At 52.2% G+C, this 140,061-nt stretch overlaps 4 protein-coding genes across 11 annotated transcripts in view; 3 read left to right on the top strand and 1 right to left on the bottom strand.

Annotated features, from left to right (window-relative positions):
• The first annotated feature begins 451 nt into the window (after window positions 1–451).
• Window positions 452–24,860, top strand: KY (kyphoscoliosis peptidase). 2 transcript variants are annotated; one of them, XM_040965153.1, is made up of 11 exons: window positions 452–581; window positions 3,498–3,560; window positions 6,658–6,720; window positions 12,452–12,529; window positions 13,941–14,003; window positions 15,061–15,143; window positions 15,954–16,062; window positions 16,731–16,848; window positions 20,539–20,727; window positions 21,894–22,084; window positions 23,965–24,860. In XM_040965153.1, the coding sequence occupies exons 1-11, from the start codon at window positions 452–454 to the stop codon at window positions 24,858–24,860; spliced, it is 1,983 nt and encodes a 660-aa protein (XP_040821087.1). The 2 variants fall into 2 exon arrangements, with proteins under 2 accessions (XP_040821087.1, XP_040821092.1); XM_040965158.1 differs by lacking the exon at window positions 6,658–6,720.
• A 10,537-nt stretch (window positions 24,861–35,397) lies between these two features.
• Window positions 35,398–73,159, bottom strand: CEP63 (centrosomal protein 63). Of its 4 annotated transcripts, XM_041004664.1 has the most exons (15): window positions 72,932–73,159; window positions 67,595–67,663; window positions 66,325–66,502; window positions 58,412–58,507; window positions 57,548–57,670; window positions 56,119–56,232; window positions 54,120–54,353; window positions 53,762–53,901; window positions 52,386–52,523; window positions 48,105–48,219; window positions 46,007–46,204; window positions 43,857–43,943; window positions 39,339–39,544; window positions 37,958–38,237; window positions 35,398–35,783 (listed from the first exon to the last, which is right to left on the bottom strand). In XM_041004664.1, the coding sequence occupies exons 2-15, from the start codon at window positions 67,636–67,638 to the stop codon at window positions 35,625–35,627; spliced, it is 2,112 nt and encodes a 703-aa protein (XP_040860598.1). In that variant the 5' UTR covers window positions 67,639–67,663; window positions 72,932–73,159; the 3' UTR covers window positions 35,398–35,624. The 4 variants fall into 4 exon arrangements, with proteins under 4 accessions (XP_040860598.1, XP_040860589.1, XP_040860607.1 ...); XM_041004655.1 differs by lacking the exons at window positions 52,386–52,523; window positions 72,932–73,159 and adding an exon at window positions 71,466–71,658; XM_041004673.1 differs by lacking the exons at window positions 37,958–38,237; window positions 39,339–39,544; window positions 72,932–73,159 and adding an exon at window positions 71,466–71,647.
• On the top strand, window positions 72,972–79,322 carry ANAPC13 (anaphase promoting complex subunit 13). Of its 2 annotated transcripts, none has more exons than XM_040962739.1 (3): window positions 72,972–73,058; window positions 75,149–75,274; window positions 79,127–79,322. In XM_040962739.1, exons 2-3 carry the CDS (start codon window positions 75,176–75,178, stop codon window positions 79,250–79,252), a joined length of 225 nt encoding a protein of 74 aa, XP_040818673.1. In that variant the 5' UTR covers window positions 72,972–73,058; window positions 75,149–75,175; the 3' UTR covers window positions 79,253–79,322. The 2 variants fall into 2 exon arrangements, with proteins under 2 accessions (XP_040818673.1, XP_040818682.1); XM_040962748.1 differs by lacking the exon at window positions 72,972–73,058 and adding an exon at window positions 73,306–73,413.
• Window positions 79,323–130,316: 50,994 nt separating this feature from the next.
• AMOTL2 (angiomotin like 2) overlaps window positions 130,317–140,061 on the top strand; it is a 12,216-nt gene continuing 2,471 nt past the window's right edge. For 2 of the 3 annotated variants that reach the window (XM_040965160.1, XM_040965163.1), the window contains exons 1-7: window positions 130,317–131,078; window positions 133,016–133,292; window positions 134,195–134,339; window positions 134,654–134,746; window positions 137,561–137,856; window positions 138,437–138,744; window positions 139,881–140,061. The exon at window positions 139,881–140,061 is cut by the window's right edge and continues 37 nt beyond it. In XM_040965160.1, coding sequence (XP_040821094.1) covers window positions 130,360–131,078; window positions 133,016–133,292; window positions 134,195–134,339; window positions 134,654–134,746; window positions 137,561–137,856; window positions 138,437–138,744; window positions 139,881–140,061 — 2,019 coding nt within the window. In that variant the 5' untranslated portion in view covers window positions 130,317–130,359. The remainder of the gene's footprint in view (window positions 131,079–133,015; window positions 133,293–134,194; window positions 134,340–134,653; window positions 134,747–137,560; window positions 137,857–138,436; window positions 138,745–139,880) is intronic. The other variant, XM_040965159.1, reaches the window with a different exon arrangement.

The following is a 140,061-nucleotide window of genomic DNA, read 5'->3' on the forward strand; positions in this document are numbered from 1 at the left end:
CCCCCTCCCGGCTTCACTCTCCCGGGACCGACTGTGGCAGCATCATGGATTTTTCCTTTGCCAGGGGCTCCTCCAGAGACCGAGGGAATTAGGACGACCTGCCCCGCAGCCCACATCAAGCGCCCGGGGCGGGGCGGGCGCGGACAGAGGCATCCCGGCCAACCGCGGCCTCAGCGCAGGTCAGGGCTGGGTCCCGGGGGATTTCCTTTCAAAGGTGACTTAGAACCGCTTCCTCCGGGCAGTGCCCTCCGGGGCCGGCCCTAATGGCGTGTTTGGCAGAGTCAGCGAAACGCAGCGCCCAGCGGCCCCGCGGCGGCGGGGGAGCGCCCTCTCTCTCCCGCGCCCTCGCCTGGACTCCCGCGCCCGGCCGCGGCGCGCAGGGGGCCATTTGCAGCGCAGGCAGCGTCGCGAACGGCCGCGGGGCGCGGGCCCGGAGCGAGGTGGCGGCAGCATGGAGCTCAAAAAGGACGACCAGGCGGTGGCCATCGACATGCTGCTCATCGTGAACTCGGAGAAGCGCCGCGCAGCGCAGGGCGCGCACTCCGACCGCCAGGCGGACCCGCAACCACAGCGCCGAGGAGGTAACGCACGCGGGCCGGGCTTCCTCGCCCGGCGCCCAAGGCCCTCCTCGCCCGGTGGTCCGCCCGTCGCGGGCCGCCCCCTAACAACAGGTGGGCAAGCCCGATTCTCGGCTTGCCCCACGGCTGCTGTGCCTCCACACCGCGGTCCCAGCGTTCCGTGGTGCCCTAAGTTGACCTCTGGTGCAGGTCCGTGGGTGCAGGGTTCACCCTGGGGAACCGATTTTCTCCCAATGCCCCCCCGAAGGGTGCAGATCAGGGCTGCGTGATGCCCTGGAGAAAGGGGCCCAGGGCCTGGCGCAGATCCGTGTTTGGCAGGGGCCTGCTCCCTCCGGGCATGGCATGCTGCAGGAACCAGGAAACCCCCGCGAGTCTGGCTTTGAGGTGTAAAGTGCCCTTGTGGCCCTGCACAACTTCCAGCCTCCGTCCCTATTGCTGAGCCTCCCTGACTGCCTCCTGTAGATGCAGGCGGGGAAGGTGTCAGTGGAGCTCAGGTTTGGGTTAGGGTGAGGGCTGAACGGCGCTCTCTCCACTTAAAACTTCTGTGGACTTTCTGGGCAAGTGCAGAGTGGAGTGCTGAGATCAAGTGAGTGTGAGCCGAGTGTGGACAGCAGTGCCCTGGCTTCTGTGCTCACCCGGCAGGACCCACAGGAAGCCACATGCCTATGGAGAATCGCAGAGGTTAAATGAGGCCCTGGGGACTTTGCTCCACCCTCCCTTGTTCTGTCTGATGCTTGACCTGTCTGATGCTTGACTCTGCAACTGAGACAATGGCTGCAGGTAGGGGGCTGCATGGGAGCCATCCTAGAGCAAGGGGAAGCCATGGCTCCTCCCAGCTAGCCTCCAGCTCTGCTGTCCACATAGGTCCCTTGTATGCATTCACTGCAACCCTTCCACCTGCACCGCTGAAGTAATGGGGCCAGCCATGGCCTTGACGCCACCTGCCACATGGGCTGGAGCAGCTCCAAAGGGCTCCAGACCCCTACAGAAGCAACCAGGGAAAAGAAATCAAATCCGGAGGGCTGAGAATGCTGGCAGGTGCCTCGGTCTTTGGAGGAACCTGATGGGCTACAAGATACTTATATTGGCTTTAGCTGACTGTGCTGGGAGAAGGGGCCACAGCCCGCGCAGGGCACCTGCAGGTGGGCAGGTAGAAAATCGGCCGAGGTGGCCAGCTCCTCACAGGAATGAAGACTTGCACTGCCCCCAGGCACCCCGATCCAGAAGGCTCCTCCCAGTGTGTCCTGAGGCCCCCTCCTGGCTTCCCAACCCTTTGGATCACTTCTCCCACACTGGAGAAGGCCAGGAAATGGTGGCCATTAGGACTGCCCTGAGAGATGACCCAAACTAGCAGACACCTCCACCCCAGGACTGGAGCTCAACACTCATGATCATGACTCAGGGCAAAAAAAAAAAAGACCCTTCTTGTTTGGGCTTTCTCCAGGGAGGTTTCTCCCGCATGCTGTAAGCCTGGCAAGGCCTGTGTGCTTTGTTCACAGAGCAGCAGGAAAGGGCACAGTGTCAGGGCCCTGCTGGGTGGCACTGAGGTATGGCAGACTTCTTGCCAGGCCCACTCCTGGAGATTCAGCCTGTGACATGGGAAGTCCAACCAAGACTCACCCCGGAGCCTCCCTGTCCTTGGTGCCCAAGCCCCTCTCCCGGGGGTCACTTCCTGTCCCCTCTGCACTCCAGGTTCCTCACTGCAGGGGTGCAGCTTCCTTGATCCTGAAGGGGAGGGCTCAGTTACTGGCACAGTCCTGAGATGGATGGAAGTTGCTGTCAGTGGGCTGGTTTCCCTGCAGTGGCTTTGGGGCAAGACTGTGGCCAGGCTGGATCATCTGGGCACTGGGGATACAGGGCCAGCAGGTGTGCTCTGTCCTCCCTTCTACAAGTCTAGTATTTCTCTGCTTATTTCCTTAGAGCACTGCTTCTCACAGCCGTGCATGGAAACCCTCCACCATTGGAGAGAAGCCGCCACATACTCCACTGGCTGTGGGGAGGACAGCCATGTGTCCCCAAGTGGCATGCACCAGGCCTAAAGCAACTTCACAGTCTTAGGTTTTATCTCAACAATTGCTAGGTCCCCTCTGTGCTCCACTCCAGGAGTGGCATTGAGGGCTCCCACAGGCACACCCTGGGTGCTGGCTGCATAGTAGAGGGTGAGAAGGAAGTGGGGGCCTATGAGGAGGATGGACTGCAGGCTGAGCGTGCAGAAGCAGTGCCACCCACTACACTGCAGGACTGGTCTGGGAAGGAGCCCTCCACGGCCACCAGAAGGCACAGTGTTCTGTCATGCCAGGACCCTGAAATTATTGCAGCGACTCCCATGCCAGAACATATGCCATTTCCTTGCCAGGAACTCGACCTTGCAGCTACCATTCCCAACCACTGCCAGAGAGAAAAAGAGAGAGCTTCCTTCGCTTCACCATTGCATCACAGGCCCCAGACAGCAGCAGGTGCAATTGCACCTCATTGGCCGTATCCAGACCAAACATGCGCATGCTAGCTGCAAAGGAGGCCAGGAGAGCCAGCAACGGTCATTTCTGTCCCCAAAGAGATCAGCCCAGCCCCCTCCATCTCTCTCAACAAGACTATAAAAGCAGGAGATTCACCACCTAGAGAAACAGACAGGCAAAATGGGTTGCAGAAGTCATCTGAAAGAGTGCTTTATGGGGCAGAGACACGGGAACAGAAAATGGGCAACTGGATTGAAGAAATTCACCCTGGGTGATCCTGACCACCAACCCTTTGAAAAGGACTTGAAGTGTAAGGGTTGCATCCAGGATTCCGGATGCCTCCCCTCCAGTCATCCCTTGGATCCCAGGGGCCCCGGACCCACCAGCTGAAACCACTGCACTGCTCACTCGCCCTGAATCTCCCACCGTGGAGAGCCTGACGCCCATTCCTGTCACCTCACAGGGCTGCCAGCTGTGGGCAATGGAATCCGGAAGTGGCAGAAATGTGAAGGAACAGACCCTTATGGTAAATCCTCTTTCCTTTCAACCCCTGTAATTCAAGGCTTGGGTCTCACTTGTGTGAAGATGGTCCTTGACTCTAAGCAGGGAGCACAAAGGGACTGCCTGCGACCCTTGGTAGCTTTGCTTGGCAGCAGGGGCCCTGCCACTGTGGAGGCTGGAGCTGTGGAACAATGCCACGAAACAGCATCCACTCGCTTGCTGGCTGAGCTGCAGCACCCCCTGTGGCACTCTGATTTTTCCTGGACAAAGAAGACAAAAGCCTGTCCTGGAATGGTGTATGGCTTGAGACCCTGAGAGAAGACACCCAAGAGTTCTGGTCAGGGACATAGAGTACAATCCAAGTTAGCTTCCAGAGCTGCTTTCTGTGGTCCCATGCTTCTGCTGGCCTTGCACGTCCAAGAGCTCTCTGCAGAGGCTGGAAATAGAGCCTGGTCTGTGTTCTTCCAAAACTCTGCAGTCCCACCTCCAGGGACAGACAGTGTGGGTGATGGGCATTTGAGAGTTCTAGCTGGAATCAGGTCTCCCCTCCCATAACCCCCAAGCGGGGGCCATTGAACCCCAGGCGCAGGAGCCCTGGGGGATCAGATAGCTGGCTCCTTGAACACCAGCCTGCAAGGACCATCCTCCGTGCTACTGAATACCTATAGTGGGCCGTCGTCCCTACCATCAGGATGAGGCTCTGAAAGTAAATGCACTGTCCATCCCTCAACACGAGTCTACCGAACACAGTGTGGGCAAGGCACGGGTGGAGAACTTGCAAGGGGCCATGTTCCGCTGTAGTCGCCATAGCATTCTCTGCATCAAGTATCCACAGCCTGGAGGGGTGGCATGCTCTGTATCCCTGCCCCCTGCACGGGAGAACCTGTGCTGCATGCGTGGGTGCCCTGGCTTCTTTAGCCTTGTCCCTGGAGCCCTCCAAGAGGAGACAGGCTAGCAGCAGCTCTCCTGAGGCACATGTCAAAGCTGTTAAACCCAGGAGCTAGTAAGTGTGACTGCCGGAGAGACCTGTCAGCCGCCAAGGTGGCCATGAACAAGTACTTTTGTTTTGTGGGACCCAAGAGACACAGTGTCCTTGTTTATTACAACTTTTCACCTTGCCCCACTTTTCTGACATTCATCTTCAGGCATCTCAGGCCTGTCAGGAGCAACTGGACACACAGGACTCATCTTAGGTTTTCTGTCTTCCTGATTCCTAGTTTACGCGAAGGTTAGTGGGAAAATGCAACAAAGCATAGATTAATGCAGGAATTGTCCTACTCATGAAAACTCAGGTGCTGACTGTTCAGGAACGGTACTCCAGTCATTCTCATGAAACCGTAAGAATGGAGAATCTGGAGTAAATGGCAAGCTTGAGAGAGTCCCTGAACTCAGAACAGGTGACGATTCTGTCACCTGTTTGCCACCACTTTGCAGTCTCTGAAACTGCATTGATTTTTTGGGTTTATCCTACGGTAATGTATGTGATATTAGGATTTGGGGCATGGGCACTGAGGCTGACCTGCTCTCGTACCCAGCCCCGGTAGCCAGCTGGTAGGTGAGCAGGACACACACAAACGTGGAATGGATCCACAAGGGCACATTTGCCCCTTTTGCTGCCCTGTGCACTCCTTGAGCTGGAGTGCTGGCCGGGAGGGGCCGGGAGCCTGGCACATGCCATGCTTTGTGAAGCAGCAGGTGTTTGGGCCAGCCACCAACCCTCCCTCTCCTAGGGCCCCTATCGAAGCTTGCCCAGCAACGGGCTTCCCCTGCTCTGATTGGCTGCTTTCCTTGGTCCTGGCTGAAGTCTGCCTAGCAGCACAGGACTTGACACCCCACTGCTACAGGAAAACCAGTTGTGCAGCCCTGACTATAAATACCCCGGCAGGATCCAGGCCAACCAATCACCCTCCTGAGGATTCCCTTCCCAGATCTTGTTTCCTCTGAGGGATGCAGCCAGCTGTGTCCACAGGAGGTGGCCTCCCTGTCCTCGGAGGAGTCCGGCCTGGGGCTCCAGCTCAGCATACTGGACGCAAGGTGGACCTGGGCAGCAGCTAGAGAGCAGGGGCAGCATTCAGGGGCCCAACTTGGCCTGTTTTGGGGAGAAAGCTAGTGCAGCCAGACTCCTACAGAACAGACCTGTTGGGCAGCTCACAAGTCCAGCACCAGTCAGCACTCCACCCGCTCACTCACCTTCACGCCTGGCCTGCATTCAATGGACTGAGCCCATTGACTATTCAAGGGCTGTTATCCAAGTGGAACCTGTTCAGGCCAGTGGCCTACATGGAGGCCATGGTCATAGGTCACTTTCAGGAGCAGCCCTGCAGGCCAGCAGGAGGCCAGGGTGGTAAGATGGGCTGGTTGGGGGCAAGGTGGAATGCTCCTATTGCTACAAGCCGGGCCCTTCTTCAGCTGCTCATTGAAGCAGAGTCCCAAGGGTGGCCTCAGAGAGGCCTGGCCACAACTGCAGCTCAATGAAGGTATGTGGGAACGGTCCTGCTCCCTGTGCAATGTGGCCTGAGGCGAAAAAATGGGCATGTAGATGTAGCACCTGAGACAGAGATATCCCCAGGGTGCAGACAGCCTGTCCACAGTGGGTGCTCAAAAAATGCACATGGACCTGGTCCAGGTTACCCTCATCTCAGCTCCTGGACTGGAGTAGCAGGTAGACTGGAAGCAGCAGGCTGGGCTGGGGATCAGAAGACTTGGGGTTCAAGTTAGGGTCAGAATTTCCCAGGACCTGTTCCACACAGAGGTGTGAAGGTCGATAAGTAAGGCACCAATTCACCGGTGGGAAAGGGCTTTGGACGCTGAGCCTGCTGACAGCAAAGTGGGCTTTGCAAGGTCCTTGGGGGCTTCCCCGTGCTGGCTCCCACTGAGGGGCCCGAGGGCTGTGTGCACCTGGGCCCCCGGTGTTTGCCTCTGAGTGCAGGTGTACAAGTGTGCATGCCGTGGGAGGGGGGCATGCAGCTGTGTGTGCAAGTGTTCAGGGCAGGCCGATGTAGGTGTTCTTGGCTCTGGGCAGCCCACCTTTCTCACAGCCACACACAGCTCCCTTCTGGGCTTGGGGGAAAGTCCACCTGGTCCCAGGGGTCCCGACAGGCCTGTCTGTCTTCCTTAAGTAGGAACCCTGGCTGAGAAGCAGCACGCCCAGCAGCCCCAGGTCATCACTTCCTATGACAACCAAGGTAAGAGCTTTGCCGTTCACCATGACCTCCGCTGTGGCCGTGTGCCCAGACCTGCCGCCCTGCCAGAGACAGCCTAGGACAGGCATAGCTTTCCCTAGCCCATGGGTAGCTAAGTGGCCCTTTGCCTCTGCCCACAGTCCGTGGAGGGCGGGCAATGAGAGGCTGCACAGTCTACCTCTCACGGGGCCCAAGCAGAGCGAGTCTGAGCCAGGAAGCCCCTGCTGTCACCATCATTGCCATCACGTAGCTGACATGTATTGAGTGCTAGCCATGTGTCAGGCAGCCTGCCGAGCTGCATCCACACATCCACGTACACCAAGCTCACAGCAACCCTATTGGATGGCTCTTAGCTGCACCCTGTTTGACAGATGAGTGAGGTAGGGTACATTCAAGGTCATGTGGCCAGCAGGAGTCAGAGCCAGCAATCTGAGACCCCCAACCCACTCACCTACAAGGCCTCCACTGTCACCCTTCCATTTGACTCTGTAGCCACAGCTGTCTTAGACACCCGCCCTTCCCCTCCCCTGCCCCACCTGCTGCTGGCTCACATAGCCCAGCCCTCCCCTACCAGGTCCTGAGACCCTAGGCCTTCTCCAAGCCTCCTTGGGAGCGGGAACCTGCTTCCATGTCAAGTTGGGGTGAGTGGACCCTTCCCTAGATAACAGCCCTAGTCAGGGACTAGGCACTGGTCCCTGGGACTCAGGGAGGACAGGCAAGGGCGCCACCGCCATCCAGCTCTAAGCACATTTCAGGGTGGAGACAGGAGGGCTCCACAGACCTGGCTGGAAGTGGGGCTGGGTTAGAGATTCCCATGACCTCCTCCTTGACCATGCAAAGTCCGTTGCTTTGCACCAAGCGCTCAGTGCCCTGGCAGGCTCAGCCCTCCATTCCCCACTGGGCTGCCATCAGGAGATTACTTGATTGTATCCAAGGAGCATTGGAGACCCCGCTGCCCAAAGCCAGAGCACTTGAGAGGCTCAGGGCATTCTGAGCCATGCTCTTTGAGGAGCAGGCTGGCCCAGCATGTCCTTGGGGAGTGAGGAAGAGCAGGTCCACATGCGCCGCCAGTGCAAAGGAGCCTACTTTCCTTGCAATCCAGTTTGGTTTTCTGTAGACCCAAATTCCCAGGGGACAGGGCTCTGGGGTGGATCCTGGAGCCTACAGAGTGAACTGCCCAGGGTACCTGGGGGACATGCCTGAGCTTACTTCTCCTCTGAGATGGATGGCAGCCAACCTGGTTCTGGTGCACTCTGCTCACCTAGTGGAACAAGCTCCCAAGGCCCCTGTCCAGTGACGCTGCCATCCGGAGAGGTTGGCAGCCACTGCTGCTGAGCCCAGCAGCACCATCTGGGAGGAGCTGTGGAGCTGCAGAGCAGGCAGGCTGACCAGCATGGGCTGAGCTCCCTGGCTTTATTGCTGATCTGCAGTCTCTGCTCCTGCGTGTGGCCCCATCAGCATGTCTCCTTAGTTGTGGTCAGGTCTCCCGTCATCATCTGCGTGTCAGGACCCTGTGGCTTCATGGAGGGCCAGCCAGGTCATTATGGAGTGTGTCCCCATCCCTGAATAAAGGAGGGGGAGGTGTGGTGGAGTGGCTAAGCCCCTTGGTTTGTTTGGTCCACGCTTGGACTGGCATGCACCAGCTATGTGAGCTGGTGTGAGCTCTTTAAGCCTCTCAGGGAGGACTGGGCAGGGAGCACTCTGGAGGGGCCAATTGGAGAACAGAACTCCCACCCCCCCCAAAAAAAAAACCATAATCAGAATGCTTTGATGTCTTTCCCTTTTGCTTAGCAGTGGTAGATCTCATGCAACAGAGGTGGGTTGGCCTTATGGACCTTCCAGCAACCACGCAATGGGAGGGTGTGTTGGGAATGGCAGAGTGATGAGCGGAGGCCACAAGGACTGGGTCCTGAGGGCTGCTCTCAAGGGAGTCCATTTCTTCTTGGGGCCTGTGTCCTTCCAGACAGCCAGACCTTACTACCCCCATGCTATGGCCATGCATGCATCAGGGTCCCACTGTCATGTCTGTAGGGCTGGGACCTCCCTGTTGACACATGAAATCATGAATGGCTCCAGGAGAAGCTGGAGCCCTTGGGGCTGTGGGAGACAGGTGCCCCCATGGATTCAGTCCCAAGCTCTGGGCATCAGGCCCTGGAGCTGCTGTACCTGGCGGCCGAGGGTGCCGCCCTGTGGACATTCAGCAGAGTTGACAGGCCTGCGTAACTGTCGGGGGTTCGTGTTCCTGCGTGTTGCCGTTCACTACCACAGGGCTTGCCCCCATGTCGAACACATCACCAAGGCCTAGTTAAGCGTAAAAAGCCGAGCTTTTTCTGACTGTGAGCTCTGCCGGAAAGCAATGCCAGGGTGTGTTGGTGTGTCTGCCTGAGTTAACACCATTTGTCCATGACAGCAAATACTGAACATGAATCCCACAGCCCATACATACATGCACAGCAAGGGCCTCCTATGTGTTCAATGGTGACGTTTAGTGGTCTACCTTAGCGCAGTGAAACCTACCAGTGCTTAGGCATGGAACAACACACTCTACCCCAAATGGCGCTCCACTCCCTACAGTCAGAGATCGGTCAAAGGATTCTGTTTCTGAAGAACTGAGTTTGATATGGGGGTGTCCACATCAAACTCCACATCAAACTCCACATCATGCATTAGGGAGCACAAAGCTAGACTGTGGGTACTACTCAGCCTGACCCGGTGTGTCCAGCCCAGGCCTAGGGTCTGGATCCAGAGATGCTGCCCCAAAGTGTCTTACACCCACGTGACCAGGAACAGGACAAACACTCCGTGCAGATCAGAGGAGCTAAAAGCCTGAGACATGTCATCACCTAGCCCAGCAGGGCTTGTCCAACCTCCTGTCCTCCGGTTAAGCCATCTTTGACAAAGAGCCGTGCGGAAGCAGCAGTGGCTGCCAATACCTGGATGTTACTAGAACCCTGGGGTGGAAGAGGCTTGTGGCTGAACCCTGGACCCAGAAAAACACCTCAAGTACAGGATGACGTGGAAGAAGGAGAGCAGGTCCCCGGTGCCATGCATCAGGGAAGATACTCAAGTACCCTTGCTGGTGATGGCAATGGCAGCTGAGACACAGGTTCAAGTGTGGCTTGAACTCAAGAAGGCTTAATGTCTTCATTATGAAATCACAAGGCCCGATGTTCTGACAGTAGAAGTGCTGGAAGCAACACTTCAAAATAAATGCCAGTCCTGAGGGAGGGATGGGGAAGGCCATGTCGGAACAGCCCGGCTGGCTTTGAGCACGGCCCTCTTAGCATGCAGAGCAAGCTGTGGACTACACGGGGACATCAGTGGTGTTCCAGGGAAAAGCAGTGGCAGCACATTTAACTGGTGGAACAAAGGAGTTCCTACAGTACCAATAAGAAAACAACTGAAATAGGAGAGTCCATTCAGAAGAATTTAAGATGGTCGACAAATACTACCTAAAAAAATGCAAGAAATGCACAAAATAGCAAGGCATCCTTGTTCATTGATAAAAAGCCACAGACTGGCAAGATCAAATATCAGTGAGTGGACCAGGGATCGAGTTGTGCATCGCCAACCACAGCCTAATTTAGGGGCTTGACACAGAAGCTCCCAGGTCTGTAGGTTGGCCATCAGGTCTTGGCTGGGCGGGCTCCCGTGTCAGCTGGCAGGAAGGCTCTGCTGTGATCTGTTCCATACCCTCTCTCAGCCACCCCCTGCAATATCCACAGGGCAGTGTGGCTGGGATCCCAAGAATGGGAGTAGAAGCTGCACAAGTGCTTGAAGTGTAGAGTCAGAACTTGCACAGCATCGCCTGTGTTGCGGCAAATCAGCCAGCCCAAGCCATGAGGCCAACCCAGACTCAAGGGCTGGAGCAAAAACCTTTCACTGGGAAGAAATGCAAAGTTTTGTGGCCAGTGCCGCAGTCAACCACTCAAGAACGAGCAGAACGAGCCTTCTCTTATGCTGGTGGTAAGACTGTAAACTGATTAAATTTTTCATGGGAGAAGTTGGCTGTTATCAAATGGAAGCTTTAAAAATTGTTGTGGGCTTGGACACATGTTTAAGAATGTTTTCAGAGGACTGATTTGAAAAATGTACAAAAATACATGTATCAAGGACCTTATCATTACATCATTGTTTGTAAAACATTTGGGAAAAAAAAATACCCAATAGAAAGAGATTTCTTACATGGATCCCAAGCCATCAAAAATGATGACATCTGACGTGTCAGAAGTTCACTGAAGAAACGAGTTAGAAAAGACATGTTTACTATGATCCTATTCTGGATTTTTTTAAAGGCGAAAATCAAGTATGAAAAGATTTTCACCCTTTACTTGATATCGTTCTATACCACCCAAGTATTTGTTTTAATTTCATCATATTTGGGGTATGTGTGTGTGTGATTTATATTATTTATCTTGAAGTAGCATTCAGTAAAACTGGGTTTTCCTGGTGCATGGTTCTGGGTTTTCAGCATGCAGAGGTTCCTGTAATCAAACCCTTCATGCAATCCTGGGGTGGGGCTGCTGCACCCACAGCTCGGCTGGGCAGACTCTAGTTCGCCCATGGCCCCAGAGAGTGCCTTTGGAAGTACCCCTTGGCACGGGCGTCCCACAGGTGGCTATCCACTCAGCCAGTGAGGGGCATTAAGGTTGCTCCACTTTGGAATGATCAGGAATAGAGCTCCTATATCATCTGTGTGTGGGTGTTGGAGAGGCTGTGGGGGGAATAAAGACCCAAGGGCACCATTATTAGGCTGTGTGGTCAGCACATGTGTGTTTACAAGAAATTGCCAGCTGTTTTCAATAGAGGCCGTTCTATTGTTCAGTCCTACCAATGGTGTGCGAGCTCTAGTTTCTCTACCTCCCTGTCAGTGGCCAATTTGGAACTGGGCATTGGCCTAGCTCAGAGTTTAGTTGTCTAGGACAGTGCTGTGTGCACCACGCAGAGGTGACCAAGGAGTCCACCAACTCCTGCAGCATCTCCTCCTCGCTCACTCCCTGGTCCTCCAGCCAAAGACCCGGACTTCAGCCCGCCCCCTGCCTCCTTCTCTTCCCTCACTCTCCGTCCCCCGTCCCCTCCGGCTGGCCAGGCATTTCCCATAGCTATTTCTGTTATCAGGAGCCAATCAGTGAAAACAGAGAAAATGAATGTGTGCCTCCACCCTCTTGAGATCACAGTTTTCTGGTAAGAGACGATGCCTGCCTGGCCAGCAACATCAGTGCTGTCACTGCTGCCAGCAGAAACTCCCAGGAACTGGGCCAGGAAAGAGCAGGGGAAAGGGAGGCGGGGCAGATTTGCTTCTCTCCTTCTGTTAGGAGCCGCCCGACTCTTCAAGCCAGAAGACAGGGCTCATCCTGGGGGCCTTTTTCTCTGCACCCAGAGGAATGCTTCTGAGTTCAACGTCAGGGAAGGAGGATGGACTCGTTACCACTTGGGCAGGGCTTTAACTCCTAGCCTCTCGCCCCAGTCTGTTCTGCAGAGTCCTCAAGTGGTTGTCCCGTGCATTCTGCACAGGGGGCAGAGTTGATTTCCTGGGAGAGAGGGGTAGAGCCTGCCCGCTCCATCTTGCCTGAATCTGGAAACCACCAGCTGGGTCTTTGAAACAAGAACCACTGGTATGCAGAAAAGAAAGCTTGTGCCCAGTTGTGTCCTGTAGTTCAAGCAGCAGCCACGGAACAACACACCCTCGCACAGCAGCCTCTGGCTAAGCCTCTTGCCTCCTCTTCCTCAGCAGGGACACAGCTGACCGTGGAGGTCCACCCTCGAGATGCCATGCCCCAGCTACTCAAGAAGTTATCCTTGGCTAAACTGCGTACGTACAGGCCTGTGGGAGGAGGCAAGACTGAGGGCAGCTGAAAGTCATGTCCCAGCCCAGGCACCTGCGGAGGGAAGCCAGGGAGTGACGCGGGTCTAGCAGCCAGGGAGAGGCAGTTAGCTGATGTTTTTGATGCTTTCAATGCTTTCACCTCGGGGAGACTCTTGTCCACCCACAGCTGCCCCTACCCTGCCAGCTCTGAAATTGGGGTGGGAGACCCGGGGCACTCAGTGGCAGGTGAGTTTCACCGTGACAAGATCATTGCAATTGGTTTCCCATACTGTTCACTCACTGCCTAAAGAGGGACAGGCACAGTGCTAGATACTTGACAGGCATGAACATCTTAGCCCTTTGATGTGTCCTCACCATTTAGACGAGGTCACCAAAAATGAGCTTCCCAAAGGCAAGAATAACTGCCCACGTCACCCAGCCAGACAGCGGGTGCAAATCCAGCTCTGACTCTGAGTCCAGGGTCTTGACCAGCAGTTCTCGGTGCTGCTCCCAGGCTTGGGGGCCAGGACCGTATTGTCCTCCATGCCCCGCTCTCTGAGTCTGCTCTCTGAAGCTGTCTGTCTCAGAGTCACACAAGGCAAGTGGCTTAGCCTGTTCTGTGGACTCCGTCTACTCGTAAACATTACCGAACCTGCTCACCCAGGCCAGGCACAGTGAGCACCCGCGGAGGCTGTCAACTTCTTCACCCTCCACCGTTCCAGCAACTGCTGCAGGTGACAGTAAAGCGTAGGTGCCACAAGAGAGATGGCCTGGGTGCAGCTGCAACCTTCACACCTATCAGTGGCTTCAAGGGCATAAGACCATCTGCCTTGGCATTTCTACTGCCACCTCCACCTGCCAGCTTGCAAAGGGAACTCATCCTTCCTGATCTGGTTTTAGACCCTTTCCTCTTGGTTCTCCCTCTGCCTGATTAGTTCTGAACCTACACTGCTCAGCTGCCCTTTAGCCCTCCCAGAGAGTCACTTCACAATGATTTGGTGTTTCTGGGTTTTAAGCGCCATACAGGCCACCATCCCTTCCCTGCTTTTATTTTGTACCGAGGGTCAGTCCTGGCCCGGGCGTATCTGGTAGTGCACTAACGAGTTTTCTCTGCACTCCGGCTGCGCTCACGAGGGCAGGTGCACCCCGAGGAGGGCAGGAGCACCAGGCTCCAGACAAGCCCATGGCGGGGAATGCAGAGTGCCAATGCCAGGGCCCATCCTGTCCCTGGGGCCTCTCCTTGGTCCCATTTTCCCCACCGCCCCGTCAGCAAGTTCCTGGCAGTGGCAGCATGGACTCAGTGGTGAGTGGCATCTGGAGTGAGAGGAGGGTCAGAAGGGCCAGCGAATGGGAATGTCACTGTTGGCATGGACGTTTCTCTCAAATATCTCTGCTTCTAATCTTTGGGATATCATAGGTTTACAAGGCGATAAAAATGGAAACACGAGACCCCGGCAGCCTGGAGGGAAAGACGCCCATGGTAAGGTCCAGGTTCTTCCCCAGGATGTTTTGGGGTCAGCAGATTGGTTTAACTTCTAGTTGATTAGCAGTGGCTTCCCAGGATATTGTACTATAAGTGTAGGGCCCCTTGGTCAGAGCTGATGAATGCCATGATTGATTAGCAATGTCTACACAGGTAGAGAAGGGGAACATCCAGATATTGGCTAGCAATGTCTGCCAAGGACACAGGTGGAGAAGAAAAAAAGCCCATACACCTGATGTCATCAGTTGGCTAAAGCATAAACCCCAACAAGGATTCCAGAATTACGTTAACTTTAAATGGAATGCCAGATGTCTGTAAGGTAAGAGGCAAGTGAAGAGAGAGAGAGGAAGAGAAAGAAGCACTGAATGGAGTAGTTAGCCAACCTAGACTCACGTCGCGTGTCTGTCCCCATTTACCCTCCCCGTAGACCAGATGGCATCCAGGGCTCGATGCAGCCCAGCACTTCTTCCCTTTGTTTTGTGGCAAAATTAGAATAACTTAGTTAGCTGGTGCTGCTGGCATTTTCAGCACACAAAGTGGTGGATGCTATGCAGTCTGCTCAGAAGGTGGAGTTGATGAGCTCCATTGTTAGTGTTCTCAATTTTGTCAAATGGAACCAGGAGGAGGGAAATCCAGAATCAGGGTTTACAGTCCAGGAGTAGAAACGCGAGCAGAGGAGGGCTCGTCTGCAAGTCTGTGCTGAGCAGAAACTCCTCAAGTGTGTGGGAGTCCACACCCTAGCTGTGAGGTCCCCCAATGGCCCCAGGCAGAGAACCCCAGGCAGAGAACGGCGGGAGCCACCGTCTGATGCCAGACGGGATTGGAGCAGGAGGAGGCTGAGCCAGGACTTGCCATGTGTGTAGGAACTGTGGTTTGGTTTTGGCTAAGCCAGGACCTTCCCAACCAGCTCTAGAGGGTGTCCAGGGGCTTGGGTTCCAGGAGCAGTGTAAGGGTACCCATCCAGAGGAGGTAGCCTTGGGGACTCAAGACCCAGACCAGGCCCGGCAGCACCTTTGGGGTCCTCACTGCTAACCCAGCCTCCCTGTGTTTGCAGCCTACCCTTGGGATCGGTCGAGCCTGAAATCCCTGACCCTGGACCTGCGACAGTTTAAGAAACTGGATGCCTATGCCTCACAGGTGGGACAGCCGGCCCCTTTCCAGCAGTTCTCCCAGTCTCATCTCAAGGTGGCTTGGCGGTCCCCAACACAGGACAGCAGAGCCTTTCCCCCAGCCTCCCCTGGTAGCTTGAGTCACATGCATGGACACCCAGAAGGCTCTTTATCCAGCATGTGGGTGGTGGACAGAAGGCCCAGGGTAGCAGGCCTCTCCCTAGGCCTAAAAGCCTTTCCATTCCCCACCCACCGCCCACCACCCACCCAATGGCAAGCCCCTGTGGCCAGCCCAACACTGACTTTCCCCCCACCCGACATCCCATTTGAGCACTGCTATTGCTGTACCATGCCCAACCCAGCTCGTGGGGAAGTAGCGGTAAAGAGAGGAGGTAGAGGACCACGGGAGCCTCCACACGGAGGCAGAGCCACCACGGCCGGAACCATGCTCATCCACAGAGACTTTGAGCTCCTTGCGGGCCCAGGACAGCTGACATACCAGGGCCACGTGAGAGGCGTGGAGGCCTCTGATACGGACTGAGTCAAATCTGTAAATTGTTTGAGATAGGGCTGATCGTGGTTCGGAGCTGCTACAGGCCCCTCCCCCACATGCACGCCTGGCTGGCCCCAGGATATTCAGAAAAAACCTGCAAAAACTGGCAGCCCAAGGGTCAGAGAGCTGGCACAGCTCACCCTGTCCATCTCCCCTGGCCAGCCTTGTCCACGCAGCCGCTGTCCCCTGTCTAAAGGAAAGGCATGGCTGGCTGTAGGTGACGGGTGTGAGGCTCCCCCACAGCCCTTTCCCATCTTGATGCAGCTCACCCTCCCCGCTTCCCAGGTGATGGTCAAGAGTGGCCTGGACGAGCTGGTGTGTGACCTGCTCCAGGAGGCTGACAGTGAACTGGAAAGAGTCCGTGCCATCTGGATCTGGATCTGCCACCACATAGGTAGGCCTGTCTGTGGTGCTGCCGGCTCTAGAACCCCTCCAATGCCACCCTGCAGCCCTTGGTTGCCCCTGGCTGGCCACCAGCATGTGTGTGCCCAGGGAGTTGGAAGGTGGCAGGGAAAGGCTCTCGCATGGCTGGGTTGAGCCAAGACCAAGGGAAGCAGGTGAACTTCATTGTGTGCTCATGGCCAAGGCCAGGGCTGAGACATCAATTCCGGCATTCCAGGGAAGCTGTTTCCCAGAGTCAGGAGCCCAGGACAGGAAGTCGGTCCTTTCCATGCAAGAGGGATGACTGTGAGCCAGGAGCTGTCACAGCTGCTGAGAAGTCCAGTGACCCAAAGGGTTTCCTAACCAAGTCAAGTGCTTCCACGCCAGCCACCTCAGCCCTGGAAATAACCCAGTGTGCAGGGTTCTCGGGGCCACGGAAGGGGACTCGGGCCTGCATGGCTGACCGTGGCACTGCACAGGACAGCTGGGCATCTTGCCCAAGCCAAACCGAGCTGAGTGGAGGCTGCTGAGAAGCCAATGACCCTTGCTGACTTTTGCAAACACAGATGAGCGATGGAGGGGCCAGGCCATGGGGCGCCCTTCTCCGTCTCTGAGCTGAAGCTTAGCTGGCCCTTCCAGGCCTGATGTCCCCTCTGGCCTCTTTCCCTCCCCCTACTGCAGAGTATGACGTGGAGGCCGCCCAGGAGAAGGACCGCCAAGCCTTCAAGCCCACAGACATCCTGCGGAGCCGGAAGACCAACTGCGATGGATATGCTGGCCTCTTTGAGAGAATGTGCAGGTAGGCGGGGTGCAGGGAGAGGCTGCCCCGTCCCCCCACCTCCTACCAGAGCACAATGTACCTTAGCCACTCAATGGCCTTCCTCGGCACGGGCAGCCCCCGCTCTGGAGTCCAGCAAGTCCAAGAAGGTCACTTCCACCCTCATTAACACCAGCATGATTGTCTTGGAGCCATCTGTCAGCCGTGAAGTCATAATGGCACATAAATGCACTGAGATAATTTTGTTAGAAAAACCCTTTCTCTACTTTCTGACTCTCTATAGCTAATGGGAAAGAGAATGGCAGGCCCAGGAGCAGGAGGACAGCGGCTGCTTATGCCAAGGGCTCCAGGCTGTCCTCAGGCTGGCCCTGGGTCAGTCCCTGCTGAAGGGCTGTGTGCCAGCCAGGGCACAGCTTCTCCTGAAGGCTCAAGGGTCCACTCTCAGTGCCTGTGTGTGAGCACATGGCCTGGTGACTTCTCTGGATGGCAGCTCTGATCTGGGTGGGAGAAGGGGCCATGACTAATTATAAGAGCTGATGAGGGGAGCCCTACTGAGCCCCACAATTTTTCCCACACCCCCATCTGAAGTCTGTTGACATAAAGAGCCTGCTCCCCAGGGATGGCTGAAAGCTGCCATGCATCTGAAGGCCTCTAGGGGAAGCTCTTCTCTGGCCATGGGGACAGTTGGGCTGTATCACTGAAGGGGCTCAGGGAGTGGCCCTGCGGGAGCACAGGTGGCTGCAGGTCACCCTGCTTCTGGTGGACATGTGGTCTGCCTCTGGCTCAGGCGTCATTCTGGCCACTGCCACCCATCCTCCAGAGCTGCCCTGTCCACGCTTCCTGTGCCCACTGCTGCCTGCAAACCCAGACCAGGCAGTGCACTTCAAGCCTCTCCAACAACCTGGCTCTCCCAGCTCTGGGCTCCACAGTCTGATGCCAGCTGATGTTTTTGCAGCCTGTGAGCCCACCCACTTCCCTGGCCCTCCTGCCAGCCTCCCCCAACAGTGACCCCCACCTTTGCCTCTCTCCGTGTCCTACGCTGCCTAATGCTTTCATTTCATAACTGCTGTCAGTTTCAAAACATTGCTTGTTCGTTGTACACAAGTCATAAACACGTACAGAAGCAATGGGAGTCCCTCCAGTGGGAGCGAATACCACTTATGTGTTGCCGTGGTCCGTTCCAGCCTGAGGTGTACATCAGCACTGCTCCAGCTCAGCATTTGTTTTTTTCTTTGTTGTGATATTATACCATAGTTTACAGATCTTATCACTGGAGGAAACCGCATAAAGGATACAAGAAACTGATATTATTTTTGCATCTTCCTGTGAATCAACCATCATTCCTTTTTTCAATTTTTGATGATGTTTACATGGTTGATCAGGGTGGGAAAGATCGAGGCAGGGGAAAGTGGGTGGGATTGTTGTTTCCGAATCTTCCTTTCCTTCCTCCTGCATCTGGGGGAGAAGCTGACCCCAGTCTCCCTACTGCCCCAGTACCAGGGGATGGGGAACAGCCACCGATGTCATTCCAGGGTCCTCAAGGTGGAGCATGCTCCGAGGGTTCTGCTTAAGGGCTTATGATTGTTCTGAAATGCCCAGCCCAGTTTTTCTCCAACATCTTAAAGCCTTCTGTGTCCGCTTTCTGGCTTCTGAATAGTCACCGAATGATAGGCAGACGTGGGATGATCCTGGAAGACCTGTAGGAAGTGGCCCTGGTTCTCTTTATTGAGAGGCAGATGGAGAAGGTGAGCTCCTATCTGCTACTTCATGCCCCCAAATACCCCAAGAGGTCAGGCAGGGCCAGGCCAAGGCCGGAAGCTGGGACCACAATCCAGGGGTCTCATGCAAGCGGCAGGAATCCAGGTACGTGAGCCAAGAGCCAGAGCCAGAACCCAAGGCACTGCTTGCTGAGCTGCAATTGTCACTCTCTGTCAGAACCCTTCAGACATGACTGCTTCATCTGAACTTACAAATCGGGAACACTATGTGTTTGTCTTAAGTACGTCCTGTATCCAGCGTGTGCTTTCTCGCATCTCTAGAAGTGCCAAACTTGTAGCCAGAAAGCCCTGGCTCCCAGTCCGTCATTTGTCACGCAATGGCTTTATTCCTCACGGGAAGGCATTTGACATCCAGAGCCTCGGTTTTCTCAGCTGCACGCTGGGATGCCATAACACCTGCCTGGGAAGACAGTGGGACTTAGGAAAGCATGGGATTTGGAGTTGTAGTTTTTAACTTTTCCCATCGTTCTTGAGTTCTGGGGACTTTTTTGGTTTGCTCTGTGGAATTTCCCTTCAGACTGTGCTGGCCCACATAAACCCAGAAAATTGACATTTTCTTTGAGTGAAGTTGTCAGTTCTCGGGCCTGGTGCAGGTGCTTAACGATGGCCACATTCTGGCCTGCAGCCCGTCGTTAAATAGCGTTCCTGCTACCCATGGAGGAGACCCAGAATGAGTTCCTGGGACTCCGGATTGTGCCTGGCCCCGCCCAGGCTGGGTACTGGCTTGGGAAGTGAACAAGCAGGTGATGGTGCTCTCTGCCTCTCTTGCTCTTCATCTCTCAAACGTATTTTTAAAAACAAAAGATGAGTTTGTTTCAGTACAAAAAAATTTTGAAGCCCACACATAGGTTTTCCGGAACAGGCAGTTTCCGCAAACAGGTGCTCTTCATGACGCTGGCTTACCTCACTACAGCAGAGCAGCTTTGGATCGCTGTGCACCATGCCCTAAGCTTACAGATTGGTTTACAAGAGGGCGGTGCTGCACAGGGCTCCCGGTCGATCGGCTTCAGCACACCTGTGTCCTCTTGCTGTGGGGTGCAAGGCAAGGCAACCTCGCTCCCCACACTTCTGAATGTTAGTGACTCCACGTGTCGGCTTCCGAGTGAGAGCTGGCGATTACGAGTTACCTCCGTTGCCATACAGGTGGTGTGAGAGAGGGAGAGGGGAACACTTCACAAGAAATCACGAGCGCGCCTTGTGGGAGATACAGCACAGTTTGTCCTGCTGCAGTTTTAAAAGTACATTTTCAACAATGTGTGTTTTCCTGCTTCTCTTCCATCTTGGCTTCCCCATCCCTGCCCTCTTCTCTCCCCACTTAGCTCAGATTTCCCAGGAACGGTGATCAAGTTGAGAAAGCACACACTAGCTGGCCTGCACCTGTTCCAGGTGCACCTGCCTGGCCAGCATTTCAGCCACTTGCCTGCCTGGGGCTGTGGAATCACCACACGGCTCCTGCGACGGGGCCTGAACTGCCTCGGCGTAACGCGGCAATTGCAATCTTGACCTGCTTCCCACCTATTAACAATAACAGCAGCCCAGACTAGATCTCCCTGAAGCACTAGGACAGTAAGTCAGGTTCTGCCACCCATGTGAGAGACACAGATTGCATTGCTAGCTCCTGGCTTTGGCTCGGTCCAAGCTCGGCTGCTTCTGGCATTTGAGAGGTAGATTAAAGGGGAGCTTTTTTCTTAAGTTCACGGAAATGTGTACTGCTTAAAAAAATAGGTTGGTATGGAATTCAAAGTTTTTGCACCAATATAAACTTGTATTTTAATTCTACTTTTCTATGCACTTGTGAATGCCCTTGTACATATGTGAGAGTGTGTGAGGCAGGAGGACTAGTGGGCAGTAGGCAGGTCTGGGGCATGGCATCACAGACACACAGGTTGGGCTTGGTGGGCAGAACTGCTCAGGTTCCTGTCACACCCTTCAGGATCGCAGGCGTGCAGTGCTTGACTGTACCCGGCTACTCCAAGGGCTTCGGCTACCGGACTGGGCAGAGCTTCTCCGGGGAGTTTGATCACGCCTGGAATGCTGTGTACCTGGAGGGCAGATGGCACCTGCTGGACAGCACCTGGGGCAGCGGCCTAGTGGACACTACCACCTCCAAGTTTACTTTCCTGTAAGTGTGCGTTGCGGTTCTGCTGGGCATCAGGGTGGAGCCAAGGGATTCAGCTGGTGGGAGGGAAGATGGGCCAGCCTGGCCTGCCTCTGCTGCTGGCCACACCGGCTCTGCCATGAGCTCCTGGCCACTCGCAAGGGCCTTGGCCTCTGGCTCCCTCTCCCCCTCCACTGACAGAATCCTTCCTCCAGCTTCCTCTCACTCCCTCCACCAAAGCACTAGATACTTTCAACCCTGCCCATGGGCCACAGGTGAAGGGAGGCAGGACAGAGGTGGCCAGAGCCCAAGGCCATGGGCAGACCCATGGGAGTTGCCCCAGCGTGTTGCTTTAATGCCCTAGGCCCCCTTCAGGCTGTGGCCAGTAGACTGTCCCACTAGGCGAGGAGGCCTGCACTTCCTCCTGCTGCTTCCCCCAAGGCCCCGACTCCCTCCCTGTGGTCTGGGGAAGGTGAACCACCACCGTGGGTGAAGGCGGTGAAGGTGCAGGTGAGCACCTGTGTGTCCAGGGCTCCCCCAGTCCTGGCCCCACCTAGCACTGCGCACAGCAGTCCTAGTGGCCAGGAAAGCTGGCCAGCTGCTCTGATGCCTTTGTATCTGACCGCTGAGATGTTGCAGCTGGCATCTGGTGCAAGCACAAGCCACATGTACACATGCCTCCTACCCCAAGACCCATGTGTGCACAGGCACCCTCTTCCCTGGGCCTCACCTGCCTCAAAACATCAGCTTTCTCTTGGCCCCAGAGAGCCTCCTTGAGGTCAGGCCCTTGAGGGGCCCCAGCAGCCCCTCTCAACCACTGCACAGAAGTGGGAGTGGAGAGGTTATGAATTATAGCACTTTATCTCCCCACCTGCATAACTCCACTGCTGGACACTTGGCTCCCAGGGGAGCAGGCACTGCCTATTCCCGTAGGACACCCAAGCTCAGAGCAGGACACTGCCCAGAGCTATAAGAGTCCTAAGACACTACTGGGGGCACTCCAGTCTGCTCACATCTCTGAGTTGGCAGGACCCCTCCTGTAGGATAGTCAGCCCAAGAGAGTCCCCAAAATGCCCCCTGGAAGCCCTGTCACTCCCCCCCACACACACACACACATCCTGCAGAGCTAGGTGAGGGACTTGAGGCCCATGTGCCCTGTGGCAGCTGACCAGCCCTGTCCTCCATTCTAGGTACAATGAGTTCTACTTCCTCACCCATCCTGCTCTGTTCATTGAGGACCACTTTCCGGACAACAAGAACTGGCAGCTGCTGAAGCCACCTCAGTCCCTGAGACAGTTTGAGAACAACATGTACCATAAGAGCGAGTTCTATAACAAGGGCATGCTGAGTGCACACCCCGACACGGCTGTGGTCAGAACAGGTAACCCAGGGCAGCGGGTGCTGGCACAAGGAGGGCACGGCCATGGGTCATGCTGGCAGGCAGAAGCCCATCACACTGGCATCCACCAGAAGGGGGCTGTGTCGGGAACTGCAGGAGCGTCTGGAGCATGTGTAGCCTGGCCTCTCACTGGAGCCCAGCAGGCGGGTCCCTTGCCCTCCCTCTGCGGCCTGGACACAACTGCTCAGCTCAGGTGCACCCCTTCCCTGGCAGTGATGGCCTGCTGTGTTCTCCCAGACTCCCGGTGGGAAGAACGTGGGTCCTACAGACCCAGGGTGTCATCAGCAAAACAGGTCTCTGGCACAGGTTGCAGCGGGCAGTGTGTAAGTAGCCAGACCAACATGTTCTGAGTAGCAGAGGAGAGGCGGGCGGAGTGCAAGCCCCTCACTGCTACACTCGGACTACCTGGAGGAGGGCCGCTCAGGGGCCTCTGGGACAGGAGGCAGTGTGTGCCCGTCGGCAGGCACTTGGGCCAGGCTCACTGTCTCCCATAACTGGCCTGCAATTTGCTCCTACTCGCTAGCTGGGTGCTCGTGTGCACCCTGAGGCAGCTGGGCTCCGGTGCTGCAGCTGGAGGGAGGCAGGGCGAGTGCCCTCTCACAGCATGCCTCTAGCAGCCTCAGCTCCCGGCCCAGGGCTGGGCCTGCTGCAGTCTGGGAACATTACAGGGCTCAGAAAGGTGGGCTCCACCCCACACACACACCTCAGCAGAGGACTGCCTCTCAGCCCCAGTCCTGCCCCAGGAAGCCCTAGTGTGGACAGGCAACCTGAGCTCTAAGGGGCAGGGAACACAGGGCCTGGAGCTGGCCCAACCTTCAACCCTGCCAGCCATTCACAGCGCTCCTAGCTCGTATTTATTGATTTGTTTGTTTATTTGAAGAGCAAAATAACAGAGAGAGAGGCAGAAAGATCCCAGAGCCAGGAGCTACAATTAAGTTGTCCCATGTAGCTGCAGGAACCACAACACTCGGGCCATCTTTCCCAGGCGCATTTGCAGGGAGCTGGATCAGAAGCAGGGTAACTGGGACTCAAAGCAGTGCCTCGACCTAGGGTGTATGCATTCCAAGCAGTGGAGGTGGGGGGAGGATACGGAGAAGGCATGGGGAGGAGGGACACTGGCTAAGCCACCATCTCTGTCATCCCCTGGCCTGGGTGGGGGTCCTGTCATTTAGAGTTAGCACTAGGCATGGAATAGAGTCAGGTGCTTCATGCAGATTGGATGGACAGCTCCAGGGTGCTCATCCTCAACAAGAGCTTTGAGGCTAGGGTGGACCCAGGTGCTCCATCATCTCCTTCCCTGGCTCCCATCCATGGTGTGGACTAGAAGGCTGCTCGGGTAGGGTTAGGTGACACCTGGGATAGGACCAGGTTCTCAGAGCTGCCACTTCAGAGAGACTGAGTCAGAGAGGCCTTGGGGACTGCAAAGACCAGAGAACCAATCCCTTGTCCTTCAAAAACACAAAGGCCTGGCCAGAAGATAAAATGGCAAGACTGGGGGAGAGGCAGAGGAGAGAGATGAGAAAGACCTTCCAACGCACAAACCCAAGGAAGAAACATAGAACTACATGGGGGTGTGGGGACCAAGGGGAATCGCCCCACGCCTAGGGCCCTCAGGAACAAAGCTGTGTCAACCAGCTTTTAGAGCACCATAGCAACGGATGCTGGAGTGGCAGTGTCAAAGCAAGACCCAAGACTTGGAGGAAGGTGTCCTTCATACCCTTTGACCTCCTCCCTCCTTGGGGGGCTCAGGTCAAATCTCCAGGCAAGCCTTCATCTAACATGGGTGGGCAGATTTTGCACACTGACTAGTGTGTCCGCCCAAGCTGGCCCCTTCTCACCTGACTCTGACTTTCCATCCACAGTGAATGGGAAGGCCACGGTCACCATCGAGAGCTGTGCCCCAAAGCTGTTTATGTTCATGCTCAATGGGAAGCAGGAGCATGGGCTGCTGAGCTTGCGCAAGAACGGGATGAAGCTGGAGGTGTTCCCGCCAACCACAGGCAGCCACAAGCTGCAGATCTTTGCCAAGGGCGACTCGGACATCTACAGCTCTGTGCTGGAGTACACACTGCAGTGCTCCCATGTGGACCCGGGAGTCCGACTGCCTGCCGAGCTGCACCAGCCCGTGGGCCCCAGCTGGTTCTCGGAGCAGATGGGCATCACGAAGCCCTCGCACCCTGATCCCATCATCCACACCCGTGACGGCCGCTGCTCCGTCAGCTTCGGCGTGGACGAGGGCATCAGTGTGCTGGCTTCGCTGCACGGGGATGACGGCCCCATCACCGAGGAGACCCAGCGGCGCTATGTCTTCCAGCTGCCCCGGGAGAAGCGGATCGAGCTGAAGGTCCAGCTGCCCCATGCTGGCAAGTTTGCCCTCAAGATCTTTGTCAAAAAGAGGCAGGAGACAGGCAACTACGTCTTTGTCTTCAACTACCTCCTCTGCTGCACCAACACCAAAGTGAACTGGCCCATGTTCCCCGAGAGCTTCGGCAACTGGGGGCCGGAAAATGAGCTGCTGGAGCCGCTGTCGGGGGTGCTCCCTGCCAACCGCAACGTCCCCTTCAAACTAAAGCTCCACGGCGTGGCCAAGGCATTGGTGAAGGGGCAGGACACGTGGCCGCTGACCCTGAGCCACGAGGGCTACTGGGAGGGCAGCTGCAACACGGCCGGCTGCCAGGAGGTCTACGTCATGGTGCTGGAGAATGCCAACCACAGCTTCTACTCCTACATCCTCAAGTATAAAGTGAACGCCCAGTGAGGGCCGCCACGCCCACCCTGGGTTGGAGAGCCGGGGACAAGGCCAGTCCTAGGGGAGGTCCCGGCCTGCACCCCCCTCAATGTGCATGGAGTCACTGAGATGTCTATGTTCTCCAGGCTGCACTCGGCTGTGGCCATGGCTCATGGGACAGAGGCAAAGGCCCGTCGAGAAAAAGGTGCTATGTAAATCTACATATTGTAAACTGTCATCCCAAGTGCCAGCCGCCTGCCTTCCCTGGAGCCCTCCTGCTGCCCCAGCCGCTGTGGCCCCAAGGCTGATGCTGGGATGCCCCCTTTATGATGTTAGGGCATTCCCAGCCATGCCCCAAGAGGGTCGCTGCAGCTCACAAAGCTGACACCATCCTGGAATCGTAGCTCTTCCTTCAGGTATTGCAGCTGCATTGCTTGACCGCTCCCTGAGCCCCAAGACCTGCCAGAACTGGCCACTCTCTCCATGCCTGCCACCCTCACCCCATTTCCATGGCTACTTCTTGCTTTTCAAGAACCTTAGAGTCCAGGACCCCAAGGAGATTCCACAGCCAAAGGCCCACTGGGTGTCCTAGGCAGGGGCACAGGGAAAGTGGAGGATGCCACTGGCAGTCCTGCAAGCCACATCCAAGCCTTCATCCAACACAGCCTGTCCAGCCAGGGGCAGAGGCCTGCCAGGCTGGTGAGAGCTTGGCTGAGCACAGGTGATGCCATGGCACGAGCTGCCTTGCGGGCGCTGCAGCCCCCTGGAGGTCCAGGCCGGGTCCTCACCTGTCCCCTACACCCGTCCCGGCCGGTGCCCTTACTCTTCTCCAGGTAGACACATCTCACAGAGGTCCCACCTTCCACAGCGACAGCTTGAGGCCCCTGGCTTGCCAGGACCTGCGCTGAGAAGCCTGGCGACCCCACTGAACCCTGGGTAGTGAGTGCCTCAGATTGATGTCACCATGGCAACAGAGGCCCAGAATGGCAAGACTGGAAGACCCAGAGTGTCTACAGAGCTGCCCTGCACACCAGCACCCCTGCTTGTCCCCAACATCTCTCAGGGCTGACACTCTCCCTGCCCCAGGTGCCATGGCTGTCCATCCTCTGCCCAGCTCTCTGTGGCCGGCTCTGCCACCACCCAGCACCCTGGTCCCTCTCACCAGGAAAATGGCATGCAGCCCTGCAGACCTGACGGCCCCAGGAAGGAATGTCTCATGCCTTGGATTTGATGCGCTGGGACTTGTCGCAATAGCGGCCCCTGTCACTCCCTGGGCCTAGAGCATCTTTCTAAAACATGAATCTAGTGAATTACAAGGCCATGGAGCGCACAGAGGAAGCCGCCCGGCCACACTGGAGCTATCTTCAGCACCAAGAAGGGAAGCTGCAGCCTCAAGGCCCTTCAGGGCATCCACGGCCCCTCCTGCCTCTAACCAGGCACCCCCAGTGTCAAGACGGCAGTGGATGAGGTCAAAATAGCACCTGCCTTTCTTCCCACTGAAGCAGAAATACATGAGACCCGGTCTGCGTGAGTTTCCATACGCACAGATGGAAATTCGGGATTGCACTGTCAAGGTTCCCCTTCCAAGCCCCGTCTTTGTTTGCAGGCACAGGTGGAAGGGCGCGGGCGACCCCGGGTGGCCAAGGTGTGAGCTCATCCGGAAGGCGGGCTTCACTAGGGTCCTCCAGCACACACCCTCCTCACACTCCCACCCCGCCCCAGCTTGCTCATGCAAAACAGAAAAGACGCTGTTGAGGTATTTGTGTTTAAAATCACTGGGTGCTCTGTCTCCCACCGCTTCCTCGCGGGTACCCGGGGTATATCTTTGCCACGTACAAGCTGCGCGGGGACTCTGAGGGGCGTGCGTGGAGAAGACACGCAAGAAGGCAAGGAGGAATGTTTTGCTCAGAAATCCCTTCTTGCAATGGAATGCCCAGAGGGCTGAGCTGGGCATCTGTGACCACGCGCGTCACCGTGCCCAGAAAAACATCGGAATTACTCCAACTCAGGGGGCATTTGTCAGCCGGATGGCATCCCCTCCCCCACCCCCGCGGCCCTAGAGCCAAAGGCTGGGGGGCTGGGCAAAAGGAGGTGGCGGCGCAGCAAGCCCCCACCCCCCCCCCCCCCCCCCCCCCCGTGGTGAACTCCTTTTCTACGTGCTGATAGCACAGCCGGACGCTTTCCTGCCTGACTGCACTCACTGCGCCCCCACGCCCCAGTAGGTTCCCCAATCCCATAAGGACAAGCCGCGCCCCGCCTGTGAGATTCCAGGGAAGTGAACGAAAGGATTGAGCCCAGCCAAAAGGAAAGATCTCCAGGCAGTTTGTGAAATCCTCTAAAGACTTGAGAAGCAGGCTGGCAGAGCTTCCGAAGGTGGGCTTCTGCGAGGTTAGAGGTGGCACCACGTTACCCGCAGCCTCTCTGTTCTTTTCCTTTGGGCAGTCGCTGGAAATCTCGGGGAGGCGCCGGCTTCTCTCCTGTGCCTTGAGTTGTGTGCGCAGGTAGCTGCGTGGTCTGCCTCCCACACACTGTTGTTGGCGTTGTTTTTCAATAAAATTTATATTCATTTTTATCCAACAACGTGATTATTGATCCATTCTTATCACTGCTCTCACAAGGGTGAAAAAGGGGGGGAAAAAAGCACTTTCATGTTCAAAGGGCGCCCTGGAAATCAATGTCCCAGGCATCTGAACAGGATGGTGGAACGCAGGACTGTCAGGCAGACTTAGCTATGTCCCATTAAAACAAACGTGATTAGGCTAGTGCCAGCCCCTCCCCAGTCACACACCTTTGAAGAACACATTGAGTCTTGTTTAACTTGATATTTTTTAAAGTCAACTCAAATGACTTTTTATCTTGGGTGGAGAGAGGAAGAAAGATTCCCCGATCTGCCCATCAGACTGCCCTGTGTGTGTTGTGGATCTGCGCAAATCAGTATGGCTGGGTGTTATTCTGGGTGCAGAAACTTTACAACCGGTTACCAAAACTGGGTGGATTGGAGAGTTAAGGAAATAGAAAAAGAAAAGTGGACGCCTCTGAGAAGCTGCTGTAACCATGGTGACCATTCTCCTGGCTGTCCAGTCAAGGACAAAGAACCTGGTGTTCCCATCTGACCGCTCCACAGCGTGCTGTCCCCGAGGCAGGTGGCCAGGTGCACCGAGGAGGGGGTAGTGGGAGGGGGTGGCCTCCCACACCATCAACTGGGGGAATCGCGAGTGGTCGGAACAGGTGCATGCTCGGAGCCCCAGGTGGGCAGGGCTGACCCACAGCAGCCCTTTCAGCTGGGAGGGAGGTGGGTGAGGGTCCTGCTGCATTAAGAGCCTGCACCACTCAGGCCCCTGCCTGAGGCCAGGCGGCTGCTGGCATCTCAGAGAGGAACCAGAGAGGCAAGATGGACCTGCTGGTTCACGCTGACTGCTGAGCAGAACTAAGGAAAACAAAAACAAAAACCTACATGCCAGCAGGGTCTCTGCCCGGGCGTTCCACGGACAGCTGAAGTCACTCTTCACCCAGGTTCCCTCTGACTCCCTACTGTCCCCTCCAAGGGGCCCTGACCCACCTTCCTCCCCACCCCCAACAGCCAAGGCCACCCTGTGGTGGTCCCCCATGACTCCTTCAGCCCCCTCCATGGTAGAGTCTAGACCCTTCTGCTACAGACTTGCTACAGACCTGGCCTTGCCACCCCAGATCACCCCACTCATTGCCAACACCTCAGCAACCCAACCCTGCCTGCCATAGCAACGTGCACAGCGACCTCCAGCCGGGTCCCCTGAAAGTCTTCCTGAAGGGGTCTGACACTCTCAGAGGCAGGAGGGCTACTGGGGAAACTGTTTCCTACCAGATATATGTATAACACGTCATCTATGGATCACATAAAATAATCAAGCAAAATATGAGCATGCTTGGGGCTGACATGATGGCACCATGGGACAAGCCAGCGCCTACCAGGACACATCCCCTGTCAGAGCCCTGGCTGCTCCACTTCCCATCCAGCTCCCATGTTGGGCTACGCTGTTTTATATCATGGATACATCATATTTTTATCCATTCCATCAGCTGAAGGTCATTTAAATTGCTTCTTAGTTTTGGCTGTCATGAACAGTGCTTTTATGGACATTCAAATAATGTCTTTACAGCAACACTCATATACAGATATGTGTCTATTGTTATAATATGGGTATCTAGGAGTGGAACTGTCACACTGAATACAGAACCAGCTCTTGTCTCTTATGGTAAGAAAATAAGCAACCCAATTAAAAACTGCACAGAAGTTTTGCATACATAACTGCATTTCAAAACATTTAGGAAAAATAGAATTGAATGATAAATTTACTTTGATGCAAAAAATTGAAATTCATGCCTATTTAGAGAGCTTCCAAAGATTCATGGAAAATACATATTACAAAACTGTGCACTGATTTCAAATTTTTTACATCACTATAAGAAGCTTTTAATTCCATCTTTCTCAAACTTTTTGAAGTCCCCCCGCACATTTCAACCAAAGAAAATGTAACACATGAACAGCTAATAGGCACGTGCAAAGATGCTTGGTCCCTTTACTTGCAAGAAAACCCAAACCACCACCACAAGGAATGACCGCCACAGCCACCAGAACAGCCCCAGTCCCACAACGGCGAAGGTGGGGTTAAGCTGGAACCCTCAAGTGTTGCGGGTGGGAATTTTAAAATGGTTTAGCCACTTTGGAAAGCAGCTTGGTATTTTTAAAAGTTAAACATAAACCAGCAATTCCACACATCATTCCAGGAAAAGTGCAAAAATCAAATCTGTGTGAACCGAATCTACCCACAGGACTTATAAGTAGCTCTGCCAGGTGCTCGTTTGCTGTTTGCAAATCTTATATATAGTGTTGCCATAGATACCCCTTACAATGCGGGGCAGCACGCCTGGTGTGCTCTCGCACGGGTGTGCGCGGTTGTGAAGTGTGACTCCCCCCACCAGGATCGCAGCTGTTGCTAGACAAGAGAAAGGGTGTGGAATTGGAAAAGGCCACAGCAAAGCTGCTGGGCCTCCTCCTTCCCTCTCTTTAAGTTTTGACATACATGATGCCATGTTGGCATTTCCTAAGTCCAAGGGGGGAAAAAAGCCTGCATGCCACTCTTTCAAAAAAGCAAATCTTTGCCTAAGCCAGGGTCACAAAGATGTTCTCTCGTGGACTTCTTTCTCCCTAGAAGTTCTTCAGCTTTGGCTCCTAATAGAAGCCACTGTGTGCTGCCATGAACCCCTCTGTCCCTGGAGGACTGGCAGGTGGCCGGCCTCTGTCCTCGGCTTCCCTGGGAACCCTCCACATGGAAGGGGAAGAAACGAAGGCCACCTCCTGCTTTTCTCCACTCTCATGGCGTTTTGGAACCTTGCCTGGCACAATGTGTTACAGCCCAGCTCTTTGCTCGTTTCCCAATACTGTGTGACAGAGGTTGCAAACCTTCTGGTTAGCCTGCTCAGTGTTCAAAAAAACCAGGCCAAAAAAAAAGAATCCATATCAACACTGAAAAATCAGGAGAATCTCATCATGTCTCTGACCAGGTTCTTTCCCTGGGAGGTCTGAGATACTCCCTCCCTCCCCTACCTTCCCCTCAACCCTAAGGGACCTGGGGACTGCTGGCCCTCTTGGGGTCAGACCTCACCTGCCCCTGGGATTGTCCTCCAAACCTGAGGCCTGGGCCAGCTGCACCAGGCCTCTGTTCCCTGCAGAGCTCCACCTGCCCCTATGCCATCCTCTCTGCCACTCAGGCTCTCGTCTGCCTTTGCAGAGCCCTCACGCGTAGGGTCAAGGCCCTAATTCTGCAAAAGCCAGGCTGCCCATGGCACCCAGCTGCTAGTTGAGGAGCTGACTGCGAGGCTCCACCTCTCACGTCACCAGGTCCCTTCTCCCTTTCTCCTGGGCACTGGGAGGATGTGTCAGCACTGGTGACACAAACGGCAAAGGGCCCAGGTGGTCCCTCTGGAAATGGGAAGGAACCAGCCATTGCCCCCTGTGCTGCAGGCACCTGCAGGGAGTAGCGGAAGCTCATCTTCTCAGATGAGGATTTGCTTGATAAATATTTAATGGATGAATTAATAAATGAATGAACTGTCATCTAGTAGTACATGTATGTCAGTCTAACCATTAATCAAGATAGATTTTATCTGCAAAAATAGTTTAGCTGAGGCGTAAGAGAAGAGGAGGAAGGGCTGGCCTACGCGTGCCATAGACACACCAGTCTCTCACTACTGGGACCCTCCCATTCAGCAGCCGAAATAGCATTTACTTCTCTGGGGGTAAACTGGCAAGAACTGAGGAGGTCTGCGTGGGACACAGCCTTTCAATACGCTTGTTGCAAGTACTGAGAAAGACACTAATACATCAGTACACTCATTACAAAAACAACTTTAACGTAGGCAACAGATAGACGGGTTTTGTTTTTTGATCCAGTCTACTAACCTGTGGCATTTGATTGATGAGTCTAAGCCGTTTGCACTCAGGGTTAATACGAATGGGTGGTAATTTGGTCTTGTCATTTTAGCGATGGGTTGTTCACTGTTTGATTTAGTCTTCTGTTGTTATTTTCTGGGATGTTCTTCACATTTGCCTTTGGTTTTGGTGGGTGCTCTTACTTTTCTCTGTCAAGAGAACATGTTTAAGTATCATTTGTAGGGCAAATCTGCAAGAGTAGTCACATCTGACCAACAAAGATCAGTGAAAACTGTACCTCATGGATGTTGATGTTTTTGTTTTATTTTCATTTCTTCAAAAACAATTTCTTGTCTCATTAAATTCTTCACTGACTCATAGGTCATATGGTAGCATTTTCTGCAAGAAGGTTCTTGATTTTCTATTTCTTCAGTGGCACATTAGTCATTTGTAGCACGTTATTTAACTTCATGGCGTTGTAAACTTCTATTTTTCTTCCTGTTGCTGACTTTGTTTTGTGCCTTTTCATTGAGGGGGATTATAGTAGCTGTGTAATGGACACTATCATATCCAGATATGAGGATGTAATGCAGTATACATCTCTACTTCCAGATCAAAGATAGACTCCCAATGAAACTGTTAAATGTATCTTGACAACAGAATGCTGGACTCTCTGCCATTGACCATGCCTGCAATGATGGACTTAAGACTGCTTATAAGTGCAACACTATAATAACATAGAGAAAATCAGGGTGTTGGGAAAAGGAAATTGGGAAGGGGGGTAAGGGAAATCCCAGAGCCTATGGAACTGTAACATAAAATAATAATAATAATAAAAGAAGAAAAAAGATAAAATGTTAATCAAAATCGTGAGCTCTCTTGCATGATCGTAACTTGCCATGCCAGGATTTGTGCAGGAAGTGGCAGTCCCATCCCTGACGGGGACGTTACTGGTGACAATCTCTTTCCATTCTTTATAACCCACCCTGATGAGCAGCTTTGCAAATCAGTGTGAATTTTCTTTACAACAATCATTTGGAAATTACAACAGTACAGCTTGCATGCAAAGACTCTAGCTGAGATTCTCCTTTCATTGACAAATTGAAATTCCTAGTAACACTACGGGTAGATATTTAAATCCAATAAAATGTTTCCAGAGCTAGTTATATAAGATAGAGGGAAACACTAATTGGGATGACTTCTGTTGTTAGAAGAAGAGCTCTGTAGTTAACTCGGAATGAGCGGGATGGGGAACAGAAGATTCCAGCTGTGGACAGAATCATCTAATGCACTGCTAGCAAATAGTTTGGGTCTTGTCTGTGTATTTAATTGTAACCAATGACCCAAAAGGAAAGAGCACTTTAAAAAGTTACTGGGAGAATGGAATTAAAAGATAAGTTGGGACTGATGTTTGGCTCAACTGTGAAGACAAGGCTTGGAACACCCACAGCTCATATTAGCTCGCTGGTTTTCAACACCTGGCTTGGCTTCCATGTCTAGCTTCCTGCACACCCTGGAAGGGAGCAGAGGATGGTCAGGGACTTGGGGCCCTACCCTCCACCTGGGAGACCTGGATGGAATCCCAGGTTCCCAGCTTCAGTCCAGTCCAGTCCTGGCTTTCGTAGGTATTTAGGGAGTGACCCAGCAGAGAGATCTCTATTTCTTTGTCACTCTTCCTCTTATGTAAAAACAAATAAATTCAAATTTTAAAGTAAAAAAAAAAAAAGTTGATTAGGGATAGCACATTTTTAAAAAATCCATCCATTTTCTCCTAATGTGCATTTTCCAAGCCCTTTATATCGATCTCAAGATTCCTGAAAGATTCAGAGCGGCTTTCGTTGGCTATATGAAGACAGACTGGGGGCTGCCATCTCAAGGTGCACCCCTCAAGCTCTACCGAGCCTCCCTGCATCTCTCCTCTACTCCTAATTCCCTTTCTTCAACCTCTGGGCTGTGCAGAACCCCCCGGCAGCACACAGAAGTGCTAGGGGCCGCCACCCTCCTTGGACAGAGCACCTCTGCAGTTGTTGAAACAGACGCCCCACAGGTCCAGCCGCTTGGTCTCTCGCCGGGCCTGTGAGCTGCTCAGTCAGATCTGGCTTCTCTCCAGGGAACCCTGGGAGTGATGTCCTGAGCTGTCTCACCCAGCACACTAGTTCAAAGGGTTCTTTACATGGTTAAGTGAATATGTGACCTCAGCTCATCCAAAGGCGATGTTCCCAGCACCCCAGCTGATACTAAGCCTCAGGACAGCTCCTTCTAAACAAGCCGAGTCCTTGCAAGGTGCAGGAACCAGGGTGAAGTGACAGAGCAGGTCTCTGTTCTGAACCTTGAGTCAACCTCCACAATCCTCAAGCGGGCCCAGACACAACTCAAGGCAACACGGACCTGTTTCCAGGAACTGCTGAAATGTATCTGCCCTTTCTTTACAAGGCACAAGCTACACTGCTGCTAGTCAGGTTGCCTGGGACCCGACTCCGACAGAGATCTCAGATATGTTCTTAACTCATTACAATTGTTGCAGACACTTCCAAATATTTCTCATACATCGCTGCTTCAAAGGCATGGCAGGTGAGAGGCCTGACACTCATCTTCTTATTTAATGAGTTAAAAAAGAAACACACAGAATATCCTATCACATTTTCCCCCTCTCAATATGGATAACTGAATGTCAGCAGCATGATTCATTTTCCCTTTAATGGTGCTATGCATTCTATTTCATGCTGTTAGCCACCATTCCGAAGGCTCCTCACATTCCATCACTCTGCCCCACGTGCCCCTGACTCACAAGAAGTTAAGAAGCTCTGAGGCGGGCTTGGCGTGGTAGCCTAGCAGCTATAGTACTTGTCTTGCCCGCACCAGGATCTCATACGGGCACCAGTTCACATCCCAGTAGCCCTGCCTTCCCCCCAGCTCCCTGCTTGTAGCCTGGGGAAGCAGGCGGGGACAGCCCAAGGCCTTGGGACCCTGCACCCACATGGAAGACCCAGAAGAAGGTCCTGGCTCCCGGCTTTGGGTCGGTGCAACTCTGGCTGTTGCAGCTCCTGGCTTCCAATTGGCTCAGCTCCAGCCGCTGCGCGGAGGTCAACATTGGTTTATGGCTCAGAGCTACTTGGCCTACAGACAGCATGAAGAGTCTGAGGATGCAATGGAAACTTCTAGGAGAGACTGTTGAGAAGACTCATGTCAAAGCCCAGGGGGTTCTGCATGAAGTTAGAAGAGGTGGAACAGAGTGCGGCAGAGTAGACAGTAAGGCAGTGGGGAACGGGCACCGGACACAGCAGCCGCGAGCGGGAGAGCGCGAGACAAGGCTCCTGCCGCGCCACGCACAGACTGGCTGGGTCACTGCTGACCTGGAGAGTGACAACACAGCTTCACGGCGTAGCTCAGCAGGAACTGCAGCAATCGCTTCAGACAGCTCCTCCAAGCAGCGTCTGCATGAAGGAGAGCAAACACAAGACTACAAAGTATTCAGGGGAAAATGGAATCAAAAGGTACAGATGTTGGGGTGCAAAAAATTTTGAAAACGCATGCTGTCGTCATGTCCATTTTCCATGCACATTCTGATACGGGGCATACAGAATCGGAGGTTTTGTTTTAAAAGAAAAGGAGGAATACCAGGATGCTTACCTTGACAGGCAAGATCCAACAGCTGGGAAAACTGGGAAATTCCTCTGCAGCAGCCTCGCAGCACTCTCCAGGGCCCGGCCCAGCACCCTGCTCTCTGCTCTGCGCAGCCTCGCAGCACCCTCCAGGGCCCCACCCTCCAGGGCCCGGCCCAGCACCCTGCTCTCAGCTCCCTCCACGTCCTCCCAGGGTTTCAGAAGCCTTCTTCACACTGAGCTCCACCTCTCCTCAGCAGGGCAGACGCTGGGTGTTCCCACTGAGCGTCTACACAGGTCCGTGGGTGCCAACACCAAGGCCAGCCCGTCCTGCTCAGCCCACCTCTGTTCCCCAGAGAGGGCCGCTCACCGAGGCTCTTCAGCAGCAACCACCCAGCTGGCCAGCAAGCTCTATCACATAGTCCTCTTCAAGGGAGTCCCTGTAGTTAACTTCTTTTTTAAAACATATCATAAAAATCTTTAATTAGTTTAAGCTGTTCACATTCATGTCAGCAAGACAAAGCATCACTTCATAAAAAAAATATTAAAATGAGAATAAAGTTTGCAAAGTGGTTTATTTTCGCAAGTTACTGCTGGAAGAAGACTTTCAAACAAACCAGTGCACTGCAGACGCCAACGAGCAGGGTCAGTCTCTCAGATCCCGTCAGCTCTGCTTTAGAGGGCATCACCCTGACCGTTCCCGGGGTGTGTCATTACAGCCGCTGGCTCAGCCCACGGTAACTCGGGCGTCGATCTTTACGTCCACGTCTGTGGCTCTGGAGGCTACATCCGGGCTGTGAATTGCTTCACGGTCTTCTCACTCTCTCTTTTCAGTTCTTCAATATGGGCATCCAGCCGCTCTAGAATATGATGAGAGCGCAGCTCCTCCTCTTCCAAAAACCGGGTAGCTATTGAACCCAGGGGGGACACAGGCAGAGAAGACTAGAAGAGAAGCGACATTAGGCATGTGTGGGTGCAGTGTCAACATCCTGAAGAAACAGTATTCACGCTATTTCCTAACTAGCAATATCAAAGGGGATTTTTTTTTCTCTAAAGAAATATTTTGTTTTCAACAACGACAACAGCAAAAGAAACAAAAAATACAAATCTCTCCTTCTGGCCCAAGGAGTCCGTGTACACTCCATCGAACCCTGACTGAGAGCCCTGGTCCTCTCCAGGGCATCTCATCTGTGACCTGCATACAGAATGACCAACTCCAATTTGAAAACCCAATCTTCGAAATGCTGTGAAATTAAACTTTGTGAGCATCAGTATGTGACCACAAGTGGAAAATTAACAAATGACCCTATGGAGTGGCTCACAGTTTAAGGTATATATGGAATATAAGTTATGTCCAAACCCTAATGTCTCAAACCTAATGAGATATCTCATTTATGTATAACTATTAATATGCAAAAATGTTTCAAAAACAATCCCAAATCTAAAATGTTTCTGATTCCTGGCATTTTAGATAAAGCGCCAATCAACTTGCACATCTTCCCATTCCAGAAGACCACATCTATTAGGTAAAACTCATTTCAAACTAGAAATGTTATTTTCACTTTAAAGTTCAGAAAATCTACCCATAATAAATAAGATCTTAGTTAAATCGATTATTTTTTTCTTATCCAAAATTCCAGTCCACAGGCCTCTGAAATCTTTGAGGCCATAGGAGTTCCAGAAACCAGACTTTGAAAAGATAACACAGGACATACACCACATGCGACTGCTTGCCTGCTGTCGTCACGTTCTAGTCTCCCTGAACACTGACTTGTCACATATAAACCACTGCTCCACAGCCCACAATCCTAAACTATAAAAACAATTCATCCTGATAAATTAATTCATCCTTCACTTTACAATAAAGCTCAAAGGTGCTAAATGACTCTGCTACCCCACTGACAGCCAGCTGGCCAGCCCAGAACGGAGTGCAAGTACTACACGGTGCTAGCCCAGCCAACTCCATCTTCCCCAACAAGAGCCCCAGCACCCCTTTGTTGGAACTCAGCTGGCAACACTAAGTTGGGGATACAAATCTTTCATATCCACTGGCGATTGTGAAGTGCCACAGGAAGTGATGTGGTGTTTACAATGAAAGTGTGAGGACCGGGGAATGTTCATAACCACAGAAGCTAACAGTGTCAGCTGAAAGCCCCTAGCAGAGTTACAGCGACATCTTACAGCCAAACACGTGCACATTCACGGATACCGAAAAAGTCTGCAGGAAAACGGAATCAACTTATTTTGGTGTGAAAAAAGTTTGAAATCCATGCATGATTTTTTCATGAAACACATTTTCCACGTACTTCTTCCAGATGCCTTGTATGCATGGATTTCAAAATTTTACGCACCAAAATAAACTTACTTTTTAAATTCTACTTTTGCACAAAGTTCTTGAAAGTTCTTATCAGCTCAACTGATATGTTTTGGTATCAAAAAAGTTATGTTGCCAAACTTGGGAAGAAAATGTGTTTCCTTGGATTTCAGTGCTACAGTTAACTGAAGTGGAGTCTTAATTTCAAACTGAAAGAACACCTCTACTTGGACCACTTGGCACATTAGAGAGTCTAAATACCAAACTTTCACAGGGGTAAGAGGAAGGAAATGGCCCAAGGGAAGTGCTTCAGTGGAAGGTCGTGCTTGGGAGAGTGCAGAGCTGTGGCAGCACCGGGGTCAGCACAGGGGCCAGGCCCAGCCATGCCCGCCATGCCCGCCCATGCCCGCCCATGCTGCGTGCACTGTCTGTCGTCCCTCCCCAGCCCCCTGCCCTGCCCTTACTCACTCTCCGGCCTCTGCACTAGCTGTGCATCCAGACATGAGTCAACCCTCCCAGAATTCAACCGAGCCTCTCTGAGAAAGGAAGGCACTTGTACTCAGCACTAAGAACAGGCTGCATCTGCGGAACTCCTGTTCACATTCAGAACTAGGATGGGTTTTGGAATTTCAGCTGAATGCGTCTTCACAAGCAAGGAGATCAAGGTAGAGAGGACGCCCGAGAGCAGCGAGGGGCACACTGAGACCCGGAGAACAAGGAAGCACCACCCTCTGGTATAAATAGAGAAATAAAATCATGCTATATGTACTAATAAACTAGTAAGACTGGAAAGTGTCCATACCAAAGATATAAACTCTTCTTGCTCGTTCATGCTCTCAGATACACTGTCAGAAAAAGTGGCATCATTCATATCTAGTGGCGAAGGCAAAGAGTGAGCCTGACACAGAAAGTAGGAAGGCAGAGACACGGTGGAGCTGCACAGGCTGACGGTGGAGCTCGGGGGGCTGCGGACCCCGGATGGGGGCTCTGGGCTGTCTGCCGCTTGTCCTCTCGGGGAATGCCGGCCTGCTGGGTAGTGCTCAGTCTTTGCCTCCCCAGGCCTGTGCTGCCTGGGGGCTGGCCTGGAGAGCAGATCGGGGAAACAAAACAGACACCACTGTGAGCAGCCACTCCGACCAGAGGCTCCATCCCCACTGCCAGGCGCCTGTCTTCATACGCTTACAGCACAGCAAGGAAGACAAACCCGCGCACAGCACAGCGATGCAGTGTGCTCTGTGCCAGGGCAGGGGAGCTCTGTGCATAGGGAAGGGACCCGGCCTCACGGCGGGGGGGGGGGGGGGGGGGGGGGGGGGGTTCGGCGGACTGCAGGGGCGGGGGGGGGGGGTCGGCGGACTGCAGGGGCGGGGGGGGGGGTCGGCGGACTGCAGGGGCGGGGGGGGGGGGTCGGCGGACTGCAGGGGCGGGGGGGCGAGGGAGGAGAAGGGTAGGGTTGAGGGGGACCAGCAAAAGCTTCTAGTGGACACACATAGAAGTCATTGAATTCTTACTTTTTATGGCAATGATCTGTAACTAACTAGCTGAACAAGACTACAAAGGAAGTTTTTAATTCTACTCCTCCTGGAAGGAGGTGGGCTCGAGGAGGTGGAGGGCAGCATACACAGACTGGGGAAACACAGATGCTGTGTAATCCCAAAGTAAGAGTGTACAAAACTCCAGCTCCTGCGGGGGGGCTCTGCTAGCTCCCCCCCACCCCCGTGAGCCTTATCTGTGCATGCTGCACCGTAGAATTAGAGTCCTTTAATTTCCCTAAGCCAAAAATTTTTCTAAAAAAAAAATTAGAATCATATTACAACAGGACACATTTTAAGTAACTCTCAAGGGCGGGCACTCAACCCAGTGGTTAAGATCTAAACTGGGACACCCACATCCCAACGCGGGTGCCTGGGATCCAGCCCCAGTCTGCCCCTAATCTCAGCATCTTGCGGGTGCACACCCGAGAGGAAGCAGGTGGTGTTCTGGATGTGGGTAACCTGTTGTGTGGGACACCAGGGTGGACTTCCTGGCCCTGGCTCCTGGTTTCAGCCCCACCAGTTCCCACTGCTGTGCAGATCTGGGGAGTGAATCCACGAATGGGAGATGTCTGTTTCTCTCTCAAACAAAAATAAAAATTTCTGAAAAATTCAAAATAAATAGGTACATAAATAACGCTCAAGAAATTTTACTTGAACTCCGTTTCCTTGAACTCAGTTGTTCTGCTGTGTGTTGCTTTAAAAGTTCTGTCAATTTTTTTTTTGCACATCTGAGTGGAAATCTTCAGTTGAGATTTGGTATCCAACAAATCTTTCTGCAGTTGTTGATTTTCAGACACTAATTTATTTAATGCATCAATATAATTCTCCTGAAGGTCAGCTAGTGAGATCTCTTTTGCCTGATAAAAAAGAATACTAGAGTCACAATATGTACAAGAATATGTGTGATCTGTGAAACTGCTGGCAGAAAAATCCAGTTTTTTAGATTGCAAGTGATTAATCTATGCCTATTTAGGAAAAACTAAAGTTTTTTTTTTCTTTTTGGTCTTCCTGAAACCAACAGAAGGAGGTTCCATTACTTGGTACAACTGAACTGAGAAATTCAAAGCACAATGGGCTTCCTTTGTGTGTCAAAACACACCCAAAAACACACCCAACGAATGGGAGCTGGAGCGGGTGGGAACTGGAGGAGAAGGGATGGCAGCTAGAGAAGGGGGATGGGAGCTAGAGAAGGGGGATGGGAGCTGGAGGGGGATGGGAGCTGGAGGGGGATGGGTGCTGGAGAAGGGGGATGGGTGCTGGAGAAGGGGGATGGGGATGGAGAAGGGGGATGGGGATGGAGAAGGGGGATGGGGATGGAGAAGGGGGATGGGGATGGAGAAGGGGGATGGGGATGGAGAAGGGGGATGGGGATGGAGAAGGGGGATGGGGATGGAGAAGGGGGATGGGGATGGAGAAGGGGGATGGGGATGGAGAAGGGGGATGGGGATGGAGAAGGGGGATGGGGATGGAGAAGGGGGATTTGAGCTGGAAGGTGGTGGGAGCTGGAGGGGATGCCGCAGCGGGAAGGTGCTGAGACATGGGGAGGCCCTGAATGAGGGCGGAAGCAGAGAAGACAGAAAACATCACCCTGGTCCCTGGACAGCCCCACAACACCTAGGGAAAAACGCAGAAACCTAAAATCTTTTTAAAAAATAAATCATTTTTTAAAAATTCTTAAACTGAAAGGTAAACGAAACAAATAGACACAGAGTTGACCAAAAGTTTCTGAAAAGGAATTCTAGTTAACAGGGGCCACTTTTAAATAAATATCTGATGTCAAATACCTTTACCTAACTTTGGCATCTATTCTTGTATGTGAATTTGGACATGACACAGTAGGATTCAAATACAAGGGCAATTTAAAAATTTCATGGAAAACAGAATTAAGAAATCAGTCTGCAGGGTGAGCTTTGGTCTGGCAGCTGGGATGCCCATGTCGCACAGGAGGGCACCTGGGGTCTGAGTCCACCTTTTTGCTCACACAGACTTAGAGAAGCGGTGATGACAGCATGGTGGCTGGGTTCCTGCTGCCCGCACTGGGCACCTGCACTGGGTTCCCCCTTGCCAGCTCCCAGCCCCTCTGCCCTGGAGGAAGGTGGCTGGGGAGAGGTGAGGGTGGGGAGGACGGCCTGGTGAACGGGGCGCTCACTCCCTCGCGCTCCATGTGTATGTATCTTTGTTGCTCAAATCAGTAAATTTTCAAAAGACAATGTTTCCTTCAGTGCATAACATTTTGAAATTTATGCACAGCTTTTTTGTAATACAGATTTTCCATGAACTTTTTGTAACCCCCTGCATACGGTGAGAAGAAGTGACTGCCCTGGTCTGGTCTTAGTTCTGTAATCATAAATTATAATACTCTTCAGTGCTAGGTAGTTCCTGGTAAAACAGTACCTGAAAAAATGGTAGGCTGGGCCATTTTTTTTCTAATGACAAAAGATTTTAATTATTATTCTGCAAAATTATGGTGATCTTTGGAGTTTAATGTGTTGCTTAGGTTGGTCCTTTCTGCAAAAAATCTAAGAAGAGTAAGATGGTCAAGAGGGGTGTGGCAAACAATTTGCCTAATAAAAGCATAAATCTTAAAATCCAGCTGTTAACTCTGCGTTTACCAATAGTGATAAAGAACTGCGGAAACTTCCAAACAAGTTGAAACTAGATAAAACCTCAGCGAAGAATATTTGCATATAGTTTAACTTATGAGTAAAACTGCAAACTACCATCCTTATTTCAAATAGAGTCAATAATCTATAGTAGCTGTCACTTGCATTAAGAGAGTCGGATAATTGATTAAAACAGGTGTTTTAACCAAACATTCAAGGTAGTACAAGGTACAGAGCACTATCTAGTAATTATTCTTACTAATATGTAACATCTCCCACTGTGTGTCATTTGAAAGCCAGAGGAAGTGTAAATGGTCCACAGGAGTCTCACCAGCTGGAGTCTGGATACGGTGTCACTGAAAACATACTTTTAAAACAGCTACAATGCTTTTGCCAGGCACCTTCCCAAGGGGTCTCAAACTTCTTTTATTAGCAACCCTTACAGAGAGATGAATATTAACGATAAAAACTGAGTAGTTAGCCCACTATTCCTGGAGGTTTTCATTAGAAATTCAGCTGAACAGAATCTCCGCTCATAGTCCAACTAGGAAGTTCCCCGCAGTCTCCAACTCTCAAATATGAACTGATATAATCACCTTATGGTAAGATTATCTCAATAAAATACTGCCAAATCCTAAGCCTCTGGAGGATTCTGTGGCACCCATCGGGTTAGTCCTTGGATCTCCACAGTCCTAACTCAGCGCTGGCTTCAGCAGGGCACACGGAGTCACTCACCCACTCACCATGGTCACTCTGACGGAGTCACTCACCCACCCACCATGGTCGCCCTGACAGAGTCACTCACCCCCGACCCACCATGGTCGCCCTGACAGATGTCTAGCTGTTGTCTCCTGGCCTATTGTTACTGTCTTTGTAGGATCTTTTTTTTTTTTTTCTTTTTTCAATTTGTTTTATCACTGGCTTAAAGGAATCTGAGAAAACAGCACAATAGAATGGATATTTTCACCTGCTGTCTTAAAGCACAGCATCATATATTATACAAGAGCCCCAAATCAATCACGTAAACATTTACAAAGTTTTAGATACTGCAAACACTGCAGTAAGTATTCTTACACATCTGTTCCTACAGGATGGGTTCCCTGGGAGTGTAAACTTTCAAGGTCACACTCAGGAACCATCCAGCAGTGGCCACTGCAACGGGACATGCTGAGACGTCCGCTGGCCCTGCTACCCCACCCTCCAGCGGCCCTGGAGGGGCCCGATCCCACCTCCTTGCTGACACAGACTGGAAATCAGTTTCCAAAAGCCACTTTTGAGCTGACTAGTAAAAGCATTTTTTAACCATTATTAACAAGACTGAACAGCCTCCCTTGTTTCCTGGTATTCATATTACTTCTATGAACAAGCCATTATTTCTGTCCATTTTTAGTGGACTTTCTTACTGTCTTTATAGGGGACCCTTATATTCACATATTAATATTTTATATTAATTCTCTGTATATGGGTTGTTTTTCCCTGTTATTTTTATGGGATCTTTTGTTGTCCAGAAATTTTACATTTCTGTACTGTAAAATCTATCGTTTCAAACTAAAAAACCCTACCCTTATAAAAAACTATAAAAACAGTCTCCCATGCTTCCAATTCCTGCACTTTCTTCGACCCCAGCCTCCACACCCAGTCCAGGAAATGAGGGTGGTCTGGGCCCCTGCTGCCTTCCTGCAGGCACACACACTCTGCAAGCACAGGAAAATAGAATTTTCAGAATCTTTACCAATCCGACCTACATGCAGGAAGAACATGGGTCTAGAGAGGAGGCACTCTGCAGTGTGAGAACTGTCTAACAGCCCCAATGCTCGCCACACCGTTAGTCCTGACACTCCCTCACTCCAGACGCTTGTGCTCGGGGCTCCTGCTCCTTGCCAGGTCACAGCGTCTCCGGAGGGAAGGGCCCTAGCCTGGTCACCCTTGTGTGCAGCACAGCCCCTCTCAGAACACTGGGAGTGTATAATAAAAATGGGCCTGGCATGGTAGCCTAGCAGCTAAATTCCTCTCCTTGCATGCACCGGGATCCCATATGGACACCAGTTCAAATCCTGGTGGCTCTGCTTCTCATCCAGCTCCAAAGCAGTCGAGGATGACCCAAAGCCCTGGGACCCTGCACCCATGCGGGAGACCCAGAAGAAGCTCCTGGCTCCTGGCTTCAGATTGGCTTAGCTCCAGCCATGGCAACCACTGGAGTGAATCAATAGATGGAAGATCTTCCTCTCTGCCCCACCTTCTCTCCGTATATCTGACTTTCCAATAAAAATAAATAAATCTCAAAAAAAAAAAAAAGTATAACAGAACTGACACTAGCTAGCAGATGACACACTTCAGAAAGACGTGACTCCCTGTCCTCCCGGCAGAGGCGGGCGCTGGGCCCTGGGCAGCAGAGCCCGTCTGACTTCCCACTGCTCTCACCTGCTTCTTTTCTTTAAGAAAAACTTCTGTAAAAGATGCATACCACTAGTTTAATATTAATTATTTCCTTATAACATCAATATTTACAAACTCATGCTTGGAAAGGCTTACAGAGTAGAAAAAATTTAACTTTCTATTCATGTACCTCACGTAAACCCAGTTCCAACTTCATTACTGTTTCAGAAAGGCGACGGTTTTCTAACTTGAGTGATTCCAACTGATTCAAAATTTCCTGAAAAGGGAGAAAAAGGTTTAATGTAGCAAATAAGTAAAATACAACTTAGAAAATACTTTCAAATTATTTTCATTAGGGCAACTTAAAGTCTGTATTTGTACAGAGATGATATAAAGTGTTATCAAGGTGAATTAATAACATGCATGTAAATGACATATTCTCCTAATCAATCAGGCTTCCAAAACAGCAGAGCCGCCATTCCCTGGCTGCCCTGCTAGCCCGCCCCGCCCTGCCCCGCCCCGCCCCGCCCTACTCGCCCCTGCTCACCCTGTTCTGTCCACCCCTGCCCGCCCGCGCTGCCCTCACCATCCTGAGGAACTGCTTCCTTCACAGAGCGGTGACTTCCCTCAGCCCTCACTCCAACTCTCCTGTGTCCCAGCTTCCTGCTGCCCAGCTTCCCTTCTCTGCAACAACTGACTTCTGTCCTCGCTGCTACCTTTTCGCAATTCCATTCCAACTCCTTTCTCAGTGTAAGTGGAAAGCAGCCACATTTGGTGTAGGAAGTCGCTGCTCTCCTATGCTTTCTCATTAGCATCTCTAAGTCTTCTCAGGCGGTTTCAAACGCCAACTTCAAGGATTCTGATGGCTAAATACCAACACTGATTTTAATCTCGAATTCCAGGTCCTCTATGGAACTGACCAGCAGATATTTCTGTACAAAAATTCCACCCTTTGTCTCAAATCAATGTGTCAAAGCAATGTTCTCCCCAACAGCCACCTGTGGTGTGCACCAAGCTGCTCACGGTTCTTTCTCATTCTACTCACCACCCAGGCTTCGGGACTGTGCCTGTCTCCACCTACCTTCCCGGCCTGTCAGACGCAGTCCAGTCAACCCCACCAGCTAGCCATCCCCACAACACGCGCACTGCCTGCCACACTGTGGCTCACATCGCATCTGCGTGGCCACTTTCCCTCTGCATGTTTTCACTGGATTCCATGCAGCCCCCTTTTTGGAAAAAAAAAAATTATTTATTTTTTGGAAAAGTCAGATATACGGAGAGGAGGAGAGACAGAGAAGAAGATCTTCTGTCAGATGCTTCATCCACCAAGTGATTGCAACAGCCGGAGCTGAGCTGATCCGACGCCCGGAGCCAGGAGCCTCTCCTGGGTCTCCCATGCAGGTGCAGGGTCCCAAGGTTTTGGCCCATCCTTGACCACTTTCCCAGGCCACAAGCAGGGAGCTGGATGGGGAGCAGGGCTGCCAAGATTAGAACTGGCACCCATGTGGGATCCCAACACATCCAAGGCGAGGACTTTAACCACTAGGCCACCGCACCGGGCCCACCATGCAGCCCTTTTACTCCTGCTTGTAGCTGCTCTCTACAACCTCAAGATCCAACCAGTGAACCCAGTGCGATGGCTTAATGACTGAATTCTTACCTTGCAAGCGCCAGGATACCATAAAGACGCTGGTTCATGCCCCAGCTGCTCTGTTTCTCACCAAGTTCCCTGCTTATGGCCCGGAACAGCAGCAGCTGTTGACCCCAAACCTTGGGACCCTAAACCCACATGGGAGACCTGGAAGAAGCTCCTGGCTCCTGGCTTCAGACCGGCTCAGCTCCAGCTTCTGTGGCCATTTGGGGAGTAAATCAGTGGAAGATCTTTCTCTTTCCTTCTCTCTGAAAGTTTGATATGCCTTTCCAATTAAAATAAATAAATCTTTAAAAAAATACAATTGACACTCCTGCCCTGGCCGACAGGGCCCTTCCGCAGCCCATCCCTGCTTTCCAGTCTTTGGTCTTCCACTCACGCCACTTGGAGGCGAGCTTTAGTCCCAGCCAGCCTGTCACTCAGCTCAAGCTGTTCCAGGCCCAGGGCTCACCAGCAATGGCCTCCATCTGGGGCTCCCGGGGCATGCTTCCTGCTCCTCTCAGCACCTGTCCCTCTCTGTCTCACCTCCCCACCTAAGGTCAACAAAACTGCTTGTTACCCAGAGTTCTTCAGCCAAAAGAAGTAACTAAATAAATATCAGTAGCTGAAATAAATATCAGGAAATATTACATAGTTACTAAATTCCGTCTTTAAAATCAAACTTGAAACAAGAGTGGCTCCAGGGTCACCTTGTGCTCTGCGGCCTTTTCTTCCGCCTTCCGCATCTCTGCTTTGAGCTGCTTCTCCATGTCCGAGGAAGAACACTTCGCAGAAGCAATTGTGATGTCTCGCTGATGCAACTCCCTCGTGAGCTGGGAGACTTCCATCTTCATCCCTTCCAGGGCAGAACTGTAACTCTGTTCGGTGTGTAAAATCTGTTCTTTCAACTGCGAAGCACAGAGGAGAGCAGTTAGGGCACGAATATATTAATCAATAAAACAAGGCAGTGTTTACCCCAACACATGAAATTTTTCTAGATTCCATCTGCAGAAAATCAGCATTCTCCCAAGTTGTATGTCTGTGCTGGAGTTGAGATGGTTCTGCACACCATCGTTCACCGAGCAGGAGGCTCACCTGGAGACCAAGGACGGGGTCAGAGTCCAGAGAACAGAACCTGCGGCTTTCATTTCTATCTGCAAATCGAAACATGCTGTGCATGTGGCTTCCTGATCCACTGACTACTAATAAATAACAACACAAGCACAGGTGTGAAAGAATGAAAACATATATACGTAGATGCCAACAAACAGAACGCCACAGCCCACTGACGAAGGGACAAACAGCTCCCGTGTCTCAGCACCAAGGAGATGAACTACATCACTGCACAGAAGAAAAACCATTGATTCCCTGCGGCAGGCAGCTGCCTAGGTCTACCTAAGCAAGAATCATACAGCTGGGAGGAAGGCAGCCAAGAACCAGCTGGCATTCTAGGTCTGATTCACCCTAAGTCTGTGTTAACTATACAGGCGTCCAGCATCGTTCTCCACTCTTCACTGTTAAATCTGCTAGGGCACGGGTGGAGCAGACCACTAGCACCCACTGTAAAGGTCTGTGGACTTAGGCCTTCTGATGTAGGCAGAGCTGCAGCAACAAGCCCCCTAGGCCAGGCCACCGTGCCCACCGTGGGGATAGCCCACCAAAAGTGCGTGGTACCAGCAAGCTGCACATTCTTTCATCTGATGGCAGCCTCAGCCACGTCAGGATCTCCAACCGCAGGGACCAGAACCCGTGTGTGTGTGTGTGTGTGTGTGTGTGTGTGTGTGTGTGTGTGTGTGTGTGTGTGTGTGTGTGTGTGTGTGTGTGTGTGTGTGTGTGTGTGTGTGTGTGTGTTGTGTGTGTATGAGACAGACGCTATACGACTAGATGGCCTACATGGTAGATTCCTGCGCACAGGGAGTTAACAATGAAGATGCGGGCACACAGCCATTGACACTAAGTGGGAGATCTCTGGTTCACGCGTGGGATCCACTAGATGAGACAGAGCTCCAAACTTGGTGTAGGCAAGCACTATGACCCCAGGCAGCAGGAAGTAACTACAAGCTGGGATTAAACCTGTACCCCTCAGCAGCCCTTCCTAAGACGCAGAAACCTCTGCAAGGGATATGAAAAGGGACAGGCAGCTGGCTAGCTTAGGCTCTTGAGGGGGAAGCCACATTTCCCCTGCTCTGCCAATCAGATGACCCCTAGGCTGCCCTTATCACCTTCTCACCACTCCCCTGCCCAGGATCCCAGGAGGAATGGCAGCATGAAGAGACAGCCGCTCTTCCCGAGACAAAGGCAGAAGGCAAAACATTTCCTTCTCTCCCACCTTTCCCTTCCCAATCTACTCCTCAACACGCTCCACACGTATCTATGATCTCCTCACCTTCTAAACAAACTCTAAAAAAATTCATAAGCGGGCCTGGCGCAGTGGCCTAGCGGCTAAAGTCCTTACCTGAATGTGCCAGGATTCCATACTGGCGCTGGTTCTAATCCCAGCAGCTCCACTTCCCATCCAGCTCCCTGCTTGTGGCCTGGGAAAGCAGGTGAGGACGGCCCAAAGCTTGGGACCCTGCACCCGTCTGGGATACCCTGAACAGCTCCTGGCATCGGATTGGTCGGTGCAGCACCGGCCGTTACGCTCATTTGGGGAGTGAACCATCGACGGAAGATCTTCCTCTCTGTCTCTCCTCCTCTCTGTATATCTGACTTTCCAATAAAAATAAATAAATCTTAAAAAAGAAGAGAGCCCCCTAACCTGTAGCTCGGTCCTAGCCACAACCACGCAGCCCAAGCACAGACTGTTACCTTCTTGATCTCTGCTCTGTACTCATTGTTGTGTATTTCCATCTTCTTCAATTCCTCATACTTTTCCATTAATTCTTGGCTCAGCTGTTTACATGTTGCACTCACAGATTCCAAACTGTATCCCAAAAATAAAGTCAGTTAAAACAATAAAAACCTTAAAACCATACATTTGAATATTGAACTTACTTATTGATGTTCAAGAAAGCTTTTGCTAGTATCTTACGTTAAGCTCAAATTAAAACTCATTTCCAATCTCCTTATCACCTGAGGCAGCCAAATTCAACTCAACCTTTAGCAGATAACTTTTGATAACGTGTGTATCTATGTTCTTTCCCTCTGCTTAGAATGTAAGTGCTAGGGCAGGTGTCTGGCCTCAACTCACACGCCACATCGGAGCACCTCGGTTCAGCTCCGAGCTCTGCATCCTGACCCTAGCTTTCTCCTAACGCAGAGCCCGTCAACTCCCAGTCATGACTCCAACCAGGGAGATCTGGGCAATACAGAGACTCCCAGTCTTAGCTCCGATCTAGCCCAGTTACTGTGGGCACCAGGGAGGGAAAGAGCAGAGGGGAATGCATTCTTTCTACCCATCATATAGATAAATAAGCAAAACATAATTGCTTAGAAAAATTCCAGGAATTATAGTTACATACAAACTAATTTCCTCTAAGCAGCTTCTCAGAGACTAAGTAGTTGCTCTTAGTCAACAATCAGTTTCTTGGGCTGGCACTATGGGTAAAGCTAGCATTCTATATGGCCACTGGTGCTAGCCCCAGCTGCTCCATTTCCAAGTCAGCTCCCAGTTTAACGTGCCTGGGAGAGCAATGGGAAATGGCCCAGGTGCTGGGACCCTGCACCCACACAGGACACCTGGATGACGCTTCTGGTTCATCTTGGACCGCCCTAGTTCTTGGGACCATTTGGGAAGTATACCAGGGGATGGAAGATCTTTCTCTATCTCTCCTTTTTTGTCTCTGCAACTCTGCCATTCAGTAAATAAATTTTAAATTTAAAAAAATCTCTCTCTCCATCAGATAGAAGAGCAGCAGGGGTAACACACCTCTCTTATTACTACCAATAGTGACCTTTTTGTTCCTAAATCAGTAAGCCTTCCCGTTTGTCAGGTGGCCTTCCCCACTCCTGATTTCTCAGACATCATCCCTCTGAATACAACGTACCTCCGTTTGACACCGCCTGTTTAACAATCACAGTGGCGGCTGGTGATGTGGTGTAGTGATAATCCCGCCACCTGCAACAATGCAGTCCCACCCAGGTGCCAATTTGTGTCTCACTTGCTCACTTCCTACCCAGCTCCCTGCTGAAGTGCCTGGGAAAGCAGCAGACGATCCAAGCGCTTGGGCCGCAGCATCCACGTGGAAGAGCCAGATAAAGTTCTTGGTTCCTGGCTGAGACTTAGCCAAGTTCTGGTAATTGTGCCCAGCTGGAGATGATCTCTCTCTCTCTGCCTCTCTCCCTCTCTGCCTTTTCCTTCTCTCTATGTAACTCTCTCAAATCAATCAATCAATCTTTGAAAACTAGACCAGCACTGACCTGATTAAAGCCTCATCAACTCTCATTCCCCTAATCACCTCACAAAAACTTACTTTCAATTCTTACAGCTTGGAGGTAAAACTTCCTGAAGACTTTCTACTTTAAATTTACTATTTAAACTGTTCTGAGGTCTTTCAGTATGTGTACTATATCTCTTACTATACATTCTTAAAAAAAAAAAAAAAGACTTTATTTTTATTTGAAAGGTGAATCTACACAAAGAAGGAGAGACTGAGTTTCCATCCACTGGTTCATTTCCCAAAAGGCCACAATGACTGGAGCTGAGCCGATGCAAAGCCAGGAACCAGGAGCCTCTGCCAGGTCTCCCACATGGATGCAGGGTCCCAAGAACCTGGGCTATCCTCTTCTGCTTTCCCAGACCATTAGCAAGGAGCTGGATTGGAAGTGGAGCAGCCGGGACCAGAACTGGCACCAACATGGGATGCTGGTGCTTGCAAGCACATTAGCTTGCTGAGCCACTGCACCAGTTTTTAATCTATACATTCTATAATTAAAATGTCTTGCACAGTGCAGAAACCAGGCAAAAGTGGAGGTCATGCTGGGTTAGGCTGTCACACCTACCAGTCTGCATGAGCCAGGGATGGGAGCAGACTGAACAGGGCCAGGTTTCAATGCCCGCCTGTAAGAGTTGGAACTAGTGCCAGGCTGGGTCAGGCCAGGCCACAGCATCCAAAGGTAAAGGCTATGCCAAGCCGAGTCAGAGCAACCACTGGCACGTGTGGAATCTGTGCCTAGGAAAAGACATGGTTGGGGAGTGGTTCCCACTGGTGAGCGTGAAGGCCAGAGTAGCGGCTGCTGTCTAGTCTGGGCACGGCTGCAGTATTCTCAGCACAAGTGTGGGCTGGGTCTGGGGTGTGCCAGACTGGGCTAGATACCAGCACCCACTGGTGCTCGTGAGAACCAGGGTAGGTGTAGGACAGGCTAGGCTAGGTTTCTGTCCCTGCTGTGCCATGTGTGAGCTGTGTCTGGGTGTGGACCAAGCTGGGCTGGGCTGTAATATTCAACAGTAAAAACTGGAAAGGGTGAAGGTCAGTCAGGAAATGCCACATTCCTGCTAGGACAGAAGGTGAACTAAGTAGGGCTGGCCCATGGACCTACCGGTGTGCACAAGATCTGGCATTGGGAGAGGTTCTAATGGAGGAGCCTGGGAAACTCTTCTGCTGGGACACAGTCCCTGCAGGTGAGTGCAAGAACCATGAAAGGGAGCAGCCCAGACCAGCCTGGGCAACGGTACCTACTGGCATACATTTGGCACAGGTTGGGGGTGAACCAGGCCGGGTCAGTTCATATTACCCACTGGTGAATCTGAGCACCAGAATGGTGTGTGGGTCAGGCCAGGTTGGGTCACAACTCAAACCAGTTCAAATGAAGGCCAGAACTGGGGGAGACATGGGTTGGGCGAGGCTGTAACTCCCACCAGTGTGAGTTGGAATTGGGGGTGGACCAGGCCCAGCCAGGCTACAGCACCCACTGGCAAATGCTGAGAGGCGGGCCATGCCAGATGGGGCTGCAGCACCCAAGCAGCCATGTGAGACCCAGGGGGAAGGGAGCAAGTTGGGTAGGAGGTGTTGAGGACTCCTCTACTGGACCACCACTCCCACTGAAGAGTGTGAGCTGGGACGGGGCAGACCAGGCCAGGCAGGGTTACAACACCTGTTGGCCTCATGTGAGCTGGATCAGAGGAAAGTAAGGCTGGGTTGACTGTTCCTACTGGTGCATGCGTAAGTCAGAATGTGGGTTGGCTGGGCTTTGCCTCAGCATCAGCTGACAGACGATGGCATAGGGAGAAAAATTCTGGCAAGCGAAACTGCAGAACCACCTGTAGAGCACAACATCCAGCAGTGGGAGTGGGTCCAGTAGGGAAACAGTGGGCACCTCCCACTCGGACTGGTGAGTATGAGAACCAGGATTGGGGCAGGCATGACTAGATAGGGACTGGCACCTGCCAGCAGGTGTGTGGGCTGGATAGTGGGGTTGGTTGGGTTGAACTAGCATTCATGCCCATTGCCATGTATGAGAGCTGAATGGGATGTGGGACAGACGGACAAGTCCACTGCACATACTGGCAAGCAAGGGAATCAGGGCAGGGGCGGGCCTGGCAGAGGTTACTGCAGGTCGCTCCAACCAGGCTGCAACGCTCACTAGTGTACATGAATGCTGAGTGTGTGGTGGGCAGAATCGGGCTGCAGCCACACCCATTGGTTCATGTAAATGACAGGACTATAAGATAAAGGTGTTAATTATTTTTACAACATGGGGAATATTATAGCATATTTTTTTACCAATTGAAGTGATCATACAGAAATAAATATATGCTGTTGCTTCAGAAGAGCAAGGAAGTCAGTGACAGGTCAGGGCACACGTGCACGAGTGGGTGTTAGCACAGGCCCTGAGCATCCACGCAGCCACAGTGACAGGTCAGGGCACACGTGCACGAGCGGGTGTCAGCAGAGGCCCTGAGCATCCACGCAGCCACAGTGACAAATTACGACTAGACACAGGCTGACTGGCACACCAGGTGGCAGTCAGAACAGCACCTTCTTTCTAATTGCTGCCTTTTTCCCAATGAAATGAGTGAGGCCATGTGCAGACACTAGAGAAAAATACTTCATGCGGTCACTAAGGTTGTTATGTTGGCTTATTTATCAATATAATAATAAAAAGCTCGCGTGAACCACCCGGAGCTCCCGATGTGTGTGTGTTATCTACCTGCCTTCAAGACGAGTGACCTCCGCCTGCAGCAGCTCCTCACTGCTGTGCGTGACATCCAGCCGGGACAGCACGCTGTCCAAGTCCCCCTGGCCCTGACAGGCAGCCTTCCTTTCTGCCCGGGCCGCTGCCGCTGGCCTATGAAAGCACACAGATGGTTCAAGGGCTTTCGTCTCTGCAAACAAGGAATGCACAAGCAGCCTGAGCTTCCTGACCCTCGTGGGGAAGCTCAGCCTGAGCGACCTCTGTCTTGTCTCATCAAGAGAACATTGGGACTCAACATTGAGTCGAGAGACACTGCTGCTCAGAAAAAGCCCAGGTCAACTCACTCCTTTCTGAATAGAGATTTGGCATGTTTTTCAGGGGGAAAATACAGACAAAATAGCAAAATCACTTTGTTGAACCTAAGTCAAGGAAACGGGCAGGTTACAGTGCCGTTCTGGCAAGAATCCAAGCGCAGCCAGCCGTACACCAAGCAAAGCAGCACACTCCACCACTTCCCCCACAAAGCTCCTGTGACAACAGTTCACATGCAGTGATGGGCTTCAGTGCGGCCACAGGGCTAGCTCACAGCCCGGCCCTGCTCCTGACAGGCACTGGAGGAGCAAACCAGTGAATGGAAGACTGCTGTCTCCCTGTCTTTCCTTGAATCAGAAATGTTGTCTTTCATATAAATAAATAAATCTTAAACAAAACGAAAAAAAGAAAACAAAAGAAACTGAAGGACTGGCTCAAAGTTTGGCTGTTTGCGCAGCACCAACGCCCTCCTCCGTGCAGAAAGAGAAGCTGTGCAGAAACTTCACCCGGAGTGCAGAATGTGTCTTTTTGTTTTATTTTTAAAGATGCACTTATTTTAACTGGAAAAGCAGATTTGCAAAGAGGAGGAGAGAAGGAGAAGAAGATCCACCCACTGGTTTACTACCCAGGTAGTAAACAATGGCTGGAGCTGTGCCAATCCAAAGCCAGGAGCCAGAAGCTTCTTCCAGGTCTCCCATGCGGGTGCAGGGTCCCAAGGCTTTGGGCCGTCCTCCACTGCTTTCCCAGACCACAAGCAGAGTTGGATGGGAAGCCGGGCCACCAGTATTAGAACTGGCACCCATATGGTATCCTGGAGTGTGCAAGGACTTTAGCCACTAGGCTACCACTCCAGGCCCTGTTTCTGTTATTCTTATTGTCAGTCTACTAGGGACTCAAACTAGAGGCCAAAAACAAAATCCAGCCACAAAATAACACTATAAAAAAATCATTTAACCCTAAAAGCAAAACTAAGCAACCCTGTAATATGATCAAAACATTATGAATATACAATATTAAAACCAGGGCTAATGCCAAGCCACCAAAAGACAAATAAAAATAATATTTAAGATTAAACTGACCTTGAGGCATCCACTGTGCGCTGCATGTCAGCCGCCTTCGCTTTGGCTTGGAGGTGTTCCCTCTGCAGTCTTGCCTCATGGAGGAGATTCTCTTGAGACTGAAGATTTGCCTTCAATTCTTTCTTTTCTTCCTGGAGAGCCTAAAAAATAACTCAGAAAAAAAGTCAGACTTCATTATTATGATTTTTATATGAAAAAAAGGAAGCCAAATCAAACTGTAATAAAGCAATCAATAGCTGCTTCATCAGTTACAGAATAGAAAAGAATCATGCATTTCAGAACCAACTTCTGGGCTAATTAACTCCTTTAAATTACCTACAGACACACTTCCTCCAAATCTAGTCACCTTAAAACACACCTCTAAGAGTTTCTCAGACTCCCTCAGTTTATCCTCCTTCTGTCGCTGCTCCTGCAGGATGTTCATGTTGGTGCCGACCAAGTCGTTGACTCTCATGGTCAGGCGCTCTATTTCCAACTCATTGGCACAGATCGTGTCGTTGGCCCGCTCCAGCCGACTGCTCAGGTGCTGGATTTCCGACTGGCTAGACAGCTCCACAGACTCTAACTTCTGCTTCCGGTTGGTGAGCTGAGCCTAAAAAACACATAGATCATCATTAGGTACCTCTGTAATGTTCTTTTTTTCATATTTATTTATTTTTATTACAAAGAGAGGAGGAGAGACAGAGAGGAAGATCTTCCATCTGAAGATTCATTCCCCAAGTGAGCGCAACGGCCGGTACTGTGCCGATCTGGAGCCAGGAACAAGGAGCTTCCTCCAGGTCTCCCACACGGGTGCAGGATCCCAAAGCATTGGGACGTCCTCAAGCAGGCCACAAGCAGGGAGCTGGATGGGAAGTGGAGCTGCCGGGATTAGAACCGGCACCCATATGGGATCCTGGCGCATTCAAGGTGAGGACTTTAGCTGCTAGGCCACGCCGCCGGGCCCAACACTATAATGTTAAAAGAATAACTAACTAACAAGAAGACTAGAATGAAGCAGAGTTCCATTTTGTAAGAACATCACAGCGTTGGCTCACTAGAAAGGCAGTCTGGAAGATAATGGTAACTGACACTGGGTTACAGTCTACAGGTATTTACTTAAATGTTTGAAAAATGATGATCACACGTTAGCATGTAATATTAGCACATCAGCACATGAGTTTGCTAAGAGAGGATGAGAAATAAATTTATAACCTATTCAGTTGAACTACCAATAATATTAATAATATCAATAATAATTCAGCTACTATTAGGAGGGAAAACAAATGTTGGCTCTTGAAGGGTGGTAAATTAAAGTCCCGTTTTTACTAACAATGAAATTTTAATTATGCATAGTTGATCATCACAAGAGTAATTTGAAATTGGATAGTACTAATTTGATTAAAGTATATGAAATCAATAATAGCACTCCAGGAATAAATCACTGAGAACCATAAAAATTAAGACTCAATTTGCTTTTTTGCCAATCTGAGGCAACAGACTTTAACAATACCTCACCGCTACTAAGATTTTATATTTTATCCTTTAGGTCAAAAAACTGTATTGTACATTTCAGGGGATTCTGAGCCTATTCTGGTTACACAGCTTACTATGACCTAGAAAATAACTCATTAAGGCTGGTATTGTGGCACAGCTGGTGCAGCTACTGTTCCTGAGGCCAGCATCACGCATGGGCACCAGTTTGCTTCAGCAGCTCCACTCCCAGTCCAGCTCCCTGCTAGTGCTCCTGGGAAAGCAGCAGGAAACGGCCCGTGTGGGAAATCCACATGGGTTCCCAGGTCAGGCCTTCCCCAGCCCTGGCTGTTATGGGAGGGAGTAAAAATAAATTTTAAAAAAACTTTTAAAAGTTTATTTTTAGAAGTTCCATAGCCTAAAATGTGCCACTTTTTCCTAGTATGAGCCCCAATACAGCCTGAGTCTCTCAGCACGTCTACCCACACAGGCTGGCCAAGGGACCCCAGCCTAAGAGGAAACAGGCCCAGAGAAGCAGAATCAGGAGACACAGGAAACGGCAAAGGGGAGGAAGACTGTAGCAAGAGAGACAAAGGGAGACGGGGAGAACGCAAGGCCAGCACAAGGACGCACGTGAACATGAGCACCAAGACAATGGCGGGCGAGTGAGGCAGACGGAACCAGCACACGGGCACAAGGACAGAGCATGCTCAGAAGAGGGAGCATCAAGTCGTGTGCAATGGCGGGACAGAGGGAGCACAGGCAGACGCTGAGCACACTCCCGCCGCAGAGAGGAGGACTATCCTGGGCGGACAGACCAGCACCAGAAAGTCACATGCAGGTGGTTCCATTTCACCAAAATCTGTTCGTTTGCTCCCAAGTATTCCACAGTGTCTTAGGCCTACCTGAATGATCTCGGACTGCTCAGCCAGCGCCTTCCTTTGCGCCTCCAGAGAAGATACCTGCTGCTGATAAATCAAACGCTGCTTCTCCCAGTCCAGCGATTTCTGACGAAACTCCTGCAGAGGCAAGAGAGTCCTCAGGTGCTTCCCCTCCCCGTCACTGCTCACTCCTACTGTAATCACGGCAGCTTCTTCCACAGCACGGCCCGTCACTCAGCGAGGACACTGCCCAGGAAGGCCGACTTCCGCTCACACGAGGGCCTCTGGGCCTCTGCCTGGACATCACCCTTTACAGTGTAAGCCTGACATCCGGAGCTGCACCTGCCTCAGCAGGACTGTCATGGATTTGCTGCCACCTAAGGGTTGCTACAATAATCCTGATCTTCTTGAGGACTGAGGCTAAGATAACTTCTGTTCTCTTAATTTCAAAACATAACTACAGATAACCCTCACTATCCAAATATCTGATATCCAGACCTAGGAACTGAACAGTTTTAAATCCATTTTCAGCAGAGTACCTGGCTAACCCATTTCTTATTTCTTGTGTCTAAAACTCTGAAACCAAGCAGATTCACATGACACAAAATCCTTCAATAGCCAAGTGATTATCTCAACAAAAAAGCTGTACAGCTGTGAATAAAATGGGAAATCTGTATTAAATTTTAAGATTTTTATAATCCAAATCCAACAATACAAAATCAATGACAAATGGATAAGTAATTTCAAATTGCACCATCAGGAAAATGAATATGTATGCATATATATGTGGAGGTATGCATTTATATATAGCAATGTAGGAACTGTTACCAGACATAATTTAGACAGGAAACTCATCAGAGTGGCAGTGAAGAGGTTCACACCTCACCCAGCTGTAAGCAGTGCTGACTCACCGCAGTCCCTTCAGTGTCCAGCAGTCAATGTAGACGATAACCGGGGAGTTACCCAGGCTTCGTAAGAGGCAAGTGACAGCTTGCTACAACTAAGGGACGGAGAGCAGACAGCAGGGATGTCACCCTTCGTTACCTCCCCACCGCCCAAGGAGGACTGCTGCTGACTGGGCACTGTCTCTCAACGGGCAAGGTGACTGCTGTCCTGACTACCACGACCCTTCCCGTGTGTAACTGTCCCACATATTTCATGTCCCCGCTCCCTGTCCCCTAAATGCCAGTTTCACACAGTCATTTTGATAGTAATAATTTAAAAACATTCCCAAACGTCGTCTAAGAGTGGTCCTGCCGAGCTGAGAACTCCTGACAACTCCTAACCCTGTTACCCACAGGCACAGAGGGTGATGGGACGGCCAGCCTCTCCAACAGCCTGCCGGCAGTCTCGGGGACGGCGGGGAATGCTTCAGGAGCCTGAGCCATTAGAAACACCGTCATCCCCCACGGGACTGGCAAGCACCAGCAACAAATTATTACTGTGAACATACCTCTATTTTTCCAGTTAATCTCTCAATTTCAGAACGGTCTTCTTTGTGATTTTTGGCATTTCCTCTGAATTCCTTTATTTGCTTTTTCTGCAGCTTTTCATAGCTTCTCTTCAGTCTGCCTAACTATAGAAACAGTCATTTCCACACTTAAAATCCAAGAATTTATAAACAGCAGTGGTAGCACAAATTATTATTATTAAAGCAAGAGCAGTGCAAACCAGAACTACTAGAAATAGATAAATGTATGTTAGGTTTACAAACTAAAACACAAAACAAATCTGAAATCACACAGAGAAAATAAACATGAGAAAAGGACTATATTCAGTCAATGAAGACTATACTAGGCAAAACTTCAAATTTAACAGCCTGTTTTAAGGATCCCACTCCTAACCCCCATAATTACAGCAGTCAATAAAAACTTCACTTTTCGTAGGCCTGCAGTGCTCAGCCATCCTCCTGTGGATCACTGCAGTACAGTAAGGAGGAGATGAATATTTTGGAATTAAATAAAATCACAAGTATTTTTCCTAAATCTTAAGAGTAATTGATGGAATACACAGAATCTCTCTCTTTTCTTATTTAATCTCCAAAATGCTTCTTAAACCTTTGCATTATCCATTATTCAAATCCAGCAGCTGATTTAATTCAAAAATTAAAATATTAAAATAATTTTGATATCAATATTTCACAGTATTACACAAAAAACAACTCTATTTCTTTCAAGAAATACATTTCAGAATCCTTGTTCTGGGTAACATCAAACACACCACCAGGCAAGGTTCTTGACAAAGCAGACACCGACTCTCTCCAACGCCACCTCCCAGGCAAGGCACAGCCCGCACAGGGCACACAGCCAGCGCCCACCTCCTCGTGCAGCTTGCCCAGCTGCTGCTTGTACTCCAGAGCCATCTCTTGCTTCATTTTTTCATGTTCTTCCATCTGCTGATGCAACCTTCCAACCTGCAAAGCAGACAGGTGGTGATGGTTTTCATTATCAGCACTGAAATACCCTTGCAACACAGAAAAAAGAAATAACCTTTGGACTTACTTGTAAACTCAAGTTCTCAAAAGCACACACATATAATATCTCACTTCTCAGGAAGTCAAATATATAATTATTTAAAACAAATGGAGAACAAACACCTGTTCTAGAATTTCTAAATTGAAATGAAAATTCATGCTCTCACATGCTCTGATTCGTTCTCCCCAACCATTTTTATCAAAATAAACGTTATCGTTAAAGAAAACTAAAGCCTTCAGCATCTTGGGAACCAGCCATGCTTCACACCCACGATCTGTGAGACCTTAGGAATAAGACTGGACTCAAAGCACAGAACAGCACTATCAGAGTAAAACAGGAGACTCGCATCTGCCCTGCAGCATATCCAAGCTCAGACACACCAGTTCCACCAACCAGAGTCAGCTATCCTCACCCTCTTTCTAGCGATGGCACCTGTCACCACCATTTCATGCCTCGTCCTCGTATCTGTTCATATCCAGCGGTGTTTCACTTGAATGCATCACTTCTAGCACAGTTTGCAGCAGCCTGATTAATGAAGCCACAAATTGACCGGAGAGTTGCAACTCTAGATTTCCTCTACGTCCCCAGGCCAGATTTGTAATGTTTAAATACCACTGAACCTACAACTGAATCCCTTAATTTCTCTTTAAGGTATTTATGTCATAGCAACAACGCCCTTGACATCAAAACCAAAACTCAATACAAGTTCAAATCCAGCTTCTGAATAACTAAATATTCTCACAATCACAAATACAGAATTTGTTGAATATTTATCTATGGCATTTACAATGTTTATTTCTAACAAAAGAAACCAAGTAAGCTCTAACACTGTAACTTACCAAACAACTCTACTTTTGTTATGCTCTGAGAGAAGTAAGGAAGCGGCAGCTCGGCAGCTCGGCAGGACCGAGCATGGGACCCTGCGCAAAGCACGCTTTGTAAAAATCCAAGAGGATTACCAGTGTGCTGTCAGGAGCCGTGTACTATAGCCACACTGAAGCCATTTTGAATATAGAACTATGGGCCAGTGGAAAATCCCTGGCTGGCTAGATGCTTGAGAAAGAAGTTATGAAACTAATCACACGCTTAGCTTCAATTGTTTGTAGCAACTGTTTTAGAATATGATTTATGCTGTACCTGCCGACATCTTGTTACTGATTACCTATGCTATTGTTGATATGTTGGTTACTATTGTGGATATGGTGACTGCTCAAGAACAATCGGTCTGGAGACCATGGCTTGCGTCCTAGTTTCTCCTTTCCTCCCTGAGCCTTAGTTACTGAAGAGTATAAAAACCCTCAATTAAAATCAATAAACTGACAGCTTGATCAGACATCCTGTCTTGCTGTCCATTCTTCGTGTCTCTTGTCCCCCAATCTCTCCTAGGTGGTTGCGACCCCCGTTGACTGTCCTGCTGGACGGGACAATTTGGCGCCCAACGTGGCTGGTGTGCAGACCACCGACAGGGAGATCGCCACGCAAAAGGAGAGGCCTCTCGAAGTGGTGTTGAGTAGAACACCGAGTGAGCAGTTTCACGGTTGACCCGCCGGAAGTCGTGCTCGTGGAAATTCGTGGCGCAAATCTTACGGGGTTAAGGTAAGATGGGACAAGCATTATCACAGCAAGAATTATTCTTGCAAGGTTTTATCAGTCTTATAGACTTATTCAAGACACGAGGAATTTGGGTGATTAAAAAAGACCTCAAAACCTTTTTGGATTTTGTTGGTCAGATTTTTCCCTGGCATCCCCAGGAAGGTTTTATATAAGTCATTTAAGGTTTATATAAAAAAACAAAAAACAAAAAAATTGTGTTTTTTAACTTGATTTAACAAAAGTAATCTGATATAGAGTGGTCCAAATCCACTGTTAAATTAACCTAAAGCATGAGATGAATTATGTGTGCTTGTTTTACAAAATATCTCCAGGTTAAAGTATTCCAAAGAAGAGGTTGGAAGTTGCAAATGATTTAATAGTTATGTGTCTCTGTTCTGATATGTTTGTTGTTTGTGTTTATGTTTGTTTTGTCAATATTGTTGGTGTTCTATTATTTTTGTCCGGACAAAAACTAAATTTTGTTTTAATACTCTTCCTCCAGTTGTGTCTTTATCTTGAATTGTTAAGTTTTTGTTCTTGTTCTGAATTGTATGCATGTGTAACTGACTGACAAACGAGTTGGGACGGACCGAGACTAACCTCCTTTTTCTCTCCTCGTAAATAATTTTAGAGAGGTCTAACAGATTTAACAGGACCTGGCCAGACCAGACTCCCCATCTCCACCAGGGAAATGTTCTTGTGTCATTTTCTTGCTGTTTGGTCTTCAACTTACAGTGTTGTCCTTGCATTGATTAGGTCTAACATACAGTATTCAATATGTTCAGTTAAATGCTAAAGGTACTTTTTGTTTAACTCATTTAGACCTTTAAATTCTTCATAGTTCTAAACCAAGTCTCATAAATTTGAGGGTTCTAGTAGGATCCCTGGAACTCTCAAAGCTTGAGACAAAATCTGAATAATGTACTTGTCAATTAAAATAATTTGGATTATAATCTCACAATATTATAAAATTATGTTAAATCTGTTGCATCATATATGGTATTAAAGTAAATGAGTACTTATGCTCATTGGTTCAAATGTTTCCTATTCAAAAAATTGATTCAGATTGTAAATTACTTGTGTTCTGATTTACAAGGAAGTATGTGAGATTTTGCCTTACAGGAGAACAATGAATTCTTTAAAGATGTATAGTAAAATTGCTCAAAATATATATATTTCTGAATGTTTGCCTTTAAAACAATGGAACTGAAGTATGATTCTTTGTGAAAAACAACAGTGTTTTAAATCTCCTTTTCAGTTATTTTCATCTTATTAATAACTAAACCTATTAACTAACTTCAGTAAATTCCAAGGTAGTCTTTCAAGACAACAGCCAAACTGAAGTTTTTTCAACTCTTTTAACTTCAATAAAACAGAAGCTAAAGAAAAGCTCCAGGCCCATCAGCCATAAAACAAGGAAGAAACATGCTTGGAGTCTGCCCTTTGAAGAATTTGGGACTTTGACTTTGTCCCGGTTGTGGTAATTCTTATCTGCCTTCATTAAAAAAAAAAAAAAAAAAAAAAAAATTCCAAATCAGCTAAAAGAAGGTTGTTTGAAAAAACTTTTCTTTCCTGGTTTTAAAATAAATTTGTGCTAAAATATGTTTCCATGAATTAGGAGAAATGGTTAAAAATTGTTTAAAGCATTGTATTTAAAAGTTAGTATGCTTTTATTTAGAAAATGTCTTAAGAAAAGTTGAGGAATAAATCTTATAAGCTTTACATATAATTGGCTATAATTTTAAAGATACTATTACAACATTGTTTAAGTTTTTAACATTAATACCTAATACGAGCTGACGTTAGAATTGATACCTGTGTTCAAAAAGTTTTTGAAGTGTGCATACACAGAAATGCTAGTAAATATCTAAAGATAAAAATATCTCCAATTTTGAAAGCTGTTAAAAAAAAAAAAATTAAAGCACTGAACCTTAGGTAGTCTCTGTTTAATTGGTGAATTTGTCAATTATCTATCCAGCTTCAGTAAGCTCTATTCTTGTTCCTACTTCTGAATTTGTTAAAGTTCTGAAAAAGTTATGAGATGATTTTATGCACAAATTCCTGTGTTTAAGGTTATATTTGGTGATTGACTAAGGAAATATACATTTTGCCTTTCAGTTAAGTAATCCCTTGGATTCTGTATATTGTCTTTGTTAAATTCTCATGATTTAAAAAAAAAACTGTGTTTAAAATGTTTAGGTGATCATTTATAAGTGAAAAAAAAAATTCTGATCTATTGCTGTTTGAATCAGTCTGATTAAATGGGTGGTTATTATAATGAGAAATCTTTGATTAAATACTTTAAGGCCTCTTGGCATAATTAATAGACTTAACTCTTCTGGTTCTGGGATTTCTAATAAATAAATAAATAAATAAATAATCAATTAATTAATAAAAATTTGAGGGGGCAGGGAGAATTGCAGAAAAGACATTGGGAAACCTTGCCAGTGGGGAGCCACGACTAGACACAATCCTGCCAGAAAGGCTAGGTCTAAAAAGTACAAGAGTGTGTAAAATCCTACAGGTCATATCACAGTGCCAAACAGAGACTTTGTTTTCTAGGATTCCAGCAGACCTATTGTATCCATTAAAGCTAAAGTTTAATTGTAAACTATAGGTATAGTTTATTCAGACTACTAAGAGCAAAATGTAATTCTAAACAATTGGTAATTTTAACATACTTAAGAAAATTCTCAAGTAGCTCTTAAAAGTTGTTGTTTTATGTGTGTTACCTGATATGTATGTACATGTTTATGAATGAGAATTGCTAGGCTAACTCCTTTTTTAAAATAATGTATAGATGCATAATTAGGCTCTTAGAGAGTCATGTCCATTATGGTTTTCTCAGGACCTACAAGATCTGTTCAGCTCAATAGTTTAACATGATTTCAAATGCATTTACTGCTAGGGTACAGTTTCAAGACTGGCCATGGGAACCCAAATCCACATAAGTTAAATGGAAAATATATGGGTATATGTATGTAAGTGTTTAATGATAACTCAGATCTCAGAGAATGTTAAAATGCTCCAACATGGGAAGCAGCTCCTACAGCAGACTCATAGACTGACAATTTTGAGTAGCACTCAGTGGCCTGAGAATCAGCCCAAAAGGCATTCTGGTCTGACAAGAGAGCCAGCAAGAGAACAAGCATATCAAGTGTGGAAAGCCCAGGACACTGCTGCTAAGAGTGTCCCTCCCTGAAGGACCTCAGTGGTCCACACCCCAGTGCAAAGAAGCAGCCATCAAGGACGGTTGTGCTCTTCCCTCAATGGAGGAGAGAACTTCCACTTTGTGTGTGGTCTTGTCTAATGGGGTTGTTGTGGATTCAAGAGGCTTCCACAGCCTAAACACCATTTGTCTGGAACCTCAGGTGATCACTGACATCACACATAAGAGTGCTAATTTGTTAAATCCACTAGAGTCACTGTGTACACTGTCTTCCAATGCAGGAGCTGTATATTCAGAGTCATAGTACACCTTGCTGTATTTTAGTATAAAGATTTATCATCTCAGTTTTGATTATGTTTGAATATTTAACTCTTTTGCTCTAAGAAGTCAACTTGCATTTACCTGTCCTGTGATGGGCTTATATCCTGATGCTGTATGCTAATCCTTGCATTGTGCCTTCTGATTGATCTAGGTTAGCAGTTTTATACTGCTCAGAAGTTTCATGTGTTCCATTGAGCTTATTGGGTATGTTCCAATATTTGAGACTTAAAGAAGTTAATTTAGACAGATACAAATCTAGTCCATAGTCTTAAATTAATGTTCACTCTGACAAAAGTTGAAACCTAACAATTCTCTTACATCTAAGTTCTGATGTTCAAATATTCAAACTGCTAACTCAACTCACAATATGCTAGGCTAGGAAGAGTTATAACTATGTTATGTTTTACTATTTAGACTTCAACACAGAGAAACTTTTCAAGTGCCAGGATGTACACCAAACACCTGATGATTTCTGCCTTCTATCAGGAACCACAAGATGGACCCCCTACAGCTGCTGTTACCCAACGGCGCCCCCCTCTCAGCAGGAAGTAGCTAAGAGCAGATGACGACGCCCTTTCTCCCTAAAAACAGTTGGGGTTCATTTCTCTGTTTGGAAATGTAGGAGTCAGATGGGATGATAGGCAGTTAGGGTCTCTGGTTCCTGATAAAACTGTTTTGTATACATGTAACATCTTAGCACTATGTGATTCTGGAATGTTAGTATTTTCAACAATACTTGTACATTGTTAAGTATGTCTTCTTGAATCTCACCAGCCAGCTGCTCCCCAATATACCATCATATATGTGTCACCCCAGTAAAAGTCCACAATATTTTGGCCAGAGTGATAAAAACCAATCAATACCTCTGGGGACAATGGTCTAACGCCTTCCTAAATCTCACCAGTCAATTAGCCACCAGTATAATTAAAGTAAATGAGACCTGAGTTCTACCCATGTCGGGGAAAGTTATTCTAAATGGCATTAAGCTGGCAGCTTGCATGTTCAATAAATGCAGCAAGGTTATGGCCTTAAAAACCTTGACATTGCTGCAATGGCTCAGGCTCCCCAAGTGATAACCCCCCACATCGTGCCATGCGGCTCCAGTCTTCAAAGAGGCTCATCTAATATAATGAGGCATGGCTTTTCCTGGGTAAGCATTTAGCCAATGACGGGCATCTTTCTGATACCCCGCCAACCTAAGACAGGGAGCCCTGGATGACTGGCAGGGCTGCCCAAAGACGGGTAAGAGTTGAGGGTCCCTCAGAATGAGCCTAAGACAGGCAGTGCTTATCTTGCCTCAAGGAACCTTTTTCTTTTCGCCGCTTTCATTGATATATAGAAAAGAGGGGGAGATGTCAGGAGCCGTGTACTATAGCCACACTGAAGCCATTTTGAATATAGAACTATGGGCCAGTGGAAAATCCCTGGCTGGCTAGATGCTTGAGAAAGAAGTTATGAAACTAATCACACGCTTAGCTTCAATTGTTTGTAGCAACTGTTTTAGAATATGATTTATGCTGTACCTGCCGACATCTTGTTACTGATTACCTATGCTATTGTTGATATGTTGGTTACTATTGTGGATATGGTGACTGCTCAAGAACAATCGGTCTGGAGACCATGGCTTGCGTCCTAGTTTCTCCTTTCCTCCCTGAGCCTTAGTTACTAAAGAGTATAAAAACCCTCAATTAAAATCAATAAACTGACAGCTTGATCAGACATCCTGTCTTGCTGTCCATTCTTCGTGTCTCTTGTCCCCCAATCTCTCCTAGGTGGTTGCGACCCCCGTTGACTGTCCTGCTGGACGGGACAGTGTGCCTTTCCATCACCTTATTACCTTTGCACAAGATGTAACTTAAACTACATTCCCAAAGGTTCACCTACATTTTAAAATAACCTGCAGTTTAGTACATGGCATTTTCATAAGCTGGATTTGATAATGGCCAATATTACTACATACTGCTTTGACCCAAAGTACCATTAAGAGTCTTTCAACAAGCACAGAGGCACAGAAGCCTACCCATTCCTTGCCATCTGAAACAAATCTAGAATGCTCTTGGAAATGTCACTAGGCACCCCAGCCTCAGCATATACATCCCGTGATGCACACCTGGAAAGAGCCCAACAGCAGCGAGCCCAGCAAAGGAGGCCCCGCTCTGGGCCTGGGTTCTCGACAACCTTCCCGACCCTCCTGAGCCGGACAACCACGGGCTGCTCAGAGGCGCCTGGCACTTCTAACTGCTTTTCTTTCTTTCTAATTTTCAGCAATAGTAAAAAGCCTTTGTAGTACTAGTCTAAGTTTAAACAAAAGAGGCAAATCGTTGAATTTGGGCCTTAACTTTTTCATACTAGCCATCCCAGGCCGGAACAGCTCCCGTGAGACTCAGGGCATGGGAACAAAGACACACAGCACGTGAGAGCCACACCAAGAGCGTGTGAGGCCCCTTCCCACGCTCTCAGCGAAGCTACAGCTGACGAACATAAAATGATCTTCAAATAGCTATTTCTGTTCTTACACATTTTCACAGTGAATTTTTCTTCTAAAACAATCAGAATTTTACTAAAAACAATAAAATAACTTGGTACACAAATTCTTCAATGAAATATATGAAACATGCTTAATATAAAAGGCAGGTCCAGACACCAGAAAGATGAGGAAACCCCCTCCTCCACCTCCTTGTGTTTCATCTCCAACTGGCCCCTGAGGGTCCTGAGCTCCTGCTCGCGGATGTCCAGGCAGGTCTCCAGCGCGTGCGTCTGTCCTTCCCACTCAGACTTCTTATGAGCCACCATGATGTCGATCTGTTTCATGAGCTCTTGCAATTCTGCTTCACACGATGTCAAAAAACCCCTAAAGAAGAAAAGACTTCTCAAAACAGAGCATATTACCCAAATGACTTCCTATTTTTCATACAAAAACACTCCCAAGTTAAGGCCACCTGAAGCGGAGCAATGCCAGCCAAGCAGTGACCAGAGGACAGGCTATTGAGCTCTGGGTGCCAGTGTCCTTGTCCAGAGGACGCTTACTCCACAGTGCTGTGTCTTTCTCCGACGGGCACCCCAAAGCCAAGACCCAAGGCTTCAGTATAGCTGAGGGGTGAGCACCCACAGCCAGCACTCCTTCTGTCACATTCTCACCTGGATGGCATAGTCACAAAGGCAAGCTGGCTCTCAGGCAGGCAGATGATGATGCAGTTTAAGAGCTATGTAAGAACACTGTGCGGGTTCATTTTCAACTCTCTTTTTCCCACGTTACTCTTAGAAACCTTCTGCAACCTGCCTTATGAACAGAAACCTGCTCATGCTCTTCCACATCTGGGAGAGCCAGCCAGCAGAGAATAGAAACAAAGGTGGACATAAACGTGCTTCATTCCCAAGAATGGCTGCAGAGCTCTAGCTACCAAGCCCTGTATACTTATTTTAAAACCACTTATTCTGTATTCTGTGTCACAGAACCACTGTACTTCTGCTTTCCTGTTTGGAAAACAAAATGGAATAAAGAAAAACTTCCGGCTTGGGGCCGGCATTGTGGCCCATCCCGCTAAGGCACTGCCTGCAACATCAGCCTCCATGGGGGTAGCAGTCCATGTCCCAGCTGCTCCACTTCTGACCCACCTCCCTGCCAATGTGTGTGGGAAGATCATCTAAGCGCTTAGGCCCCTGCCACCCACAGGGCAGACCTGGATGCAGCCATGGGCACTGCAGGCTAGCCAGGGAACGGATCAGCTGAGGGAAGAGCTCTAACTCCACCTCTCAAACAAATCAATCCTAAAAGAAAAAACAAAAGACCACAAAAGTGCCCAGTGTCACATGACCATGGCGTTACCCACACGTGCCAGAGATCAGCTCAGCCAATGCTCGACTCCGGCTTTTACCTCGCAATCAGAAGGGCCAGGACAGAACCCGCATGTGCCATCCAAGCCACAAGGAGATGCCCACTTACCCGCCGTGTCCCCGATTCTGCATCCCTTCCAGCAAAGCCTCCATGACCAAATCCCCTTTGTTTTGGCAACTGGAAAAAAAGGGGAAAAAAGTCATGAACAATTCATGAGAAAATTCATTCCGTTAAAGTTCTAACCATTCCAATTCACAACTTGAGAGCGTAAACCAAAGCATTAAAAATAGCAATGAAGAAATGAAAGGCAGCGATTCAATTATGAACTGTAGACACTAAGGACTTCACTGGCAACGAGGGCCAACTGCACGTCCGACTGAAGGAACACCCCCTTCTCTGCACGCCTGCTGGACTCCCACACAAGGCCCGAGTCCTGATCAAGGCTGGAGAATCCTAGCAGCATCACCCACACAGCTTCCTTACAAAGGAAAGGACGGATCTGGGGTTCACACAGGCCAGAGGAAAAGCTGTAACACTGAGGCTGAGCTCAGCCTACCACAGAGGATGCTACTGCCCCAGAGAGACAGGCCCAGGAGGCACCCCTCTGCCCTGGAAGCCACCAGGAACCTTCCTCTCTGCACCACACAGCTCCTGGTCCTTAGCAAGGCGCTACAGCAGGCACACTGCCCTGGTCCTTAACAGGGCGCTGCAGCAGGCACACTGCCCTGGTCCTTAACAGGGCTCTGCAGCAGGCACAGTGCCCTGGTCCTTAACAGGGCTCTGCAGCAGGCACACTGCCCTGGTCCTTAGTAGGGCGCTGCACGAGGCACACTGCCCTGGTCCTTAGCAGGGCGCTGCAGCAGGCACACTGCCCTGGTCCTTAGCAGGGCACTGCAGCAGGCACACTGCCCTGGAACAGCCTTTTCCACAAGTCCTGCTTCTAGTCTACCTTGCCCTCAGGGCAGCAATCAGCCCAGCTGGTGGCTGAACATACCCCCATCCAGACCCCTTCCCCATGTGAGCTGCTCATAGCTGGACAACACAGCAGGCTGGAGAAGGGGAGGAAGCCCAAGTGTCATGAAAAGGACAGAAGGCAGATGTGAGGGAAGGACCCTAAAATTCCAAGTTCCCAAGTGGCATAAGCCGTTTCCCCTTCCTCTTCAGAACGGACACCAACCTCAGGCCACTCCAGAAAAAGTGCTCCTTACCCTAGGATGGCAAAGGCTTGACTGAACACAGCTGCTACCCGGAAGCTCTGTCTCATTTAAACATTCGACTGCTTTGGGAAGTAGATTCCTTTACTCAGCACACAGGCCACTGTATAAACTAACACAACATAGCCTTTTTACTAATAGGCCAGCATGGGACAGAAGAAAATCAGGCAAAAATGCTGCCTCTGATGGTCCTTGTGGTGACACCTGAATGCCCCAGGTGCTGATCCAGCTGAGGATCAACTACCATGCAGAGACAGCCTCCACGGTATGCCAGGGTTACGCAGAGGGATCCCAGGAAAGAATCCCACGAGCTTCCCCAATTTCCTTCAAACAGCACCACAGAGCATAACAGAATCCCTTGTCTCGGTCCATTCCAGAACTGGAAAGAACTGCAGAACTCACCCCATTCCGACTCATGACACAGTCAGAGCTCACACACAACACGGTCAGAGCTCACACCAGACTCACGACACGGTCAGAGCTCACATCGTCCGCGCACACGACAGTAAGTGTCCCCAGGCAGCAGCATCGGCCCAAGCGGGCGCAAAGTGCTGCAGGACAGTGTGCTGGCAGTCGCTCAGAGCCACTTCTCCAGGTCATGCATATCATAAGCATTAATGTATCAATGATAGATAACACCTCAACGGATTTTCAGGATGATACCCAATAATTAACAATCTTTACAACACAAATTAAGTCACTTAATGCTCCACTTCCACGTCTGTACACATCGCCCAGTTCAATCTTCACAACACCCAAGAAAGCACAGGAAAGGGGCTTGCAGAGCTGAACAACCTGACCACGGGATGCTGAGCAGCGCTGAGGCCAAGGCAAGGCAGAGGGACTCAAACCACAACTCGTGTGCAGCCTCTTGCTTCACCACACTCCACGCTCCAGCACCAGCAGGTATGTACAAGAGACACAGCCGCACTGCACCGTGACGCTCCACGGCCACCAGGCGGCAGCACCACCAACAGCAAACAATCAGAAATGGACACCAAGAACCAGATTCTTGCTTGAGCAAGCTGCGGTGCGGGGAGGGACCAGCAGCACCCTCCGTGGAGAACAATCCCACGGCTGTGCAGCTCCCTCCCGCCCGCCTGGGCAGCCACCAAACCCACCACCAGCTTGCACTTTTCGGAGTAAAGAGCACAGCGGACAGCACTGATTTCTCTCTTCAGCCAACCTGACCTGAACTCCGACCTTCTGCACTGCCTGTGGCGGGTGGTAAGCCAGGAACAGTCCACTTTCTTTGTAATGATAAATCCCATTTGATAATCTCACGCTCCTTGCCACACATGGTTAAATGGAAATGTGGCGCTCTGCATTTAGTGTCATCTTACTTATTCCTGCAGTTACACCAAGACATCAACAGACCACGCCCATGGGCCCCTGCACCCTGAAGGGAGACCCAGGGAGGCCCAGCTGTGGCAGGTGCAGCCATCCGGGGAATGGACAAGTAGAAGTCCCTGCCTGTGTAGCTCTTTCAAGCAGATAAATAAATCTTTTTTTAAAAAATATATATATATGCATATTTCTCTTAATCCTTTCTTAAAGATTTATTTTTATTATTTTTTTATTGGAAAGGCGGATATACAGAGAGGAGAGACAGAGAGGAAGATCTTCCGTCCGATGATTCACTCCCCAAGTGAGCACAACAGCCGATGCTATGCCGATCCGAAGCCAGGAGCCTCTTCTGGGTCTCCCACACGGGTGCAGGGTCCCAAAGCTTTGGGCCGTCCTCGACTGCTTTCCCGGGCCACAGGCAGGGAGCTGCAAGGGAAGCGGGGCTGCTTCCCTTGCACGCCCATATGGGATCCCAGGCGTGCAAGGCGAGGAGCTTAACCACTTGCGCCACCGCACCGGGCCCAAGATAAATAAATCTTAAAAGAAAAAACTAAGGAGCAAGAAAAACACTTTTTCACTCTCATGGGGGAGAAAAGAGACATGCAGATGCTGGAGGCAGATCTTCAAAATGGAATATGCTGGAATTTAATAACCAGAACAGACGCCGGCACTATGGCTCCATGGCGAAATCATCGTTCTGTAAACACTGGGATCCCATATGGGCGCCGGTTTGTGTCCCAGCAGCCCCGCTTCCCATCCAGCTCCCTGCCTGTGGCCTGGGAAAGCAGTCGAGGATGACCCAAAGCTTGGGACCCTGCACCCGCCCCAGGCACCCAGAAGAAGCTCCTGGCTTTAGACCAGCTCTGCTCTCAGGGGAGATCAGCAGACCAGTTCTCCAAATAAAAATGAAGTAGTATTAAAAAACAAAAAACGAAAACAAACAAAAACCCACTTTCAAATTATGACTCAAGATCCAGGAAGGACTACAAATCATGAACACAAGAAAGAAAACATGGAAAGAAAACACCAAGAGCAAAATAAACAGAAAAGCAAAAGGCTCATTTGAAAGCCTAATAGCAATGCGTTAATTACTTAGAAGCGTCTATTAAAACTTATGAAAAAATCACCCAAAGAAAAATGAGCACCTCACTATAGAAATGCAAACTTCCTTCACCATAAAAACCGGTGTGTCCACTGTGGCCACTGCGGAGCCCCGGAACGGCTCCAAACACCATCTCCGACCAAAGGGACAAGGCTCTCTGGAGGCCAGAACTATTAAAACCATTGGCCGGCTCAAATGCAGTTAAGAGCCAACTTAAGAAATAATGGTTACAATAGGCCCAGACAGTTAAAATAGACACAAGCCTGTTCAGCTCATGATGATAACTTTTGAAAAAGGCAGAAACCCTCATGGTTACCTTCGGAGGTTGCTAGGCCACGAACTCATTACTGTATTCTGAAAATAGAGGGAAAGAATTAAGCATTTTTTGGACTGTCCTGTATAAACTCAATTTTGGGGTAGTCAAACGGCTAATGAGGGGAAGTTCTTTTTCCATACAAGATCCCCAGCTAATACTGAAGGAATGGTGAGATTAGAAAGACCACCACTTTGTAACCTCCTAATTGCAATAACGGCTACCCGGGATCTGCCCCTTGAGACAGGCTTCTGGGGCACTTGACCGTGAAAGCAACCTTGTGGCCACAGCTGTCACAGCACAGAACTTCCTGCTAATGCAATAGGAAATGCTACAATGTTCAAACTGCAACCACAGGACAGCTTGTAGCTGCTAACCACCTCCTAACGCGGCTATTGCTTTTAAGGAGCATAAACAGCTTCGGGCGGCTGTGCAGTGTCACCTGGCTTTGTGCAAGCACACAACGCCATGCACACACAGAATTGGTAAGCAATAAAGAGGTGTCTTGGGTGAGATTTCAAGGTCTAACAACCAAACACAGCACTAGACCTCTGTGTGAGGTCACGAGGCAGCTGAGCGTCCGGAGCCCCAAGGGCTGCTTGGCAACCTTGACTTCTAAGGGCAAGCCGAGGGTCCTGCAGCCTTGTTCACCCTGTGGGCAGCGGGGATCGACAACCTGGCTCTTGGGGCAGGAAGGGAGGGGTGGCATAAAGATTAGAAGTGCAAGGCCTCACCCTGGCGTGAGCTGCATCTCAAGGCCAGAGACAGAGCGGACCGCACAGATGACAGCAGGCCGGTACAACCGACTGAAGCCATTCCTGCCATCAACCTGGACTGGGGCGTAGGTGGTGTTGGGGAGGGGGCCTAACCAGGGCACCGTCCTCCAAGACCACCAAGCTAGCCCAGGATAACGGGGGTCTCGGGCGTTGCTCCGGGGGCGTCTGGGAGGAATTACGTCTCCCCCATGGGATCACAGGGTTCTGGGGACACTGGGCGTTTCCAGCAGGCGTGGCGCGCCGCCACCGTCCGCCGGCATCAGCCCTCTCTGCCCTTTCAAAGACCTCCTAGGGCCTTCCAGAACGTTCGCGGCCCAGGTGTGACTGCCGCCCCACCGCCCCGACCCGGCGCCTTTGCTTCTCCCTCAAGGGGAACCGCGGCGGCCGCTCCCCGACCTCCCGCCGGCCTGCGGGGACGGGGCTGACCTCCGAAGCGGGCCGCCCGCCGCAGCGGACCGGGCCGGGGCCTCCTCCGCGGGGCCACATGGCGCGGGCGGCGCGGAGCCGGGCCTGCGGGGCCGGGCCTGCGGGCTGCGGGGCTGCTGCGGACGGCGGTGCCGGGCCCTGCGGCGGCCGCGCGGAGGGCGGCACCAGGTCGGCCAGGGCCTCCGGACACGCCCGCCCCGGGCCGGCCCCGACGCGGCAGCGGTTACACGGCCGCGAGCGCGTCCCCGACGGCCTTCCCGGCGTTACCTGGGGCCGGGCGCGCGCACGCCGCCTGACGTCCGCTCACGGGCTCCCCCTCCACGAGCACGGATGGGCCCGCCCACATCCGGGGATCCCGGGGAGCGCGACGCCGCCGAGGGAGGGCCGGCTGCGGGTAAGGGAGTCGTGCGTCTGTCGCCCCGGTTCGGACGCAGTGCGGTCCGGTTCGCTCGGTGCCGTCGCTCGTCGGCCTGCGCGTGGCGGCCGAGGCAGATACTGATGCCTCACGTCGCCCTCGGCGTCGTTTCTTGACGCGCACGGGGCGGAGGGTGGGAAGGGACTGACGTGGCGCTCGCAGGCGTCCCCCTCTGCGCTCCGAACTTGGTATCTTCTCGTCTCGGGGCGGAAGTCGCGGAGCGGTGCGGCTTCGTGCATCCGGTAGATGGTGGCCTGCGAGGGTCGTTCTTAGCCTTAGCTAGGGCTGTGAGTTAGCTGAGAAAACAAAGTGAAGGAAAACTAGACCTTGGCAGGTGCTTGCGGGGGCTGAGTGGCCGTGGCCCGTGCAGTGCCCGTCTTGAAGGTTCCCCGCTCTTCTCGCCCGTGAGGGAGAGGCAAAGGCATTGCACCGTGGAAATGGGGTTATTGACCTAGAAGAGCTTACACGCCTGCGCCGAGTTGAGAATTGGTGTTAGTGATGGCGAAAGGGGCGTTTAAGTGCAGATGGTGTGGAATCCCCCGTGAAAGAGCTGCGTGGGCTCGCCTCACGCGCACCAAGCCGGGCCCCGAACCCCTGGCATGGTGGAAGGCGCCCTGGGTTGATTCTGCTCAGTTCCCAGACCGCTCCAGGCATGAAGGATGTTGGGCCATTGGGAGGGAAGCCCCAGCCCGCAGGTGCCCCATGGCGGCCGGGCCCCGGGGACGCCCTACTGGCTCAGTGGGCTCGGGTGGGTCGGTTGGGGCTGGGTTCCTCTGAATGCTCCCGGTCTTGTTGACTGTGGAGGCCGGCGTTGAATTCTGAGATCTGGGCGTGTGCCGGGGCAGCCCAAAGCCACGGGTCAGCCTGTAGTAAGGGGTCGACTTGGGATCGGCGAAGCAGGATCCGAAAGGGCCAGCTAAGGGGAAGAAACGCGGGCCCGATGCGGTCTAGGCCCGGGCGGACAGAGAGGGGCTTCACAGAAGCGGAGCGTGTGACGGGATTGGAGGACTCCTTGGTACCCGATGTCCACGCCACAGTCCGAGGCGGTCCTGTCTGAGCATCGGGTGGCAGAGCTGACCCCGCCTGAGCTGAGAGGGTGCAGTTGGCGCGGAAGCAAGCATTTGAAGACAGAAACTCAACTGAAGACTTTATTTGAAACAAACAAAACTGGAATCTGCGTGGGCCTGAGAAAATGGGCAACTGAGATGGGATCCCAGGCCACCGAGAGGGGTCTGCCTGTAGAGGCGGAGCGGGAGGGAGGGGCACCTTGTGTGTGTGTTTCCTGAGGAGGCCCAAGTTCACTCCCTAAGTGGCCGCAATGGTCAGAGCTGAGCCGATCCGAAGCCTGGAGCCTCTTCCAGGTCTCCCTCAGCCGGGAGGAGCTGGATGGGCCATCGGTCCCGTGGGATCCAGGCCTCAGGGACGGACCCCTGGGCAGCAGAGAGCACAGTGGGGTCATGCCAGTGACGACGAAGTGGGGCCTCGACATGCAAAGGGAACCCCAGCCAGCCAGGCCTCTGCATTCGGTTGAAGTTATTCAACACCAGGCCTGGTAAGGGGCCGGGTCAGCGTCTTGGCACTGGGCCAGGCGGTGAAGAGACTGGTGGGGTGGGGGACCTGGGAGGCCCCGTGCTGGGTCACCTCCATGTTCTCCCCATGGAGCCCGGCTCTGCGGGCTGGGCTGCGGTCCTGGTTTCTAGGCTCGAGGCTCTGGCCTGCCCCTGGTCACAGCCCCGTTCAGTGTCCCCCGAATCTACCTGTCTCAGCGCTAGAGCGCGAGCCTGGGGATGGGCTGCCTGGGCCCCATGGGCGGGAGGGTGGGCGCATGGCTGAGGGGCTCACCTACACGCTTCTCCCTGCCGGCCTGTGGCCATCCAGCAAACGCTAGTGCATTTGTCAGCTCACCAGGTGGGAGCTGGGAGGCACTGTGGGCCTCCTTTGAAGTAGTTTGTCACCTGATCACTACTGGACCAGCCTGCCCCACCTTCCCAGAGCCTCGGGGACTGGGATACCGAAGGCCTCGCCACCTTCGCTCCTCACACCCCAGGAGTAACCTCTGTGACGCGCAGGTCTGACAGCAGCAGCGCTGCACGACGATGGACAGCGAAGTGCAGCGAGACGGAAGGATCCTGGACTTGATCGACGACGCCTGGCGGGAGGACAAGCTGCCGTACGAGGATGTCACCATACCCCTGGTGAGTGACAGCCAGAACGGGGCAGGGGGTGTCCCGGGACGCCGCCCCTGGAAGGCAGAGAAACCCAGGCGGCGGCGTTGTCCAGCTTGGGAAACCTGGCAGCTTCTCAGCCCTGCTTGGTGTTTGCTGAGCAGTGTGAGAGAGCAGGCATGGCCGGCATGGCTGGGGTCTCACCAGGGCTTGGAATGCCAACCTGGGGAGCCAGGTCCCACCCGACATACCATAGCCGGCAGTCGACCAGATGGTGAAAGCCCATAAGCCAGGGGAGGGAGCTGTATCTGTGGCTTCCTCAGCTGGACCTTGGCAGGTGCTGGCGGCTGTGGACACACACTGGGTGCCCTGGGGCATAGTCGCAGGGTGCCCGGTTCTTCCTCTGCAGCGGCTGGGACAGTAGGCTCCAGGGCTGCCTTTTCTATCTCCATCTTTAACAGACTCTTAAGAAGCCCTGTGTGACAAAGTGACCGGGAGGTTTTGAGTATGTAGCTGTCTGTCAGTGATGTATTTCAGAGGCCTGACAAGGCACAAGGACAAGCAGGGCTTGGGGACCGTTTGTGTTTAAAACATGAGAAGAGCGACATATAAAGTTAGAGGTTGTTGGCCTGTTGCTGCCAATTTCAGAAACAGAAAACAGCTCACTCCCATTTTGATTTAGTATAGGACGCTATTGTGATGGCTCAGTTAGCTAATCCTCTGCCCGCAAGCACTGACACCCCCTATGGGCACTAGTTGGGGTCCTGGCTACTGCGCTTCCCATCCAGCTCCCTGCTTATGGCCTGGGAAAGCAGTGAGGATAGGCCAGATCTTGCAACCCTGCAGCGCACGGAGGAGACTCCTGGCTCCTGGCTTTGGGTCAACTTCACCAGGTGAGTGCAGACGTGTGGGGAGTGAACCAGCAGATGGAAAATCTTTGTCTCTCCTTCGCTCTATAAATGTGCTTTTCCAACAAGAGTAATAATGGAAGCACTGCTTATTGAAGACCAGTTCAGTGCCTTGACTAAGGTTGAAGACACACTTTATCTGTAACCCTTCAAGCCACCCAGTAAGAGAAGGGGTGCTCGTGGAGGGACCGGGGGAGAGGCAGTGTCCCTGCTGCCCGGCAGCTGGCAGCCTGATTCTGCCGTCTTGTAATTCCAAGACAGCTTACGTGTCAGTCAGCTTTGCTGCGTAGCAGATCCCTTGGGACCGTGGGGCCTTAGAACAGCACCTGTCATTGCATGCGTGTGTGGCTCACCTGGAAGTTCTGGGCTGGCAGGGTGTGCTCAGCTGGCCCCGCTAGGCCTGCTTGCGTTAAGCAGTTGACCAACGGCCTGGCTGCAGCCCGGGGTCACAGGGTCGTGGCCTCTGCTGACCCAACAGGCCAGCCCTGACCTCTCAGTCTCGGGCATTCAGGGTGTCCTTGTGGCGCTGTGGCCGGCAGCTGGCCCACATGCTCCCAGCTGCTCTGTGCTGGCCAGTCATTCACCTCTCACTCCCTAGCTTTGAGCAGGAGCAGCTGCAGATGGCTGCAGCCAACCCCAGACTGTGCCTCAGTGGGCTTTTGTTCTTTCACATTTAGTCTTACTTTATTTGAAAGAGACAGAGCTTGCATCTGCTGATTCACTCCCCAAGTGTCCACAGCCGGCAGGAATCTGGAATTCAGAGCACATCTCCCACGGGGCCAGCAGGGCCCAAGTACCTGGCCCACCAGCGGCTGCCGTGAGCAGGAAGCGGATTGGAGGCAGGGAACCGAGCCTCCGCGGGGCACCTGCACGGGATTCGGGCGTCCCGAGCTGGGTGCCCACCACTGCACCAGAGGTCTCGATTGTTTTTGTGCTTTGCGGGCACCATAATGTGCCAGGCACTCCACCCGAGGGAAGGGATGAGGCCAAGCTACCTTCCTCTGCATGAAACAGTTCATTCCCGAGGAACTTCTGCGTTTATTGTCACCTATAAGTAATTCTTAGGACCAGTTTGTTTTTTGTTTTTTATTTAAAGCTTCTGTTACTGCTTTATGATAATAGCTCTTTCCCAATCTGTGTACTTGAATCTTGAGCTTATATTTATACAGCAAGATGTATGTGCTCCAAATGCGTTTATACAATCTGAAGTGCGATTCTATTTGTACACTAATGTTTCATTGAACATAATCAGAAAACATACCCGTATGTTTATTGCAAATTGGAAACCAGTAGGAAATCACAAGTAAATTTGGTCATTGCAACACAACAGGTGACTGTCAGTGAACTCTGGCACAGAAGAGAGATTTTGTGCTAACAGCTTAAGTTTACATGTAAGCAAGTAATCCCGGATTCAACACTGTGTGGCCCAGAAAATGCTGCTGCTGCTGCTGCTCTCCACTAGAGGGGGGTCTTGCACATCTTAAGTTCTTCCACTCTGCCCTGCACACACACCTCGTGATTCTAATTTTGGCCTACTGGATGCAGAACAGCTTAAGGAGACCTCTAAAGATTTATTTATTTTTATTAGAAAGATTTCAGAAAGGAGGAGAGAGAGAGGAAGATCTTACATCTGCTGGTTCACTCCCCAAGTGGCTGCAACAGCCAGAGCTGAGCCGATCAGGAGCCAGGAGCCAGGAACCAGGAGCCTCTTCCGGGTCTCCCACGCGGGTGCAGGGACCCAAGGCTTTGGGCCGTCCTCAACTGCTTTCCCAGGCCACAGGCAGGGTGCTGGATGGGAAGTGGAGTGCCAGGATTAGAACTGGTACCCATATGGGATTCTGGAGTATGCAAGGCAGGGACTTTAGCCCCTGGGCTACCATGCCAGGCCCCCTTTTTTTATGAGATTTATTTATTTCTATATGTGAAGGGCAGAGCAGACGGAGAAAGAGGTCTTCCATCTGCTGATCCACTGCCTGAGTGCCCACAACAGCCAGGTCAAAGCCAGAGGAAGTCAAAAACTCCGTCCTGGTCTGCCGAGCGAGGCAGGAGCCCAGCTGTTTGGACCGTCACCTGCGGGCTCCCAGATGCAGTGACAGGAAGCCAGAGCGGGGGTGGGGTTCAGTCTGGCCAGTCTTGTATCGGATGCTGGAGTCCCAAACTCAACTTCCTGTGCCACGGCGTCTGACCCTGAATACACTTCATGTGCCTAAGAAGCATGCCAGCAAAGCTGGTATTTTAAAGGGCATTTTCTAAGAAAGAAAAAAAAGTTTAGTGTTGGTTCCTTATGGTGTTCCTAGGCAGATAGGGGCCAGGGGGCCTGGCGTGTTGCTGGGCTCAGCGTCATTTCATCCTGTGAGGTGGCCACAGGGGACAGATGCCTGAGACCTTTAAATGCTCTGCCCAGGTCACCCAGCAAAGGGTATAGTGGCAGGCATGGTTGGTGTCCAAATATCTGTGTCCTCTGCCCTTCCGCCACAGTGCCTGGCGCTGTGCCCACAGGGCTCCCAGAGGGGCTGGGCCGTGCACGCATCTGCGAGGGTCCTCACGTCTGACACCTGCTTTAGGATACACAGAACAGCTGCCTCTGCCTTGGCCCTTGTGGCTTTTCATTCAGCATGCTCTTCAGGGTTGAGAAGTCAGCGCCCGGGCAGGCATTGGGCCTGGCAGGTGGGCGTTGCCATTCTGGGTGCCTGCATCTCTTACTGGAGTGCCTGCCTCGAGGCTCAGCTGTGCTCCCTGGGAAGGCAGAGGGGAGGGACTGGGGAGCTGGACCCTGGCTGGATGCCTTGCGCGGCCAGGCCCCTTTCTTGTTCGAGTATTTGGGGCGTGACCAGCGGACGGGCTCGCCCTCTGCCTCCTCCCTGCCCTGCTCCCCAACCCCGCCTGTCAGATTGAATGACACTTCCATTGGCTTTCTGAAAGAACCTGAGCGCAGAAGGTCTGAGCGCCCTGCCTGCCCACTGTGCCTTTGCAGAATGAGCTTCCTGAGCCCGAGCAGGACAACGGCGGCACCACCGAGTCCGTCAGAGAGCAGGAGATGAAGTGGACGGACCTGGCCTTGCAGTACCTGCACGAGAACGTCCCCCCTGTCGGAAACTGACGCTCCGCACGCCACCCTCTCTCCCCCTGCCGGCTTTTTGTTTTTTTAAACAATACATGCATGCTAAGCATTTTCTCTCCGTTTCCTCATTCCAATCCGTGCTGCGTCAGCACTCCGAAACCTGCACGGCCTTGGCTTGCGCAGTGAAGCGCAGAGCTCACCAGGACATGTGAACCGTCTCAGGAATGCAGGATAGTCATCTCGGGCCTAAAGCTTTATTGCGCTCGCCTGTGCTTGAATGCAATTGGTTAAACCTTGACCTCTTTACTCTAACATTTCCCAGGCACTTACTGTGCTTGATCTTAGCAAACACAGAAAGCAAGGCAGGAGGAAGCTGGGCTGGCACGATGGCTCAGTGGCTAAATGCTCACTTTTCAAGTGCTGGGATCCCATGTGGGTGCTGGTTCATGTCCCGGCAGCCCCACTTCCCATCCAGCTCCTGCCTGTGGCCTGGGAAAGCAGAGGATGGCCCCAAGCCTCGGGACCCTGCAGCCACAGGCAACACCCGGAAGAAGCTCCTGGCTCCCGACTCAGCTCCGGCCACTGCAGCCCTGGGGAGTGAACCTGCAGATGAAAGATCCTCTCTCTCCCTCACTCTGTAAATCTGACTTTCCAGTAAAGGTCAGTAAGCAAAGGTGGCCAGTCGTGAGGACAGCTGCCAGCTTCCCCACTTGGAGCACCGAGGACACGGGGCCTTCAGCTGCTGCGGCCACACCCATCCACTCACTGGGTGCCTCACTGCAGCACTGCCACACCAGCTCCAGACCCGTCTCCTGCCCCGTGGCCTCCTTTGGTGCTGCTGGTTCGAGCCCGGCACCAGCCTCAGCTGACGATGGCTTGTCTGCATCTCTCAGCACTTGCGGATGCCACCAGAGCACCATGGAATCAGTTTAGTTCAGCTTGTGTTGCAGAACCCATACAAAGCACAGCCGCGTGTATTCACCTCTTGGCGTTGTCTCTGCGCGGCCCCTCCTCCCCACCCTTTCTCTTTCCCAGAAGTTCAACACGAATGAGATTTTAAGGTTTCAAGCAGAGTCACGTACCAGCAGAGACGGAAGGAAGAGCGGAGCTGGCCTGAAGCCAGGGGCCTGGAGCTTCTCCCAGGGCCTCCGTGCAGGGCCCCTAACATCCTCCACTGCTCTCCCAGGCCACGAGCTGGATGGGAAGTGGAGCAGCTGGGACTCAAACTCACGCCCTTATGGGATGCTGGTGCCAAGGCTGTGGTCCTCCCTAGAAGTCACTGATCCCCACAGTAGAGCCCCAAGGCACCAGTGCCTTATGAAACCAAAGAAAGTAGAGAAAGGAATTGGGATGTTTAGGGAAGAAAATGTATGCCAAGAGCAAGCAGAGCTTTTCCAGAGGAGTGCACGTCGCTAGAGGCGCCTGCTCGTCTCGGTCTCGCTGTGCCGTGGGGTGTCGGAGGCATTCAGCTCCGGGACATACAAGAGCTTTTCCCACCCCGTCCTGAAAAGGGAAGAAAATGCTGTCCAAACACCCAGGGCCTTCTGAATGTCGGCCTACTTTCTATCATTGAGACAAAGAACTGAAATAACTTTTATTAGAAATCAGAGAGTCATCAAACAAACAAGCAAACAAATAAAAAAAATCCTCAACCTGTTAGAAAGCTTGTCACTTTGCTGCCGTGAGAAACGTGGTCACTGATGGACCCCAAACGGGATGGTTTCGTGTTCATGCAATGTAGGCCCCACAGGGGGCGCTCTGCTGCTGCTAGAAGGTTCGGCTCCCAGGCTGCTCTGTCTTAGGACTCTGTGAAATGAAACCCTGAGTAAATGGGATCTTTTGGTTGAAACTGAGTCTGCACGGCTAGTCGTCCAGAGGCCTGGGTAGAGGGTTCTGTGAGGAAAGCACAGCCTGCGGGTTCTAGCCTGCTGAGCGCTGTCACCTCTGCTTGTAGGGGGCAGTCCAGGGAGGTGAGGGCACCTGACAACTTGGACCATGGAAGAGCATGTGCAAAATTAGGAAAGTTGCCCACCTGCGACCTCCCCAACCCATCCACGGCTCGGGGCTCTTCCTGCTCACTGCTTTCTGGGCCTTGTGGAAGTCATTGCGACACCGGGCATATTCCTAGAGCAGCCCCCCAGGCCTGTTTCTGGCAGAGCCCGTGTGTGGGTTGGCCCTGCTCTCCGTTGCCCAGCCGCTGAGTTCCCTGGGAAGCGGCAGCCCGGGTGGGCTCTGGAGTGGCCGTCATAGCCTTTACCTGGCCCAGCTTCCCAGCTGTGCCTCCCGTGCAGTGGTACTCAGTGGCCCTGTACTCACTCGGCCTGCATTGGCTACGAGCACCCCTGTGGCTGCGGCCTTAAAGCCCCGGATTGTCTTTTTTATTTATTGTTTTTAGCATGGGGCTTGCCCCGGGGCCCCTGTAAAGGATGGGGCTGGCCCTTGAGGGGCAGGGTTCCTCACTACACGGAGACCTCTCCAACTCAGTAAATGCCCTCTTCAGGAGAGAGGGTTCAGGGCCCTGTGAGCATTGGGTGACAGAAAAGCAGTCAGGCATGGCAGCAGGCGCCATGCTGGGGCAGAAGCTTCCAGGCTTGCTGTGTGTCCTGATGGTGGGGGTCCGCCCGCAAAGCTCCGCTGCAGTTACTGGCACTCCCATGGACCCCTCTCATTTTTGCCTCTTGCAAGCTAACCTCCCTCACCGTGTGTTATAGAAAAGCCCAGTGGGTTTGTTCCTCAGCTTATTATAGAAGTAAAACGCTGGGAATCTGTTGTAGACAGAAAAGTGGATTTGCGAAGGGACCAGGTGAGCAGGGCAGGGAGCGGGAAGGGGGAGGCCAGGAGGTGGGGCGCCTCTCGAAAGAGGAGGGAGAGAGACACCAAAGGTTCCAGGAAGGGTCTTGGGATTTTAAGCATTCCCTGACCCCTCCTTGTTGAGATGAGATGTTCCACGTTGGTGGTCTCCTAACCAGTTAGGAGATGGGTGGGTAATGCTGGTGCTGCCACCTGAAGGTATGGCCAAGACCTCAGCATGGTGTCACGGAGTCAAGGGCAGGCCTGGATGGTGTCACGGAGTCAAGGGTAGGCCTGGATGGTGTCACGGAGTCAAGGGCAGGCCTGGATGGTGTCACGGAGTCAAGGGCAGGCCTGGATGGTGTCATGGAGTCAAGGGCAGGCCTGGATGGTGTCATGGAGTCAAGGGCAGGCCTGGATGGTGTCATGGAGTCAAGGGCAGGCCTGGATGGTGTCACGGAGTCAAGGGCAGGCCTGGATGGTGTCACGGAGTCGAGGGGAGAAGCAGAAAGTACAGCAAGGCAGGTTCCAAAGACAGAGGATGGAGGGCCAGGTCACCTAATCCCAGCACTTGTCCTTGGCTGAGTTTCCCCAGGCTCTCGGCTGACTGGCTGTCAAGCCCTCAGCCCCCGGCCCAGCTAAACAGCTGTCCCAGGACAGGGCCTCTGCCGGAGAGAAGGCACGCAAAGCCACGTCACTGACATGCGTTCTATTGCCGATAGTTCATCCATTCTGCTCGCTGGGTAGAGGGCTGCTGTCTGGGGCTTTTGCTTTTAGTTCATTCAATTAGGTTGAACCATGTGAAAAAGGTGGTTTTGTAGGTCAGACATAGCCTGCTCACAGAGTCAGCACACACACGCTCACACTGCACAAGAACTGGGCTGGCTAGGAAGTTGGGACGGGAGCATAGGTCAAGAGGGGAGGATTTGAAAGCAGCCCCGTGGTTGGAGAGAAGTGAGGGAAGCTGGTGCAGCCGCCCCTCCCAGCTGCTCCCTGCCTTGCCCATTGGGCCAGTTTATCACATTGCCCCAAGCACACAGGTGTTTTCCTGCACCCATGCCTTGCTCTTGCCCCCTGTCCCTTGGCATTGCTGCCCGTACTTCTTCCCCTCTGTCTCCTATGGGGAGCTCCTCCCAGCTCCCCACCAAGGAGCTCACAGCACGGTGTCCTCCCCAGCTGCCAAGCAAGGTGGCAGTCGGCCGTGGCCTCTGCTGGGCGCAGTTGTGTTCAGTCTCATGGACTGAGAGCTCGCTCGGCCTCCCCCAGCTCAGCCTGCTTGGAGAGGGCCTTCCGTGGCCTCATCACGACCACTCCTGCCTTCCAAGCCCCTGCTCTCAGGCTGGGTGCAGGCCAGGAGATCCCTGACCCTCCCCGCTTCACCTCTTCCCAGCCTTAAACGAGAGAAGTCTTTATTTTGGAGTAAAACTATGTGCATAGATTTTTTTTTTTTTTTTTTTTGGTAATATACGTTTCCATGAACTTCCTTCTAGTGTTAAAAGCAGAGATGTTGCTAACAGTAATCTTTCCTTTTACTGGTTCATTTTCTGAATGCCTACAACAGCTGGGGCTGGGCCAGCAGCGGGGGATCCCAGTACAGGTCTCCCCTGGAGCAGCAACCATGTGAGTCATCGCCTGCCACCTTGCAGAGTACCTTGGCAGGATGCTGGTGGGAAGCCAGGCCCGGACTCAAACCCCAGCACTCCAGCAGCTGCTCGGTTCCTGGGCAGCATCTCAGTCACTGGGCCCAGAGCTTGCCCCTCCATGAACTCTTCCAAAAATCCCTCATTTAAAAGTGGAAATAAAAACACATACATGCACATCCTCGGACACGCACGTCCTTTATCTGCACAGATGTGGGAGCGAAGCCTGCGGCCTGCGCAGCTGTAGCTAGGACAGGGCAGTGTCAGTGGCCTCTCTGCTGCCTCCATCCCAACATCTACCAGCAAGCAGAGGCCACAGTGTGCCCTGTCTCGGGCAGACAACACTAGGACAAGGCCTCCCCCATTCCTGCAGACATGCGGGGGCCCAGGGCCAAAGGCACCCAGGTGTGTTCAAACTCTCGCTGGCACCAGTGCAGACAGAGGGTGCCTCCGGCTGCCACTCTGGGGGCCCCTCAAAAGGCTGGGTGGCTACCGGTAGGAAGAGGAGTCGGGAGCACCCTGGGCCCTGCAGCTGGGGTCCTGCAGAGTGCCTGCACTGGCCTGGCAGCCCGGCACCCCTCCGCTCTCCACCTGGTGTTGATTTTTGAGATAGCAGTGCGGGAAGAATGGGAAGGCAGGAGCTGGAATTTTAATGAGAACCATCTGGAGTGTTTTGTGGAGGGTGTAGTGTTCAGTATGAGAAAGCAGTTCCTGCGCTCCAGCGAGGGGGAAGAGAGACGGAGGGAATCGTTCCATTGTGTGTGAGCAGAGCCACCTGGAGCTCCCCAGCTTGTCCCGGGCCTGGGGACCCGGAGCCACGAGGGGAGGAACGCTGTCCTCTGCCAGGCAGTCTTTGAGGGATGGGTTGTGGTGGGCCCAGGGCCAGTGCCTGGAATCTGGGTAACTATGGAAACGGGCCACGGGTGACAACAAACACAGGATGGAATTTCGGCATTTGCAGCCAGGCCAAAGAGGAATGGGAAAGTTTGGGAAGAGATTTTTTGGGGGGTGGGGAACCCAGGGAATGAGGGAGAGCCAGGGAATGAGAGAGATTCCTTGGAGGCAAGAAGAGCCTCCACTCTGGAAGAAGCACACACGAAGCCAGATTCCCTGGAAGTCTCCATCCTCACTCTGGAGTTCTTGTTTTTTCCCAATTATTGATACCCCTGTGCATTCCACTGAGGATTCTCAGGGTTCCATAGCTCCCGCTGGAGGGGCTCCCAGCACAGTAGGACCCCTGTGCTTGGACCAGCAGGCGACAGGCTACAGATGCAGGGAGGATGGTGAAGATGGCCACTGTCCACTGGCAGGGGAGGGCAGGGCAGCCTCTCTGCCCACTGCCACCCTACAGACGCAGACGGGAAACTCAGAGCACCCACAGGCCCCAAATAGGGGCCGTCTGCCACACCTCCTTGCACCTGTGGCCTATGAGCTTTGCTCTGGGAGAACAAGGATGCTGGGAATAATCATGGCAGCCAGCGTTACACAGAGCAGGAGCAAAGCACCCAACCCTGCTGGCTATGCCAGTGTCAGTTCTCACACCATGTGACTGCAGAAGTGGAGTGCTCCCACTTGGAGGACACGGCCTGGACTAAATATGACAGGATTTACATGTTGGAAGGAAGGAATTTATCCACAAGGATGGTAGGCAGGAAAGATAATGGAAAGAAGCCACAGGCTTTCCAAGTTTCTTCTCCGAGCCTTCAGTGAACAGAATAGCTGGCTGGCTGTTGAGATGACAGGTCAGGGCCTGAGACCCAAAGAGCCATAAAGACCACCTTGCTCTGTGTGTGGGGAAACTGAGGCAGAAGTGGTGCTGGCTACTGGCATCGGGCGCTGGCTTGACCATGGGCCACAGGAGTCCAGAAACAAGGCCAAGGGGCTGACAGAATGGTTTGAAGGCAGGTGCAGGGTTAGCAGCTTAGAATGAGAGCAGCAAGTGTTACATGGAGCAGGGTCATTCAGCCTGGAATCGGAAGGGGAAAAAAACCTGCGTAATGCTTTGGGCCCGAGGTCAGCGTGGAGCCAAACCCACCCTTGCGAGCATCCCTAGTGACCAGCAGGGGTTGGGGAACAGCCTCTGCTCACAGAGGACACACTCAGCAGTGTGAAGAATCCAGCGACAGCAGGGTTGTAAATCCTCAGCAGTTGCATAACTTTATAGCACTTTCAAGAAATCAGCATGAAACTTCACTAGCAAAACCAGCCAACAGGAAATAAAGAAGCACAGGAATTTCGGCAAGTGCAGAGGGTTTTTTCTTTGTTTTTTAAATGGAAGAAAGAGAGCGAGACTTTAAGGAAGTGTTGACCACATGAAGATAGGGTTTCAGTGCAAGGATTTGGAGACAGCGAGAGCCCAGGCCCTCCCAGGCTGCGAAGAGTAAGACAGAGCCACCCCCCCCCCCGGCCCCCCAAAACAGAACTCCATTCCCTGGGCAGTAACACACCTCACCCACGCACACTCGGCCGCGCAGCTGCACAGCTCCGAAACAGGAAGATCGCTCTAGGCTGGGCTCTCCAGGAGGAGCCGCTTTTCCTAGTCTTCATAGAAACTCACAGAAGTGACTCTCAGCTTACGAGCAATACCAACTTCAGATACTGTCAAAACCCCGCGGAAGTCGAGACACCACTGCTGGGGTGGGCATTTAGCCTAGTGGTTAGGTCCATTCCCAGCGCTGGCTCCTGGCCCACGTGACTGTGCATCTGCCACCTGCAGGGGAGGCTTGGATTGGGCCCCTGGGTCCAGGCTTGGGCCTCACCCTGCCCTGGCTGTTTTGGGCATTTGTGGAGTGAACCAACAGATAGAAGATCTCTTTCTCTCCCTCCCCCCAACCCTGCATCTCAAAAAAAAAAAAAACCCTGTTGCCGGTGCCCAAGTGCATGACTCATGAATACACCCCATAAATGACTCCCTGACCATGCCTAAAATATGTGGCTGCACAAGAGGCCCAAGAGGAGTCATGTAAGTGTGTAGTAGCTGCGTGGGAAAGTGTGCGTGGGCGGGAAGGCAGGAGTGGATAGGCGGTCCCTGTAAGGAGCTGGAGGAGCGAGCAAGCGCTCTGCCCGTGCATCGCTAAAGCCGCGCCTGCCAGGGCTGCAGAGAGGGCAGGAGGCGACGGACTTCCGCTCAGTCCTGGAGCGTGTGCGAGAGGGATGACGGCTGTCCAAGGAAGGGCCCAGTGCCAGGTGCACGCCAGGCCCTTCCAGGACAAGCTCGTCGCAGCCCACGATAGGGGCGGATGAGCGCTCGGTGAGCAGAGACCGCAGCTGTGGAAGTGAGGCGCACCTGCAGCTCTCGGTCCCCTCGCGCCTGTGCCCACGGCTCAGTTCCCGCTTCCACGAGAAGCAACAGCAGGAAGCCTGGGGCTGTTGCTCTCATGGTCCGTGTGGTCCGGAGTGGAAGACCGTCACGTCTGCTTTTCCCCAAAACGCTCCTGTGAGGCTGGGCTTGCAGCAATATTTCTGATGAACCCGATGACACAGGGCCGGGTGAGAGTCTCTTGGTATCAGCTCCAGATCCCAGCACAGCAACCCGAGCCGAGGGAGTGGGTGCAGTGTGGTACCCTTACGTCATCCCGGCTTTGGCAGCAAGCGATCGAGTTCAACTCAAGGAAACCCAGTCAGTCCTCACAGGGACTTTTAATTTCATGACGGCAACGCGGAGGCCGAGGAAACACACGCTCCCCCAGGCTGTCAGCCATCTTGGATGGAGAGTCACGTATCCTCTCTGTTTACTCAGAAAAAGGTTATCTTTTCTCTCTGGTTGTGGGCAGGCAAATGGCCCAATCAGAGCCCATGCAAGCCTAGCTGGGAAAGTGAAACAGAAGCAGGCCCACATCCCCTTCCCTGAACACACTCACACACACACACGCCCTTGGATGGGGTAACGGTGTAGGCAAGCTGCTGGCAGCCACTTTGGCACCATGCAGTCTGCACATGTCTGAGAATGACCCAGCAGTTCAGAGGAGAGCGGAATCAAGCAAGACGCAGCATAGGGCTTCATGTGGATGTCATCCCAAAGCCACATATGTCCAGGGACTCATCAGTTCTCTGAACTAGTAAATTTCCTATTTGACCAGGCTTCCTGCCACCTGCAATTCTGAGAATTTATTTGTATGCCTGAATTGTTATACATTTATGGGCCCAGTGTGGTAGCCTAGCAGCTAAAGTCCTGGCCTTACACGCACCTGGATCCTATATGGGTGCTGGTTCTAAGCCCAGTGGCATGCCCACTTCCATCCAGCTCCCTGTTTGTGGCCTGGGAAATCAGTAGAGGCTAGCCCAAAGCCTTGGGACCCTGCACCCATGTGGGAGGCCTGGAAGAGGTTCCTGGCTCCTGGCTTCAAATTGTCTCAGCTCCTGCTGTTGTGAACACTTGGGGAGTAAACCAGCAGAGGGAAGATCTTTCTGTTTCTCCTCTGTAAATCTGCCTTTCCAATAAAAATAAACAAATGTAAAAAAAAAAAATTTAAGAAGCTAAGTCAAGAGAGAGATGGAAAGATTTGCCCATGGACCTGGCAGATCGTGTCAGAGCCCAGAGGTCCTACCACCTGGATGCCACACCCTGGCCTCCCCAGGCAGCCAACGCTGCTCAGAGACCTGGTTCCCATGGAAACGGCTCCTCTCTCAACACACTCCAGTCCCTTGCAACTCACCCTGCTGGTTCCAGACTATTACACTTCAGAGTCCATTTTTCACATTGATAAATGACACTATTATTACAGTCCAAGAACGAGCTGTCACATCAGGCTGAAGGAATTTGTACTAGAAATTTACACTTCCATATGATCCCTGGATTAACCTTCACCATAAATAGAAATTCCCTCCTGTCCTGGTGCCTGCCAGCCGCACTCGGCGCAAGCGTTTTCTGAAAGACGGCACAAAGCACGCCCGAGCACGGTGTAGACCCAAGCCAGCAGCTCGTGAAGACAGCTTGGAAAGTGCGGCGAGCTCAAATAGCTACAGAGGGCGTGAGCCCGACACGCTCGGCCGAGGGGAAAAACGCTGCTGGGTGACTCAGAACGCGGCTCTCGTGGTGACAGACCCTGATGGCAAAAACTCATTGGCAATACTTGGGTAAAGCATGTTTCATCGAATGTGCAGGAAGAGCTCAGAACACGCCCTACTGTACGGGAGTGAGCCGGTGTCTGTCATCCTGAGTCCTGTCTGCAGTCTGCTCAGGGTGGAATGACACAGCCTCGGGGTTACACTGCTCCTCGGGGAGGAGGGGTGCCCTGCCCTGTCTGCCCCCCGCCTTCTGGCCCACACCCTTCCTCCCCTCCAGGGCCCCCTGCTAGGGCATGTCACCCACATCCTGAGCTGGCACCTCAGTCAGGCCCAAAGTCAGCCACAGTGGCAGTGTCTTCCTCACCTCCACATCCCCACCCTACAGTTACCCCCTCCCCATGCGTCCTATGAGCCATGGCCCTGGGCACAGACGCCAGAGGAGAAGGCCCCAATTTCTGAGGCTGGCTGCCATGCCCTCATTAGCTAATGGTTACAAGGCAAAGAACAATCTTGATGGACAAAAATAATGAGCCCCAAATTACAGAATGTAATCCGGAAGGAATGTGGATTGTGTCCTCCAGTTAGCTTCCCAAAGTGCCCAGCAGGGGCCCTGGAGGCCGTGCTGGGGCCAGGCCTTGGGGGCACCCAGCTGGCCGTGCTGGGCAAAGGGCTGGCTTCACTGGCACAGTGTCTTCACCTGGAAGGTGGCAGACTGCCGTGGGATGAGCTCTGCCGCCCTTCTCAGATGGCAAGCAGTGCTTCACCAACACTCGGAGGACCCAAATGATGATGGTATGTCCTTATAGCCAGTCCTGGGTTTCCCAGGGGAACAATGAGAAAGCGCTCACCACATCAGGTGACATTAACATCAAAGATAACAGAAAATTAAGCATAGGTTATGATTCAAGCACTGCAGAATGAAATCATCGCCATAGAGAGAAAACGACCACTAGGAACACAGCATTCATTAGCAGTGTTTCTTATAAGTGGTTACTTTGTATTAGTAGGAGCATCTAAACTTGCATTTGTTGCTTTAATTTGTATTATTCAGAGTGCTTAGGTGATATTTATTGTTTTTATTTAATTTGTTTTTAAAAAGATTTATCTTTTTCTTGGAAAGGAAAATTTACAGAGAGAAGGAGAGAAAGATCTTCGATCCACTGGTTCACTCCCCAAGTGAGCTGAGCTGAGCCAAAACCAGGAGCCAGGAGCTTCTTTCGGGTCTCCCATATGGGTGCAGGGGCCCAAGGCGTTAGGCCATTTTTGAGTGCTTTCCCAGGCCACAGGCAGGGAGCTGGATCAACAGTGGATAGCCAGGACACGAAACAGTGCCCATATGGGATCCCAGTAGTGCCAGGCGAGTAGTCACTGAGTCACTGTGCCAGGCCCAATTTAATTTTTTTCTCAAATATTTATTTTTATTTGAAAGAGAGTGACAGAGAGAAGAGAGCTCTTCCATCCACTGGTTCACTCTCCAAATGCCAACAAAACCTGGAGCTGAGCCAGGCCTGAAGCAGGGAGCCAGGAGCCTCTTCCAGATCTCCCACGCAGGTGCAGGGTCCTGAGGCCTTGGGCCATTCTCTGCTGCTTTTCCAGGCCACAAGCAGGGTGCTGGACAGGAAGCAGAGCAGCCAGGACACCAACCAGAGACCCTATAGGATGTTGGTGCCACAGCTCACTGAGCCACCTCGCCAGCCCCTATTTAATTTCATTTTTAAAAACTTTCTATTATTCAAAACACCTAAAATTATAGTTGTTATTAAAAGTCAGTAAGTATGCCACAAACATTCCAACACCACACAAGTACAAGGACGCTCCCCACACCTGGTTCTTCTAGAAGGATCCTCCATTTCAGGAAGTCTACAGGCACAGATGGGACCTGGGGTTGTGTCTTCTGGCCAGACAGGGAAAGGGCAGGGGGGTCCTTGGCACCACGCTGTTGAACATGTCTGAGGCGGGCCAGAGCAGGACCACAGGGCAGGGGCGAGTGGAGGGAATCCGAGGAGTTTCAGTGTGTCGGGGTGGGATGTCCACGGGGACTGAGAAGGGCACGGAGCCAGACACGAGAATGCAGTCCACCAAGGGAGGACAATGGGACTCGCAACACTGAAAAATGCACCCCTAGAAATACCCAGGAGACACAGGGAAGGCGATGCTGGAAAGCCACAGGCCATGTCAGGCTGCCTGGGTCCAGCCGAGCCCACCCCAGTCTCAGCTGCTCACAAGGCAGCCTCGGGGGCGGCAGATGGTAATTCCCAACCACCTCTGGGTGGGGGACCCACACTACGATTTAGGCTCCTGGCTTCAGCCCCGCCCTTGCCCAACTGCTGCAGATATTTGGGGACTAAGTCATGAGACGGAATCTCTCTCCCTCACTTTCACATAAACCAATATTTTTTAAAAAATCATTTCTTTTTCCAAAATTGAAACAACAACCATGTTTTGCCCTCCTTAACTTTCCCGTGCATCCGTAACTCTCAACCAACAGGAAAATAATTGAAGAATGGGCTTGAAGTCAGGTTTGATTTATAGTTATGTAAATATTGTATTCGTATGTGGAAACAGGGGGCATTTAAAGTTAAGGGAGGGGTATGCGTGACAGCACAGTAGTTAAACTTCCCATTCAGACATCTGTTTCTCCACTCCCCTCCCTACCACCTTTTACATAGCTGAAAAATAAATAAACAAACATTAAAAATAAATCAAGTTAATGGAATGTTAATCATTTAATAAATTTGAGTGAGTCATTAAGCACCGTACAGGAGTGGGAACTGTTCATTCGGAGAAGGCCTCACTCGGTGAGACTTGTTTGCGTCTCAGCATGGCCAGGGCTGCACCTTGCTGAACTCCACTGGCTGGGCCTCTGTGGCACGGGGATGTGGGGAGTGTGTCCCGGCCTGAGGAATGCCTGCTTGGCTGCAGGCAGCGGCTGAAGGGCAGGCTCAGCTGGTATGACCAGGGTGCCATGTCCTTGCACGCCGAGGGTGGCAGCAGCAGTTCAGACATTCCCGCAGGCTTCTGGGGCATCGGCTCTGCTGCCCGATTTCTGGCTGCTTCGCCAGGCCCTCCTTCTGCTCTACCCCCAACCTGACGCAGTGTTTCCGCCAGAGACAAAGCCCAAGTAAACCCGGGTGAGCACCTTGGACACCTCCTGCCCAGATGGGGACCTGAAGCCTGTGACCAACTAAGGCACAAGGACATCACTTCTCTAACCGGGCTGATGAGGTGAGACTTCCTGGCTACTTTTGTAGACGAGCGAGCTGCCATGTCAGCACCTGACTCCTGCTTCCTGCCAACGTGGGTCCTGCAAGCATCAGTTGACAGCTAAAGTGACTGGATTCCTGCCTCCTGGGAGACATACAGAGTTCTTCACTTACAACTTCAGTCCCAGCCAGAGGCTGCTGTGAGCATGTGGGGAGTGACCCAGAGATGGAAGTGGCCTCTGAGAAATCATATTTTTTAAAAATTAGATGTACAGTTGAGTTGGCGTGACCCTGCCGCACCCCCAAGGCACCTATGCTCTGCTGCTCCTGCAGGAGACTACGCCTTCTCCAGTGACTGCTGCATCCTTTCCTCATGCGGTTCACCTGCTCTAGCACCGGCAACAGATTCCAGATGCCAATCAGAGAATTCTGTATAAACTCTGATGGGAGCCTGGAGATCCAGAGGCCTTCACTGTGTAGGCTAGAACAAAGTCAAATACAACACAGGCCTTCCCAGTATTTTTGTTTGTTTGTTTTGTTTTCAAACCCTTGTGTCAAAAGCCCGACTTTCGACAGATCACCACAAGGGAGCTGCTTCGTATGAAACCCTGACTTCTCTTCAGAATTACCAAACAGCCACTTGCCGGCTTGCCCCATGCCTGTGATGCCTGATAAAAAGCTGGCTCGGAAAGTCTGGGTGCACATACCACAGCTGGGCTTGGACAGCCTTCCAAAGGACTTGGCCCCATGGGAAAGTTCCTTCAGAACCCTGAGAGGCAGAGGGCCCTGTAATTATTTCAATGAAAGAAGGCTGGGAGGAGCACCCTTTGGAATGTCATCTCACAGGCTAGCCCGAGTCTGGAGGAATTGCAGGCCCCCTAAGCATGTTGTCCAACACAGGGCTGGCGTGAGCCTCCTGAGGAAGTCTGTGTGGGGGGAGTATGGAAACGGGTTTTCCATCGAGGAGTGGACCATCCGGAATGCAGGTATGACATCTCTAGGACAAGAAAGGAGCCACAAGGACCATGATCACCAGGACCTGCCTGCGAGCGAGTGCCAATGACCCTGGGCATTTCCCATCACAGGAAGTCTGTGGATGCTGTTCCCAAGAAACCAACCCACGCTGCCTTGACAAATGGGAAGGGACTTCCAGGGCCTTTTCACACCCTGAAGGAGGATTGTGGCAGGAAGTGTGGGCAGAAGAACTTGGACCATCACCAGCCAGCTGAGCTGACTGAGCTGGCTAGCCACAGGACTTGCTTGGGTCTAGAGCGCAGGAGCCGAGTGCGAGGAGAAGGTAGGCTGGGCCTCTGCTCCGTGCTCGCCTCTCTCCTCCTTTTTGATCCAGCTCCCTGCTAACGAGCCTGGGGAGGGAGTGGAGGATGGCCCAAGTGCTTGGGTCCCAGACACCAACCAGGGAGACCCAGATGAACCTCCTGCTTTGGACTTGATTCAGCTCTGGCCGTTGGAACCATTTGGGGAGCGCATCAGCCGGGACTTGAAATGGCACCCAAATGATATGTCTGCACCACAGCTATCACCTTTACTTGCTGTGCTACGATCCAGCCCTTCAAAATCCATGCATGAGAACATAACACAACTGAACTCACAGTTACAGCTGTGCATTTCGACACTCCTCTCTCACTAGGTTATAGGATGAGCAAATAGAAAATCGAGCTAGTATGACCTTGAAACGCTTATTAGAAAAGAAGACAGACTTCAAATAAGTATCTAAGATTTCACCTTAAAAAGCTAAGCAATAGAGCCTGATGCAATAGCTCAACTGGCTAACCCTGTATCCCCAGTACCAGGATCCTGTATGGGTGCTGGTTTGTGTCTCGGCTGTTCCACTTCCCATCGGCTCCCTGCTTGTAGCCTAGGAAAGCACTCGAGGACGGCCCAAAGCCTTGGGACCCTGCACCAATGTGAAGACTCGGAGGAAGCTCCTGGCTCCTGGCTTTGGATCGATTCAGCTCCAGCAGTTGTGGCCACTTGGGGAGTGAGCCAGCAGAGGGAAGGTCTCTGTCTCTCGTTCTCTCTGTAAGTCTTGTGTTTCTAATAAAAATAAATAAATCTTTAAAAAAAAAAAAAAACAAAAGAAGCTCAAATTAAATCCAAAACAGAAGGGTTTCACATGATAAAGATGATAAATGGCTTTACATAATAAACAGAATGGAAATGAGTGGAATTATGAACATTACAATAAGAATATCAAATTACTTAGAAAAAGCCATAAAACTAGATCAATTAGCTAGACTGATCAAAAAGAAAAATGAGAGGACACAACTAGTTATCAGGAATGAAAGAGAATGTATACCACAAGCTCCTACAACTGTTGGAAGGGAATACTGTGAATAATTGTATGCCACAGAATTGACAATTTAGACAAATCATCTGAAAATTAAAGTCATCAAAACTGGAAAAGAAGAAATCTGGGTTGGCCAGATACTAATTGAAGAAATTGAATGTGTAAATAAATCTCTTCCCATCAGGATAACCTCAGGCCTGGATGTCACTGCTGATGAGATGTTTCAGCATTTCCAAAAAGGAAATCACACCAGTTCTTCCACAATTCTCTCATGGTATAGAGGACACGATAGTTCCCAGCATCTTTGTATGTCACCCTATTACCCAAACCAAGCAGGTGCCGTGAGAAGAAGCGGTGAAAATCCCTCATGGACACAGGCACATAAATCTGACACAATGTTACCAAGGAAAATCCAGCGATCTTAAAAGCAGTAAGGCATCACTAATGAATAGCATTTGTCCTATGGAGGCAACGTTGATTTGAACATCTTAAAATCAATCTGCACACTTCACCATTGTAAAAGAGTAAAAGACAACAAACTATATGACCATGTCAAAAAATGAAACAGAAAACCACGCAAAAAGAGTTCGCCAAACTTGACGTCTGTTCATGGTACACGTTTCCAGCACAGGATGAGCAGAGCAGCAATTCCCAGTGGATGAAAAGCACTGCGAGAAAACTAAAGGAATCTTCCTCCTGAGAAAGAGACCAAGGCTTTCCAGCAAAGGTCGGGACCACCAGCATCATGGTGTGTTTCCAGTGAATGCGAGGGGAAAGCAGGATTTGAGAGTACAAAACGCCCAGCCAGTAAGTGCCAGATCACACAACATTCGATCAGGATACAGAAAACCAGTTTCTGTATAGCAACAAATCATGGAAAAGAAATGTTATGATGTCGTTTCTATATCAACAAACATGTGCAGCATATTCAGAGACAAATTAACAGGAAAAAAGAATTTGCAAGACTCACACAGTTAAAACTATGCAACATGATTGAAAGCTGTGGCCATGTGGCCCAGTGGGCTGCCTACGTGTCATACATTACAGCTAGTGTAAGTCCCAGTTTTGCTGCTTGACATCCAACTTCCTGCTCATGTGCATTCTGGGATACAGCAGGTGATGGCCCCAGTGCCTGGGAGGACCTAGAGAACTCTCTCCATGGGGAGGACCTGCATGGAGGTTCAGTCCTGGAGGACCGGAGGACTCTCTCCAAGGGGAGGACCTGCATCAAGAACCAGTCCTGGAGGACCGGAGGACTCTCTCCATGGGGAGGACCTGCATCGAGGTCCAGTCCTGGAGGACCGGAGGACTCTCTCCATGGGGAGGACCTGCCTCGAGAACCAGTCCTGGAGGACTGGAGGACTCTCTCCATGGGGAGGACCTGCATCGAGGTCCAGTCCTGGAGGACCGGAGGACTCTCTCCATGGGGAGGACCTGCCTCGAGAACCAGTCCTGGAGGACTGGAGGACTCTCTCCATGGGGAGGACCTGCATGGAGGTTCAGTCCTGGAGGACTGGAGGACTCTCTCCTATGGGGAGGACCTGCATGGAGGTTCAGTCCTGGAGGACTCTCTCCATGGGGAGGACCTGCATGGAGGTCCAGTCCTGGAGGACCGGAGGACTCTCTCCATGGGGAGGACCTGCATCGAGGTCCAGTCCTGGAGGACCGGAGGACTCTCTCCATGGGGAGGACCTGCCTCGAGAACCAGTCCTGGAGGACTGGAGGACTCTCTCCATGGGGAGGACCTGCATGGAGGTTCAGTCCCCTGGCTTTGGTGTAGCCCAGCCCTGGCTACTGCGGCATTTGAGGAGTCAATCAGTAAGTGGATGGAAATGCTCTGTATCCGTCTTTTCCTTTTTGTGCCATTCAAATAAAATGACAATAAACAAATGAATCAATATAAAATGTATATGGAACTGTAAAGGAACTAGAATAGCTTTAAAAAAAAAAAAAAAAGCTAAAAAACGAAGTTGAAATGCTTGTCCTACCTGTAACAACACTTAGTACAACAATCCCCCGAACAGGCAGAAGAAAGCAGAGTCCAGAAACAGACCAACAAACGTGCAAAGCTAATGCGATAGAAGTGAAATGTTTGGGAAAAACAGTGCGAAATATAGGAGGGAGAGACTCACCCCACAAACATAAATCAAATCACAATAGGGCAAGTTTCTGCAAACTTGGGGGTAAGCAAATGACCTTAGGGTCCCAAAGCGTCCACCATAAAAGACAAAATTATTAAATTGTATTTCATCAACTCTCTCCTGTCAGAATGGCTATTATCAAAGAAAAGTAACAAGATTTTTAAATAAAAGTAATTTTGAAAGCCATCGTTAAGAAAATGAAAAGGAATGGATTTATATATTCACATATGTTTATCAGGCAAAGACTTACGTTCAGAATACCTGTGAAACTTAATAAGAAAGAATGAAACAAGTGCAAGCAAAAGATTTGGACAGACAAAAGGATCATATAAAAATGATCAAAAATGGACCCGGCGCGATAGCATAGCGGCAGCTGGGCATGGTGGGTCCTGCCTACAGAAGGAAGAAGAGCCAATCCCAGGCAAGTCTGCCTTCTGGCGACATGAGCTCAGCCTCCACTCTGGGCTAAGCCAATGCTGAGACCCTCTTGCTAACCATCTCTCCAGGCCAGTGCAAGGACCCAAGGACTTGTGGTGGTTCCTGATACTGCCCTCAGCAGCCTGAGGTCACAAGATTTGGCCCTGCCCTATCTGAGACCGGCAGCCCAAAAGCCAGCAGGGATTTGCCTCTGCCCTGGGGTTTGGAAACCACTCCCTGTGTCTCCTCATCCCCAGTGTGAAGCATGGATCTCCTTCACGCATCTGGTTGGGAGTTAGCTGTTTCAACTTAAACACCTGCTGGGAGGGGGAGCTCATTATGTCCCACCCCAGTCCACTCATTGTTGACCATTGCCCTTCCATGCAGTCACATCCGGGAAGCTGGGAGGATGCTCCCATGGACCCTGGTTCCCAGTGAACACTAGGGCCTCACCTGGAGCCTCTTGTCTCTCAGCTCTAGGTGGCAGCAGGTCAGCATCTCTCCTCCAGCCCCATGCACGAGAGCCTGGCAGGTCCTGGGGGGGCGGTCCTTTCTAAGCCCTCCCCATTAGGAAGGTGTGTTACCACAGAGAGGGCTTAGGAATACCTGCTCCCAGTGGCTCTCCCAGAATCTCTCTTCTGGGTCTCGTTTCTCTTGGTGGGGACTTTACACCCCATCCATCTGACCCTGCCCTCCCACTCACCCTCCTGCCCAAAATCTAAGCAGTGACCACTGTATCTATGGCAAAACCGTTGCTACAGTTACAAGTGACTCAAGGATCTCTGTGTAGACTTCAGTGAGAAGTTTCTTTCAGAATTAAGCTCTGTTCCATAAAACTTTCCAAGAAATTGGAAAGTTGCATCCTTTGGTGGGAGAACTCTGTGGGCTCCCACTTCTTGCCCCCTCAAGGCTTTCTCAACAGGCTGCCTGGAGTCTCAGGACCACAGGGTCCCCCCGACTTGTCCCACCTCCACACCCACACCACCATCTCCTACCTGATCCTGCAGCTTGGGACAGCAGCCCTTCAGCGGCAGCAGCAGCTGTTGCTGGGAGCCTTGAGCAGCTGAATGAGGAGACAGGGAAGGCAGAACCTATTTATAGTCGTGTCCCTGCTCTCTACACTCCAGCCTCAACCTCCTGCTTCTCCCATCTCCCTCGGGAGGGCGCTCAGCCAGGGTAAGGCCTGGAAATGGACCGATGAGAAAGGCCACGTCACTGGACACTGAAATCACACCCGGGAGTTCGGACAGATTTTCAAGGCGTGGGAGGAGTTTTTTGCAAATGGGCTTAATGGATAGATCTGTTTTCTTGAAATGTCATCCAAAACATGCTTATGATTAGCACTGTCTCCAATGAGTTATCATTTCCCTGGGGAGGATGGCTTCTCCTGCAATTGGTCACTCTCACATCCTCCAAGTGCAAGTGCATCCGGCTTCCTTGCTCTCTGAGTGGGCACAGCCTGCTTTCACCACAGCCTGAGTGTGCCATCTGAGCCACCTGCCAGCCTGCTGGGCTTTCAGTCTCAGCTCTCCCTCGAGGTGTACAAAGAACCCCAAGTTTCAAGAACCCCAAGTTCTTGGCTTCTAGAAAGACCACACCAAGCACACCACCTAGCTTATGCAAAGCCCAGTGGGTCTGGAGCCAGAGTCAAACACAGGCGCGCTCTGCTGTAATGGAAGTTTCAAGTCCGTGCAGATTGGAGTATGTAAAAAGCTGGTTCTCTGAGCACTTCTACCTTCTAGAATTAGATTCACAATGAGACTCTAATTCACGCTCTGCACTCTTCTTTTTACTGTTTGAGACTGTTTCCCAAACTCATCGGCCCTAAAGAGATTGAGTATGTTTGTCGGCCACCTTTGAAAGGCAGTTAGCAAATGGTGATGAAATCCTTGTGGGTTGGCCCACGTTTAAGTAGAAGAAGAAAAACAATTCTGTTTCACCTGGGCAAATCCCTTTCACAATAACCCAACACCTGCTCATCTGTCAATTTCTGTGCCCCTAATTTGTCTTCATGGAACCAAAGCATCTGCCACCTTCCGGCACTAGCCACCTTGCACCTGCCCCATCCAGATGGCCACCTTCTCTTCAAAGGCCGGGATCTCATCCTTTAATCTCCTCTGATGCCCACCTCCACCGTGAGGATGTGCTAATCACAGAGTTATAAAGGGGCTTCATTCTTGGAAAGAAAGATGATATGGATCAGTTGTCCAGGACCACTCACAAACTGCTCTTAAATACAGAGTGGGTTCCTAAAAAAGCTCTTGATGAATGGAAGAGAAAGGTCCTAAAGGACTTTCCCCCAAGACATAAGCCTCACTGTTTTCAGTTCAACCATTGAGACAAACAGCTTTTATTCTACTCCACTTCCCAAGCCTTCACTGATTAAGCCCACAGCATGTCACAACCCCGCCCTCCCTCAGCAGGTGGGAGCAACCTGTTCCGGAAGGCTGCACACACCTGCTCAAATTTCGACTCTTTGCTTGAAATAAAAACATATAAATTCAGCTATTAAGTACTACTATAAATGCTACTACACAGAACTTCATATGCAACACATGCGCTTTAATTGATTTATTTTTATTGGAAAGGCGGATCTACAGAGCAGAGTCAGAGAGAAAGATCTTACATCTACTGGTTCATTCCCCAGATGGCCCACCGGAGCTGAGCTGGTCTAAAGGCAGGATCCAGGAGCTCCCTCGGGGTCTCCCATGCTGAGTGCAGGGTCCCAAGGCTTTGGGCTGTCTTCGGCTGCTTTCCCAGACCACTAGCAGGGAGCTGGATGGGAAGTGGAGCAGCCAGGACATGAGCTGGCACTTCACGTGGGATGCTAGTGCTTGCAAGGTAAGGATGTAACCTTTGAGCAATTGTGCTGGGTCCCTTAGCTTGGTTCTATCCAATAGTTCTGCAGTTGACCCAGCTCTCCCTTAGTTGTTCTTCTTAAACTAATTTTTTAAATTTGTTTATGATGTTATTTGAAAGGTAGAGGGACAGCAAGGGAAAAAGAGAGAAAGAAAAAGTTGGAGGGAAGGAGAGGGAGCTGTTCCACCCGGTGACCCACTCTCTTAGGTGTATGCAGTGGTGGGGCTGCAGCAGGCTGACGCCACAGCCTAGGGGCTCCATCCGGGTCTGCCATGTGGAGAGGGGGAACTCCAGTGCTCGGGCCGTCCTGCTCTGTGGCACACAAGTGTCCCAAGCATCAACTTAGCCAGCTTTGCTACAGCACCTCCCCCTCAAAGAGCTCTTCAGACTTGGCACTTGAAGTACAGTTTCCCTCCTGGGGCCAGGGCAGGGGCTTAACAGGCTATCCTCTGCCTGCTGGTGCTGGCTTCCCATATGGGCACAGGTTCTAGTCCCAGCTGCTCCACTTCCAATCCAGCTTCCTGCTTATGGCCTGGGAAAGCAGTGGAGGATGGCCCAAGTCCTTGGGCCCCTACAAGCATGGGAAACCAGAAGGAAGCTCCCAGATCCTGGCCCAAAGCCTTGGAGCTCTGCACTCATGTGGGAGACCCAGAGGAAGCTCCTGGCTCTTGGTTTCAGATCAGCTCAGCTCTGGTCATTGTGGCTACCTGGGAATGAACCAGTGGACAGAAGATCTTTCTGTTTATCCTTCTCTCTGTAAATCTACCTGACACATTTAAAATAAATCTGACACATTTAAATAAAAAGAAATGAAATGACTGACTGTTTTAAGAGCTCTGAGTGTTCAGGCCCAGCTCCCTCCCTTTCTTCCTGGTCCTCCCTCACAAGCCACCTGCAAATTACATTCAGGTGAATCTGCAGAACAATTTCAGCTTCTTTGCTGCAACCTAGTGGAAACAGACCAAGCCAAGGTAGGCCCAGGCCATCCCATCCTGCGCTGCCCGCAGGGTACTGGACCCAACAGCTCCTTGGCACCGGGGATGAGGACACGTGTGCCTGTGGACTGAGAACCTGACAGCACAGGGTCGGGGCGTTGTGTGTGGTTGCATGCCTGCTCTAGACCAGACATGCTGCAAGTCCCTAACACGTAATCCCCTGGGCTCCTGAGTCACCTCCCTGCCGCCATGGTGCTTGGTGAAGACGCTCACTACTCAGAGGTGACTGTCTCCATCCACTATCCCCAGATGACTCAGATGACACCCCACCAGATCACCCCCCTGGCTCCTGTGGCCATGCCAGCTGGGTTCCAACCTCCCCTCCACACACACAGAGGGCTAGTTGGCATCTATTTGCTACTTCTTACTTATCTTCATCTTAACACCACTCTGCAGCCTCATTGAAAATAAGCTGCACAAACACTGCACCTTGGAAGGGTTGAAATCATCATCTCCATCACCACAGCCTCTCCCACCCTGAACTCAGCTCTGTCCCCAAGAGCTTCCCCTCTTCCCCAGAATGGTGCATTAGTCACCTCTTTCTTGCAGGAGGTGGCCCTAACCCGAAACAGGGAGATATCAAACTGTTAGCGTGCCTGCTTTCTGACCATCCTGCCCTCCTCCGCCTCCAAGAACCAGGCAAGAAGCCATCTCTTTGACCTTGTCTCCCTCTCCAGGAGGCCCAACCGGGAATGCCCTGAGCTTTGAGTTCACTGCAAGTCATGTTCGCCCCCAGGCCTCTGTAACAGGGGGAGCAGGGCCAGGACTCCCTTGCCCCATGCAGGTTGCAGCAAAGCACCTATGTGCTGAGCACCAAGGAAGGGTGGCAGAGAAGCCAGCAGTCTGTAGCTGGAGCTGCCCAGCCGAGGCAGGGAGGGTGCACCATCCCATACAGCTGTTCTCTTCATCCCAACCTCCTGCTCCAAGGCCTTTACCTGACTCTTCCCAGAAAGCCACCTGCAGACCCCGGCCTTGGGCACCTCAGATATGGATCAGCCACGTGCACTGAGCAGGATGCCCAGGGTCCTGCTTCCCAGGCCAACAGCTTGCCAGCTTGGCAGCCTGCTGGCCAAAGTCCCCAGTCCCCAGGCATCATCTAGGACTCCTGTACCCATGTCACATCTGCACTACTCTGGCCAGCCTCCCCTCGCCCACACTTGACAAGCAGGGAGACTGAGGACTGGGTCACGCATTCAGGGAGGGTTGGATGCAAAGGCAGAATTTCTAGTCCCAAGGTGTGTGCGCGCACGTGTGTGTGTGTGTGTGTGTGTGTGTGTGTGTGTAAGTGTAAGCGGGGTGGAAGGTTGCCATGGGAACACCCTTAGCTCCATGCCTTGCCCAGAGAAGAATTGTGGGTGTCTGTCCCAGAGAGGTGAAATTTGGGTTCCAGCAGGGAAAAGTGCAAGAAGGGAGACCGTTTTAGGTTCTTTTCTCCCAGACAAGATCAGTTTTTCCTCTGCCACCTGGAGCACGAGGTTGTCAAGGACATCCCCAAACTTGAACTCCTGCCACGCTGGCCAGGCACTCAGACTGGGTGCCCTGCAGTGAGGTGGGAGGGTCCAGTGGACAAGCGTGCATGTATACATGGAAACTGGTTGCTCGTGGCTTCCCCGCTTGTCATTTAAGATACGTGTGTGCATGGATGCCCAGGTAGACTTGCGTATGTGAGCCTGCACACACACACACAGGCAAGGCTGGCTTTCTGAGTTTGTGGGCTTCCTATTTGTGTAACAAGATACAACTGGGTGATAACACCCCGTAACGATAGGCACATGTGACTCCATTTTGGTTCCTTGACAAAGTTTCGAGTGTAGCTAACTGCAACTATCTCCTCGTATAAACATGCATGCTTGCTTGATGGTCCTTAAAGTATGGTCTGAATTTCAAGTTAAAACTGATTGAACAATTTATGAGCACCACCTAAGTTGATTGGATGATTTGTATTGTAAACCAGCCAGAATGTGATCCTATGATTGGATGGTTTTAGAAGAAAAAAAATCCTGACTATCTCGCGCCAATTGGAGCTTAAAAACCCCAGATTTCAGCCCTGTGCTACAGTGGTCCTGGAGTATGGGGGGAGCTGCCACATGGCAGCAAAAGATGTTAGTAAGCCAGGCTAGGCCAGGCTGAAGCCAAGAGCCAGGAACTTCCTACAGGTCCCCACCATGGGTGCCAGGGACCCAAAGCTTTGGATCGTGTTCTGCTGTTTTCGTCCAGGCCATTAAACCTAACATATATAAAAAAATAAATCATTTTTAAAGCAAAGAGAGAGAGAAAGAAACACAGAACAACATCACGCAGACGGAATATGGCACCAGGTGATGGGCCTCGTGGGAAGTGTCTCATGATGCCTTCCTCTTGGTGTGTTGTGTGATTGCACTGTACGGTGCTCCATGCTAACCGGGGGCTTTCAGTGGTCACAGGCTGCAAACAGAGTGTTTAAGGAAAGTGCTGCTCCGGGATCTTCCTCTCCTTCCCAGAGGACAGTCCTTTGTGAAGGGCTGCTTGTTCAGCTCTACCATTCAGATGGGCAGGGAGCAGCTGGACCGGCAGAGGCTCAGAGGAGCTGGGGCTGTGACAAGCAGCAGTCCAGCAGGTGGTAGAGACAGCAGTCCCTGGCAGAGGGCAGCAGTGGGCTGCATGATGTAGTTGGGGGCATCCTGGGATGCCACCCTCCTACATCGCAGCAATTGTGTCAAAGTGTGCAGATGTTTCTTACACCATAACCCATGCCCCACTCCTAAGAGGCGGTCTAGGGCCAGGAAAAGGACTTGTCCTCTCTCACTCACTCGCTCTTGCTCCGCTCTGTTTTTTAAGCCTAACGTTGAATGGCTGGGTTTCAGGCTGAGTCAACACAAGCCCACATCGCAACAACTGTGTGTGCGACAGCTGTTCCAGTTGCTGGAAAATTCCATGGGCTTTCCCTGCAGGGGCCCCTCACACAAGCTCCCCCTTCTCCACCCCTGCCAACTTGAGGTCAGTGTGGCTTGGAAAGCGTGGCGTTTGGATCCTCCAGCCCTGGCCTCCCAGGCAAGAGCTAAGTCAACAGGAGTCTCCCAGGGCTGAGCATTCCTTCAGGGGAGCCCAGGTGGGTTTTTCCACGAGCGTGAAAGACTGCCTTTGTATGGAAGAGTGGGAAGAAGGATCCGCTAGCTCACCAGGCGGCCTGTTCTCCATGACCTCATTAGGGTTAACTTTCTCCCCATTTACTTCTTTCTCTGTGGAACCCAAAGAGGAGGCAGGGGGCACCCAGTAAGAAGCAAAGCCAGGGCAGGTGGGGAAAGTCACCGATGGTCACCCATCTTTCCAGGGGCCAAGGGTCTTAGGAGACCCCAAAGCAAAGCTGCCCTCACCCTGGGTGAGGTGCCCAGGTGTGCCTCACTGTTATTTTTCTCAAGAGGAACTAAGGTGGAAATAACACTCGCCCTGTCATTTAGACACTTCCTGGAAAACCGTAATTACCTATCGCATGATAATTACCCGCCACGGCTTTTGCATCTGCAATCCTTGCTTCCGCAGTTCTATTCTTACCTCCCTGCCCCGCCTGGAGAGACAAGACAAAGCGCTTGAAATGGTGTCTCGATGGACATTCTTCTCCAAGGACCTTTATTTGTCCCAGCCCCTTAAACGTCTATTTTGACTTTGCTATAAAGGAGATCATTTTTCTCAGCGAGGGAAAGCAAAGGCGTTGTTTTCCGTGACCGGCCAGGAATAGAGCCACATGTCATCCCCTGCTTTGGCGTTTTCTTGAAAATGCCTAGAGAGAATTTAGCTTTTTTTCCAGAAGAACCGGCCTGAAGCTGCACTAAAGAACACCTCACCACTGGAATCCACACCTTGCCAGGGGTCGGGTTAGCAACCTCAGGAATGAGGCCTAGGTTAAATCAACATTTGTGCGAGGGCCAGAGCCGCGGAAGCCCTGGAACAATCATTCCTTAGTGGCCGGGGGCTCTGGCTGCCGGGCCTGCCGCTCCCTCGCACCGCCTCCCTTCACACAGCACAGAGCCCACACCGGGTTCCGGGTTCCGGCGGCCGCTGCCCGCGAATTTGGCAGCATCACGTTGCTGTCATCGTTTTTGATTGTTCCACTGCCCTTTCTTTTTCTGTCTCTGGTGAAAATATAGTCTCCTTTTCGGTTTTTAATTTGTTACCGTTTAAAGGAGTTTCTGTTTTAACATCAGAGAGAAAAGTTCAGATGGGCGTCCACGGTGTGATCTTAATAAACCTTTCTGAATTAACCTTCCCAGCGCCTAGAGAAGTGTCAGACCAGAGAACCCAAAGGCACCTGCCCATGCTTTGCAGTGAAAAGAACGGGTTTAAGCAGGGACTCCACAAATGAACTCTGATTTAAACTTTAATCTATCCAAGTGTTGCTTAAGCAGAAAAATGCCTCTTTTAGCAGAGTTTCAGGGTTTTCTTTCTTTTTTTCTCCTTTTCTTTCTTTTTTTGGGGGGAGGAGGTACTTGTGTGGAAAATGTGATGTTTTCCTTTTTTTAAAAAATTGTATTTTACAGTGGCTTTGGCACTGTTGGTTTCACAAAAACAAATTTTGTTGTATGCATTGGCCTTTAAATTTCCAAAAATATCTCTCAGACATCCCTCCGAGTCCGCTGCTGTAAGACTGACTTGTTTTTAGCATTCCGTGAGTCACAACTCTTTAGTCCCCTACCCGTCCTTCATTCACACGGATTCCGATTCCTGTTCTCAGTAAAGAACCCCCCCAACATCCTCCTGTGAACACCCTTAGGTACTCACGGCTTAACTGCCAGGAACAGATCCTCAGGAGGCAGCAGGCAGAGGCTTACGCCACTGAGCCAGAACGCCAGCCTCTGATTTTTCTGTTTTTATGACATAATCACATTATTTGATTTTTTAAAATTATTATTAAACATTCATTTTATTTATTTGAAAGACAGGGATGGGCCAGGCACAATAAGCTAGTATAAATCTTAGCTTTGCATCTGCCAGGATCCCATATGGGCACCGATTTGTATCCTGGTTGCTCCATTTCCCATCCAGCTCCCTGCTTGTGGCCTGGGAAAGCAGTGGAGGACGGCTCAGAGCCTTGGGACCCTGCACCCTCGTGGGAGACCCAGAAGAAGCTCCTGGCTTAGGGACGGCTTAACTCCAGCCACTGCGGCCAGTTCGAGAGTGAACCAGCAGATAGAATATCTTTCTGTCTCTCCTCCTCTCTGTAAAATTTGACTTTCCAATACAAATAAATAAATCTTTTTAAAAAAATCCTAATAGTCACATTTAAAAAGAAAGACATGGGTACAAAGAGAAGGAGAGAGCAGGAAAGAGATGTTTCATTCGTCCGTTCATCCCCACTGGCCACCATGGCCAGGAACGGGCTGGGTCAGAGCCAGCAGCCTGGGATTTCTTTCAGCAGGGAGCTGAACTGGCAGCATAATAACCAAAACTCAAGCAGGTGCCCATGTGGGGTTGCAGGCAACTGTTCAACCTGGTATGTCACAATGCCAGACCTTAGCAGGCCCACGATCGCACTTGTTACAAACTCTAGGACTCTGTCGCATAGCAATAGCGAGAGCCGTCACTGTCAAGTCTCTAACTTTAATTGAAATGTACTTTGCTGTTCAGAACAACGTTTCCTATTCAATTTGGCAAATAGTCTTTGTAAACGTTTAAGTAGTTTTCTTTCTATCTTAACTATGAAATATTATTTTAGGGAAAGCTGTTTGGATTTTATTAAACCTTTGCAGTATCTATGTCTTAACTCTGTTTTTGCGTTGCCATAACAGAATACCAACAGACTGGGTAATTTATAAAGAAAAAGGTTTATCTTGGCTCGCAGTTCTGGAGGCTGTAGAGTTCAAGAGCACAGGCACCTGCAACTGCTTGGGTCCTGGAGGGGGCTTCCTGCCACCCCCCAGCTGGCAGCAGGCTGCAGGGGGTCGCGTGGCAGGGGGACAAGGCAGAGAAGAAAGCCCAGGAGTCTGAACTTGCTTTTAGAACCAAGTGACTCCCATAAGAACAACCCCTTCCGGAATGGCATTGAACTGCTTATGAAGTTGGAGCCCTTGGGACCCAAACACCCCCCATTCATCCCCACGTCCCAGCAGTGCCCCACTGGGAATCAAGTTTCCAACAGATGAGCTTTTAGGAAATGCACTCACGTCAGGGCGATCTATGAATATGAGCATATGATATTTTTTTTTACCCTTTCATATACAATTGTAAGACATTATGTGGAGTGGAATTTGTGATACTTAATCCTGGAAATTATTTTCTTTCTTTATTTATCTGAAGCGCACAGCAATAGAGAGGGAGAGAAAGGGAGTGAGAATGAGGAAAGGAGAGATCAATCTTTTACTCACTGGCTCCCTTTCCAAATGGCTGAAACAGCTAGGTCTGGGTCAGCCGGAAGCCAGGAGCCGGGCCAGGAGCCCCAGCCTGGTCTCCCACATTCATCACAGGGCACCAGTACTTGGATTCTCACGTGTTATCTTCCAGGACACATTAGCAGGAAGCTGGGTGAGAAGTGGAGCAGCAGGCACTCGCTCAGATCACCACTTAGATACGGAGTGCTGGTCTGCGTGTGGGCCACAACCCTGGGCCCCTGGGAAGTTCTATTTGCTTGAACACAATATTCTGTTTATACTTTTGCTAAGGTTTGCCATTTTATTTGCTTGTTCATTGATTATTATTTTTTAAAGATTTGTTTATTTTTATTTGAAAGGCCATTGGGAGAGCCACATACAGTCTGCAAATCTGACTTTCCAATAAAAATAAACAAATCTTTATTAAAGAAGGAAAAAGGGTCCTGTCTGCATTCTCCCTCCCCTCTCCTGATGCTGTCGCTCTTCCTGACTCGGCTGCTGTGTAACAGGTGTGCACCCGTGGCCTTTCTTTCAAGACTGTGGTTTCTACTTTTATTTTTTTTTTTTTAGAGACTTATTTATTTATTTGAAAGACAAAGTGACGCAGAAAGACTGAGAGAGATCTTCCACCTGCTGGCTCACTCCTCAAAGCTGAGCTGAGCCCAAGCCAGGAGCCAGGAACTCCATCCTGACCTCCCGTGCGGCGACAGGAATACAGCCACTTGGACCATGCCCCGCTGCCTTCCCGTGGGCATCGGCAGGAGGCTGGGACGGTGGAAGCCTAACCCGCCTGTCCACAGTGCCCTATGCATCCATATTCCTCATTTGCAGTTCCCTAAGTGACATCCAATATATAATAGTTTGATGACAGTTCCACAGGCTCTGGGATTTCCCATCCTGCTCCCCAAGCTTCCCCCACCCTCACTGATCCCCCCCCCCCCCCGGTGTCCCAGTGGGTGATAAGTACAAGCTTTTAGCCTGTGTCCTACCCTTCCAACAACTTGGATTTGCGGGATGAGCTACGTCTCAGGTGGTTAGGAGTCAGTTCATTGAATCATGACCAGACAACGTAGTTGTTAACCTCTGCTAAGTTTTGTTTTTTTTTCAAGTGCATCATGAAGTTTTAAAATGATTCCATGAATGCGGATACTCCTTATTCAAGGAAGGAAGGTGAAGGTCCTATTTGGTTGTTGAACTGAGACTGTTGAATGTATTGGTATCATTTTCTGAAAGCTAAAGGTATGATTCATCAAATGCAGAATGAATACCTGTCAAAGACTCCATTTAACTCATGAACGGGTAATTAGCAAATGGCAAGATGGCTCAAAGGAAATTTAAAGGCTAGCTATTTACTGGAAAATTAATAATAGAGTGCCGGAATAAGATTGCCAGATTGGGCACAAAATTGGCTCATGCCCTACAAGGCAATAAATCACAATGCTTTTTTTTTTTTTCTACATGTCAAAAATTTAAGTTCAAAAAGAAGATTTGCAGAACAATACTGTCAGTATTATGGTGTCGGCACTTGACGCAACAGAAAACACGAAGGTGGCATGTGAACCAAAGCCCTGGAAATGCTGCACCCAGAAGGTGGCCAAGTCCTCCCTGCGCACCCAGTGCAGGGCACAGTCACCGGAACATTCTACCAGCCGGTTGTGTGCTGCTCCAAAGGGTGAGTAGTTCCGTGGCCTCTTTGGGGCCTACAGGCAAATCACCTACGTAGACAGGCTTCCAGGGAGAGGATCTGACAAGGTAAGGGTGCCAGGCTGGGTGCTGATAGAGAAACTGGGACAGCAGCTGGGCCCACCAGCAGGGCCCTCCTTCCACAGGACACCCCTGGGCTGCTGGCCTTTCCTTCAGAGATGAATTTCCTCAAAGAGGAGCCTCGCTGTTTCTGTTGTTGTGCACAACGCTGGGGGAGGGGCCTCATTGGGCCACTTCCTCCAGGCCCAGCTGTAGGCTGACACCCCTGGCCTGTGTGCCTTACACACAGTCCTGCCTCACTGAGCTGCCAGGAGCTCTTCAACCAGGAAGGGGTTCCGGGACCCACCATGTGGGTGGGCTCTGCTGCCTCCACTGGCAATAGACTTGTTTCATGGTTGGACACCTGCAGGGGACTACAGCCACTGCCCAGACTACAGCACACACAGCAACTGAATGCTCTCTCCCTCTCTCTCTGTCTCTCTCTCTCTCTCATACACACAACCTCCTTGATGTCACCCAACCTTGCCAGTTTTAGGGACCTTTCTTTCAGATGGAGCTTAAAGCATGGGGGAAGAGTTGCCAAGGGAGACAGGACTTGACATGCCTGCAGAGATCACCACCAAGAGGCAGGGCAGTGGCCAGCCTGCCCCTCCTCCGCTTTTGTTCAGGGGTTGCCGCTGTCCCTGCCCAGTCTGGGACTCCCCACCCCAGAGGGTTTAGGAGGCAGAACCCATCACTCAAAGCCAAAAGATGCTTGTTTCTGAAGTCCTTTGTCAGACACCTGTACTGTATGATGCACCTGGCACCTTCAAGGGCGCACTGGCCCAGAGCCCCGTGAATGTGTTCGTGTGTGCCATGTGTATGTCCGGGTGCACACAGGCCCAGGGCCTTGGGGGGCGCCGGCTGCGCAGGGACGGGCTAGCCTGGCGCGCATAGCACAATGGTCTGCTCTCCCTGGCTGGCGCGTGGCCGAACCCAGGGTGGGGGTTCGCTCGCTCTGGAGAATCCACTTATTGTTCACCAGCGGGCTGCAAATCTATTCACCCGGCAGCCAGGCGTCCGGCGCGGCGGCGGCGAGCGGCGCGTCTCTCCTCGCACCTGCCCGGCCCCCTGCCGCCGCCCGCCATCTGTCGTCTGAGCGCCATTGTCAGCAGCCGCGCCTGGCATCCTGGATGACACCCAAGGGGACCCGGGGCTTAGGCCGGACGAAAGGCGAACAAGGAGGGTTTATTTCAGTCGTGGTTTGGAGATGACCTTGAACAGAGAGAGACCAGGCGTGGGCTGGGGGAGAGGGCTCCCAGGGTCGGCTCCTCCAGCTGGAGTTTTCGGGGTGTTCTCCGATCTGGAGGGGTTCCTTAGCCCGAGGAGCCTGCCTCCAGCATCCTGGACCAGCCCCGGGAGCCCGTTTCAAATGCAGATGGTGGTTTTGTCTGCCCACTTCTCTGATCCTCCCGGTTGATCCCAATTGTCTTGGCCTCTGGGGATGCTGGGTTGAAAGAAGAATTTGGTCTTTTTTACAATCACAAATGCAGTTCTTTCAAGTCTCCGGCCTGCCTGCTGCCGCGTGGGTCTCTGCGCTTACTTGTTTATTATAGCACTTTCAGGGCTTTAAAGCGCTCCTGCTTGCCCACCAGAGACAACCAACAAAGGAAGACAAAGCACAGCCCCGGCCATTTGGGCCATTGTGAGCTCGCCTTTCAATCCGAAAGATTCCAGCTCACTGTCCCACCCACCCCCCTTCCAACAGCTCCCCAATTTGAGCTGGGATCCCCATTCAGATCCCAAAGAAAGGAGCTGAGGTCCCTTTTCATAGCTGGGCATGGAGACCCAAAAACAGACATGGACTTTACTTAGCTGTGGGTTTAAAACAGTGTGTGCCATACTCAGGTGCGTGGGATGTGGAACTCTAACTGCTGCCCCAGCCACCTGCCACGGTGAATGAGTGTGGTTTTTTGTTTGTTTGTTTTGTTTACTCACTGTGGTCCAGGCACTGTGCAGTTTCCACACTGCCAGCCAGCCCATAGGAATCTTCCCATTACCCTGCAAAGCACGAATTGAGCATCTTCATATTCCAGTGCAAGAAATGAAAACCCCAAGTCATAGCAACAGCAACAGAAAGAGATCCCACTCCATGGCCCGGCAGGCCTGCTGGGGTTAGAACCAGCGCCCGTACGGGGTCCCTGAGCGTGTAAGGTGAGGACTTTAGCTACCACGCCAGGCCCTAACTCTTGATCTTAAGAATTAGCAAAAGGCAGGCCCCACGGTAGTTTAGCGGTTAAAGTGCTCACTTTGCACATGCCAGGATCCCATATGGGTACTGGTTCTAATCCTGGTGCCCCCTTTTCCCAACCAAATCCCTGCTCATGGCCTGGGAAAGCCATAGAGGAAGGCCCAAAGCCTTGGGATCCTGCACCCATGTGGGAAACCTGGAAGAAGTTCCTGGCTCCTGGCTTCGGATCAGCGCAGCACTGGCCTTTGCAGTCACTTGGGGAGTAAATCATCGGATGGAAGATCTTCTTCTCTGTCTCTCCTCCTCTCTGTATATCTGACTTTGTAATAAAAATAAATCTTTAAAGAGAAGAAAGCATTGTTTTTGACAAATCTTATAAGCAATATGATAAAGAACAAGCTTTTCCAACAATGATGGGACTATTGGGAATAAGTGTACAGAATGAAAGCAACATGGGAAAAAGAAGAGGAGGAAGAGGAACATAAAATTAGTAAAATTAACTCATATTAATAAAAATGAACTGAAAACGGTCTGTAAATATCCATGTAAGTGCTAAAGTCACGCAATCATTGTTAAACATCTATTTATATATTTATTTCTTTGAAAAGTAAAGTGACAGGCCCGGCGCGGTGGCGCAAGTGGTTAAGTCCTCGCCTAGCACGCCCGGGATCCCATATGGGCGCCGGTTCTAATCCCGGCAGCCCCGCTTCCCTTCCAGCTCCCTGCCTGTGGCCCGGGAAAGCAGTCGAGGACGGCCCAAAGCTTTGGGACCCTGCACCCGCGTGGGAGACCCAGAAGAGGCTCCTGGCTTCGGATCGGCATAGTATCGGCCCGTTGCGCTCACTTGGGGAGTGAATCATCGGACGGAAGATCTTCCTCTCTGTCTCTCCTCTCTGTATATCCGCCTTTCCAATGAAAAAATAATAAAAATAAATCTTTAAAAAAAAAAAAAAAAAAGAAAAGAAAAGTAAAGTGACAGAGACGCAGTAGAGACAGAGAGAATCTTCCTCATCTAGCTTATTCCCCAAATAGCCAGACCTGGGCCAAGTCGAACAGGAACTCTATCCAGGTTCCCACACGGTGGCGAAGGTTCAGTCGCTTGGGCTGTCATCTGCTGCCACTCGGGCGCGTGAGCAGGAAGCTGGATCCGAAGCCGAGCAGTGCGGGTTGGAACTGTGTTGGGACACGGACCTTGAAGAGACTTAGCCCTTGCACAGCACCTGCCCCTGTTACCCAACTCTTAGGCGGGAACACAGGAGTACGTGTTCTTGAATTTATGCTCATCCCCAACTTGCTGGATGCAGCTTCCAAAGAAGAATCTAGTCAGTGGACTTGGTCAACATTCAAAACTTTTACTCTTTGAAACACACTGCCAAGAACTTAAAAAGCCAAGTCGCAGGGCAGAAGGAGTCACTTGCAATGTGCGTGTCATGCCCAATATCAGTAAGAGTGAAGTTAAAACCAGGAACCGATTTGGAAAATCACCAGGTAGGCACTTGAGCAGGAGGTATAAGGTTGACAAGCAGGTTTGACAAGGTGCTCTACGGAAATCCAACCAGAAGCCACGGTGAGATACTGCTGCACAGTTAAGGCCGAAGGGAGTACCTGTGCGCGGTGTTGCTGAGTTCACGGGAGGAAATGATGGGTGAGATTTGCAACAACACCACCCGTCTGTCCATTTCTTTAACATCTCCTAAGGGACGCCCCAGGCGAAAAGGGAAGACATGTCCCTGGAAATACCTGTGTGGGCACTTCCACAGCAGCCGTGTTTGGAAGAGCAATCGTTTCGGAAAAGAAGCCGTTATCCCCGTGAAGATGAAAGGATAAACCCTCACAGTGGGGATGCTACCAGGCAGCAGACAGAAAGCAGAAGGGGATACCGACAGCAGAGGCAGAGTGCAAGGGAATCATGCCAGGAGAAAAAGGGCAGCCAGAACAGAGTGCCTGGCGCGTGATGTGCACGCACAGTCCCCGCCAGCCACAGAAGGCACATCAGTGGTCCCCTGGCCTGAAGGGGATTTAATAAGGGCATCTGAGGGATGTGCTCCCTGCCTTAATTGGAGCAGTGGCATCTTAGCTATGTACACAAAACCGAAATTTACCGAATGGTGGAGTTCACCACATGCCAAGGAAAGCTTGTACATCTTTTTTTCTTTTTTGTAATACACCAGAGCATGCAAGGGGTCAGCAGGGAAGCCAGGACCCCCAAGGAGACCTTCAGACTGGAGGGGCCAGCCTCACTCCACCCATCCACTCACATTGGCTGCCCGCCAGATGGCCAGTGTCTGCTGGCAGGAGCTGTGTGTATGAAAATGATGGCTGGAATGGCTGGAATTCTTCATCTGAGTTCCAGGAAATCCAGGGGCTCTGGGCACCACAGGAAAACAAGAGAGGGGAAAAGTTGCCTTTTTTTTTTTCTTTGAGAAAAACGAACCTTGCGGAGTGTGGAGGTGGCATGAGGCCACTCCGGTCCCGTGCCCTTCCTCTGTCCTGCCCCTCTGGAAGAGGCAGTCTTGGCACCTTGGTTGGTTGGCAGGAGGACAGGGGAGTAGATGGGGCGCCCTGGGGGTGGGCACTTGGGAATGTGGAAAGCTAGGTTGTGGGGTCATGGCAGGGGCACTATCCCCCTCCCCCGCAAGGGAGATCTTTGTTCCCTGCAGTGCTCCTTTTCTTCTGGGTACCCCAAGTGTAGGGGAGACTGCACCCAGCCAGAGCCAGCTCTGCTCTTGCAGATAACACACAAACCCACCCCCACTCGGCAGCACCGCTGGCTGGGGCCCAGGCAGGCTTGTTTTGCTGCGATCAGACCCCCGCTGTGTCACCTGCTGGCTCCTCTTCACCTGGATTGACTGAGGGCCGGGCATGCTTGCAGTCACCAAGAAGCCCAGCCCATCTGCAGACCAACAGAAGAACATTCAAGCAGTCAGCTAGACAGCGGGTCCAGGGCACCAGAGGGCACAGGGGCTGTTGGTGTCTTTGCCGCCTGTGCCAGGTTTCCCTCCTGGACCTACAACACAAAGAAGTAGGTGACTGTGGTGCTTCCTGGCAGCTGTGCCCGGGACGCACAGCCCCTCGCCCACCCATCACAGCCGGCTGCTTGGGCTGCTCATGGCTGCAGCAGAAAAGGAGCAGCCCTCTGAGCTCTTACCTTCTGTTCTTGCTGGTCGTTTCTCAGCATGTCCCCTTAACTCACCCATGGCCATCCCCAGGTCTCTCCTGGTGCTGCTGCTTATCTGGAACATTCCTTGCATACCCAGTCTCTTCTGGAACATTCCCTTTTCACATTCAGATCTGCTCCCAGGCAGATCCTGTGGCTTCCCCGCCACAAGCCTTTCTCTCTGATTGCCTGCCACATTTGTGGTTTTGGGTATTGAAAGAATAAATCAGAGAATAGATGAGATTTCTCTCTCCCCTCTCTTTTTCTCTCTCTCCATCTCTTTTTTTCAAATGAGAAATCAAATCATTTTTTTATATTTTATTATTATTGTCATTTTATGATACAGTTCCATATTCCCTTATTCCCTCCCTAACTCCCTCCCCCACCCCAGTTTCTCTATGTCATTACTAACATATAGTTCTTCATATAGTCATATTGCAGGCATGGACAATGGCAGAGAGTCCAGCATCCTATTGTCAAGATATAGTAAACAGGTTCATTGTAAGTCCATCTTTGTCTGGAAGCAGAAATGCATACTACACTGCATCCTCACATCTGGATGTTAGTCTCCATTTCACAGCTACTGTACATCCCCTTAAATGAAAAGTCATAATACAAAATCAACAATAGAAAGAAAAATAGAAATTTACAATGCCATGAAGTTAAATGGCATGTTACTAGATATGACAGTTTCCATTACACAGCTATGATACAACTCCTTAAATGAAGAGCCCCAAAACAAAATCAACATCAGGAAGAAAAAAAGAAATTAACAACACCAAGAAGTTAAATAGCATGCTATTAACTGACTAATGTGTAGCTGAAGAAATGAAAATCAAGAATCTTCTTGAAGAAAATGATGCCACTGCATGATCTACAAGTCATTGAATGATTTAATCAGAAGAAAGTGTTCTGAAGAGATGAAACCAACAGAAAACAACAAAACCCATGTGATATGGTTTCCGCTGATCTTTGTTGGTGAAGTGTGTCTCCTCCAGACAATGGGAAGAACATCCCAGTAAAATGACAACAGAAGACTAAACCAATGAACAACCCATTCCTAAAATGACAGGAACAAAGTACCACCCATACATATTAAACTCTGAATGTAAATGACTTAAGCTCAATCAAACGCCATAGATTAGTAGACTGAATTAAAAAAAACAAAACCCATCTGTTTATTGTCTGGAGGAAATAAAGCATTTTTAAAAGCAAGCCTTTGTCTAGATTTCTTCCTTTCCATCTAGGAAATGGAGAAAGTCTGGAAAATTCCAGCAAGGGAAAACTCAGCCCCATCTGACTTGTGCAAGTCAGGGAAGAGGGAGAAATATGCTATTCCCCAAATGAAGAAATTCCCCCAGTTTTTCTTCCAAAGTAATTGACCCATGACATAGCTGCCAGTTTCTTCAAGCCACCTGCTACGTGGCCTGTCTTCCAAGGTCTGCTGGGTGTATCTGCAAGAAAGAGAAGGATGCCATCAGATTAAAAGTTCACCAACCCAGAAAACTGAACTGGAGACAAGTGACAGCCTCTTTTGTGCCGTGGACGGTGTTTTTCCTTTGTGTGAAGAAAATAATTTCTTGGTAGTAGCAAGTCCCTGCCTATCTCTAGTCTTCCTCCTCGCTCTACTCATCCATTCATGCATTCAACAAGCATTCATTGAGGGTTACTTGTGGTTGGCAGCATCTCAAACAGCTCCTAGTAATCCCCATCTCCTGGGACTCAGATCTGCTGGTGTCCTCCTCATTGCATGAGCACTGGCCCTCGTCTCAACTCTCGTCAGCAGGACATTTGCACAGCCCAAGTGATGGACTAGCACAGTGGTTCAGACCGTAACCTCCTTTCTCCCCACACCCACTCAGCTTCTTCTGGTCCACGCCTCTGCTGCCATCAGCTGCCAGGGTGGCAGTGGCCCTAATGAGAAGCCCATGTGCCATGGAATTGAGGGCAGATGCTGGCCAATAGCCAGTGAGAAGCTAAGTTGCTCAGCAGCTGTGAGAGCTCGGAAGCAGATCCTTCCCATTTCGTCTTCAGATGAGACCACCAACACTTTGCTGCAGCCTTGGGAGAGACGCTGAGGATCCAGCTCAGTGGCATCCAGATGCCTGGCCACAGTCACTGCAAGACAGTAAGTTGGGAGTGGGGGGAGTTTCTAGGAAACAATGAGTCATTCATGGGATTGGCATTTGACACAGCCGTCATCTTGGGTTAAGTGGCCACTTGGGACACAGACATGCTATCTGAAGTGCCAGTTCAAGTCTTGGCCACTGTTTCTTATGCGACTTCCCGTCAATGTACCTGGGAGGCAGTAGGCATTCCAAGTATTTGAGTCCCTGCCACCCATGTGGAAAGTCAGGGTGGAGATGTTGGCACTGGCTTTGACTTGGTCCAAAACTGGCTGTTGAGACCATTTGAGGAATGAACCAGCAGACACAAGAGCTTGCTTTCACTCTAGCTCTCCATGTCTCTCCCTATCATTCTGCCTTTCAAAGAAATAATTCTTTAAAAATAAATATATAAATAATATGCCAACTGTGGCACTGTCCTTGGCCCTGTGCACCAACAGAAGAAAAAGCATGCTCACATGTAGGTTCTCTTGGTGGCTGCGGGTCTCAATGCGTCTTCCAGAATTCATGTATCGGAAATCTCATCTCCAATGGGGTATTTAGGTCAGGGAAATTCAACCTTCATGAAGGCAGAAGTGAATTCTCTCTTCTCCCTCCCTCTCTGCTTCCTGCTATTGAAGGATTCAACAAAAAGGCCCGTACCTGGTGCTGGGGGCCTTGACCTCGCACTTCCCAGCTTACAGAATGTGTGCACATACATTTCCGCCCTTTATGCATTTGCAGTCTCAGAGGTATTCTGATCCAGCACAACTGAAAGAACTAAGATGGGACAGAAAAGCATCCAGTCAGTGATGGGGACTGGGGAATTGCCAGGGCTCCAGCATGAGTGATAAAATCGGTGATGGTGACTATAGCTTTAAAAAGAAGGGTCAGGAAAGGCCTCCCTGAGAAGACAGGAAGCAGGGGGCTGCAAGGGTTGGAGGGAGCCATGGACATTAGGGGTACTGCTAATGGATGGAAAAGTCTAGAAAGGATTTTTGTTTTACTTGGCCAAATACAAACCAGGGCAGTGAAGGCTCTTGGTTCCCCACTTAGCCTGTAGGAAAATAGCTGAATTCTAGCAGCCCATCAGCGACGTGCTCCGACTTCCCTCCTGAGACTGTGCCTTGGTATGGTGTGTTTCCTACGACTTCCAGATAAGCAGCTCACACATCTGTAGGTGGGAAAGGCAGAGTGACTGAGAAGGAGAGACTAAGCGGCATCTTTCATGAACGGGTACCCTTCAGCTGGAAGCCTCCTACATCCAACACAGAGGATGTGAGCTTTGCATCCAACCTGTGTCATCCAAGCCAGCCCCTTCCCTTGGAGGTGATCAAGGCGTGGTCCAAGACGGGGTGCACCTGCATTCACTTACAGAGCAAAGGGGAAATGCCCCCAGTGGAAGACCAGAGATGCTGGGAGAGAGCAGTGGAAACAATGGATACAAACGAAACTAAGTAGAAGGGTGAGAACATCTATGGAATTAAAACACACCGAGACACAAACACAAAAGATGGGAGGGGACTGACAAAATGTGTTCTGAAATTTTGTCCTGAAAGTGAGGAAAGGATTCGTTTATGTTAGACTTTACTAAATCAAAGGTATATGTTATCACCTCTAGGGCCCACTAAATGTGTGTGAGGGCCTGGCATGATGGCTCAATTAGCCGATGCTAGCTTGCAAACGCTGGGATCCCATGTGGGTACTGGTTCATGTCCCGGCTACACCACTTCCCATTCAACTCCCTGTTTATGGCCTGGAAAAGCAATAAAGGATGGCTCAAAGCCGTGGAACCCTGCACTTGTGGTGGGAGACTTGGAAGAAGCTTCTGGCTCCTGGCTTCAGATCAGCTCAGCTCTGGCTGTTGTGGCCATATGGGGAGTGAATCAGTGGATGGGAGATCTTTCTCTCCATAAAATCTGCCTTTCCAATAAAAATGAATAAAACTTTTTAAAAATGAGACTAATAAAGGCAAATAGTAGAATAGTAAATGTAAACCTAACTGTATTAGTAGTTTCCTTACCTATAAATGCGTCAAATGCAGACCAGTGCTGTGGCATAGTGAGTCAAGCTGTCTGAGGGACTAGCATCCCGTATGGGTGCTGGTTCAAGTCCTAGCTGCTTCATTTCCAATCTGGCTCCTGCTAATGCACCTACCAAAGCAGAGGTGGACGGCCCAAGTGCTTGGGCCACTGCACCCATGTGGGAGACCTTCAGGAAGCTCCTGGCTCCTGGCTTTGGATCTGTTCAGCTCTATGCTTTGCTTCTCCTCTGCACATGCATTGGGAGAGTCTTTGCAGGTCCAGGAGGCCAACGGGAATGCTGGGCTCCATGGGCTGGCTGGGTCTCCAGGACTGAGGGCTTCTAGGCTTCTAAGACCAGGGACCCTCTCCCCTTCCAGTGCCCTCCTTGCCCCTCCACCCCACTCATTGGCCCACTGTCCAGTCTTCCCTCGGCCCATTATTCCTCATGGGAATGAGGCAGCCGGCAGTTGCCTTTTCAGCAACACGTCCCGGGGAAGTTGTCTGGAATGTGCTGGGAGGGATGTTAGCACGCCCGGGGACCCCAGCTGGAGCCCGGACTCATCAATCAGTCAGTCAGTTTATACTATAATGTGACATCTTCCCACCGGGTCAGGCAGGGGGTCAGGCAGGTGTGGGGGTGACACCAGCAGGTGTCAGGGCCAGCCCTGGATTTCAGATGTGCCTCCAAATGGGAGGGGTTCCCTCCCATGAATGGCAGGGAGAGAGGGAGGCAGGCAAAGTAAGTTCCCCAGGAAGGAGGCGGGGAGGGGTCCTAAGCTTTCCCCCAATTTACAGTAAGCCCCAGCAGAGCACACTTAGAAAGTGAGACACGGCATTTTCTCAGCCACACTCTGCTGCCATGTGGGGCACAGGAGAGCGGGGATGCTTGCAGACCCGCATGCACTGCCGATGCAGCTGTGTCCCCAGAACCAGGATGGCAGAGAGCTCGTGGGACCCGTGGTCTCCTGCAACAGGAAGTGTGTGCTGAGGCCTCAGAAATCTCTCCTTTCAAAATGTTTATTTATTTATTTGAAAGGCAGAGAGGAGAGAGAGTGATCTTCCATGTACTGGTTCACTCCTCAAATGGGTGCAATGGCCAAGGCGGGGCCAGATCTAAACCAGAAGCCTGGGGTCTCCATCCAGGTCCCCTACATGGGTCTCAGAGGTCCAAGGACTCAAGCCACCAAGCACGGCTTTGCCAGGTACATTAGCTGGGAGTTAAATCTCAAACAGAGCAGCCGGGACTCAAACCTGTGCTCCGCCAGGGGATGCCAGTGTTGCAGCCAGCAGCATAGCTCACTGCATCACCATATCAGCCCCCCAGATATTTTTCCAGACAACTTGAAAACTAACATTGAAACAATGAAGAGCTCAGAGGTCAACATTACTTCCAATAAGGAGTTATTGGGCAGCTGGCTTTCCTCAAGGGCTCAGGGGGCTGACTCCCTCCCAGCTGGTCCCTAAGCTCTGTCTTCAAGGTTTCACGGACTGCTCGGGCCAAGAGAGGGGAGAGCTGGGCTAGTTCCATCTTCCCAAGAAGATACCTAAGTGAAGAGTATGGCTTCCGCTCAGCAACCCGCTGGAAGACCCCTGCCAGAAACCCGAAGCAGCCTCTCTCCAGTCCCCCCTTCGCAGGGACCCTGAGCAGCCAAGCTCATTACTGAGTGTTTTCTCCAGCACTGAGTGTTGGAATTGGTGGTGTAGCAGGTGAGTGATGCAGAAGGTACAAGATCTCCCTGTATTTGTCTAGCTGTCTGTCGCACTCTGCCCTTCAAAGGAAGAGATAAACCTGTAAAGAAGGAATACCTAGGGCCTCAGCACAACCTTCCTGGGATGAGACTCTGTGAATGCAGCATCAAAGGGAGACCCAGGAAACCTTGGAGTGAGATGCAGTCTGCCCCATGCTGTGCTTCCCAACCAGGCTCCCCCTCTGCCCGTGGCCTTCTGCCTTGCCCCAAGGGACATCCCCTCCCACCACAGCCGTGGCTGTGAGGCTGCTTACAGCTGGACTGCTGGCACACACACAAGAGCTTGTGAACTGCTCAGGTTCCGCTGTGTGTCGGCCCTAAGCTGAGTGCTCTCACAATATTTTCATTACACGCTTATAGCAGACACTGATTGAATGTCATAATCTCTGGTGCTAGGACCACGTCTGACTTACAGGAGATGAGGACACGCGTGTGCACCTGCTCTCGTATCCTGCAGGAAGTAGATCCCTTTCCTCCAGAACAAGGAAATTAGGCCTTTTTCACCCAAATCCCAGGGAGGGTTTGCATGTGATGTGAAAAGCCAGTGACTATAGTCCTGGCATCTTCCCAAGGAGGGTTCTCCACTGAAACTGAATCAATCACGTTGTCCTGTTTACATGGATACGTATGCATATTCACATATAGGTATCTTGATATATAGGGAGACAGAGGAACAGGAATGCACTGCGGTGACTTTTCTCATGGAGCTGTTGGGGTTGGCAGGTCTGAAACCAGTAGGGCAGGCTGGCCGACTGGAAATTCCGGCCCCAGCTGATCAGCCTTGGCTCTGGAATCTTGCCTCCTCTCTCAAGGCCTTCAGCTGAGTCAGGCCCCCACAGTCTGGAATGTGAAATGCTTTGCTCAAAGTCCACTGACTCAGTTAATGTAACCCCAGTTAAAAGCTATCTTCCCCGGCCCACGGTGTGGTGTAGGAGGTAAAAGCTGCAGCCTTCAGTGCTGGCATCACATATGGACACCACTTTGAGTCCTGGCTGCTCCATTTCTCACCCAACTTCCTGCTAATGTGTTTGGAAAAGCAGTGGAAGATGGCCCAAAACCTTGGGTTCCTGCATCCACATGGGAGAGCTGGAAGAAGCTATTGGCTCTTGGTTTTAGCCCCGCCTAGCTCTGGCCATTGTGGTCACTTTGGGAGTGAACCAGCTGTTGGAAGATCTCTCTCTCTCTCTCTCTTTCTCTCTCTCCCCTGTCTATCTGAATTTCTGCCTTTCAAATAAATCAATCAATCCTTAAAAAGTATATCTTCATAGCAGCATCAAGATTTTGGGTGTGATCAAACAAGTGGACACTCTAGCCAAGGCTCCTGGGCCTGTATAATCAAACATCACAGAGATCTCTCTGTTTTAGGTTTCCAATGACTGAAACAAGAAAACGTCAGTCCCAGGTCCCCAAAACTCAGAATCTCAAGTCATTCTTTCCCAAGAATATGGCAATCCCTGGGCACATGCAGCTAGCACCCAGAGTACCAGAGGCACCTTAGTCCTTGCTTCGCCTTGGCGGGCAACGGGACTCCAGTCAGGCAGGGAAGGCCAGGCCTGGCATGGGAGAGCCAGTGCAACAGCCCTGAAAGTGCCAGTGGCCTGCCTAAGTGCCCGCACCAGTCTTGACAAGGCCTGGAATGTGCCACCCCAGTAGAGAGAAAAACAAAGGGGAGGCTACCTGGGGACAGCCCCACCCCAACCCACCTGCACAGACAGCAAAGCCCAGCCCATCCTGTGCAGGAAAGCAGCACTGGGCTGAGCAGAGCCCCCGCTGGCACCAGCCGCCTCCTGGAAGGCCATAAGGGTGAGCTGGAAACAGGAGGAGGAGCACATGGCAAGCTCCCTTCCCTCACCCCAGGAGGAAGACCCACACCTCGCCTCCGCCCCTAGGGGAGGAGAGCCGCCTTCAGGCAGCAGAGGTGGGGTCCACCCTTGGGCAACCTGCACCCACACGCTCAGCTACCTTGGGGTCCCCAGTATCAGGGCCAGAACCCCATCACCCATCCTCTTGATCCGTGAGGCCTACTGAGACACCAGCGCTGTCGCTGGCACCCACAGGTCTCTCACCAGCTGCTAAGCACCTCCCAAGGGAGACCCGTCTGCCAAGAACCAAAGTCATTTCGGAGAAGCCCTGACTACCAAACCGAAGGACCCAAACAAACAAACTCCACGGAAACCGAGAGAATGCCAAGCTCCAAACGAGCAAACAGTTTTCCTTAAAATTACTGGTCCCAGAGGGAGGAGAGGAGAGAATTCACAAAGCAAGAAGATGACTTCTAAGAGGGATCTCAGAACAAGAAACAGCTCATGATGGTGAAAAGGCAGACCAGTGTCAATCAAAACAGGAAGCAATGTTCCAGAAAGGAAGCAGCCAACTTCTAAGCATCACAGAGCAGCCCTAACATCCAAAGGACAGGAGCTCCACAGCTGGGGAAAGTGAGAGGCCATGTGAGAAAATGCCCCAGTGTTTAGGGAAAGCAGGTGCCAGCAGGAAGGGGCCACCCAACACCCACAACAAAGGGCACCCTAAGGTGTGTCGTTGGGGAAACCACCTCAGATTCAGGTCAGCTGTCCAAGTTAGCACTTTTCACAAGAGCAGCACAGGAAACAAGAAGCCAGCAAAGAGATGCTCATGCAGCCTGGCCATCCAAATATCTTTCCTAGCAGAGGACCTGGGTTTGGGACCAATCGCTGGGTTTGGGACCAACCGCTGCCTCCTGACTCCAGTGTCCCGGGAAGCCCGTCACTCCTGTGGGACACCTGCGTGGAGCTCCTGACTTCAGCTTGGCCCAGGCCTTTGTGGGGAGTGACCCCGTGGATGGATGCTGTGTGTGTGTGCATACCTGGCACACGAAAAACAAGAAAAATGAGGCAACTCTTGGAAAATACCAATGGAAAACTTTTTTCTCACCTAGAGTTTTGGTTTATTCTTTTGCTCAGCCAACTCTTCGCAGTTTATGAGGATAGAATCAAGATGTTCTGAGACAGAAACTTTTCTTTAAACTTGCCTCTCCCAACTCCCTTCTTAGGAAGTGGCTGGACAAGTGAAAGCAGAAGGAGGAAGATGACGGGCCCGGGACGAACCCAGGAAATGAGGAAGGACGGAGCGGAAGGGCAGTGCGGGGACGTGTGAGGGGGGACGAGGAGGGAGAGCTCAAGATGACAGCCACCGGGTGCTAGCAGGAAGCGACTGCACCAGCTCTCAGGAGGGACGCGCTGGGAGAAGACAAACGGGCCACACTCACGGTGGGTGGTGTGGGTGCAACTTAACCACTAATTCTGCAAAACACCACGCCAGCAAAAAGCAAGGCCAAATGGAGCTCCAAGAAAAACACAAGCTGTGTAAGAAAGGAAAAATAATCATGACATGCCGTATGACTTGCTGGCGACAGCGTTGCCATAGTCACAGGAATATACACACTGGGTAGTAAGTTAACCAAGACATCATACGGAGTTACCTCAAGAGGATGGAGACGTGGGGAGGTGTGTGATCCTCAACCTTCCTCGAAAGCAGGTAGCTAACACCCGGAGCAGAGATGCCGCGGGGGCTGGCACAGGGCGCAGCAGGCTTATCCTTTACTTGTGGAGTCCCAGCTGCTCCACTTCCAACCCAGCTCCTGCTAACGGCTGGGAAAGCAGTGGAGGATGGCCCAAGGCCTGAGGCCCTCACACCCACGTGGGAAAGCTGAAGGAAGCTCCGGGCTCTTGGCTTTCGGTTGGCCCAGTTCTGGCCATTGCGGCCATTTGGGGAGTGAAACAACAGATGAAAGAGTTCTCTCTCTAGGTCTCTCCTTTTCCCCTAAAACTCTACCTTTCCAATAAAAATAAGTGAATCTTTTTCTTTCTTTAGATGTTACGTATTTTTATTGGAAAGGTAGATTTACGGAGAGGAGACAAAGATCTTCCGTTTGCTGATTCTCCTGCGTAGGAGAGTCTGAGGAGGCTCCTGGCTCCTGGCTGTTGTAGCCACTTAGAAAGATCTTTCTCTTTGTCTCTTATTTTCTCCATAAAGCTAATCTACCTTTCCAATAAAATAAACAAATATTTGGAAAAAAAAAAAGTGTGAAGAACTGAAATGAGCGGGGAAATTCAGCAACACATGGAAGCCATCAGTTCACTATGGAAGGGGTATGCAAGACCTAAGTCCTAAGATGTGATTCTGCCCCAGGCATCTCTTTCCTTACCTTCCATCCCCAACTTCAACTCCAGCCCCAGACCCAAAACCTGCCCGTCTGGGCTGAGCTAACCCCAGCAGCTGAAGACACCCTTCACTAGGGGGCACTCTTCCATCACACTGCCCTGGCCCCCTGAGCTCCCCCCTGGGAGCACTGCAAGCCCAGGGGCCACACCATGCTCTCTGCAACCTCTTGCCACTGGGAGCAGAGGCCTTCTTTCCGGGCATCAAGGGCTCAGTGGCAAAATCAGTGCCATCTCTGGGCAGGATGGTTTTACAAAAGTCGCCTGTTCTCAGGGATCCATCTTGACTCACTGGCTCAAAGGTGCCAGCTGGGAGATGCCCACCTCCTCCTCCAGTCTGCTGAAAGCGGCAGTCCTGCAGCTTGTCGGCATCCTCCACGAGGGCCTGGGATTTGTGGAGGTCCTGGGCTGTGACAGAGCCCAGGCTCCTTGCAAACTTGGGGTCTATGAGGGCCCCAAAAGCAAAAGGCCCCAGAGGAAAGCCTGGGGCTGAAGAATGGGGCTCTCCTCATTCTTTAGGTGGGGTTCTTGTTGCCTTCTGTGCAGCTTCTATTGACAAAATGCTCCAACTTTGCAGGATAAAGGTTCGGCCCTAGAAGGCGCAGTGAAGATTCCAGGGCAGCATGTCTTGGGGGTGAGAGACGGGGAGCTTTAGGAGAGGACTGGGGTCTATGACACAGAAGCAGGGTAGGGGCAGGGGTAGGTGGGCTGAGCTTCAAAAAAGCACAAACTCATGAAGACCCTGGCTTGTGACTTCCACCCCGGTGTGCAGGTTCTGCCTGCTGCGTGCTTCCTGCCTCAGGTCCTGGTCAGCTTCCAGCTTCCATAGCCTGTCAGGAGGCGTGTCCCAGAGCCAGCAAGGGGGGAATGAATTTCACAACATGTGGCCTCCCTTTGAAGTTGCCACCTGCACCTCAAAGTCCCTCCTCTTCCAGTCAACCACTTGGGAAGGAAAGGGACCATTCATTTTCCCAGCTCCATGGGAGGAGCTGCTCAGAACCTGACTTCCTGTTCCGGCCCCTGGTGTGTGTGAGATGCAGCTGCCAGGCCAGACACACACAGGCATACACCTAGACCCTGGCAGAGCAGGGAGGGAGTCTTGGGTGCGGGGATTCTTGGCTAAACCTGAGCACACCTGCCATACAGCCACACCCCCCGGCTTGGCATCGAGAGCTGCAGAGCAAAGGCCTCGTGCCTGGTGTACTCTGAGAACTGGGTCATCTCTGCGTCTTTCCTGGGCAGCATGCCAGACCGAGCCAGCCACATAGTCCCTGGGAAGAATCATTACCTGCAGGGGGAGGGAGCCAAAGGCAGTGTGAGGAAAGCACCGGCTCACCCTTCCCCAGCTGGAAACGAGGAGCCGTGTGCAAGCAGACTGGCCAACCCAATAGCCACCTGTGCCCACCTGCCGCTGCCACATCGGAGCCATGATCACGCTCTCATGTGACTCTCCTACACAGTTGGGATGCTGCTGGCTCAGGCAGGTTATGTCTTAGAGTCCCTGAGGGCCCCGCACAATGGTGCAGTGGTTAAATCCTCGCTTCGCAAGTGCCAGATCCTATATGGGTGCCAGCTGGTGTCCTGACTGCTCCATGTCCCATCCAGCTCCCTGCTTGTGGCCTGGGAAAGCAGTAGAGAATGGTCCAAAGCCTTGGGACCCTGCACCTGTGGTGGGAGATCCTAGCCTCCATCCTTAAGACAGCAAGGAAAAAGTAGAACAAGTTTAGGGGCTAGCACTATGGCATAGGGGTAAAGTTGCTGCCTGTGGCACCATCATTCTACATGGGTGTCAATTCAAAGTCCCAGTTGCCCCACTTGGAAGCCAGTTCCCTGTTAATGTGCCTATGAAAGCAGAGGATAGTTCAAGTGTATGCTGCACCCACAGGGGAGGCCCAGAAGACGCTCCTGGCTCCTGGTTTTGGACTGACCCACCTGCAACTGTTGTAGCATTTGGGGAGTGAACCAGCGGATGGAAGATCTTTCTGTTTCTCTCTCTGTAAATCTTGCCTTTCAAATAAAGAACTCTTTTGAAACAATTTTGTGTGTGTGTGACATAAATGGATTACAAAGAACAGATGCAGGAAGTTTGCCCCATGCAGGCGTTAGAGCCTGTGCCACCGCAGGATGGAGGGAGGTGAGCACCGGGGCTGCAGGAGTCTCCACCTGCTTCAGGATGCACTGGCCTGTTCCTTTCTGCACCCACCTCAACAATGCATCCCTCTGAAGGCACCTGAGAGACAGGTGGTGCTGTGTGGCCTTTCCCCTGCTTGTGCAACCCCAGCGCATACCTGCCCACACCCACTCTCGTGCCTCCACTGTTTCCAAAGAGAATGTGATCCACGCAGGACCACCCTGAGGAGCTCTTGTCTCTTCCACTCCAATTCTAAAATTCCTACCTCCTGCATGTAGTTGGTGGGCACAGGGGTGCATTCTGCCCGAGGCTTCTCTTGCCAAGGTTGTGCTGGGATGACCAAAGAGCCAGCACCTTGACACCAATTGTCCTTTCTTTCTAGTTTGTCTCAGATCTAATCCCATTTGGCTTCCGAGTAAGTCACGCACATACACATACACAAAATCGGGAGGAGGGGGCTTTATTAAAAAGTCAACCTGTTGCGGCTGGCACTGTGTGCCACATGTTCTGGTCCCAGCTGCTCCACTTCTGATTCAGCTCCCTGACAATGTCCTGGAAGGCAGCAGAGCATAGCCCAAGACTTTGGGCCCCTGAATGCACGTGGGAGACCTGGAAAAAGTTCTTGGCTCCTGGCTTCTTACTGGCCCAGCTCCAGCAGTGGTAGCCATTTGGGGAGCGAACCAGCAGATGAAAGATCACTCTCACTCTGCCTTTGCCCCGCTCTGTAATCTTGCCTTTTAAATAAATAATAAAAAAATTTTTTTTAATGATCCTGTCCGTGGCTATTGAGCTTGCAAAGGTCTGTGCTGAACCCCTCCCCCCGGTCTGGGCCTGCACACACCCCCCCCCCCATATACACACAAGTGTTGAGGGTCCCAGGGTTAGGTCAGGGCTCCAAAATATGGCTGCGAGTCAGAGGGCATGAGGCAGGATGTGTCAGAGAAGCTTTCCCTAGGCAGAGCCCGGACCGACCCACCGAGAGGAAAAGCTGAGTGGCCGGCAGCAGAGGTGCAGACGTTGGGAGCGAGGAGAGGGGAGCTCAGGGTGACAGGCAGGACGAGGTGAAGAACAGAGTGACCCTCTCGCCGGCTTGGCATCGAGGGCCACGGATCACCACCTGGGGGAGGACGCCGCGAGCCCCGGATGGCTTTGAGTCACCTGCGGGAGGTGGGTCAAGTGTATTAGGGTTTTCAGCCCAGGATATACTTCCTGTGAAAAACGGGTTCTCCAAGTGCTGGGGAAGGTGTTTGTAAACTAGAAAAGTGCAATTTAAAGGTCGCCAAGGGGGCGAGGACAGTGGAGCTTAGAGCAAGAGCCTCGGCGGCGGGAAGCACCGATCTTGCTCCCACCGCAGCCATCCCTGGCACGCATGCCCCCGCCGGAGCGCCCACCCGCAGCCAGCCCCGCGACGCGCGGCGTGTGCCCGACTGTCGCGCCGCGGGCAGGTTGAAGGATGAAGGGTGAGAGCTAGGCAGCGATCGGGGAAGGGGTAGGGGACGGTCTTGGGCCCAGCGCCGTGAAATGGTGCTCCCGGGTTCCGACGGCAGAGCGGGAGGAGGGGACCCAGCGCGGCCGGAGAACCGGGCTCCCGGGCCGGCCCTGCGTGCAGCCCGCAGCGCCGCCTCCCCGGAGGAAGGCGGGGGCCGCGGGGAGGGAGCGGCAGGAGGCGGAGGGCGGAGGAGGGCGGCGCGCCGAGAGGTTATTTGTGGTTCGCTTTGATCCCGAGGGGGAACCTGAAACCCTCACATTCCTGGCATAGCAGCCGCCTCCAGCGCGGGCCGACCCTGAGGCTGCGCGCTGCAGCCGGAGCGGCCAGAACGTCGGCGCCGCCGCCGAGTGCACACCTCCGCCAGCCGGGCCGGGCCGAGCCGAGCGGGGCCGGGTCGTGGGATCGGACTGCGCCAGGCGCCCGCGAGCCGCAGCGGTAAGGAAGGCCGCCACGGTCCGAGCAGCCCGGCTTTTTCCGGGAGTGGAGCTCGCCGGGAGTCCTCGGGGTGCTGCGTACCCCCGTGCCGGGCGAGAGCTGCTCCTCGCGCCGCGCCGCGCTGTGCGCTCCGACAGAGGGTGGGAGTAGGGGCAGGGAAGCGCTCCTAGGCGCACAGGTTTCCGGGGCTGGGGGAGAAGGCAGCCGGCGGACAGGGCAGGGTTCGTGTTTGGGGTGGTGGGCTCGGACGAGACGGGTCCTGGCTGCAGGAACCGCTCCGAGTTCCAGGTGCAGGGGCCTGGGTGCTTATGTAGTTAGGTGGGGGTTACAGGTGTCTCTGCCTCCAATCAGCCCAAGAATTCCTCTTTGTCTTCCTTGGAAAATCCTCTCTGGAGCCACGATCTGGCTCTCACTTAGAAAGAATGCAGTCTGCTGTCCAGCCGGTGACGTCAGCGCTGGAGTATTTGGAAAACAAAGAGGGCTCGGGAGGGGGGAGGGAGGCGGACCCGCGACGCTTAAAGACCTCTCTGGGCCGGGCCAGGTTCCCCTCCGGCCCGGCAGCCCTGGCAGCCTCGGCCCGGGGCCATTGGTGACGGACACCCGCCTCCAGCTTTGACTTCTCGGGCGGGCATTAACCCGGGCCGAGGGCGCCGATGCGCGCTCGGAAAAGCGGCTTTCCGAGAGTGCTGGCACAGCGGAGGGCACCGAGGGCGCGGCGATGGCAGGTTTTCACGGCGCGGCCGGGTAGGATCCGAAGGGGGCGTGTGTGCCTGTGGGGGCCTCGACGGGCCTGCCTCGGCACGGTGGCTCTCTCCGCGCCCGAGCCGGCGCATGCTTGGCGCGCCAGGAATCCATCGCAAAGGCTCTACATTCCTTCCCGCCGCTGTGGGGCCGCCCCGGCAGAGTCCGCCCAGACGGTGATTAACTCAGGGAATGTCCGCAGATGAAATCCGTGTGGAACTGAGTCCTGCCTGGCTGGTTTATTCCCTCTGGGACTGAATGCCGTGGAGGCTGGGCGACCAGATGGCCACCGGCCGCACCCCGCACTCCCAGCTCAGGAGAGCTGCAGGCCTGGGCTTGGGGGTGTGGCTCCGGGATGGTTGCTCTGCCACCGTGCCGAGGCCGAACCCCAGGTAGGACGCGGGAGCCGGTGGTGTGGCCGTCAGCGTTTCTTGTCTGAGCCCCGGTTTGGAGGTTTGTGTCTGAGAAGGCCTTGGAAAGGAAGCTGGGTGAGGGAAGTGGGCAGCATTCCAGGTTTCCAAGGCAGCCCCTTTCTCAGGACATTGTCTCCGCCTTTGAGGCTCGCACCTCCATCCCAGGTAGCCCGAGAAGCTGCTCCTGGGGTGGCAAAGGGTGCAGAGCACTCATCCGGGGTGTGTGCCTAGAGGGCCCGTGGAGGCCTTTCCAAGTAGCAGGTGTGTGAGAATAATCATAAAAGCAAAGGCTTCGGTCCATCCTTTCTTGCTGTTGCTCCCTGGCAGTATTTCGTCAGCACACAGGGACCAGGTGATAGGCCACTGTCCTAGATGGGCGACACCCTTTTGTCTCACTTATCCCTGCTCCCCAATGCAGATGCCACTGCTGCTTCTTCCTGTTCACCTTGCAGAATAGCTGCCAAGGTCACTCTGTGACTCCAGTTCCCTTCTGCTGTCGTCAGCAGCGCGTGGCGAAGCAGCGCCCGGGCTTTGATTCAGGGGCTTAGCGAAGTGTGGGGTGGCAGGTGCCTAGCTGGACTGAACGTGGACTCACTGACTCAGAGAGAGCTCTGCGAGCCGTTTCTTGCCCGCTGGTCCACTGGGCCCTGTCTCCCTGCTCACTGGCCAGCTAAGTGCTTAGCTGCCCTGGAGTGGTTCCCCAGGCCGGTCGATTCGGGTGGCCTGATGGAGGGCGTTGTGGTTCCTGGCGGTTACCTCCTAGGGTACTACTGCCTTTTTCTTTGGAATGGTGAACCTTTGCCAGGGATCTGAGGCGAACTCGAATCAGCACTCTGTAATGCTCAGGCTCATGAAGCAATGTGCTTTGCATTGTCTGCCATACTTGAAGCTAAGCTTACGGGAACAGCCTCTCCCGGCTCTTAATCCACATGCTTTCTTCAGGCAACTGCAGCGGAAAGTGCTCCCTTGTCCCGCGCGCTTCCGCTGATGGCTCTCTTCTCTCCTTGCCAGGTGCTCCGGAGCCAGGTGCCACTGGCCTTCGTCCAGGCAGGCGTGTGCAAGCCACAGAATCATGAGGACACTCGAAGACTCCTCCGGGACAGTTCTGCACCGCCTCATCCAGGAGCAGCTGCGCTACGGCAACCTGACGGAGACGCGCACGCTGCTGGCCATCCAGCAGCAGGCCCTGAGGGGTGGGGCCGGGGCTGGAGGCCCGGGGAGCCCCCAGGCTTCCCTGGACATCTTGGCACCTGAGGACAGTCAGGTGCTGCAACAGGCCACGAGGCAGGAGCCTCAGGGCCAGGAGCATCAGGGTGGTGAGAGCCACCTGGCGGAGAGCACCCTCCACCGGCTGTGCCCACAGCCCAGCAAGGGCGAGGAGTTGCCCACCTATGAAGAGGCCAAGGCCCATTCACAGTACTACGCGGCCCAGCAGGCAGCGCCCCGGGATCCCCGCGGTGCCCCAGGAGGCGGCAGGCGGCAGGATGAGGCCCTGCGGGAGCTGAGGCACGGTCATGTGCGCTCGCTGAGTGAACGGCTCCTGCAGCTGTCGCTGGAGAGGAACGGTGCCCGCGTCCCCAGCCACATGAGCTCCTCGCACAGCTTCCCGCAGCTGGCCCGCAGCCAGCAGGGGATCCCAGCCAGGGCCCCCCTTCCTGAGGGCCCCGAGCCCCGCGGGCCTCCCCCTCAGTACCCGCACCACGTCGTGTTAGCTCACGAGACTGCCACTGCCGTGGCTGAGCCTCGATACCGCGCCCGTGGCAGCCCACACCTGCAGCACGCCGAAGTCAGGTAACTGCTCCCACGTGACTGTCCAACCCTGGGCTATCTCGCAGTGTCCCCTGGGGAGATGGGACAGCACCTGAACTGGCACCAGCCCCTCTCACCCCTTCACCTCCTTCCTTCCAGAGTGGAGAGGGCTGGTGGCTTGCAGGAGAGAGGGCCTAGCAAAGGTCGCAGAGGGATTAGTGGCATTCCTGGCTTGACTTGCATCTGGACACTGAGTGGACACTCGGTGGTGCACCGAGCTGTAGCTTTGCCGTGACCGGGGATGGGGGTGAAAGGTTGGATTTCAGAAAGAACTTCCTGAGGACAAAGGGCAGGAGTCCTTGCCAAACTGTTGGCAAGTGAAGTAGGAAGAAAGGGCGTCCTCTTTCCTGAAGGCCTTTTAGGAAGACGTGGACAGCTGGGCTTGCTCAGCATGCTAATTGGTTGTCACTACTGACCGGAAGCCAGGAGGACCGGGCAGGTTGGTGTCCTTAGCCACCTGTCTCCGCTGTTGGTTTTCTGGCTGTAGTTGGGCCCTTTCTGCGCAGGTTAGGGGAGGCTGCTGGGCCAGGGCCGGGACTCTGGGGGCCCTGAACGGAATGATTTAACTGTCTTTGAAGACATCCCCTCTGGCTTCATCTAGAGAATAGCCGGGAAGGGACCAGCGAGGAAGCTGTGGGCGGTCAGAAGGAGGCAGGGAGTCTGGGGCCTTGGCAGGAAGGAGGCTGTGGCACCTGCTGAGATGCTGCCATGCTCCCTACCCACCGCCAGCACCCGGAGACCCCTCCTCAGGGCCCAAGGATTGGCAGGCTTGGGTAGCTCTAGGTCAGAGATCAGGTCCTTCTGGCGCTTGCCGAGTCACCCACTTTCCCACTGCTTGGGTTTCCTGAGCAAGCAGCCGAGGGTGCCTCCTCACTTGGGGGAGACTGGCAGCCCCTCTCCCCCCGCCCCAGAATCCTCCCCCTTATCTCCCTTCTCAAGGCTCGGTCAGGAAGAGTCAGGAAGCTGAGTCCGAGGTTTCTGCTTTTGGAAGCAGCCTTCTTGAACCCTGTCAGGAAAAGATAATATTGCCGCCAGGAAGTGGCCTGCATGCCGCAGAACACAAAGGGAGGGGGAGGGGACGCCGAGCGGAAGGGAAAGCGAGTGTGAAGGGCGGCAGAGGCTCTTCTTCCTCCACGCCTGCCCCCTCCCCAGCCAAGTCATCCCTGAGGAATGCCTGGCCCTGTGCAGAGGGAGCGAGAGCTTCAGTTACACCAAGCCTGCCTGGCCACAATGTCCCAGGGGACACGCTCTGCCCAGATCCCCCCGGAAGCCCAGCCTTGGGGATAGGGAGCAGCTCCCCAGTCCGGCCTCTCCTTTGGGCTAATGCGATGTGGGTCGTTTGTTGACAACTAGGGCCAAGGACTTTTCTAGTCTTTGGGAAGACCAGGGGAGTGGGGGGAGGGCCCCCTGTAAGGTGGGGGGAGGGACCCAGATGTGGACTTCAGTTTTTGCGGGGCTGCTGCAACTTTAGGCAATCCCTTGGGCTCCAGAGACACTATGCCTGCCCCTTGGAAGTCACCTGGCCCTAGCAAGGTTCCCTGGCTCCTTGGTCCTTGCTCCCTTCGGTCCTGAGGCTGATACGGACACCAGTGTCAGAAGCCAGTCACACTGTCCCCAACCTCTGCATAGTCCAGGAGTGGCACGGCTTCCACAGAACTCCTGGGGGCGGGAATGTTACCCAGAGACTAAGCAGAAGCCCCATACCACCGGGGAGGTGGCAGAGGGGCCGCTGCGTGGGGGTGTGTGTGTCTGCCCAGTGCTGTGCCAGCCTGGAGGGCCAGCCCCCAGGGAGGCTGGGGACCCTGGGAGCAGTGACAGAGGAGTGCCCACTGTGAGGAGCGCAGATGGAAGTGGCCCCTGTTTGTCAGATACTGCTCTGTCTCGGGTGAGCTCTGAGCACCACCTCTTGTGTCACCCAGGATCCTGCAGGCCCAGGTACCGCCCGTGTTCCTCCAGCAGCAGTACCAGTACCTACAGCAGGCCCAGGAGCACACCCCGCCCCCACACCTCACCACTCTCAGCCATGGCCCCCCTGGCGGGCTGGAGGGGCCGCCAAGTGCCCAGGCCTCCTCGGGAAGCGCCCACCTGGCCCAGATGGAGAGTGTGTTGCGAGAGAATGCCAGGCTGCAGAGGGACAACGAGCAGCTGCAGCGAGAGTTGGAGAACTCGGCTGAGAAGGCTGCCCGGATTGAGAAGGTAGGCCCTGCCACGGGAGGTGGGGCTGGCTGGGGCCTGAGCAGCCCAAGGGAAGGCTGGATTTCTCTACTGTTTGCCCCCAGCCCCTCCTGGCCCTCCGCGCTGACTCCAGACAGCTGCGGAACAGCCCTGGGTGATGAGAAAGAGCCCTTTCATTGCCCCCTGCACACGGGCACCCTGGCCCAGCACAGCCCCTCCTGCAGACACCTCCCATAGAGAGCCCTTTGTGTCCCCCCACACAACAGGCCGTCTGTTCCAGACCAGCCCTAGCCAAAGAGAAAATCCCTCCTCGTGAGGAAAAAAAAGACTAGCGACTTGTTAGGTAGCAGGCTGGCTGGCAGCACGCGCACAAGTTCCTGGCAGCCAAGTGTGAGGGGCAGCTAGTGGGTGGAGGGACTGGCTGTGTAGGGTGCTTGGTGACAGCTGGGAGAGACACACAGTCCCCCAGGCAGAGGCACTGGGGCCCTGGAGGTGACTCCTGGGTATTGGTGAAGGTTGACCAGTTGCAAGCAGGATGGCCTCTCTCCTGCTATGTCAGATCTGTCAGAGCAGCCCAACATGGCTGGAGTCCAGGCCTACCACTGACCCACATGTTCGGATGTCCCAGTGGAGGCCAGCAGAAGTGAAATGCTTCTCTCTGGATACTGGGCACACAGTGTTGGCCCTGGGTTCACCCAGCATCTGTCACGTCCTTGGGCCCTCCAAGCTGTGCGAACAGCAATCCAGGGCACCTCAGAGACCAGAAGATTCCGACCGTCCCACTGGAGCTTTGGCTCCTGCCTCTTACCTTCTCTGACCCCCTGCTCTGAGGGAGAGCAGTGGCTGGCCAGGGGTTGGTGGGGGAAGAGGTCCTGCCTCTGGCGTGGCCACTTCACTTGAGCTCTGCTGTCTGCCTCTTCCAGCTGGAGAGTGAAATCCAGAGGCTGTCCGAAGCCCACGAGAGCCTGACCAGGGCCTCCTCCAAGCGGGAGGCCCTGGAGAAGACCATGCGCAACAAGATGGACAGCGAAATGAGGAGGCTGCAGGACTTCAACCGGGACCTGAGAGGTGACTGCCTTTGGGGGAGCACCTGTTGAGAGAGGGCTTGGTTCATCTGTATGGGGGAAATTTTTGAGAATCTGGAAAAAAAAAAAAAAAGCATATTGACTCAGAAGGACCCAGGACTCAGAGGGGCTTGTCGGTGGGCTAGACCATGGAGTCCCTTCTGGAACCCTCCACCTGCTTCCCGGGCCCTGAGTGGGACATGGCGCATTCCTAGGGGCTCCTGCCTCGCTAAGAGGATGCAGTCCATGGGGCCCCAGGGGAAACCCAGGTGGGCAGCATCTTCCAGCTCTAAAACATCTTTCCTTCATTTAAAACAGAGAGATTGGAATCTGCCAACCGTCGCCTCGCCAGCAGGACCCAGGAGGCCCAGGCGGGCAGTCAGGACATGGTGGCCAAGCTGCTTGCTCAGAGTGAGTAGGGGGTCCCGACCATGAGCCTCCCCTGCCAGAGCAGTGCTGTGGGCACGTGGCAGGGACTGGGCCAGACGTGGGCCTGTGGGCTAGGGGAAGAGAAGGATCTGGTTTTGTGTCTACTGGGAAGCTAGGGAATGGTGGCCCTGAGACCTGTGCTGGCCAACCACACGGGTGCACCAGGCAGCTGGAAGCTGAAGGAAGAGGGGAGGGGATCCTGAGAGAACTTCAGGGGATTCTGGGAACAAGGAAGTGGCAGGCATCTGATAGGAATGGTGGAAACTAGGAGAGAGGCTAGAAGGGACGCCTAATGCTTTTGCAATGAGCAGAGGCTAAAGAAGAAGCTCTAGAAACTTCTGTGCAGGGCAGGGGTGGGAAGCCAAGCACCCCTACAAAGTGAGTGAGTCCATGAACTGGTCCATTCATTCACTCACATGTGTCCACTAGCACAACTGTGCCAAGCACCAGGTGGGTGTTTTAGCAGAGTGAGAACAAACCCCCGGATTTGGCCTGGAGGTCAAGAGACAGGGGGTGGGCTGTGCAGGTATAAGCTTCCACACACAGGAAGAGGATGGCAGGAAGTGGGGGGTGATCCTAGGACTAGAGGCTGGGTGAACTCAAAAGAGGAGGCATTGGGTGGTATGTGGGAAGGGTGGCACGGAGGAAGGGGCCCACAGGGAAGACTGAAGTCTGTGGTGCTCCCAGCAGGAGTCACACAGGTGGAAGGGCAGCTTGAGACAGATCCTTGGCTGTGTGGTTCAAAGTCCAGGGCAGGGGCCTGGAGGGACTGGACAGGAGCCAGCTAGGCCGGTGCTGTGGGCTGAGATGGGGAAAGGAGCCGTGGATCTTGGAGGGGTCAGGCTGCTGGGAAAACCCTTTTTGGGGGTCTCTTGTGAGGAAGTACAGGACTTTAGGGGGCCTGCCCAAGGAAAGAAGTCCCCGGCCAGGTTTCTGGAGGCTGCTTTGGGGGGTGGGAGGCCGCCGGGAGGCGTTTCCGCTCCCCAGGGAGCCAGCCAGGCCGTTCTTGGCTGCTGGCTGGAGCCATTACTCTGGCAGCCGCGGGTGACCTGGATGCCTGGCATTCCAGAGCTGGCTGTTCCGCCCCTTGGCTGCTCCACCCTGCCGCGCCGAAGCCCTGGCCACGAGCTGCGGAGGGGGTGGGAGGACACAGAGGGGACACAGAGGGGACAGAAGCACATTCCTGCCCTGCCATGGTGTCTGCAGTCCTACTGGCCCTCCTCCCCCTAGCCCTGCCCTCCCACTGGGGGGCTCACCACACCCTACCACCACCAGCCTATTGCCCTTATCAAGGTCCCACTGGCTGGAGAGGGCTAAGACTTGAGCCTCCCAGCTACCACAAGGGCCTTAGGGGTTGTCCAAGGCAGTAGGAAGCTTCTGGAAGTGGCCCTAGGCAGCAATTCCTGGCAGTAGGAGCCACCCCAGAGGGCCTCGGGGTTCTCTCCTTGTTCTCTGGGGTCAGCACTCGAAGAGCAGCGCAGCCCTGCCATCTGGGTCTGCTGCCCGGCAGGTGTGCAGCCCTCGGCCACAGCCTTTGGGACAGGCCTGGGGCGGTGCATACTATAGGGCTGTGGAGCCCACACAGGAGAAGGAGGCCCCTCTACCAGCCTTCGGAGGTCCCGAGGGAGCCAAGAACTGGCCTGGATTGGCTCCATGTGCTAGATCTGCCCCAGGCGCCTGTCAGTGCCTCCTTGGCTTCCTGGTGCAGGGTCATAAACCCTTGGCCTTCTAGCCCGGAAGTTGTACTGTGGTCCTGTATAATACGCCCTCAGCCACACATGGCCCAAAGACGAAAACTCGGGCAAAGCTAGTGGGACTAAGCCTTCCCTTCTCCCATCTGCCTGAAACAGTGCCCGAAGCCATAGGTGCCGCGTTGGCCGGAAATTCAGCCGGGTCAGGGTGCTGCTCAGAGGCAGTGCCTGGGATCTCACTAGGAGCCCGGAGGAGGGATTTTCTCTTGGCCAGGACTGGTCTGAAACAGACGGGCTGTTGTGGGGGACGCATGGAGGTGGGCTTGAGCCTCCAGGACCCAGCCTCGGAGAGGTCTCTGCAGACTGCACACGATGATGTCATAGTCAGGGTGGCGAGACCCCCAATCACACATCTTTGCATCAGGGCCCTTTCCCTGCTTGGCTTTTGGGAATCTGTAAACATCTTGGTGGTCTCAGGAGAGGGGCCTGGGTCTGCGAAATGAACCCCGAGGCCACTGAGCAGCGAGAGGGGCAGGAGGTGCAGGGGTCTTGTGCCAAGGTTGGCAGCGGTCTGGCCCCAAAGCCCAGGTTCCCGCCAGGTTGCATCTCTCGCCTTCTGGAAGTAGGGGTCGCTTGTTGACCTTGGTGAGCTAGAGGTTTCTGTGGAATAAGACGTGTGTAAATGCAGGCTTGTGGGGCCGGGTCCAGGGGCAGGTTCCCCTGGCCTGTGCTCACTGCCCCACTTGACGGATGACTGAGCCTTGCCCCTCTCATCTATAAAAAGATGTCAGGGCCCCCGCCTGGCTGCTCTGTGCTCGATTACGGGACTAAAGAGGAATTTTGAATGTTTGGGACCTGGTGACGCATGGCACAGGTGGGACACACTCATGGCACGGGAAACAGTACAACCTAGCGATTACTGCAAAGGTTCTGGCACCAAGATCTGGCTTAAATCAAGCCTCAGTTTACTGTCCGGTGAAACGGGATAGTAAGGGTACCCAACTCCTGGAGTGGCAGTTGTGTCGCTCCAGTGGGCAGCACAGAGCTTGGCGAGGACCAGCCAGGAGGGTCACGAGAGGCTGACGGAGCCCATGTCTGCCTGCAGGCTACGAGCAGCAACAAGAACAGGAGAAGGCGGAGCGGGAGACAGCGCTGCTGCGCGGCGCCATGGAGGACCAGCGGCGGCGGGCGGAGCTGCTGGAGCAGGCGCTGGGCAACGCTCAGGCCCGGGCGGCCCGCGCTGAGGAGGAGCTGCGCAAGAAGCAGGCGTACGTGGACAAGGTGGAGCGACTGCAGCAGGCGCTGGGGCAGCTGCAGGCGGCCTGCGAGAAGCGCGAGCAGCTGGAGCTGCGGCTGCGCACACGCCTGGAGCAGGAACTCAAGGCCCTGCGCGCGCAGCAGGTGAGCGGACAGCATGGAAGTGGCATCTGCGGTTGCCGCCTCCCCCAAACTCCTCCCTGACTCGGCTTGGAGGAGCTAAGCTAGGCTGGGGTGCCGTGGAAAGCAAAGGTGAGGGTCTTTGCCTCCACGTCCCTCTCGTTCACCAGCACTAACTGCCTGGCCCCTGCCCAGCTGCAGGAGTGGGAGAAGGAACGCAAGGCTCACCCTTGGCTGCCCTCGCAGGCTTGTGGAGAAGGCGGGCACTAGGTTCTGAGACTCTCCTCATTTTGCTGCTTACAGACCAGATACCCCGCTTCCGGCCTCTCTCCCTCCCTACCCAGGGTAGTGCTGCCTGCTTTGCCCAGTCCTCTTCTGGTTGATCTTTGATGGTGTCCTGTCCCCGTTGCAAGGACCATTTCTGTGTGGTCTGTGACGGTGCTCACGCTCCTGGCCCAGGATTCGGGGCAGATGCACAGATACCCACACCTAGCCCCTCTCTGTACAAACCCGTGCGGCAGCCGGAGTCCTGTGGGCGGTGGAGGGCCTGTGCTGTCACCACCCAGCATGGCCCCCTATAACCTTGGTGCCTCTTGATTTGCAGAGACAAGCAGGCACCTCCGGCAGTGGCAATGGTGGCACTGGGGCCCAGGAGCTCAGTGCCCTGCGGCTGTCGGAGCAGCTGCGGGAGAAAGAGGAGCAGATCTTGGCACTGGAGGCCGACATGACCAAGTGGGAACAGAAGTTTCTGGAGGAGAGGGCTATGAGGCAATTTGCCATGGACGCAGCTGCTACGGCCGCCGCCCAGCGCGATACCACTCTCATCCGGCACTCCCCCCAGCCCTCACCCAGCAGCAGCTTCAACGAGGGCCTGCTCGCCGGCGGCCACAGGCACCAGGAGATGGAAAGCAGGTTTGGCATTGCAGGCCAAGCGGGTGGCACGTGAGGTCAGGGGCAGGGGGTGGTGATGTCCAGTCTTCGATCCCTGGCAAACAGGCCCCTGTCGCCATAAAGTTCAGCTGTCCTGCCTGCTTTGGGCTGACCCCAGGGTTTTTTTGTGTTGTTTGTTTGTTTGTTTTAATTCTTTTAAAATTGAAAGGTAGTTATACAGAGAGAGGGAGACAGATTTTCTGTCTGCTGGTTCACTCCCCCCAATGGCACAGTGGCCAGAGCTGGGCTGATCGAAATGAAGGCAGGAGCTTCTTCTGGGTCTCCACTGTGCGTGCAGGGACCCAAGCACTTGAGCCATCTTCTGCCGCCCTCCCAGGCACTCCAGCAGGTAGTTGGACTGGACATTGAGCAACTGAACCTTGAACTGGCACCCATGTGGGATGCCGGCACCACAAGTGGAGACTTTACCTGTGTGCCACAACACTGGCCCTGTTATTTACCCATGGGGGTTGTAAACACTCCACTTCCCAGAAATGCCCACCACCCACTCCTAAGTCATGCCAGGCTGCAGAGGTGTTGCTTGCCATCCAACCTCTAGGCTGTTCCCCACCCATTCTGGAGTACTGCCCAGTGGGACAAGGGCTGTGTGTGGTTCAGATCCTTCTAGAACCTTCCCCTTAGCATCCTGCCTTTGCTGATGTGAGACGGCCTAGTGCCTCATGTTCCGGTAGTTTTGCAGTGCCTGGGCTCTAAGAACACTGAATTCCAAAACTGTGATGAGAGCTCCAAGTGTTGCCTTTTTTTTTTTTTTTTTTTAAGATTGGTGTATTTATGTGAAAGGCAGAAGAAAAGAGAGGGAGGGAGAGACAGAGGCCAAATGCCAAAGCCAGAAACCAAAACCTCCCATCAGGAACTCTCCTGCCTGAATGGTAGGAATTTGGGAACTTGAGCTGTTGTCTGCCGCCTCCCAAGCACGCTCACAGGAAGCTGGGTCGGAAGGAGAAGTGTGTGCTTAAACCAGCTTTGCCAGCTCTCCATCTGGGAAGGCCACCACAGGCCCTGCTAGCAGAGGGGCCACTGCAGGCGCGGGAGATGGGAGATGTGGTGCTGGCTCCACGGGGCTGACCAAGCAAGTGCTCGTGGCTCTGTTCCCTCAGGTTGAAAGTGCTCCACGCCCAGATCCTGGAGAAGGACGCTGTCATCAAAGTCCTGCAGCAGCGCTCCAGGAAAGAGCCCGGCAAGGCCACCCCGGGTTCCCTGCGGCCTGCCAAGTCAGTGCCATCCATCTTTGCAGCTGCGGCCATGGGGACCATGGGCTGGCCAGGGCTCTCGCCTAGT

The sequence above is a fragment of the Ochotona curzoniae genome, unplaced genomic scaffold (assembly GCF_017591425.1).
Source record: "Ochotona curzoniae isolate NIBS_2020 unplaced genomic scaffold, NIBS_Ocur_1.0 contig_1302, whole genome shotgun sequence".
In the NCBI taxonomy this organism is placed as follows: Eukaryota; Metazoa; Chordata; class Mammalia; order Lagomorpha; family Ochotonidae; genus Ochotona; species Ochotona curzoniae.

What these genes read in the sequence shown, in the direction of transcription:
- KY (XM_040965153.1), top strand. Translation starts at nt 452, where the DNA reads ATGGAGCTCAAAAAGGACGACCAGGCGGTGGCCATCGACATGCTGCTC. An exon ending in TGGAGGGAAAGACGCCCATG is followed by an intron (nt 14,004 to 15,060) that starts GTAAGGTCCAGG and finishes CTGTGTTTGCAG; the next exon opens with CCTACCCTTGGGATCGGTCG. An exon ending in ACCTCCAAGTTTACTTTCCT is followed by an intron (nt 20,728 to 21,893) that starts GTAAGTGTGCGT and finishes CCTCCATTCTAG; the next exon opens with GTACAATGAGTTCTACTTCC.
- CEP63 (XM_041004664.1), bottom strand. Translation starts at nt 67,638, where the DNA reads ATGGAGGCTTTGCTGGAAGGGATGCAGAATCGGGGACACGGCGG. An exon ending in GTCACTCGTCTTGAAGGCAG is followed by an intron (nt 48,220 to 52,385) that starts GTAGATAACACA and finishes TTTGGGATACAG; the next exon opens with TTTGGAATCTGTGAGTGCAA. An exon ending in AAGAAGAGTTTATATCTTTG is followed by an intron (nt 35,784 to 37,957) that starts GTATGGACACTT and finishes CTTCTCTTCTAG; the next exon opens with TCTTCTCTGCCTGTGTCCCC.
- ANAPC13 (XM_040962739.1), top strand. Translation starts at nt 75,176, where the DNA reads ATGGACAGCGAAGTGCAGCGAGACGGAAGGATCCTGGACTTGATCGAC. An exon ending in AGGATGTCACCATACCCCTG is followed by an intron (nt 75,275 to 79,126) that starts GTGAGTGACAGC and finishes GTGCCTTTGCAG; the next exon opens with AATGAGCTTCCTGAGCCCGA.